This window comes from Myxocyprinus asiaticus, chromosome 48 (assembly GCF_019703515.2).
Source record: "Myxocyprinus asiaticus isolate MX2 ecotype Aquarium Trade chromosome 48, UBuf_Myxa_2, whole genome shotgun sequence".
Taxonomy (NCBI): Eukaryota; Metazoa; Chordata; class Actinopteri; order Cypriniformes; family Catostomidae; genus Myxocyprinus; species Myxocyprinus asiaticus.
Window position 1 is genome coordinate 3,993,750 of NC_059391.1, and position 144,179 is coordinate 4,137,928.

Below are 144,179 nucleotides of genomic sequence, written 5' to 3' on the forward strand. Positions count from 1 at the left end.
GCATGTTTAAGAGATGATTTAGGTGTCTGGATCACAGTGGACATGTACAGTCCAGACGGGGTCAAATTCGATGGTCTGCAGCGTGCTAATAAATAGCGCAATTACCATGCACAATTCATTCATAGTGAATGTGGTAACCCCTCAGTTAAAGTACTGTTTTGAGAGCAAGAACCAACAAAATCAGACCATGTCTGGGTTTCCTAATAACATTGCAACTTAAGCGTTTAAGATCATCTTAACTAACGTTGCTTGTTATTTTAAGGTGGAGTAACGGCTGTTTCCCAAACCAGCAAGCTGATCACTTGTTAAAGTATATTTAAGTGTTATGGGATTTGTCAGGCCCAAAAGTGCTGAAACTTTGGCAAATATGTCCAGGAGTTTGTCCGGTCAGATGCTGAAGGGGGTCCATGCTGCCACTGTGAGGGCAAGCACCCATGCCTAAACCTGCCACTAATTGGCTTGAAAAAGCCGTCGCAATGTGAGTTACCAAGGGAAGAGTTCCTCTTGGCATAGCTGTAAGTAAGGGACCAAAGAGAAAGTGCAATTTTCCTTTGTTTTTTTTGTTTTTTTGTTTTTGTTTTTTTTAATAGTTTGGTGTGAACTGCATGTCCAATATAAACCTTCTTTTTGTAATAGTTTATTTTTTTGTTGTTGTTAAAGGAGATAGAGACATGAAACCAGTGTCATTCAATAGAAGAGGACAGTTGGCAACTTTCACAATCTTTCATTTTTTCCCAAATTGTTGAATCGGGAACTGCATGTCCAAAATTAACCTTCTTTTTTAAATTGCTTTTATTGTTGAAGGAGATAGAGACACAAAACCTGTGTTATTTAATACAGGAGGACAGTGATCAAATTTCACACCCTTTCATTTTCATTCCCTAGTGGTTGAATCGGGAAATGCATGTTCAAAAAGTTCTCTCCATTTGTAATAGCTTTTAGGTTGAAGGACATAGAGGCATGAAACCAGCATCATTAAACAGAAGGGGACACTGCGCAAATTTCACAACCTTTCATTTTAACCCTAGTGGTTCAATAGGGAAATGCATGTCCAAAATTAACATTCTTTTTGTAATAGCTTTTTTGTTGAAGGACATAGAGGCACAAAACCAGCATCATTCAATAGAGGAGGACAGTGGGCAACTTTCACAACCTTTAATTCAACCCCTACTGGTTGAATAGGGAACTGCATGTCAAAAATTAACATTCTTTTGGTAATATCTTTTTGATGAAGGAGATAGAGACATGACACCAGTGATATTCAATTAAGGAGGACAGTGGGCAACTTTCACAACCTTTCATTTTACCCCAACTGGTTGAAAAGGGAGTTGCTTGTCCACAATTAACCTTCTTTTTGTAATAGCTTTTTTGTTGAAGGAGATAGAAACACGAAACCAGTGGTATTTAATACAGGAGGACAGTGAGCAACTTTAACACCCTTTCATTTTACCCCTAGTGGTCTAATAGGGAACTGCATGTTCAAAATTAACCTTTTTGTAATAGTTGTTTTGTTGAAGGAGATAGAGACATGAAACCATTGACATTCAATAAAGGAGGACAGTGAGCAACTTTCACAACCTTTTGTTTTACCCCTACTGGTTGAATAGGGAACTGCATGTCCAAAATTAACCTTCTTTTTATAATAGCTTGTTTTGTTGGAGGTAGAGACAGGAAACCAGCGTCATTCAATAGAGGACAGTGATCAAATTTCACACCATTTCATTTTACCCCTACTGGTTGAATCAGGAAATGCATGTTGTAAAATGCCAGCAGCCATATCACCCTGTAGCTCAAAACTGGTTGCCTACTGAAGCTACAGTAGGATGTAGTACCTGGATGGGAGACCTTTTGGGGAAACTAAGGTTGTTGCTGGAAGAGGTATTAGGGAGTCCAGCAGGGGGTGCTCACTCTGTGGACTGTGTAGGTTCTAATGCCCCAGTATAGTGATGGGGACACTATATTGTAAAAAGGCATTGTCCTTTGGATGAAATGATAAACCGAGGTCCTGACTCTCTGTGGTCATTAAAAATCCCACTGGTGTAACCCTGGTGTCCTGGCCAAATTCCCCCATTGGCCCTTATCAATCATGGCTTCCTAATAATCCCCAGCCATTAATTGTCTCTATCACTCCACTCTCTCCTCTCTACCAATAGCTGGTGTGTGGTGAGTGTACTGGTGCACTATGGCTGCTGCTGCATCATCCAGGTGGATGCTGCACACTGGTGGTGGTTGAGCAGAGTCCCCTGTTCACTGTGTAAAGTGCTTTGAGTGTAGTGTCAGAAAAGCGCTATATAAATGTAATGTTCATTCAAGTTCAAAAGTTTCTCTCCTTTTGTAATAGCTTTTAGATTGAAGGACATTAAGGCATGAAACCAGCAACACTCAATAGAAGGGGACAGTGCGCAACTTTCATAACCTTTCATTTAACCCCTAGTGGTTGAATTGGGAATTGCATGTCAAAAATTAACATTCTTTTGGTAATATATTTTTTGATGAAGGAGATAGATACATGACACTAGTGACATTCAATAGAGAAGGACAGTGGACAACTTTCACAACCTTTCATTTTAACCCTACTGGTAGAATAGGGAACTATATGTCCAAAATGATCCTTCTATTTGAAATAGCTTTTTTGTTGATGGACATAGAGGCATGAAACCAGTGTCATTCAATACAGGAGGACAGTGAGCAACTTTCACATCCTTTCATTTTACCCCAACAGGTTTAATAGGGAACTGCATGTCCAAAATTAAACTAATAGCTTTTTGTTGAAGGAGAGAGTGACACAAAACCTGTCATTCAATACAAGAGGACAGTGAGCAACTTTCACAACCTTTTATTTTAACCCTACTGGTTGAATAGGGAACTGCATGTCCAAAATTAACCTTTTGGTAATAGCTTTTTTTTTTTGCTGAATGAGATAGAGACACGGAACCAGCGACATTCAATATAGGAGGACAGTGGGCAACTTTCACAACCTTTCATTTTAACCCTAAAAGATTGAACTTTGTATACTTTTATGTTATAATAAACATATTTAAGTGATAAATGATGTAGTGATGAACATCACTACATTTGTTCATACTACATTAATGACATTACGATATTAACTTCTACATGTAATCACATAAATATGTGCTTTCTATTAATTTAATAAAAATTGACTATAAAACATTTATGATGTTATTTGTACCATAAGGTTAACTGCATCAAGTAGTCAGTAGGGCAACGCTTCACCTGTAGGTAATTAGTAAGGCTTTAGATATATTGCTCTATGATTTACAAAGCTTTTTCTTAATATTCATGCTATAATAGTGACATAATTTAAATTCAAATGCAAAGTTCAGTTTTAATTTAATTTTATCTTTTTCAAGTTAAATTTTCATGTTTCAACATGTAAATTCTATGTTAATGACTGGGTGGTGCTCAGGAGAGGATACTTTAATACAGCGCTTCTCACGCTAGGGGGCGCAGAGAGGTTGCAAGGGAAATGTTCATTTTATGTGTCCTTCCGTGAAGCCGAGAATCCATTATACAGCACTTTTCAGGCTGCAAGAGTTGTGATATCAAGTTCACATTTAAAAATACCAAGTAAGCATTACAGAAAAATGCAGTACTGATTTTTGTTTAATCAGCCAGCTGAACAAATGAACACAGCATTGGAATCACACTTGTAAATATGTGCATCATGCTTGCAGCAGGCTTTATTTTGCAGATGTTACGGTAAAAATAAATACGTTAATTCAGTCTAATTGGATTGTTTCCAGATACACCACCGCAAACACCACTGGGTTTACCAAGTCCAACTGAAACAGTTGTACCTCAAAGCTACAGTACAGTACAAATCAGTCAATAAAGTCCGGCAGTGAAATGTATTTTTAAAAATAGATGTTAACCCTCCACCTCATCTGGTGGTCCAAGGGGAGTTAAATAAATGCAGTCCTGGGGTACAAGTTCTGAAAAAGGGCTTAAATCCCCAACCTCTAACCAAGTCTCTGTCACGAAGAAATGTCTTATTTACCAGCAATCTTGCATTGATCAGTGGCATCCTGAACAGTAGCAAATTGCTAGCTGGCTGAGTTGCACAACAGAGTGGGCGAAGATTTTGATGGTTCACTCCACCTCAACAAAGCCGGGGAGATATACACAGAGAGGATTTGATAGGAGAACCTGGAAGAATGGGTCAAATCCACTGATGAGGCTCAAGTGCCAAAACAATAAGAAGCATTTGGTGATCATAAACCAACAAAGTAAAACTATAAAATAATACAGTGACAAACAGAGTTGGCAGTATGGCACACCAAACACATCAACACATTTTTTTTATTTTTTATTCAGGATCTAATTTGTATTGGAATTGTTTTCTACTATAGATGTCTTGAAAGTGGGATCCTTAGAAGTAAATGTTCATTGTTAAAAGAATGCATTAATTTAAAATAAATTCATGTTATGTTTTTGCAAGAAATGCATAGCGATTAAAACACTGAAGTAGAGAATGTTTTGTGGTGGGAGGGAGAATTTTCTCTAAGTCATGGTACTAATCTTAGTGCAGGAGTAGCTACACTTTTTTCACCCAGGATTAAAGTAAACATTTAGTCCAAATGTGAGGTAGAGGAAAGACAGCTACTTGTTTTAAGAGGACAGATAAAGAACATGTATTTTGTTTTTAATTATGCTCCAAATCTTGGTTAAGACCGAGTTAGGCTTTTCTAAAGTTAAAGCATGTTCTTTGTACTTATGCTCATGATGATAATAATCATGAGCATAAGTCATTGGAGGAGACTGGAATTGCACATTAGATTTTACCAGTGATAGGAATGGGAAAGAACCTCATCTGTTGTCAGCAACATGTTTAAAAGGTGTAAATTAGCTGGGACTCACCGATAATTGGAGAGAGAAAAAAAACAAGCGTTTAATGTCATATTTGGAAACAGAAGTAACGAGTGGTTGGCATTGGCAGTAACGAAGACGATGACGATGAAATGAAGAACCCAAGTGCAATTTATTAATAAACGTGAAAACCAAAAACCCTAACTATAAACATGAATGAAACAAACATGAACTTAACATGGCTTAAACTTGACATAAACTTGACTTAACATGAACACGTGACAACGTTACCAAATCACATACAATACTTGACAAAGGACAATGGAAAACATGAGGGTTTAAATACATGGACATGGGAGAACAAACCAATGAACAACCAGAACTCTAAACAAGATAATTAAACTATAAACCAATGAAAACAAGACACATGAACATGGAGGGAAAACATGAAATCACATGACAAGGGAACCACATGACATGAAACAGGAAATAGAATTTTCAAAATAAAAGACATGAAATACAAGAATCAACAAAATACACATGACATACCCCCCACTAAGGGATGGCTCCTGACGCCCCAACACATAAACAAAACACATAAAACATGACATAATATTCAAAGTTCAATAGGGGGGTGGTCTTGAGGCATGGCTTGGCAGGGTGTGGAGCATGGGATCAGGGCGGAGCCCATGGGGGGTGGAGCCATGAGAGGTTCGAGGGGCGGAGCCATGGAAGGCGGAGCCATGAGAGGCTCGAGGGGCGGAGCCATGGGGAACTGGATACCTGGAGAGTAGCCAAAGACTCGAAGGGCCAGGGTGGAGCTGGAGGCAGGGAGGACCAAGACAGCACCGGAGGCTCGGAGGAGCAAGGCAGGGCTAGGGGATCAGAAGACTGAGGTGGAGCCGGTGGGACTGAGGAACAAGGTGGAGCCGTAGGGAAGGAGGTCCCCGGTGGAGCTGACGGATCGGAGGGACGAGGCGCAGCCAGAGGATCGGAGAGACAAGGCGGAGCCAGGTGACCGACAGACCAAGGAGGAGCCAGAGGGACGAGGGACCCCGGCAAAGCCGACAGACTAAAGGACCGCAGTGGAGCCGAGGGAACGCAGAGCTGAGGCAGTCAAAGGACTGACAGGCCAAGGCGGAGTCCAGGGCTCGGAGGGTCCAGGCGGGGTCGGAGGGTTGAAAGTTCCCCTTGCCTACTCAGGAGAACTAAGGGTGGGTACAAGGGCGGGAATTATCTCCAGGTCCAACTGCTCAGATGTGGCCGTGACATGGCATGGAACAGACTAAGACATGGCTGTGATGTGGCATGGAGCAGGCTCAGGCATGGCTGTGACGTGGCATGGAGCAGGCTCAGGCGTGGCTGTGACGTGGCATGGAGCAGGCTCAGGCGTGGCTGTGACGTGGCATGGAGCAGGCTCAGGCGTGGCTGTGACGTGGCATGGAGCAGGCTCAGGCGTGGCTGTGACGTGGCATGGAGCAGGCTCAGGCGTGGCTGTGACGTGGCATGGAGCAGGCTCAGGCGTGGCTGTGAGTGTTCTCATCAGTGTAAGACATCGTGCAAATCGACCCCCGCTACCCAGTATTCTACTGGCAAATGTTCAATCTCTGGACAACAAGCTCTGTGAGCTGAGAGCACGGATCTCTTTCCAATGAGATGAGGGACTGCTGCATTATCTACCTTATGGAAACTTGGATGTCTGCTGAGATTCCAGATTCAGCCATTGAACCCGCGGGGTTCTCCGTGCACCGAGCGGATAGAGCGAAATACCTCTCAGGTAAAAGCAGAGGTGGTGGTGTATGTTTTATGATCAACAAATCCTGGTGTGATCAGAGGAATGTACATTCTATCAAGTATTTCTGCTCTCCTGATCTGAAATTTCTCATGCTTCTGTGTCGACCATTCTGGCTACCGAGGGAATTCACAGCGGTCATTATCACTGCTGTGTACATCCCGCCACAAGCCGACACAGACTGGGCACTCAAGGAACTGTATGGGATTATAAGCAAGCAGGAAACCGCGCACCCTGAGGCCACGTTCATTGTGACCGGGGACTTTAACAAAGCCAATCTCAAATCAGTTGCACCAAAATACCACCAACACATTAGTTTTAACACACGAGGGGACCGGGTTTTGGACCATTGCTACTCTCCCTTCTGGGACGGCTACAAATCCCTCCCCCGCCCACCATTTGGCAAATCAGATCACTCTTCCATTCTGCTTCTGCCCGCTTACAGGCAGAAACTGAAACAGGAAGCACCAACCCTCAGAACGATCCAGTGCTGGTTGGACCAGTCAGACTCTACGCTACAAGACTGTTTTGATCACACGGACTGGGAGATGTTCCGGTCCGCCTCTGATGACGACATCAAGCTTTATGCTGATAGCGTAACGTGTTTCATCAGAAAGTGCGTAGAGGACGTCGTTCCGACCAGAACAATACGGATCTACCCGAACCAGAATCCTTGGATTAATAGCGATGTTCATGCGGCACTTGGTGCGCAGACCTCCGCTTTTAATTCCGGGAACGCGGAGGAGCATAAACAAGCCAGTTATGCCCACCTAAAACATCAGAACAGCAAAACGTCAGTACAGGAACAAGATTGAAGGACAGTTCAACACCACCAACTCTAGAAGCATGTGGCAGGGAATTAATATCATCACGGACTTTAAACGGAATAAAAACTCTGCAGTGAACACCACTGCCTCTCTCCCGGATGAGCTAAATTCTTTTTATGCTCGTTTCGAGGGAAATAACACCGCCTTCGTGGAGAGAGCTCTCGCGGCCGAAGCTAAAGAGGTTAGTTCACTCTCCGTCTCTGTAGCGGATGTAACCCGATCCTTCTGACGGGTGAATATCCGCAAAGACGTGGGTCCAGATGGCATTCCGGGCCGCGTCATCAGAGCGTGCGCGAACCAACTGGCTGGTGTTTTTACAGACATTTTCAACCTTTCCCTCTCTTTGTCTGTAGTCCCCACATGCTTTAAAACATCCACCATTGTGCCTGCTCCAAAGCAATCCAAAATCACTTGCTTAAATGACTGGCGTCCTGTTGCTCTGACCCCCATCATCAGCAAATGCTTTGAGAGACTAATCAGAGATTACATCTGCTATGTACTGCCTCCATCACTAGACCCATTGCAGTTTGCTTACTGCAACAACCACCATTGCATCTACAATACACACTGCTCTCTCCCACCTGGAAAAAAAGAACACTTATCTGAGAATGTTGTTTGTAGACTACAGCTCAGCATTCAACACCATAGTGCCCTCCAAGCTTGATGAGAAACTCCGGGCTCTGGGCTTAAACAGCTCGCTGTGCAGCTGGATCCTGGACTTCCTGTCAAGCAGATGCAGCAACATCTCCTCATCACTGACCCTCAACACTGGAGCCCCGCAGGGCTGTGTTCTCAGCCCAATCCTGTCAACATGGTGTTAGCCAACAATGTAATTTGTCTTAGAGAAATACAAATAAGAATATTAGCTGTTTATGATGTATTTTGATGGACTGATATCAGCATTGCCACCACTGACCATGTCTTTAAACACAACAGAAAATGAACAAAACAAGTGTACTCTGTTCCTTTTGAAAGGAATTCCCAACAGGCCAAAGACCTGTGTATGTGCAAGTATGTACACTCCTTCAGCAGTATATTTGAACAGACTATGTGAAAGCCTTTTACTACAGTATTTTTTATTTGCAGTATATTTCTATTACAGTATATTTTCATTTGCATGCACATATTCTTTTGTTGAGAATGTTTGAAATTGATACACAAGACACTCCACATGAGCTCATATTGGTTGATGAGGCTGAATTTAATCTCACCAAACAGAGGAGAAGTGGGCAGAACATTATTGGCCACTGGGCCATGGTGGATGTTCCTGGTCAGCATGGCGGCAATGTCACAATAACCGCTTTTTCACCATCGGGCCGAACGGTTCTGAGCATGGTATGGAGCAGTTACACTAGCATTTCCACTGGAGCACACAAGGTTCAGCACGGCATGATTATAAACCGTTCTCAGCCTGGAATTCTCTGCATGGTTAGCTAACCTTCCTCAACCATTCTCAACCATGCTGGTAGAATGGCTTTAGCATGTGGCGACTCATTCAGTGTATCTTCAAGATCTTATTTTGATGGTTTAACTAGTATTGTAGCCTACATTTATTATTCTACATGTCTTTTTCATCAGGGAAGAAGATTACTAGCTCATTTAAACTCAAAATACATTGATATATTCTCATATACAATTTTCAATTTACAATATTATTTTGTCAATAAATATCCTTTGTAGCTAGTCTGGGAATGTTTACCTTTCTGCATGTTCGTGTCTGGTGGCAAACACAAGCCCTCAGCAAATGATGGAAAACCTCGTACCTTTTTTTATTTCCTTTCCCTTTTGCGACATGGTCCATGTCTTTGCTGTTTGTTAGCAGAGTAAAACCATGGAAAAAGCAGTCCTAAAAACTGGAATATGCGAACATCCTCCATAGTGCGCCGCACTCACTCCAATGTTTACCTCTCATGCTTTCACCAAAAGACGGATCTGTTATGTACCACAGTGGAACAAGAAACCATAACCGCACCAGCTGGCCTGGATCGGCATGGAATGATACGGTTTTGCGATGTGAACTGTTCAGCCCAGTGGTAAAAGGCGGCTATGCTATCTTGAGTCCATACAATGCAGCATGTCTGCTGAAATTTCTTGATGATCTGTGTTTTCTTCTTTTTTTTTTCAGCAAGAACAGATACAGCCTCTAGATTACATTGTAATCTGGGACAATGTCAGTTTCCACTTCCCTGCTGTGGTGCATCAGCATTTCACTGCCAATACCACATTCAAATGTTTTTCTCCCACCATATTCCCCATTCCTCAACCCCATAGAGAAGTTCTCTGTATTGCGGTGGGAAGTATATGTTATAAATCCCTTCCAGTGAGAAAACCTTCTACAAGCATTGGACCAGGCTTGTGATGACATTGCTTAGTAATTAAGTAATCAATTAATTAAGTAGCAATTAATAGTAATTAAGAAAAACTGTAATTTTGCTTTTGGGGAATGAAAACATTGAACAGTTTTACTATCAGATCTATCAGAGGAAATCTGGAAATCTGATTGGATTTGCAATATTAAAATATGTTGTCACTGAGATGTCACTGTGTCTTCACTATCTTTTGATTCTGTTGACTGTGAGTCTCTGTAGTGGCTCCTTATTTACCATCAGCTGCTCATAAGAGAATTTGTCAGTCATACCAAACCTGTCAGAACAGAAAAAAACACAAGTCACATAGCCAGTATGAGACAGTACTGCTCCATACAAATGCACATTGTGACTCATGCTGCTGGATGGGTGAAAATGCAGCAGTAAATGGATTAGGCCACAGCTTTTCATGATGAATTATATGGAAAGGCATTTAGACACCACTGATGTAGAAATCATATTAATACGTTATATACCCTGACAATCAAGAAAAAAAAATAGTCCAAACAATATGCTAGCACTATCTTCTTTTAATTAAAAATTATCTGAACATATCAGTTAATGTTTTAAAAACATGTGTTAGTGTTTCACAATCCTTTACCTTACATCCAGAGATATTCATTAAAACTCAAACACAGACCTATAGATATTAGGGCTTGTTATTCTAAAGATATTAAGGCTTGCAAATCTTTACTCCAATTAATAACATGATGTTTAATTAATTAATTAAAATTAATTTAACTAATTAAACATCATGTTATTAATTGGAGTTGGGGTGGGGGTGGGGGGAAGTGAAAGCGTTTTAGCGGGCTTGAAGTGCAAAGTTACGGTGCTTGTAGTGCATGAGTTACAGCGAACAAGAAGGGATCTGCTCAGATCTGCATTGGCCAAGATTCCAATCAGGTGACTTGCAAAATAGCTGTCTGGGGGGTCTCCGGTTCTTTCCGTGGAGTCTCCGGTTGTTTCCGGGGGTCTGAGACCCCCCGTAATTCATACCACGTGTATGGTATTGCTCTGATTTTTTAAAATGATTGGTCTATGTACAAATGCGTATGGACATCTTTGGCTGCTGTGTCGCGTCTTTCACCATGAGCACCGCCTCTGACACACGGTGTCAAGTAATTAACCTGTGAAAAAGTTTTGCTACATTTAAAACAGTTACGTTCCATCCATCTGCTTTTGAATGCAGGAATGTGTCCTATGTGAACTGCTCCTCACTTATTGTGAGACTGTATGGCCTGCTCTTGAAAAACATTGCTTGAATTGTTAGAGTAATCCACTTACTGTGGACTGTGAAAGTATTCAAGCTTGAACTGCTCTGATGGTAAGAAAATCCCTTTTTATGCAATTTATGCTGGTCAGGGGGCATGGTTAATTGGTTTTATGGCAATATTTTCTTTACATATAATAACACAAAACTAACAAGACAAAATTATAGTCCTAACAGATATATACTGGTGTACAATAAATAATAACAATTTATTTATTATATACACAGAGCATATCAAAGGAGGATTCTAAAAGTTCAAAAGTATTAAGTTCAAAAGTAAAAATAGTTGTATGATTGAATGAACTTGATGAAATGTAATAATGTAAATATGGTCAACATTTATTTGAAATTACTGCTACTCACAGTCAAGTTTATACTGTGGGTCATTCTGTAGAGCAGAGAGCAGCTTCACTCCTGAGTCTCCTTGTTTGTTCTCAGAAAGATCCAGTTGTCTCAGGTGTGAGGGGTTTGATCTCAGAGCTGAAGTCAGAGCAGCACATCCTTCATCTGTGACACCACAATCCCTCAGCCTGCAGGGAACAATGACACACTCTTCACTCTCTCAGTTCAAATTTACTCAGTTTAAAATAGATTTAATTATTAAAATAAATAAATAAATAAATAAAAAACAATCATAATCAATCACAAAGAACAATAAAAGACAGATGTATAGATGAGATGTCTGAGATGTCAGATGAATGTCTGAATTATATATGTTTATATACAACAGTTAGTTATGTTTCTCGAATTTGATTGGATGAGAGACGTTCCATGAGTACTAATGGTCTCACACCATCAGCACTTGTGATACTATTTGTGAAGTAACATTTTTGAATTACTAACGAAGGCTTGGACGCACCATTTGGTTTGAACCAGCAACGGCAGATTCTGATCCGTCGCGTAAGAAAGTAGTTCCATGCACAAATGTGTTTTTATGACCGTACTCAGTTTTTACTAATTTTTTTAAAAATTTACTTGTTCATTGAACTGTTGTATATAAGCAATATCACACTCACAATCGTGCTATATGGCCCTAAATCAGCACTGCTGTGATTGCCTGCGGCCAAATCACAGTAGCGCTGATGTAGGGCCATATGATACAATAAGTATTAAATAAACTGAAAGATTATAAAATTCTAAAAAGGATCTTTACATTAAAGGTGCTGTAAGCGATTTTTACAATACTGGAACTTCCACTAGACTAAAGGCACGGTCACACACGGGAGAAATAGTCATCTCAATGGGAATCTGCGCTACGGACTTCCATTGACAAATAATTTTTCCTCATGGATTTCATGTGGAGTTAAAGTTTGGTGTACTTTGATAGGCGAATTCACAGCGTTGACCAATATGAAGTTGCTTGGTTTGGCAGTGACCTCTGTGTGGGTGGTGCTTCGTACATAGCTACACTAAATATTCACAATGGACAAGGATATCATTTTAGCGGCAGGGACTAAAAACGGTTCAAGGAACGAAAAAGAAAACCAAAAATGAATGACATTTTTTGCAGAATGTAACCGAAAACCAGAACAAAGTGATGTTCAATTGTTCTGGAGTGAAAACTTTATTTTTTAATGCTTGTAACCGGTTATAACCGTTTAATTTTGTTCCGATAATTTTTTCATGAAACTAAAGGCCAAAAGGTTTATCACAGTACATTGTTTTAACTACACCACTTAATGTTGCCTGAAAAAATGAAACTGCATGAAAGTGCTTTGATCCTGAAGGAAACTGCTGCATCACACATTTCTTTGCCTAATCATCATTGTGGATGTTGCATTCTCTGAAGACCTTTTTAACAACTATGTATATTTATTACATGTACATTCATGGTTATTCCTCACACAAGGAAAACATTGTAATAGGTAAAAATTACATTTCTCAGTTGCTTCCAGGTCTTCATTGAATTATTGTTAGATATGATGCATTAATACAGATTTGATGCTGCCGGGTTTTGACTCAGAAGCAGATCTGTAAACAAAATTTTACTTAACTGTTAATTTACTGCTTGTTATGATTTCTATACCAATACATCCACCACACAGGAAAAAAATCTTTGGTAAGGCAAGTGACTTATTTTGGGCTTGTTTTTCCAGACCATGTTGCTTGTTTCTCTTGCGAGATCTGGCAACACTGCAATTGGTATTTCACCCACCCCTTGGCACAGAGTACTGTCATTTTTAAAAGAACGTTATCAACCGTTCTTTTATTTTGTTCAAACCAGTAAACTTTTGGAAAGGATGCTGCGGAACTTCTGAACCGGAGTGAAAAAATACAGTTTTTGCTCAGAATGAACCAAAATGAAAACATTTAGTTTTTAGTCCCTGTTTAGCGGTGAGTTTATTTTTAATTTCCCTCTCCCAGAGTATAAATTGCAGCATTAAAAAGAGGCTGCTTGGCAGTACTTTTTTTGCATAATTTACACAAGCTCAACATCCGCCCACAGCTTCTTGGCCAGCGAAATTTCGCAGTGCGAAGTTATGTGTTACCACGCCTTTAGCCATTGAATTAGGCACACCCCCTCTTTCCGAAACCCTGCACTCCAAAAACACATGCATACTCACAAACACACCTGGAGACCATTGTATTGGAGTAGATGGAGGGCAGATGGTCCCCCTGAGTATTTTGCAAGAGCAGGACACATTACTGTCATTTATACAAGTGTATATGAACTGCCCTGTGAACATGCACAATGATTGACAGGCAGAAAGTCTTCTGATTGGTTAAACAAAGGATCTAGCTGCAGCCCACAGCCACCTTTTCATACCACTGTTTACAGAGCCTAGGCCTGTTATAAAAAAATGCTTGATATTTCATGCCACCCATTTCAGTGATGTCTGACAGGTAAAAGGGGCAACACACTTCATCACTATTCCCCGGTTTTCATTCAGAGTTATGAAATAATAAAATTACACCATCTGTATGCACTTTAACATTTATTTTCATTTGTCATCACTGCAGTTTTCTATTAGTATCATCCTCATTTATCAGTCTTGTTACCATGGGTCTACTGTTCACGTCTGCTTCTGGGTGGACTGCGTATTTCACACATTTAAAGGGTCCAGACAAAACAATTTTCTAGCTATTTTATTTCAAATGTTGCTATATATTTACAATATAGTTATTCATTCTATACCATTTGCTTGTTGTCTGTTTTGAATGTTGCTCATTTCTGCTTTACATTTGTTTATTATTACATTTACATGTTCTTTTTTTATTTTGCTCAATTTTAAAATTGGGTTTATTCCCTGGTCTTACTGGTGGGAATTTAGACTATTAAAGACAGTCTCTCCCAGCCTTTGGGGTGGATGGAGGGGGTAAAGTGAGTGGAGTATAGCTGCAGGTTTTGTTGTTTCAAAGCTTTTTTTTTTAAGTGACAAAGATTATGTTGTTCATAGCATTGTAAATATTTTCATTTCTTTTGTGCAGTTTATTAATCTTTCTTGTAAATAGCAACCCTTTCCTTTCACTTATTCAAAAAAGCACTTTTGTGGTAGTATACCTGTTGATGTCCACGCCTGTCTATCACCTACCTTGGTCCCTCACAGTTACATTACGACACATGGTAGCAGCAGACACTCTAATCCAGTAGAGGGCAGTGGATGCTTACCACGATGGGCCCCAAGAGGCAAACTCCACTAAGAGGTTCTGATGAGGCTCTCAGGGATCAAGCCTGGACAAGAGAGACACCTTGTATCCACCTAAAGTGGCTGCTGAAGAGAGCATGGCCAATCTCAGTATGATACTACAGTCCTTTATGCAGACACAACAAGCCAGAGTAGATCATCTGGAAAATGAGGTCAAACGAAGGGACACAGGTGGAACGCATTACAACACCAGTTTATGCAGCTGCAGAATAAGGTCCAATGAAAAAGGCAAGAACAACAGTCACTGGGAGATGTGACAGCTCAGGCCTCTCCCCCACCATCTGCTATAGCATCTACTGTGCCCCCACCCACCCGAGGTATACATGACATCCAGGGAAGCAACCAGAAATCCCAGGACAGGAGTTTGATTTTTCTGCTTTGGCTAGGACCCCATAAATGGGCTGGCAAGGTCCAAAAATGTTGTTGCTCCTAGAGGATAAGGATATTGAACATTACTTGACAACCTTTGAGCAGATTGGATAGCCATGGAAATGGTAGGCCCATTGAAGAGGATTAAGACAGAGAACCGGTATATTTTGGTCATTTGTGATTACCCCACACCCCAGAAGCCTTTCCTCTCAATAAGGTCAAAACATGACAAATAGTTAATGCACTCATACAGTTTTACCCATGGGTGGGCATACCAAGAGAAATATTGATGGACCAAGGCACAAATTTCACATCAAAACAGATCAGGGATGTCTACACCATGCTAGGCATGCAGCCCTTTCAGACCACTCTGTACCACACCCAGACAGATGGCATGGTGGAACATTTTAATCACACCCTGACATCTAAGCTGCGCAAGTTAGTGTCAGAGGTACATTTTGACTTGGACCAATGACCCATGTGAACAGACCAACATAGTGTCTTAATTCCTGAAAATGAAGGGGAAGATAGACATCATGTCAGAGCTAGTCTGTGACAACATGGCCAAAGCCCATTAACAGCAGAAAATCTGGTACGACAAGTCCTAGAGGAAGAGGACCTTAGTGCCAGGTCAAAATGCGTTGCTTCTCCTGCTGACTTGGTGGATTGAGATTCTTTATGGACATTTCTAAGCTAAATCCGATCTCAGCTTTTGTCCCTTATCCCATGCCTATGGTTGATGAGTTGGTGGAACATTTGGGAAAGGCCAGGTAACTGAGTATGTTGGACATGTGTAAAGGTTACTGGCAGTTTCCTCTAACTAACACAGTCAAGGAGCTGACCACTTTTTAGGCCCCAGGTGGGCTATATCATTTTACCGGGATGCCATTTGGACTTCATGGAGCTACAGCAACCTTTCAGCAGATGATAGATTTTGTGCTACGTGGGACTGAGAACTTTGCTGCTTTATATATTGATGATGTAGTGATCTGCAGTGCATCATGGGAGGAACACCTGGAGCACCATGTGGAGAGGTTCTGAAAGATCCAGGATGCAGTACTGGTGATCAATGCAAAAACTGCCACCTGGTAAAGTTGGAGGTTATATTCTGTGCTGGGGAGGAGTTATAAAGCCTCAAGTGGACAAGGTGGATGTACTGGGCTCTTGTTTCCTGCAAACAATAAAGAAGATGAGGTCCTTTCTTGGGTTAGTTTTCTGGTATAGCCATTTTATTCCAAACATTTCCAGCTGTGTCACGGTGCTAACCGACCTCACATGAAAAGTGGTTTGGACTTCTCAGTATCAGAAGGACTTAAAGGATTTAAAGTACTATTAATGTCAAAAGTCAGTTTGAGGTGCTGATGTGGCTCGTCACATGGTTTGTAGGTCAGAGTGCACCAGTACAAAAACATTCATACTCTTCATATTCCAAGAATACAGTTTATTATCTATACACATGGACACTATGCCAGTTTTAAATTTAATTGTTACCTGCTGTGTTTCATGGTCATGACATTTGGATAAAGATACTGTTATGTATATTCAGGCATAGGTGCACATGTCTGTAAATATCACAACATGCTTTATCACTTCTCCCTGATTTTCATTCACTACTGTGAAATGATGACATTGCACCATCTGTCTGTATTTTGCTGTTTATTTTCATTTCTCATCTGTGCAGTTTTCCATTAGTATTTTCCTCTGTTGTATAGTTCTTCAACATTGGAGTTATTTCACAGAAAAAAGACAGGATTTCACAGAAAATGCCCTACCTCTTTTTTCATCTCTCCAAATGTCTATTTTTCAAAAGCAAAAATGGACCAATTCATCTTACCAAATGATAACCCTTAAAATATGCTACAACTTGTAATCACTCTTATTCCTAACAAGCTGATCATTAATCATTTATTTCTTATGCTTTGTAACTACATGTTCCAAAGTATATGATGTCTACTATCTATGAGATAACTGATGTCCAGAATGTTGATGTTAAATAATTTAGTCACTTGCATCGTATTCATGTTATTAGTCCATTAATAAAATATACAATTTCTAAGAGCAGAAACTGGAGAACATGTGACCAAAAGAATGTTATGTTAATCACCTTGAGGAAAGGAGAGAGCTGATCACATGCCATTGCAAATGTAACTTCTGAAAGGCTTAAAACCTCTTTGGGGTGTGGCCAAACAAAAAGAGTATAACTCCATGCGCCAAAAACACTAGCTGAGTTCCGGAATTCTCAACAGTCCCCGAGATACCAAGTTTTCTGATAGTTCCAGAGTTCACCCCTAACGGGTGTCCACATTTTCTGAGTCCTTGAAGTTTCAAAAATGTAGAAGTTCTGATCTTTCTTCTGCAGTCACTTCCAAGGCTCCACCTGGTCATTCCATAACTCTGGCGTCCACCATCGATTTCTATTCTTCATCGGAACACCAGACCATAGATGCAGCTCACAACAAAGACTCCCTATGAACCAAACCAAACCAAACCAAAGGACTTCCAAGCAACATGCAAGTACAAACCTCCAGACTTTCACTAAAAGATGGTGTGTTATCATATGGGTAACTCGATCTTAAATTGAGGTGTATTAAATAAAGTTTTGATGGTTTGTTCAAGGCATGGTCTATAGACTCCACATGAGATCAGCATATGTTCATTTTTCTCTGCTACAGTACAGATGTATTGCCTTAATATCATTCTCATTCATTTTCTGTTGAAGCTCATTTACTAACCTGTGTTTATGTGTGTCTATGTTTGTTAGTTTAGTTTTATGTAGTAGTTTTAGTTGTAGATTAGTCCAATAGTCTCATTTGTTTTCAAGGAGAAGTTGACTGTGCTATATCTGAAACTTTAGTCACTTAAAGTCTGTCAATCTTAAGCTACCTTGCTTATAAACAGTATTTCAAAATATCTGTGATATTATTTTCAATGGCCATGAGAGTAATATTGCTTTAAGAATTAGAATTCACATCAACTCATGACTGGCAGAATAGGTTGAGCAGATGTAATCTGTTTCTGCTATAAAAGCAACATCAATATCATTTTCTTATTGTCTATTTTGAGTGTTGTTCATTTCTAATTTACATTTGTTTGTTGATGCATTTACATCTTTTTTTCGCCCCACTTTATAATTTGGTTTATTCCCTGGTCTTACTGTTTGGAATTTACACTTTTTAAAACAGTTTCTCCCAGCCTTTGTGGTGAGTGGAAGGGGGTAAAGTGAGTGGAGTATAGCTGTTTGAAGATAATTTTCATTGTTTATTGAAAAGTAACACAGTTTATGTTGTTCATAGTGTTAATTTTATTTCTTTTGTACAGTTTATCACTTTACTTGTAAATAGCAACCCCTGTACTTTCACTTATTCAATAAAGCACTTATGTGGCAATATACCTGTTGATGTCCATGCATGTCTATCACCTCTATCGGTCCCTCACGGTTACATTATGACACCCAAGATGAAAATCATTTGAGAGACTGGTGTTGGCCCACCTGAAGGACATCACTTGACCCTTTCTAGATCACCTTCAATTTGCTTATCGAGCAAACAAGTCTGTGGAGGATGCAGTCAACATGGGATTGCATCATATCCTGCAACATCTGGACAGACTGGGGACATATGCAAGGATGCTTTTTGTGGACTTCAGTTCGGCACATCATCCCAGCTATTCTTCAGACTAAATTACACCAACTCTCTGTTCCCACATCTATCTGTCAGTGGATTACCAGCTTTCTGACAGACAGGCAGCAGCTTGTGAGACGGGGGAAACTCACTTCCAGCACCTGTACAATCAGCACTGGTGCCCCCCAGGGATGTGTGCTCTCCCCACTACTCTTCTCCCTGTACACAAATGACTGCATTGCCAAGAACCCCTCTGTCAAGCTCCTGAAGTTTGCAGACGACACTACTGTCATCGGCCTCATCCAAGATGACGATGAATCTGCATACAGAAGGGAGGTTGAACAGCTGGCTGTCTGGTGCTGTCAAAACAACCTGGAGATGAACACACTCAAAACAGTGTAGATCATTGTGGTCTTTAGGAGGAACACCCCAACACTGACCCCCCTCACCATTCTAAACAGCACTGTGGCAGCAGCGGAGTCATTCAGGTTCCTGGGCACTACCATCTCACAGAACCTGAAGTGGGAGACCCACATTGACTCCATTGTGAAAAAGGCCCAGCAGAGGTTGTACTTCCTTCACCAGCTGAGGAAGTTCAACCTGCCAAAGGCGCTGCTAATACAGTTCTACTCTGCAGTCATTGAGTCTGTCCTCTGCACTTCAATAACTGTCTGGTTTGGTTCAACTATGAAATTTGATATCAGAAGACTACAAAGGACAGTTCGGACTACTGAGAGGATTATTGGTTGCCCCCTGGCCACCCTTCAAGAAGTGTACACTTCCAGAGTGAGGAAAAAGGCTGGAAAAATCACTCTGGATCCCGCTCACCCTGCCCACTACATTTTTGAACTGTTGCCTTCTGGTCGACACTTCAGAGCTCTGAGCACCAGAACCGTCAGTCACAGGTACAGTTTTTTCCCTCAGGCTATCCATCTCATGAACAGTTAAAACTACCCCATTGAGCAATAATTATGTGCAATTCACAGTTAGTCTTTTTATATTTATCCAACACATCCTACCTCTTCTGCCATTACATTCCCTTGCACTGTATATAACAAATTTGTAAATGTAAATTATGTTGTGACTAAACAAAATCCAAAATAAATGAAAACTGTGTTATATTTTAGGTATTTAAAAAAAAATGAGATTGTGTTCACGGTAAACATGTTTTAGTTGTTTATTTTGATTCTAAAACATCAACATCAGCTGCACTATTGCAGAATATAACATATCTGTGTATCAGGTCATGTGTGATTCTCAGAGAGATGATCTTACCACAGTATCTCCAGTTTACAGTAAGGATTCTTCAGTCCAGCAGAGAGTAGCTTCACTCCTGAGTCTCCTAATTTATTTACAGACAGATCCAGTTTTCTCAGGTGTGAGGGGTTTGATCTCAGGGCTGAAGCCAGAGCAGCACAACCTTCATCTGTGACATTACAATTCCACAAACTGCAAAGAAGAATTCATATACTGTAGGTTCACATTATCTCCAAATATTTTATCTAGCCTTGTTGTATAGCTATTAGGCTAATTTCCCTGACATGTGCTATAATGCCCCTTAGTACTGATTAATGTACAAATGTTATGCTGTGAGCTACATCTGTTTTGCATATTTTATCTTATTTTACACCCCACATACCCAATTTCTGTCAAATTTAACACATTTATAAAGTATGTTTATGTCGTTAAAATTTATGTTTAACTCACCTAACCAGAGTCACAAGTCTTTGAGGATTATCTCAGCTATGAAAGCAGTTGGCATATCATTCAATCAGGTTTACACTAGAAATTTAAAATGGATTCAAATGGAATGGGCCCACTCAGCACTTCGAATGGGAGAGCCCATGATAGATAAACATAAGTTAGCTCAAACAGCATTTGAACGGGAGCCCACACTGCAATTCGATAGGGAGAGCCCGGGATGCATTTGAACGGGAGGGCCCACACTGCATTCAAACAGGAGAGCCCACAATGCATTCAAATGGAATGATTAAAGCTGCTTTAGAACAAGAGCCTCCTCTGCGATATGAACGGGCCGAATCCTCAAGCCAAGGCCCGAACAGCATTCAGTGGGAGAGCCCATACTGAATTTGCATGAAAATGATTAATGCAAATTTTTGGATGCTGCATGTGCAGCTCTCATGCCAGACTCAGCCAATGGAAGATCCTACAAATGGGTTAAATAAATAAAGCTATTGTGCAGATGTTGCATCAGTTCTTATGTGGAATAATAAGCTGTTGTTAATTGTAAAAAAAAACAAAACTGCTTCCTGCCAGCAGTCAACACATCAGTAACGCAAGCACTATGTCGCGTTCACGTGAGAAGTCGGAAGTGTGCGCTTTGTGTTGTGGATTCATTCATAGTTTTTTGTTATTCTGTTTTAATGTTCATTAAAACACATGAATTATGGTTTAGAGAGGGTTTTTGGACACTTTGATAAATAAAAGTCCACCCTGGGAACCATGGTTCCATATGCTATAACTTTGAATTGTTTAGTCCTATCAACAAATTTTTTTCCTGTATAGTTGACATCTTGGAGAACAATGTCAAAGTACATTTTTTGACCATCCATACTTCCTGTCTAAAACGTATAATGTTAAACTGAATAATAACTGAAAAGTTTATTTTTAGTGCTGATGTTTTGTGTGTTTTGTCTGCAGTGTTGTAGAATAAGAGTCTCTGAGCAGGACCCAAATATATATATATATTTTTTAATTTGGAAATGTTTTCTGAAAATTTGTACCATGCAATTGATGTTCTTTGCAATTTTTTTTTTTTTTTTTTTTTTTTTGAGTTATAAGCTCTTACTTTTGGGGTATGCGATTTTAGCGTAAATCCGTCAAATGTCTTTAGAGTGTAAGGGATTAAATAAATTTAATTCCTTTCAAAGATTTCACTAACCTGTCAAAACATGCTTAAATTCAGTGATTTCTTCCTGTAACGTGCATATTATATCAGTCTGGATTAAAACTGTGTCACTCTGGCTCACGAATGTTACGTGATGGTCAGTCAGAAACACTCAAAGAAGGCTATCCTGGCCGTGTCAGCATCTAAGAGTGATTTCTGTGCATTGTGAAAGCAAAGTGCTGCAGGTTCACTCCTTCATGCAATTTCAAACATCTGTACTGCTACAATTTATTATATAAATCTAAAAACTCTACACAGTAGGCCTATCACAGAAAAGGAGACGATGACAGCGTTTCACCAGATTTAATAAGGAAAACTGTAAACTGTCAAAATCACACTGCACTTTCATTTTTTCTTCAAAATAAAAGCTCTTAATGAAGATAAAGTAAATATGACAGAAAAAGATTTTATAAAACCAATGTTATCCAAAAAATATTAATAATTCTGTATTATATTATAATAATAAACTTGAATGGATACCACATTAATAATGAATTATTATGTATAACAACATTCAACTCGCTTCCAAAAAGTGAGTGAAGTTGTAGTTTTTGCACACCCTGTTCATTCAAAATAAAAATTCATTATTTTTAACTAGATTTTTACCTCATGCATTAAACATTTTGAATATATTCAATAGGCTAAAAATGTATAATTTTTTATATAAAACATAAGCAGAATTGCTTTTATTACAATATAATTAATTATAACTTTTGACTAATAGGTGGAACTGTCACCAACTGTACATGGTGCAGTCAGGGTGTGGTGACAATGACACACAAAATGTTTCATGTCAATACGGCAAAGTGTTGCCGAGATACAGCCTCAGATGCTTTTAGGCGTCTTGACATCTACTTCTTTGGTGCACTATCTTTGTTAGTTTGGTTTATCAAAAAGCTTTTAATAACTTTTTGTCTTCAGTGTCCCTAAATGGTACACGACTAATTTAGTATGAATCGGACATATGGCCTCGGAGGAGTTTGAAAAATAATGTTTTCAATGAAATTCAAAATGGTGGACAGGAAGTATGGCCAACCATGGCAAAATGGATATCACCGTCCTCGGCATGACACAAGGAATCTAAAGAGACCAGCCTAATTTTAGACCAAACTTTTCAGAAGTTATAAGCAAAAATAGCAATTTTTCATATTTCCTGACCATTATGTAGTACTGTGCTGAAATGTTGCAGGTACCCTCAGGTCATGCTTATGACATATACAGGTGCATCTCAATAAATTAGAATGTCGTGGAAAAGTTCATTTATTTCAGTAATTCAACTCAAATTGTGAAACTCGTGTATTAAATAAATTCAATGCACACAGACTGAAGTAGTTTAAGTCTTTGGTTCTTTTAATTGTGATGATTTTGCTCACATTTAACAAAAACCCACCAATTCACTATCTCAAAAAATTAGAATACATCATAAGACCAATAAAAAAAACATTTTTAGTGAATTGTTGGCCTTCTGGAAAGTATGTTCATTTACTGTATATGTACTCAATACTTGGTAGGGGCTCCTTTTGCTTTAATTACTGCCTCAATTCGGCATGGCATGGAGGTGATCAGTTTGTGGCACTGCTGAGGTGGTATGGAAGCCCAGGTTTCTTTGACAGTGGCCTTCAGCTCATCTGAATTTTTTGGTCTCTTGTTTCTCATTTTCCTCTTGACAATACCCCATAGATTCTCTATGGGGTTCAGGTCTGGTGAGTTTGCTGACCAGTCAAGCACACCAACACCATGGTCATTTAACCAACTTTTGGTGCTTTTGGCAGTGTGGGCAGGTGCCAAATCCTGCTGGAAAATGAAATCAGCATCTTTAAAAAGCTGGTCAGCAGAAGGAAGCATGAAGTGCTCCAAACTTTCTTGGTAAACGGGTGCAGGGACTTTGGTTTTCAAAAGACACAATGGACCAACACCAGCAGATGACATTGCACCCCAAATCATCACAGGCTGTGGAAACTTAACACTGGACTTCAAGCAACTTGGGCTATGAGCTTCTCCACCCTTCCTCCAGACTCTAGGACCTTGGTTTCCAAATGAAATACAAAACTTGCTCTCATCTGAAAAGAGGACTTTGGACCACTGGGCAACAGTCCAGTTCTTCTTCTCCTTAGCCCAGGTAAGATGCCTCTGATGTTGTCTGTGGTTCAGGAGTGGCTTAACAAGAGGAATACGACAACTGTAGCCAAATTCCTTGACACGTCTGTGTGTGGTTGATGCCTTAACCCCAGCCTCAGTCCATTCCTTGTGAAGTTCACCCAAATTCTTGAATCGATTTTGCTTGACAATCCTCATAAGGCTGCGGTTCTCTCGGTTGGTTGTGCATCTTTTTCTTCCACACTTTTCCCTTCCACTCAACTTTCTGTTAACATGCTTGGATACAGCACTCTGTGAACAGCCAGCTTCTTTGGCAATGAATGTTTGTGGCTTACCCTCCTTGTGAAGGGTGTCAATGATTGTCTTCTGGACAACTGTCAGATCAGCAGTCTTCCCCATGATTGTGTAGCCTAGTGAACCAAACTGAGAGACCATTTTGAAGGCTCAGGAAACCTTTGCAGGTGTTTTGAGTTGATTAGCTGATTGGCATGTCACCATATTCTAATTTTTTGAGATAGTGAATTGGTGGGTTTTTGTTAAATGTGAGCCAAAATCATCACAATTAAAAGAACCAAAGACTTAAACTACTTCAGTCTGTGTGCATTGAATTTATTTAATACACGAGTTTCACAATTTGAGTTGAATTACTGAAATAAATGAACTTTTCCACGACATTCTAATTTATTGAGATGCACCTGTAGTTATTCAGGAACAGTGTGATTTATCAAGAAGCTTTTGATTAAATTTTGTCAGCAGTGTCTTTAAATGATACATGAAAAATTTAGCAAATTGGACAAACGGCTTAAGGAGTTCGAAAAAGTAGGTTTTTCATAAAATTCAAAATGCCGGAAAATCTAGTGGGCAGAGCTTAAAATCAACACTACCCAGCCTAACTTGGCTTGGCCCAAGGAATCACAGGAAAATATAATTTTGTTTCTAGACCTTACAGTTCAAAAGTTATAGACGGAATTGTGAGTGAAACTTTGAACAGTTGGTGGAACTAGAGGGTATGAGAAGACGACGACTGATACAATAGGTGGCTACGCACTTTCAGTGCTTGGCCACTAATAAAAGTTTCTTGAATTTTTTTAAATGTTCTGTACATGTTATTTACTATCAATTTACTTTGTATGATAGCATATTTGTCATCATTACATCGACCTATCGATCTCCCTGCTCTAAAGATATCGGCATATGCCAATAAAAATCCCAAATCAGTCGATCACTATTAAAAGTCTACAAGAACATCTGTAGAGAGAGCAGTTGAACATATCAATGAATTCAGAAACACAACTAAAGATGAGAATACTTGTAATGTAGTTGGCTACTGGCAATGGCAATGATGAAGATGATGACATGAAGATGAAGAACCCTAGTGCAGTTTATTTACAAACGTGATAACCAATAACCCTAACTACAAATGTGAAACATAAAACATAAACTTGACTATGGCTAAAAACTTGATTTGACAAAAACATGGCTTGACATAAACGTGGCCTGACATAAACATCTACACTCACATTCAATACTTGACAAAGGACAATGGCAAACATGAGGGCTTAAATACAAAACATGGGAGAACAAGAACCAATGAACAGACAGAAATCTAACAAGATAATTAAACAATACACCAATGAAAATGTGACATGAACATGGAGGGAAAACATGAAATCACATGACAAGGGAACGGGAACTAAATGTTTCAAAATAAAAGACATGAATCAACAAAATACACGACATATCCCCCCCACTAAGGGGGGGGTTGGGGGGGTGGTGTCTTGAGGTGTGGGGCATGGCGAGAAAGGGCGAGGGGCATGGGACCAGGGCAAAGTCCGTGGGGGGTGGAGCCATGAGAGGCTCGAGGGGCGGAGCCATGGAACTTGGTGCCCGGAGAGTAGCCAAAGACTTGAAGGGCCAGGGTGGAGCCGATGGCAGGGAGGAGCAAGGCGGAGCTGGGGGAATCGGAAGACTGAGGTAGAGCCGGTGGGACTGAGGACCAAGGTGGAGCCGTAGGGAAGGAGGTCCCCATTGGAGCTGACAGATCTGAGGGACGAGGCGCAGTCAGAGGATCGGAGAGCCAAGGCGGAGCCAGGTGACCGACAGACCAAGGAGGAGCTGGAGGGATGAGGGACCCCGGCAAAGCCGACAGGCTGAAGGACCACAGTGGAGCCGAGGGAACGAAGAGCTGAGGCACTGTCAAGGGACCGACAGGCCAAGGCGAAGTCCAGGGCTCGGAGGGTCCAGGCGGGGTCGGAGGGCCGAAAGTTCCCCTTGCCTGCTCAGGAAAACTAAGGGTGGGTATAAGGGTGGGAACCACCTCCAGGTCCAACTGCTCAGGTGTGGCTGTGACGTGGCATGGAGCAGGCTGAGGCGTTGCTGTGACGTGGCATGGAGCAGGCTGAGGCGTTGCTGTGACGTGGCATGGAGCAGGCTGAGGCGTTGCTGTGACATGGCATGGAGCAGGCTGAGGCGTTGCTGTGACATGGCATGGAGCAGGCTGAGGCATTGCTGTGATGTGGCATGGAGCAAAAGATGGCGCTAGCTCAGCGACCATGATGAGGAACGCTGGCTTGGCGGCGGCCATGTCGTGGAACTCTGGCTCGGCGTCCGCCTCCCCCAAAGTGAACGTGGAACCAATGATCTGTAGGGTGAGGTCGATATATTGAGCCAGGCTGAGGGAATTGCGACTGCCAGGCATCAAGGAGGAGATCGGCTCACTTAACCCCACCCTAAAAATGTCCTTGAGGGTGACCAAATTAAAATCCACCTGGCTGGACAGAGCACAAAAGTCCTCTACATAATCCTCCAGGGGACGATTCCCCTGATGTAGACGTATGAGCCGAACTGCTAGGTTCATTATTCGGTCAAGTATTCTGTAATGTATTTGTCTGCTGGCAATGGCAATGATGAAGACGATGACGTGAAGATGAAGAACCCAATTGCAGTTTATTTACAAACGTGATAATCAATAACCCTAACTACAAACGTGAAACATAAAACATAAACATGAACTTGACTATGGCTATGGCTGAAAACTTGGCTTGACATAACCGTGGCTTGACATAACCGTCTACACTCACATTCAATACTTGACAAAGGACAATGGCAAACATGAGGGCTTAAATACAAGACATGGGAGAACAAGAACCAATGAACAGACAGAACTCTAACAAGATAATTACACAATAAACCAATAAAAACATGACATGAACATGAACATGGAGGGAAAACATAAAATCACATGACAAGGGAACAGTAACTAAACTTTTCAAAATAAAAGACATGAATCAACAAAATACACATGACAATACTGTTCCTTAGGCAGTTTAAGTACTTTGTATTGATAAAGAATTCAGTGTGAGACTCAGCTGCCTGTGAATGTCATGGGTAAAGAAATTAGCATTAAGAGTGATGTCTACCAGTAATATTAGGGAGAGAGCATGATAGCGATCTGCAGGTCACAACAGATAGAGGAAGGCCTTAGTTTGCAGTGATGGAGAGATAAAATCATCTGTATATACAGTACTTATTTGTGGGTAGAATATGGTATTAGCCTTACAGGCCTGAAGGCCATAGCAGGTAGAGAAACAGAACATGTAGAGCTCTTGTTCTTGCATAAAGGATCCACCATAGTGACCAGCGGGTCATGGCATGTGAAATAAAGTGGGTTCAGTTGCGCTGGAGTGATATTGTTCTCATTTGTTTACAGATAAGCATGAGCAAAAAGATGCGGGGCAAAACTTGCAGAAAGCATTGACACTCTTCACATTCTCAGTTCAGGAGACAGACCAGTTTAACAGAGACTTCTTTATCAAAGATGATCTACAGTATTAAATCATAAATAACAATGTCAAGAAACAGAAACAAAGAACGAGCCACAGGTCTGTGGTAGACAAGTGGAGTGTGTGTTTCAGATCTCAAAGTGAAGATGAATAAAATCAGCTTTATCTTCAGTTATCAATAATTTTGAGCTAGCATGTGCAAACATGTTGTATTTGTTGATTTTGATCCTTAAGCATCAGCTTCACTTGTACCATATTAAAATTACAAACTGTTTATCAGGTCATGTGTGATTCTCAGAGAGATTATCTTACCACAGTATCTCCAGTTTACATTGAGGATTCTCCAGTCCAGAAGAGAGCAGCTTCACTCCCGAGTCTCCTAGTTTATTCCCAGACAAATCCAGTTGTCTCAGGTGCGAGGGGTTTGATCTCAGAGCTGAAGCCAGAGCAGCACAACCTTCATCTGAGACACCACAATACCTCAACCTGCAGGGAATAATGACACACTCTTTACTCACACAGTTCTGGGAACAGATCAGTTCAACAAAGACTTAATTATCAAAGACAATATTAAACCATAAATCCCCAAGGCAAACTAACCCTGACACTGTTATCTATCAGACAAACAGACTGTTTTCACAGTGTAATGATTTTTCTTAGTGTTACTTACTGAACTGATCTGGATTTGTTGATCACAGGCAGCAGCTTCAGAAGAACTTCATCTGCTTTATTTCCTCCTCCAACAAATTCATTCAGTTTAAACTTATCCATCTTCTGCTCAGAGGTTAACAACACAAAAACTAAAGCTGACCACTGTGATGAGGAGAGCTTGGTTTCTTTTATTATTCCAGATTTCAGGTAATGTTGGATCTCCTGCATTAGTGAATGATCACCCAGTTCATTCAGACAGTGAAACAGATTGATGGATTTCTCTGGAGAGCTATTCTTCCTGATCTTCTGTTTTATGTACTGAACTGTTTTCTCATTGTTGTGGGAGCTGATTTCTGTCAGTGCCATTAAATCTTGTAAAAGAGTCTGATTAGACTCCAATGAGAGACCCAGAAGAAAACGAAGGAAGAGGTCCAGATGTCCATTCTTACTCTGTAAAGCTTCATCCACAGCTCTCTGATGCAACTCAAATAATGAAAGATGTTTTGATGAATGATGTTTTATCAAGTTTAAAACATTAGCAAACAGATTTGATTTGGTTTTCTTGGGAAACACGCTATTGTTTGTAAAGGAAAGACGCACATATAGAGCTGCTAGATGTTCCTGAATGCTCAGATGAACAAAGCAGTACACTTTCCCCTGGTACAGCCCAAACTCCTCTCTGAAGATCTGAGTGCACAATCCTGAGTACACTGATGCTTCTGTCACATCGATGCCACACTCTCTCAGGTCTTCCTCGTAGAAGATCAGATTGCCTTTCAGAAGCTGCTGAAAAGCCAGTTTCCCAAGTTTGAAAATCATGTCTTCATCTGTCTCTTTCTTCTCATAATCCTTCTCATGTTTGATGTTTGTCTGAATAATCAGGAAGTGTGTGTACATTTGAGTCAGTGTCTTGGGGATCTCTCCACTATCTGCTTCACCCATCATTCTCTCTAGGACAGTGGCTGAAATCCAGCAGAACACTGGTATGGTGCACATGATGTAGAGACTCCTTGATGACTTCAGGTGTGTGATGATTCTATTGGCCAGACTCTGATCACTGATTCTCTTCCTGAAGTATTCCTCCTTTTGTGGCTCACTGAATCCTCGTACCTCTGTCATTCGATCAACACACTTAGAAGGGATGAGATCAGCTGCTGCTGGTCTGGAGGTGATCCAGATGAGAGCAGAGGGAAGCAGATTACCCTTGATAAGGTTTGCCAGCAGCACATCCACTGAGGCTGATTCACTTACATCACACAATCTCACATTGCTCTGAAAATCCAGTGACATTCGACACTCATCCAGACCATCAAAAATGAAGAAAACTTTACATTCATCACTGGAAATTTTCATTTGTTTAGTTTCAGTGAAAAACACATGCAAAAGATCTGAAAGACTAAGTTTTTTGTCCTTCATCAAATTGAGTTCTCTGAAAGGAAGAGGAAATACGAGGTGGATGTCCTGATTTCCTTTCCCTTCAGCCCAGTCCAGAATGAACTTTTGCACAGAGACTGTTTTTCCAATGCCAGCAACTCCCTTTGTCAGCACAGTTCTGATAGCTTTGTCTTGTCCAGGTAAAGGTTTAAATATTTCATTGCATTTTATTGGTGTGTCCTCTGTTGCTGCACTCCTGGATGCTGCCTCAATCTGTCTCACCTCATGTTCATTACTGATCTCTCCACTTTCACCCTCTGTTATGTAGAGCTCTGTGTATATCTCATTCAGTCGTGCAGGGTTTCCCTGCTTTGCTGTTCCCTCACATAAACACTCAAACTTCTTCTGCAGATTTGACTTAAGGATGTTGTGGACATCATGAACTCGAGATTCACTGCTATAAGATTGAAAGAGTAGATTAATTTATTATGAAACCAGTACAAAATATTTAAAGAGGTGGAGATTGTCAATAATCATGTCTGATGTGTTTGTAGTGAGTTGACATTATAACTGCATTGCGATGAGTGTATTGATACAATTTCAACTCTATTAGGAATTTGCATTTTTACTTCCATCTGAGATATGACACTCAAACAACAATAGTAAGAGCCTGTCACCTACATACAGTAAAATGCCACACATTGTTGCACAGAAAGTATAAATCAGTTTAAAATCAAATCTGCAGCCGCAGCCATCCGCCGGGGGACGGAGGAGTTTCTGCCGACCGCCTGGATGCGGAGGAATGGCCGCCATCCATGAGGGGAGGAGGGGCTCGCTGGCAGCTACCTGGAGTGGTGGAGCCACTGCCAGGGGCGGAGGAGTTCCCTACCGGTCGCCAAAATGCGGAGGGGCATTCCATCCGCCAGGGGTCGGAGGACTGGCTCCGGTCTGCCCGGGGAGGAGCGGCTGTCATCTGCCAGAGGGTGGAGGCGTGATTGAGGACCAGGTGACGGCATGTCTGGGAAACCGGCGAGCAAGTTTTTTCTCTCACTGTTGCTCTGCCTTGCCCTTTCCTTCTCCTCTTTTTTGTTACTTTGTTTTTCCCTCCCCTTGTCCCCCTCCCCAGCCCTAGAGAGGTGGGGAAAAGCCTGCCAGCGGGTGCAGCCAAAAGGGCAATTACTAGCCGTTACGCTCTCTCCTATGATAGAAGTGCGGAGGTTGGAGGTTAAGTATCTATGGTACCAATACAGTATCGGTTCAAATCGTCAACAGTCAAATCCAGATAACTCCGTAATCAATGTACGAAGAATGGGGCCCTGGTGGCCTTGGCTTGGACAGGAACACAGGCAAAACAAACTTGCACAAGACAGAGCACAAAGGGAGATTAAACAGAGGGAGAAATGATGAGGGCAATGAGGGAGAAAGGTGGAAAAATGGGCGTTTCTAATTAAATGGGGAAGGTTTAAGTTCCAGAACAACTAAAATCACTTACAGCACCTTTAAAAAATTTCTATAGAGAAGACAATGCCTTTAAATTAAATAAAATAATCAATATTGTCTGCTGAATTTCAGTCTGTTTACTTTTCTCTTCAATTGTTCTATTTGCTATGTGTTTTTATGTGTATAAATTGTGGCCTCACTGTTTGTCTGTGATGGTGATTCTCTGTTCTGTTGTACAGCTCATCTGTTCAGTTTCTCTGTCTGGTTCCTCCAGCTGGACTCTGGAACAGTAATGAAACTCACATAGCAATATACAGTATATCTTCGGTTTTACGAGTCAAAACACTTCATGCATGGAAATTTACTTTGACTGTTTGACTACTAAACTTTGTTTTCCTGTGCACTCTAAAATTAAAATACAAGCCAGCCAATCAAATTGGAACTGTCAATTTCAGAGATCTTATGGTATTTCTAGATGATTTATCACTGAGGCAGTCAATGAACAACTGTGGGCATGTCTTCTGAGGCTGAGACAAGTTTGTTTTTTTTTGTTTTTTAATTAAACCCAGTTCTGGTCTTGTCATATGATGATAAATTTGCATGTCACTAATATGATAATATTAATTCCCACTTCCACTACAGTTAATACAGTCCTAGATGTTCTGAGGGAAAACTGAGAGGAGGGACCTTCAGAGAGTAAGAACGAAATTCAATATGTTCTGGACCAGAGCAAAACTCAACACACTGGGGAAACTAACAGAGGAGAATTTGCTCCAGGCCCAGGAATGGCAGTCCCGACTGTATAACAGGGGCACTCAGCTATAGAAATTCTCACAGGGAGATACAGTCCTCGTGTTATTACCAGCATCAAGCTCTAAATTGTTAGCCAAGTGGCAAGGGCCTTTTGAGGTCACACTTTGAGGTAACATTTGAGTTAGGGGAGTCGACTATGAGGTAAAATGAATGGATAGAGGCGGAGCATGGGAAATTTACCACCTGAATCTCCAAAAACCATGGAGAGAGGTGGTACCCATGGCTTTGGTGATGGTCGTCCCAGAGAGGGCGGAGTTAGGTCCAGAGGTGGATTCAAAAACCGCCCATCAAATCACCCCAGTTCCCTGTGGAGACCACCTCTCACCGTCCCAAGTCAATGAGGTTAACAGGTTGCCAAAAGAGTTTTTCAATGTGTTTTCGTCTCTACCCAGTCATACAAACCTGGTCACCAGAACACCACATTGAGATGACACCAGGAGTGGTGGTATGTTCCCACCCCTATCGGTTACCGGAACACAAGAAAAAAGTGGTCCGGGAAGAACTCACGGCCATGCTAGATATGGGTGTGATCGAGGAGTCCCACAGTGACTGGGCCAGCCCGGTGGTTTTGGAACCAAAGTCCGACAGGATGGTCTGGTTTTGTGTGGACTATAGAAAAGTTAATGCGGTGTCTAAATTCGATGCGTACCCAATGCCTCTCATTGCCGAACTGCTCAATCTGTTAGGTGTGGCTCGCTTTTATTCGACACTGGATTTAATGAAGGGATATTGGCAGATCCCCTTGACTCCCATGTCCCAAGAAAAAACTGCATTTTCCACTCTGTTTGTCTTATACCAATTTGTTACCCTTCTGTTCGGTTTGTTTGGGGCCCCGGCTATGTTTCAGGGACTCATGAACAAAATTCTCCGGCCACATGTTGCATATGTCGCTGCCAACCTGGATGATATTATTATTTATAGCAATGATTGGCAGTGGCATATCCAGCATCTGAGGGCCATCATGAGATTGCTGAGACAGGCGGAACTCACAGATGAATACACAGAAGTGTGCAATTGGACGGGTGGAAGTACGGTATCTGAGTTTCCACTTGGGTCATGGACAAGTGCATCCCCAAATTGATAAAACAGCAGCTATTGCGGCTTGTCCAAGACCCAAGACCAAAAAGGAGGTAAGAGAGTTCCTGGGGCTGGCTGGCTATTATTGTAGGTTTGTACCTAATATTCGGATGTCACCAGCCCACTGACTGATCTCACTAAAAAGGGAACACCAGACCCGGTCCAGTGGATGGAGCCGTGCCAACAGGCGTTTACACAAGTGAAAGCTGCACACTGTGGTGGACCACTCTTGCATTCCCCTGGCTTCCCTCTCCCTTTTTTGATACAGACGGACATGTCAGACAGGGGGTTGAGGGCTGCAATATCCCAGGTAATGGAGGGGGAGGAGCGCCCCGTGCTGTATATTAGTCGGAAGCTCTTGGTGTGAAAGACGAAGTACAGCACGATAGAGAAAGTGTGCCTGGCCATCAAATGGGCAGTCTTCACCCTCCTGTACTACATGCTTGGGAGGGCCTTCACCCTCTGTTTGGATCATGCCCTGCTCCAGTGGCTCCACCGCATGAAGGATATCAAGGAGTCGGTAGCAGTCCGGACGGTTCCTCGGCCTGAGTCGGGCGGTGGTGGTATGTGGAGGCGGGGGTGTGATCGAGCGCCGATCTGTGGAGAGTGACGTCTGGGAAAGCTGAGTGCTTTAGGATTTACACCTGTGCTAACACCTGTTTGTATTCCCAGTGAGCTGTGTGACAGAGATAAAAAGGGAGAAGACAGCGGCAGACAAAGAGAAAGCCGAGCTTCAAGCTGTGTGTGTGTGCGAGTGATTTGGGAAGTGTTCCACTGAAATGCGAGGATTTTTGTTAAATAAAGACTGTCTTATTGGAACGAAGTCCCTCGCTTCTTCATTCCCTGGAACTAAAGGAATTGCTACAACCACTATAACATAAACACATCGGTCAGAAAGCGTGGCAGAGGAATCCTGTCATCCGATAACATTGCTGGATTGAAAGGCAACTGCATGTGCGGCGCACGGGATCCAGCACATGAGGTAGCATGGTTCTTTGGGTAACTACTAAGCGTAATGACAGCACCGTTTCTGACTATTTTGGCGCCCTAGGTGAGATCGCTGTTGTTGACGGTGGTAGGCGGCGATGTCTCATTATTGGCGCTCCCATTTGCCAGAGCGATCTCATAATTGGTTGTGTTGTGTACGTGTGCGTGTGTGTCCTCCACCTTGTAAATGCAACGCCAACGTCCACTCTTGTTTTACTCTGTTCTCTGTCTCTGTGTACTCTCCGTTCTCTGTGTCTCTTTTAGCAAGTCTTCGAATAATGGCTTTAACATCTGTAGACGAAGCTAAATTTCTTTTCCAAGTCTGCCATGGTTGTTCATATTCCCCCGGCTGAACAGCTAGTTCAAGTAGCCACAAATCACACTATAGGTTGAGCTAGAATGGGATGGATGGAGCTGAGCGGGCTGCTCAAAATACCTTTAAATATTAATAATTTAAATAATTTGAAAAGTATATATTTTTTACCTAACATCAGAGGGGAAGCCTTCATCTTTGAGTTCTGGTGGCTTAGCCATTGACCAGTCACTCATCATGGACACACAGCTGGGTTCTGGTGAGTCTGATCTCTCTTTCTGGATTGGGCTTCTGTAAAACAGAAATACATTTGGCCATTTTAATCAATTCTGTTCTAGTGCAGCAAGAATCAAAACAGAGCCAGAAACACAAAAAAATTGGAGAAAACAATTTTGTTTAGTTTTCATGTGCATTTAATTGAGTCTTTTGTACACTTTTGCTGAAAAATCAGCATGTTGTGCAGCGTTTTTGACTGTTCATGTTCTTGAGAACCATTAAGATGATGAAAACGTGCTACTTCATTCAATTCTATGATTGATCAGCATGGAGGAGATGATAGGTATAACCAGAGGCAAGCATTTTCCTTGTTAATACTGTATTTCTGCAATCATGTTGTGTATCCAGACTCCATTTGTCATTTCTGTCAGCTCGGCAGAACTGGTGAAGCCCAATTAACAAATAAATCATTCTTTTTAATCTGTCTTTTCAATTAATTGGTCAAACGGGTTAGCAAAACAGTCGGGATTGGCTTGCAATTCAGTTTGAATCAGCTCACTGATGCACTAAATTGTTTGGAGTGGTTGGGATACTTTAGAACACAGAGAGCAAAAACAGTAAAGAAGAAGGTCTTTTTAAATGAAGTTCAACATCTGCATGAGCAGCTTTTGAACAACTCAAACAGTAAAGACATTTTCCAACCAAGAGATTATCAAAACACCAACAGTAAATGAAAGCACTTAATGTACCAAAATGTACCATTGCTTTTTATTTAGTAGGGTGGCATGAGGGCTCAATGTGAGCCCACTTTGAATATTCTTCATAGCAAATATATTCCCCCAATTAAGAAAATGTGTTTTATGGGGGGCCTTTAGCCCCTGCAAAAGGGGGGCTTTTTTCCCACAAATACCGTGTAAATGTAAATACCATGTACTGCCTCAGCAGACTACTTTTTTCAAAGGTAATTTTGGGAAACTACACATATTTGCTGCACTAAATACTAAAGAAAATGTAAACATGCTGCTCTCACAGTGACCAAAATCGAATGCTTTGACGCTGTTTTTGCAAAACAAATATGCAGTTCTTATATATTGTAGTAATTTATAGTCATTTTAAGGCTTTGTCAGATTATTAATTTTTACACAAACTTCTGGATTTATATTTATTCCTCATTTTTACAAGCTATGGGAAAGTTTGTTTATATGTTTCAGTGTTGATATAATTCCTTGCATGTTATGGCAGTATGGTGTTTCTGTCAGAGTTGCACCCCTGAAGATAATTAGTAGAGACTTTAATAAAAGTACCTGCATCCTGAAGAAAAACCTCCATCTCTGTTTGTTTGTGTTTCCTCCATGAATCATTGAGTCCTCATGAAGCTGCGCAGGTGGATCTGATGAGTCTGATCTCCTCCACTGACTCCACTGAATATAACACACATGTGGCAGATAAATGATCATGAGGCGGCTGCTCAGGGAACATTTGAGGAACTGTATTAACCCGAGCTGTGCTCTATGTGTAGTCATATAAAAGCCAAGAACCCACGTTAGGTCAAGGTGGGTCTTCATCCATTATTTATACCTACAGATTATAATTTTATTATAGCTCTAATCCCCATGAGCTATCAGCTCTTATTTAGGCGATGAGAAACTTCGCTGCAATCCCAAATCCTACATTTGTGTTGGTAGAATGGTTGGAGTGGTTTGCTTATTTCCTTCCCATTGGCTGTTCAGTGAACCCACATCACAGTACAAATAAATTATATTTAAACAAAACACTGATGCATAAAGAATGTATATTAAAATTAGCGAGGTTTTAAATTCAATATTTGTAGAAGATTTGCCGTATGGGACCGTCTGAAATGTTTACACACTGTGCTAAAACGTAGCTGCCATCCAAGCGTTCATTCAATTGACTTGCATGTTCTATCTATCAAACACTGTTATTAAAAAGCATGTCTAAATGTTTTTATGTTTTGCACTGTACAATCATGTGATCAGTACATTTTTTAGTTTATTGGGGTAGCTGACACGAAGTTGGCATGTCAATATTTTCTAATTTTTTATAACTGTTATGCATGCAGGCAGCTTTTTTAACCTCATAGTAATTGATGTAGCCTACTGCATGGAATAATAATCAAACTTTTAAACATTCATTTGTTACACTGCAGGATCATTTACACCGAACTAGTCAAGTTAAAAAAAACACAAAAAAAACATGGTGACCATTTACAAGACCTTTACACATGGTTTATACGGTTTCAATTTTAACCTAAAATATTGATGTGGCATTCATTTTTACTCAATCATTTTACTGCATTTGTCATTCAAAAGAACAATTTGACAATGTGGCTCAAACATTTGTCATGAGCCTTTTTGTTCATACATTTCCATCACTTTTTAATGAAATTTGATTGGTAAATATTTGGTCTTCAAAAAATAGCATTATTTTAGCAAATATTTTAAAAAGTAAATGTTTTATACTTAAACAGAGGATATTTAAGGTATAATGTAGTTGCCCCCGTACAAGCACACCCTGCCCCAGCCTAACTCCCAGTGAAAATTGTCTAGAACCGCCACTGATGTATTCTATAAACAAATTAATCTACATTGTGATTGGATCAGTAAATTGTGAGTCCACTTTGAACATTTTTCATAACAAATCTATTCCCCCCACTGAAGAAAAACAAAGTTTAATGGGGGCCTTGTTTTTAGCCCTTGTTTTAGCTTGTTTTAGATTTTCAATAGCTACATACATTTGCAACATTTTAAATGATAACATTTAAAAATGATAAATATTAGATCACATTACTTCAAAATCAACATTTAGACATTGCATGAGATGATTTCACGGTTCAGGAACATTTTGCAATGTATAGTGAGTGACAAACCGGTGTTATGGAAAGGGCTGTGGTAGTTTTGTCACTATTTTATGTTTTGGGAGAAAATAAAATCTCCTGCCTTTTACTCTGGGTGGCTTTAGCCCCATTGTACTCTATAAATATGCATAAAATATATCCTGTAAAACATGTGCTGGAGCATATTAAATTGAACATTGATTACTCTAGCGACTTTTGTCAAAATGACAAGGAAACAATTTATTTAAAAAAAATTTCAGTGCATATGCAAAACATTTTGGGATTTATATGGAAAGTTTCATTAAGAAGAAATTAAATACTGGTTTACAGTTGGGTGGAATTTACATACAGTAATGAAATACTTCAAAGGCCATGGGACAGACTAACATAAAACTTATCTTATAAAATTATAAATATTAATGGGGAAGTTCCGCATTCATAAAATGAAATTCTGGCTCCAAACCATTATTATAATTATTTTAATAAATTATTTCCAACAATATTCTTGAATTTTTATAGGCAAAAAGGCCTATAATATTGTGTAACCAGTAAGTGGCACCCTTTTCCTCTTGTTTTTCTTTCTTTTCTTTTTTTTTCTCTGTCATCTGTTTATTGTTTACTTTTGGTTATTTTACATTTGAATGAACATCTCTCATTGTACTGTTCTTGTATAGCCTATACAGCAATAACAAAGATTATAACTAAGTGTGTAATTGATCATATCTACTGTAAGTAATATTCACCAAAGTAAATCACAAGTTATGAATTGTCCATGTGTCTAATTGTCAGGAATACAGGACAGGATCGAGGTTGTTCGGGCTTATATCTCATAAATAATAACAAACTAAACTTGTAAAGAAGCAGCTCTGAAATCAACAGCAAAAACAGTAAATAACAATCATTTAAAAGAAAGCTGAGAGACTCAGCACTATTTCATAGTTTTACATCAAAGTCTTGTTTGCTGAAGCAGTTCCATGTCATAAAATGTAAAAAAAAAAAAAAAAAAAAAAAGATTTCAGGTGACTTTATGTTTCTAATAAGAAAATCACGCGCCTGACTCCCTGAACACTCACCTTGATCAAAGTTCTTTATAGGCCCACTGGTGCGCATAATCTTGAAAGTTTTCGATCAAGAACACTTAAATTCCTTCATAAACAATAGTACACTTTTAAATGAAATACTATGAAACGCAGTTCTTGTCTAGCTAGCTTGAAAGTCTAGCTAGATGTAGAATTGAGAAAGATAAATTCCGAAAATGTATTTTCACTGTACTTGCGCCTGCACCGCAGCAATAATGAAGAAAGAGTGACAGGACGCTGTTAATCCACTTCTCCTTTCCTTGAGATCTGTTGAGAGATTGAAGTGACGTATCGTGATCGTTTTCAAGAACAATATTATAGTGATGTTGAACTTTAGACTCAATAGTGTGTTGAAAGCACACACGCGCACGCACGCACAAACATGCGCGCGCATTTCTGATTACTGAAGAAAATGTGCAGAAAGATGTATATGATATACACATAATCAGGGTTGGGAGGGTTACTTTTGAAATGTATTCCACTACAGATTACAGAATACATGCTGTAAAATGTCATTTGTAACATATTCCGTTAGATTACTCAAGGTCAGTAACGTATTCTAAATACTTTGGATTACTTCTTCAACACTGGTAGATTTTTTCACTTGTTTTGACTATAAAAACTCTGCCAGTACAGTAAGACAAAATACACATGTTAAAAATACATTCTCTGAAAAACCGAAATATCTTATGCAGTGTTGTTTCTAAAACAAGATAAATCAAACTGATCTTGTTTTAAGGATTTTTAACAATACAAAAATTATTATCAAGAATATGATTTTTGCTCTAATATCAAAGGTCTTAGTAGAAAAAAGAAATTATGATCCAACGTGAATTTTCTTGATAAAAAAATATGATTGTGCCTGGTAACATGTGCATGTAAAATGGCTAGAAATAGCATTTTAGCTTAGCGTAAAGCTGACAATTTACACAAGGTTTATTTCTATTTCTTGTGCTCCAAACTTACTTCAAACTTACTTCAAACTTCTCTGTCTGCTCGTATGAATGTAACACATCATAAGAAAGTGTTTCACCGCAGTTCAAATACACTTTGGATCGCATCATTTATATGTATAAATGTTTTCCATCTGAAAGGACTAAATATTAAATAAAACAAATGACAATAAAATGCAAAGTAATCTCTTCAGTAATCAAAATACTTTTTGAATGTAACTGTATTCTAATTACTAATGATTTAAACTGTAACTGTAGTGGAATACAGTTACTTAGATTTTGTATTTTAAATACGTAATCCCGTTACATGTATTCCGTTACTCCCCAACCCTGAACATAATAGTGTGTGTGTATATATATATATATATATATATATATATATATATATATATATATATATATATATATATATATATATACACTATTTTTAGAACAGTAGATTGGGTCAGCCAGTTCAGATTTGATGAGTCACTAATTGTGTTTCAGAAAGGCTACTTGTCAAGGTTATCAGCAGCTACAATTCTATACCAGGTCTCATTTTTTTTAGGAGGAGGACAGCTGATAGCCTATTATTACACCAACAATTGTTTTATTAATAAAACTTAACTCATTAAAGTTTAGCAAAAACATTAATAGGCCATTTAGATTTTTTTTTTTTTTTACTCTGTATATATTATACAAAGCTATGCATATGAATATACTGTATACATTTTTATTTTGTTTCCTAAATTGAAAAGATAAAAATGACCGACATCTGTAGAAATTCACTATTCACAATCAGCCATGATTAATTTAATCAAATAGTGAAAGTGTCCAAGAACAAGACTGTTACTGAGATTAAGCTAGTTGTATTCAGCTGGTCATGTGATTTTAAAACATTCTGTTCTCTATACTATCAGAAAAAAAAAAAAAAGTATTAAACTGTATCTTAAAGGCTTTTACTTTTAAGGCTTTAAAACACCAATTAGAGAGAAAAGGGTACTGTGTATGTGCATTGTATTTTCCAGAACAAAACATGGAGATATACTTAAAGGTACATAAAACAAACAATTAACTCCAGCTAGAGGTATAAAAAGGTTCCTCCTGAGGGTACTACTGCCCCTTAAAAGTAAGGTGAGTGTGTGTGTGTGTGTGCAGAGGCTACCTTTGGCTACAGTTAAAGCTACTGAATATGTCCATGTATTGCCCATAAAAAAAAAAAAATAAAAAAAATATTTACTAATAGTTTGCATGCATAATAGCATGTATCCTTTCTGTCGTGAATACAGAGAGAGAGAGAGTTAATTTAGAAACAAAGGACTTCAATATTTCTTGTATATAAATAAAAAACAAACAAACATTCAATTGATCTTGTAATGGTTAAAGTGAAGTGTCATTCAGCAAATTGACCACTAGATGGAGATCTTGTACAGTGATCTTCCTATTTGGAACTCATGATAAAATAAACAATCAAGATGACTCAGATGTTCACTCCATAAAGGCTATCATTCATACTATCATTTGACTGGTCGTTTTTGTGAATACTGTACATATCTACACCAATAGTGCAGTGAATGTCGGCAGGAGTGAATTAATAAAAGAAACAAATCAAATAATATAAAACAAAAATAAATAAAAATAAAATAAAGTTAACCAATTTTATACGGGTTTTTGCTTGAAATAAATGTTGCATTTTCATCTTAAAATGAACATTGCAAATTCAAGCCTAGTAACCCAAATGATTGACATTTTAAACAGTACAAAATAATACGTTTATAGTACAATATAGAATATTTAAGTTTGTGCACCTGCTCTCATGTTTAAACAGAGTTAAGCAGTTTTTGCCCAATCTCAATAAGACGTTTCCCTGTGTCAATCTGGCAAACTGAAAGATGCTCCCTGATTGGTCAGCCTGTCATCGCCGGCAGCTTTGATTGGTTACTGTGGTTTCCATTGAGTCATCAGGTTTGGTTGTGTTGCGTTTTTGTCGTGGAGCATTTTTGACTTCGTTTGCTGTCAAACTTCAGTAAATGTTCAGTGTACCTCTTTACCATCTTCTTCATAATTATATGAGGTAAGATTAACCTCCTTCTGCTTTCAGCATGGTGTTATTGTAAGATCTTCGTTGTGTTTTGCTGTTTTGTTTCAGAGCTGTTAGCTGTAGCCAGTCTGCACCATCATAATATGATGAAAAAAAAAAAAAAAAAAAAAAATTTTTACACTAATATTTAGACTTATGTCTTACACTCTCTCTTATTTTATACTGGATCACCAAATCATGCATTTATATACACACAATCAAATATCGCACTCGATCAGTGCTTTAACCCGTGTAGATTTGATTTGACACTATTTATATTGAAATATGGCTAGTTTGCTTCTCTTGCAATTTTCTCTAAAAGATCAGCGATGATGAAACAAAGATCATGTTTACAAAATGCTTTATTACATATCAATTTGTAGTGTTGCAAATTATGTGTGATGTTGAGATGAGAATCACATTAAACCTTATTAAATATCATCAGAAGTGGGTAGAGTAGCCAAAAACTGTACTCAAGTAAAAGTACAATTACTTTGAAAAAGAATTACTCAAGTAGAAGTAAAATTACTAACATAAATAATTACTTGAGTAAGAAAGTATCTGATTTAAAAGAGTAATCAAGTAGTGAGTAACTCGTTACTTTCACAAGTGACATAATGGACGTTAGCCAAAGTATTTCTAGCAAGTCAGTCCACTGTCGGCCATCTTTGGAACGCTCCCGGGAGAATATTTCCAGTGATGCCAGTGCAGCTCCTATCTACTTGAATGGAGAAAACCAAGATCTCAAAAACAGTTGGTCAAGATTACGATCAAAGAACATTTTAAAATCAACAACAAAATCTGACAATACTGGTATCATAAATTGTGATTCTTTACCTCAGATTACACTAAAAAACAAAATTTTCCCGGCTTCATGAAATTACTCTGACGTCACACCGCAGGAAACCATGCTTCCGGGTTTTTCAAGCAGCAGATTTCAATGGTGGAAATAGGCAGAGCTGCAGTTTTAATAATCTTTTAAGCTTTCGATTGAACAATATTATTTACTGCATTCAAAATAAATGCAAAGACATAATTTTTGCTGTAAGACAGTATTTTTATTCACTTATCCTTTCACAAACAGTAGTCCATTCGTGGTGGTGGTGGAGACGGGTCCTGTTCCTCCCGTTATATCGTATATGGTAGCTTTGATCATATAAGATCATTGTTAGATCAAATTTGACTTCATATCTGTCAGCTGTCAGTGACAGCACTTTGGAAATTAAAAACAGCAGTTTGCGATCAGATTTTGCATGCTTTCTTCAAAAAAAGTTTTTCCTGATACAACGATCTGGTGGAAGCCCAAATCTCCAATAATGTGTGGGAAACAGGGTGCTTCAACCCCACAAACAGCACCTTTTGGGCAGTTTCAGCGCAATTTGAGCGAAGTGCCCATAGACAGCAGTTCTTTTCTGGGCTACCAAAAGAACCAACATGCACGTTCTAGAGTTGATTGACGGTATCTAAAAGATGATTGGTTATTTTAACTGTAAGGTGGGACTTCGTTTCTACATCAGTTGACCTTTGGGCGCTCGGAGCTCCTTGGTTGGGCGTTCCAGTTTCTCCCATTCATTTTAATAGAAGTGGCCCATCTCTGCTAAATAATATCTGACATTAACTCGCTGATATTCCATTACATAATACACATTTAACATGTATTACAGAATTATTATTATTAATGGAAATTCTGTCATCATTCAACATCATGTTGTTCCAAACCCGTATGATGTTCTTTAATTCATGCAACACAATAAGGAGATATTAGACAGAATGTTAGCCTTGGTCAGCATTTAATTTCAGTGAATGTGTTCTTTTTTTCTCTATTTTAAAGTGAATGGTGACCAAGACTGTCAGTCCCTAACATTCTGTCTAACATCTTTTGTGTTCCACAGAATACCGAAGGTCACATGGGTTTGGAACAACATGAAGGTAGGGAAATGATGACAGAATATTAAATTATGGCTGAGCCATCACTTTAAAGAGATAATTTTCATTTTTGGGTGAACTATCCCATCATTTACTTACCCTCATGCCATTTCAAATATGTATGACTTCCTTTCTTCTGCAGAACACAAATTATGATTTTTAGAAGAATATTTCAGTTATGTAGGTCAGTACAATGCAAGTGAATGGGTGCCAAAATTGTGATGCTCCTAAAAACACAAAGACATCATAAAAGTAATCCATATGACTCCAGTGGTTTAATCCATGTCTTCAGAACTGATATGATAGGTGTGGCTGAGAAACATCCATTTTTAAGTCCTTTTTTTGTTAGAAATTCTTCTCCCTGCCCAACAGGGGGTGAAATGCAGAGAAGAATGTGAATCACCAAAAACACAAGAAAAAGAATGTTAAAGTGAACTGTTTCTCATCCACACATATCACATTGCTTCTGAAGATATTGATTTAACCACCAGAGTCTTATAGATTACTATTATGCTGATTAATGTGATTTTTGTTTAGCTTAAAATGTTGCCACCCATTCACTTGTATTGTATGGACCAAAAGAGCTGAGAAATTCTTCTAAAAATCTTCATTTGTGTTCAGCAGAAGAAAGAAGTCATACACATCTGGGGTGGCATAAGGGTGAGTGAATGATGAGAGAATTTTCATTTTTTGGGTGAACTATCCCTTTAAGGCTCTTGTCAGATCTAGATGAATTTGTCAATAAGAATAAAGTTTTGGAAAACTTTCTAGTAATTCTTACAGTGAAAACGAGAACAATGTCCCACAGGAATATTATATATAATGCTGAAATATAAACCAAAGCAAGATCATGATTTATTAATGCCTACTTTCCCTATTTCATAGCTTTTAGTTCTTATTTCAGTGTAGTTGCAGTATTCATTGTCGAATTTAGATCATATAAATGCAGAGTACGCAGCCAGTAGGGCATCAACCCTGGTCGCAGAACACTCTCTTCGACATACGATCGGCTCTCACATTTCTAATGCGTGCATCTCGCTGTCCAGCACGTGCAGAAATGCTGTCTGTTCGCGCTCCAGTTGTCAATAACGTGATCGGCAGTGCAAAAAGCATTTACACTTAACTTGGATATTTACATGGATTTATATAGTAGGCAGTTTAATATAATACCCCCTTTAAACCTACTCTAAAGTAAAAAATTTTTCCAAAAATTAAATGTAACGGAATAAATGTAGCGCACTAAACTGTATCTTAAAGGCTTTTACCTTTAAGGCTTTAAAACACCAGTTACATTATACATTTTATACAAATTCTTGTTTGATTGTTTTGTCTTTAACAGTCATGGTTTTATATTTACTTGAACTGTGTTAGCAGATTTTAATATATTTTATTGCCATAAATTGTTTCTAGGGCCTTAATGTGATGGTTTTCCTTTCGTCTGCTTATATAATTGATATTGAAAGGTTTTGACTTGAAAAAGACAACTATGGGTAAACTTTTAGTTTCAAGTTTTTAGGTTAAAATGTATATATTTCTGTCAGATAAAGTAAGTTTCTAGATGCTTTAACTGCTCACAGTTTCAAGTTTTTCACCACTTTTAGGCTAAATAAAGTTTTTTAAAATGAGTTATAGGCTCTCTAACTTCAGAAAACCAACACAAAAAGTTTGTATATAAATATTTTTGTATTTTTGGACCATTGGCTTATAATGCAATGAAAATTATCATTTTGACCCCATCTAGAAAATAATAGATTACTCAGTAAATGTGGCATTTGATATTTTGGCATTTATCATTTGTTTTTCTTTCATCAAAAAAAAAAAAAAAAAAAAAAAAAAATATAGAGGCAGGACCTATGGTTGAGCTAACACGGAATGACGCAAACAGTATTTCTTTTCACATTGTTTATTTTGATATGTTTTATTGTTTTACAGTTCATGATGGAGACATGCAATTTATATACACTGGTGGCCAAAAGTTTGGAATAATGTACAGATTTTGCTCTTATGGAAAGAAATGAGTACTTTTATTCACCAAAGTGGCATTCAGCTGATCACAATGTATAGTCAGGACATTAATAACGTGAAAAATTACAATTACAATTTGAAAAACATTTTCAGAACTTCTTAAACTACTTCAAAGAGTTCTCATCAAAAAATCCACCATGTGCAGCAATGACAGCTTTGTCAGTTTGTCCAGATACTCAGGTGACATTTCACCCCACGCTTCCTGTAGCACTTGCCATAGATGTGAATTAAAGTACCAATTTCCTTCTGAAACTGCAAAATCTGTACATTTTTCCAAACTTTTGGCCACTTGTGTGTGTGTGTGTGTGTGTGTGTGTATGTATGTATGTGTGATATATATATATATATATATATAAGATAATAAATGAAAAAAAAAAAGAAAAAAGATTGGCCCTTTTCTTTGAAGACAGTCAAATTACATTTCTTAACCTGTTTTGCAAGTTTAAGAAAATTAACCTTTGTGCTTGGAGTAGGCCCGATGTGACTTTGATAATGTTTCATTTTGAAAATACTCAAAATACAACTGCAGCCCATGTGAATCCTCCAAAAAGTGTGCACATTGTGGCTCTGTGTGCTAACAAAACTCAACCAGTGGCATAAATTTGGGGCAGGACTATCTGTTTGTGTACAGGAAACCTGTTTGAAAACATTTTTTATGCTATTCCATTTGTTTACGCTATAGTGGTGCAGAAAAGACACAAATTAAAAGTATACTTAAAGTTAGCTCATGTCCCATTATAGTGAGTATAGTTGGGGATTTCTATGAGCGTGTCTTGGTTTAATGTCATCTGGAAAACGCTGTCTGCTCAGATCTTGTCCGGATTACGGGAGCCTGGTTCCCCCTAAACCCAATCCGTTATGGCCCAGAGGAACAGATCACATGGCACATCTCACATTCTTCAGAGTCTTAGCAGACAGTCATCCAGATAATATCCCCATGATACTCAGATTGAGAGGTGGAGGGACCTACTGTAAGTTTGGAATATCAGGTTTTTGTCCCCTGGAGCACCATGTGATTTTATTTTTTCATTCTTCTTCTGGACACCCTGAAATTGATCCTCATGGCTTTCCTCTTCCTCATCCATCATTTGAAGGATTTAAAGAGGAAACTATTCATGGTATCGCAAGCTCTCTTTAGCCATCATATATATGTGAGTAAGATTTTGGCATTGTCAGATATTCTAGCATTCCCATCTCTGTACCTGTTACCTGTTTTGATATTTTTTGAACTTAAATTTATTGTCTCAAAGAATAATCTTGGTTAATCAGGGTGGTTTTAGGCCTGAAGAGTTTGCTTCAATTTCCAGATGTTAATTGAGAACTAGTCAACTAGTGTGGTTGGATGGAAAAGAAAGTCTTTAGTCTTTAAAGGTCAAAACATTACAGGCACATTTAAAGGAAGTGAGCAGAATTTTCTGTTTGTGTTGTCACCCACTTAAATCTGGACATAAGTGGGGAATTCCTGCAGTAAAATACTTGACCGAGACTGGGTCAAAGATATGACTGTTGTGATCAGAAATAGAGCTATCATAATGATTTATTTTCTTTTCTGAGACGGTGAATATTTGTGGTCTATTTCTTGATTCATTACTGTTGTTGAAGGGTCATATTATAAGAAATCAAATTGTCCTTGAAAGATATAAGAGCTTGATGCACTATGAAATCACACTGTAACTTTCAGAACTAAAACAAATGTCATCCCCGGTCCAAAAAGATCATTTATTGAAACTAATACTCAATTACACAAAGTGAAATTTTGCCAATTTCATCATCCTCTGCGGACGTTTCCCTCTCCTGATGGTCATTCATCTTTAAGTTTCTAATAACGTTCTTCTTTCTGGTTTTGGCTAGACATGTGTCAGTTACGTAACCTGCATAAGATGTAATTTCTGTAGTTGCATCCACTGAAAGACTTTCTTGCCTGTTTCAAAAAGTTTGTGAAAGTGACAGCACTTTGGATCATGAAAAAACATTTAACCAAATAGTACATAGGTAAACAGCAATGGTGTTGATTTCGAAGTTGCTGTTGTGTTCAGATAATATCATATTAGCTGGATAGCTAGCTAGCTAGTGGCTACCAAGCCTCATTAATGGTTTACATGACAGCAGGACTATCTAGCCGCTAGCCTGCTAATACTTTCCAACCAGCTGATTTCAGAACTGTGATTCATTTAGCTTGTTGTGTGTGTGTAACTTTGCCAAACTGCTTGCGTTTTTAGAGAGACATACCTGATCCGATTGTCTAGATGATTGTCTCAAACCAGCCCATCTGGCACCAACAATCATGCCATGGTCCAAATCACTGAGATCACATTTTGCCCCATTCTGATGGTTGATGTGAACATTAACTGAAGCTCCTGACCCGTATCTGCACTGCTGTCACACGATTGGCTTATTAGATAATCGCATGGATGATTGTTGGTGCCAGATGGGCTGGTTTGAGAATTTCTGTAACTGCTGATCTTCTGGGATTTTCATACACAACATTCTCTAGAATTTACTCAGAATGGTGCCAAATACAAAAAACATCCAGTGTGCGTCAGTTCTGTGGATGGAAACGCCTTGTTGATGTGAGAGGTCAACAGAGAATGGCCAGACTGGTTTGAACTGACAAAGTCTACCATAACTCAGATAACCGCTCTGTACAATTGTGGTGAGAAAAATATATTCTCTGAATGCTATTCTGAGATGCGGGTTTGTGCTGTTTTGGCAGCATGAGGGGTACCTACGCAATATTAGGTGGTTTTAATGTTGTGGTTGATCGGTGTGTATATATATGTAGACAATAATAGCCTATAATATGACTTTAATCATTAGCCTTGTTAAAGGGGTATCTGTTCGAGAGTGTGTTTTCTGTTTTTATTTGCACGGATACTGTCATGTTTACTGTACACTGGAGCATCTTGAAGTTAATTTAATTTCCAAAGTAATTTCTTAATATCCCAGTGTAATGGCTTGCAGGGTGAGCAGCAGGACATTTTCGATGAGAACTACATTTCTGCATTTTCTAAGACTTGTCCTGATTTGTGACACACAGTTTTGTTATGAGGTTACTAGGTGGTTTCTTATTGCCCCAGATTATAAGATCCTATGATATTCTGGTCTCTAGATATGGCTCAGGTTTCTCCTTCGGTGGAAGCCTGTTTTTTTTGTTTGTTTTGTTTTTTCACTCGTTTTATTGTCCACCAGACAAACATCTGATTTCTCAGAAAAGTAATAGCACACCTGCGTGATTTGAGGTATTATTCATGTCCGTAGCTTAACATTCTCGAAACATTCTCTTAGCAAGTACGTGAATGCAGGCATTTCTAGCTACACAAGCTCCATTCCGTGCTTAGTTGCTCTCCATAATGTGTTAGACCGCAGTTCATAACACAATGCAAGTACATGTTGCATTCTCAATGTTGCCACAAGGGGCGTTATAGTGGACATTGTGAACTGTCTTCTGATTCTAGGGTGAGTTTCCTCTTTAAAGTCAACTTCTGAAGAGTATATTGCAGAGCAAGTAGCTTCAAGTCAACATATTTATAGCAACTTACCTAAATGAAATCAAATTTAGTTTAATGGCACGGACTTTTGAAGGTAACTCTATTGCCCCCTTGAGTACTAAGGTTTGTTACCATCATAGACACTCAAGAATGCACGTTATGTATGTTCAACTAGACCGTGCTTTGACAATGCATTCAGGCCTAATGCTTGGGGTGAGGACGGGGTTTATTCAGATCTCTTGCCCTATATCAATAATAGTGACGCTTACAAGCGCTACTAAATATTTACTTGAGTAATAATAAAAAGAGCAAAATTTTGAGTAATAGTCAGAAGAGAAAATGTAATAAGCAGAAACAGTTAGTAATGCTAATCCAGTTAAGACCAACCCCCACCTCCTTTTGACATTACTAAAATTACTTTTGTCCATCTATTTCCTCCTTTCTTGCCTTTCTTTTCTTTTACCTACTCCTGTTCTACCCCCGTCCTGCCTCTCTCTCTATCTCTCTGTTTCTCTCTTTCTTTCTAAGGAACCAGAGTCTGGGACACATATGGCTTTGTATGATGAGAATATCTTGAAGAACCCTTTTTACCTGCATCTGGAAAAACTCAGACCGGACCTGCTCAACAGGGTGGCAGAACTTCATGGCATTGTGAGTGACTGCTGCACTTCAGACGTGATTAAATCTAGTGTTGATTAAAGTTTGAGGGGCAGTGGGGTTCAAAAGTCCACTTAGAAAATCTGACATTCAAAATCTAATCACAATTTTTGCACCAGTTTTAGGTCACTAGTCAAATACATTTGTGAGTTTGATGACATTAAATGAGAAAGATATAAATAAGATAAAGAAAGGTAAATACAAGCAGTTTCACAAGTGGACTATTGAACCCCATTGTATGTCTCACTCAGACATTATCATAATGGCATGCATGATTATGCATAGTTTATTAGATTAATGTTTATTAAAGCTTTAAAACAGCTCTCAAAAAGAGCTTAGACACATGTGAATGCTGTTTGTGTGTTAAGGCAGATATTTATGACTTGTGAGAGAAGAGAGGAATTTTACAGTTAATAAATGGAATAGAATTAGTCATGTATTTGCTCAGGTGACTGTGGTCAGTTCACATGCTCTCTGTGCAGATTCAGCACATGAATTGATTCATTTATGAGGGTTGTTTCAGTCTCAGCTTCATGTCCATTCATGCAGAGGGCTCTTTACTGTTGTGAACTAAAATGCTATGTGGTCATTAAAGTGTTTTCTTTAAAATGTCATCATTTACTCACTCACGATGTTCCAAAACCAGATGACTTTGGCCATGTCCACACTAATCTGTTTCTGCATGAAAACTCTGTTTTCAGTTTTCTAACATCATTGTTTTCCAAAGTATGTGGTAATAGAGAATGCCATTCTAGTGTGGATGAGAGGTGTAAATGCAAATCGAAATTGTAAATGTAGCTAAATTAATGGGTTTTCAAACTAAATATTTTAGGGTGGATTTGGCATTTATTTCTTCTGTGAACACAAAAGTAGATATTTTGCAAAGCATATGATGCATTGTGATCTTGTGACACATGAGAACCAAGGAGAAGATTATTAGTAAATAAAGATTTACTATTTGGTCAGTTTCTCATAGGGCTGGGTGATATGGATACAAAAATTATATCTCAATATTTTTCAGCCTATTGATGTTATTCGATATGTACTGTATGTCGATAATTACAGTTGAAGTCCGAAGTTTACATACATCTTACCCAAATACATTTAAACTCAGTTTTTCACAATTCCTGACATTTAATCGTAGAAAACATTCCCTGTCTTAGGTCAGTTAGGATCACTACTTTATTTTAAGAATGTGAAATGTCAGAATAATAGTAGAGAGAATTATATATTGCAGCTTTTATTTCTTTCATCACATTCCCAGTGGGTCAGAAGTTTACATACACTTTGTTAGTATTTGGTAGCATTGCCTTTAAATTGTTTAACTTGGGTCAAACGTTTTGGGTAGCCTTCCACAAGCTTCTCACAATAAGTTGCTGGAATTTTGGCCCATTCCTCCAGACAGAACTGGTGTAACTGAGTCAGGTTTGTAGGCCTCCTTGCTCGCACATGCTTTTTCAGTTCTGCCCACAAATTTTCTATCAGATTGAGGTCAGGGCTTTGTGATGGCCACTCCAATACCTTGACTTTGTTGTCCTTAAGCAATTTTGCCACAACTTTGGAGGTATGCTTGGGGTCATTGTCCATTTGGAAGACCCATTTGCGACCAAGCTTTAACTTCCTGGCTGATGTCTTGAGATGTTGCTTCAGTATCCACATAATTTTCCTTCCTCATGATGCCATCTATTTTGTGAAGTGCACCAGTCCCTCCTGCAGCAAAGCACCCCCACAACATGATGTTGCCACCCCCATGCTTCATGATTGGGATGGTGTTCTTCAGCTTGCAAGCCTCACCCTTTTTCCTCCAAACATAACGATGGTCATTATGGCCAAACAGTTAAAAAAAAATTCATTAGACCAGAGGACATTTCTCCAAAAAGTAAGATCTTTGTCCCCATGTGCACTTGCAAACTGTAGGCTTTTTTATGATGGTTTTGGAGCAGTGGCTTCTTCCTTGCTGAGCAGCCTTTCAGATTATGTCTATGTAGGACTTGTTTTACTGTGGATATAGATACTTGTCTACCTGTTTCCTCCAGCATCTTCACAAGGTCATTTTCTGTTGTTCTGGGATTGATTTACACTTTTTGCACCAAACCACGTTCATCTCTAGGAGACAGAATGCGTCGTCTTCCTGAGCATTAGGATGGCTGCGTGGTCCCATGGTGTTTATACTTGCATACTGTGGTTTGTACAGATGAGTCTGGTACCTACCTGGTACCTACAGGCATTTGTAAATTGCTCCCAAGGATGAACCAGACTTGTGGAGGTCCACAGTTGTTTTTCTGAGGTCTTGGCTGATTTCTTTTGATTTTCTCATGATGTCAAGCAAAGAGGTACTGAATTTGAAGGTAGGCCTTAAAATACATCCACATGTACGCCTCCAGTTCAGTACGCCTCCTATCAGAAGCTAATTGGCTAATTATGTAAAGGTTTGACATCATTTTCTGGAATTTTCCAAGCTGCTTAAAGGCACAGTTAACTTAGTGTATGTTAACTTCTGACCGACTGGAATTGTGATATAGTCAATTAAAAGTGAAACAATTTGTCTGTAAACAGTTGTTGGAAAAATTACTCGTGTCATGCACAAAGATCATTGAGATTATGTTGTGAAGATTCAATATGTCGCCCAGCCCTAGTTCCTCACGCAAAGCTATCATATAACTTCAGAAGTCTTGGAATATAACCGGTGAGTCATTTGCAAAATTGGCTTAACCAATGGTGTGAGTTTGTGGTGGGACTAACTGTTTGTCCACCAATGAAAGACAGGGGGAGTTAGTGCCAATAATGGCGCTGAAATGACATGCATTAGCTTAAAACTAGGTAGATTTTCAACACCTCAGGCTGGTAGGTTTTTGAATTAATTCATTAGAATGGGCAGTTTTGAAATGGGAATACAGAGAATGTATGAAATTGCTTCATAGATTCTGGTACCGTGTCGTGGAAGTTTACGGGTTGGCTCCATAACAGCAGCCCAGTTTGACGGATACGTGATTCAACCTGCTGAGCAGGGTTACCAGACGCTAGATGGAAAGGTATGTGTCTTCCACATAAAATCTCACAGAAGTTCCTCATGTGTCTTCTTAACTGAACTGCTGTTTTGTGTGGTATATATTCCAGGAAGTGTCCATAGAGAATAACCAGGTCCGACTCGCTTCGGGGTCTCTGAATCCCATTTTGGTCTCTATCCTGTTTGAAGAGACTTTCTACAATGAAAAGGAGCAGGCCTACAGTGTACTATGTATTGCGCGGCCACTGGACTCTGACCACAGCCCTGGTATTGCATTTATTTGTTCGGACTTCATCCTAACTTGGTAGGACATGACAAACTTGGGGTGTCAAGTAATTTTTTCTGTCCTAACTGAAATGTAAATGCTTTGTTAATTGACACAATCACAGCCAATCAGAACAAACTTGATATTTAATATACAGCACACCAATCTTTTTCAACCTTTTGATGATATTTGAGATATATATACTGTGTATATATATATATATATATATATATATATATCGATATTTATGTATTTGCTCTGAAATAGCTTATTTATTTTTTTAAATCCGAGGAACCATCATTTAGACTAAACAGCCATTGTAATGAAATAGATTTATTTATTTAATACATATTTATAGCTAAATACTGTAAAAAAAAAAAAAAAAATCACTTTTCTATAAGGTTCCATTCGGTTCCATTAGTTAATGCATTTGGTATAATGAACAAACAATGAACAATAAATATTTTTAAAGAATTAATTACTTTTTGTTAATGTTAGTTAATAAAAATACAATTGTTCATGTTAGTTCATAGTGCATTAACTTGTGTATACAAATACAACTTTTGATTTTAAAAATGTATTAGTACTGTACACAGTATGTTTAACATTAACCAAGATTAATAAATGCTGTAAAAGGATTGTTCATTGTTCATTCATGTTAACTAATGTTAACTAATAGAACCTTATTGTAAAGTGTGACCAAAAAAAACAAAAAACAAAAAAAAAAAACATCGTTAAATCATCTTGTTAAATAAAAACATTTTTTTTCACTTAATGATCACCAAGATTGATAAAAAAAATACATTAAAAAAATGTTTTCAACAAAAAATGTTTTGAACAATCTTTTTATTTATTTTTTAGTAAACATTTTAATAAATGATACAAAAATGCCACATTGGGACTTCTATGAGCATTTTGAGTGATGGTGAAAAACAAATCTTTGAAACTTTTGAATTGATTTAATGGAATGGACAGTTTTGAAATGGAAAGTTTAAATCTCTATCTCAGTGCCTTCGCACTCTTGAGCCATGACAAAGAAGAATCGGCAAACTGGTCTGCTGGCATGGCCTTTGGAAACTCGGCCTAATAAAAGGGCATTAAAATCATTATGATATTCACAACGTTGCGTAGTTTTTAATTGCCGGCAAAATCATCTCAAATGTATCATGAATATTCAGTATGTCAACTAGCCCTAATATATTACAGCTTGTTTGTTTGAATGGTAATTTGATTGAATTGTTTTCATATGATTTTGTTTATGGTTGTTTCATAGAAGAGTTAAGCTCTGTTTCTGCTCCATACTATCTGAAGAATATCGATGATGTGAGGGAATTCTTGGGCCATCATGCTGAAAAACTGGTCAAATATGTGGCCACCTTCTGTCGTTCTTTTAAAGAACAAGAGAGGAAAGGCCTCCGATATCAAATAGTAAGAGAAACTTCTTTTTATATTTGCTTTTATTCACTTCTCACCTGTTTCTTTTTTCTTTTTGTGTTATCCCCTTTTATCCCTCCCGATTTTACACTACAATATTTCTTACATCTCATTTTGCTCCATTTCCACTTGCTTTGATCTTTTACTACATTTTATTAATTTATTTACTGTGCTTTTATTCTCTTAAGTGCTAGTCAGAGCCTAATTACATATATATATTATTTCCCAAGAGAAGTGGGAGTTAAGGAAATGCCCCAGTAAAAAAAACAAACAAAAAAAAAAAAAATCCTAAAGGAATGCAATAAGAAACTTGTACAGGATTCCTATTGGAATCATCATTTAAAAACAATCCTATGGGATCCTAATGCAAATTTTCTAATAGGATTCCAACATAACACAAAACAAAAACATAATAGGACTATTATGATTACTAATGGGTTAAACAAAATGCCCCTTTAGCACATCAAAATGTAAATAATAACTGTCCAGCAGCAAAATATTATTTCAATACACACAAGTAGAGTTCTGATAAAGATTGCACAATACAAATCAAATAAGTACCTACTGACATTTTTAGACATTTTCCTTTATACGAATCCTGTCAGAAAACCTTACAGACTAATATAATTCTACTTGCTATCTTTTGGTATAAGGAATACTTAATAATGTGCCAGAAGTAACTTTACCAATAAAATGTATAACAATAAACCACGACAGGGTGATCAGGACCCCGGTGCGAAGCAGAGGACTCTTGTATCACTCTGAAGGGGTTTCTTTATTTGCGATAACAACCAGCTGACTGTACAGTATCCCGCTTATTACACAGCTACTAACCAAATAAATAAATAAATGGACATAAAATATTGATTTGCGATGAAATTATGTAATCTGAGAAGAAGGAAATCATTGAACAGCTGGAATCAACCTCTGGTTTGTTTCGAAATTCTGTTGGTTTTTATTCTGAGAAAATGACCATCTGACTGCTCATTATTCAGCCATTTACGAGACTACTTGCCAAATAAACAAATAAATGGACATTTAAACATTGATTTCAGTTTAAATTATTTTATTAACTTACTTGTAGAGATTGCACAGTGATCTGAGAAGCAGGAACATTGGTTCACAAATACCGGGATGAGTGGTCTGATACGTGGATGTGTGGTTGTTACTGAGAAATATCAGACCGCTAGATGCCGCCATTCAATCAGAATCGAGCATTCCAGAGAGCCATGTAATAAAGTTGTTAAAATTGTAACATAAATAGTTTTCTTGTGTTTAAATCTTAGTGTGCCTACATTATTAACATTTACATTTATTCATTTGGCAGACACTTTTATCCAAAGTGACTTACAAAAGAGGAATAATACATCATAAGCGATTTATCTTAAGGAGACAGTGGTACGAAAAGTGCTGCATTGCAAAGTTTCACAAGCATCAGAATAGTAGTATCCAAGACAGATTAGAGTGCAACAAGAATATATATAATAATATTTATCTTTTATTGTCTATGAGTGAATGGTTAAGTGCTCATGGAAAATATGTGTTTTTAGCCATTTGTTGAAGGCAGAGAGTGAGTCTGCTTCACGGATGGAGTTGGGAAGGTCATTCCACCAACGTGGTACAGTGAAACCGAAAGTCCGGGAAAGTGTTTTGGTGCCACTTTGTGTTGATACAACAAGACAGTGCTCATTAGCCGACCGCAGGCTTCTGGTGGGAACGTAGCTCTGCAGAAATGATTTTAGGTATGCTGGAGCAGACCCAGTGACTGTTCTGTATGCCAGCATCAGAGTCTTGAAATTGATATGTACATCAATTGACAGCCAGTGAAGAGAGACAAGGACTGGTGTAACATGCACTCCCTTTGGTTCATTAAAGACCAGACGTGCTGCTGCATTTTGGATCATTTACAGGGGCCTAATTGCGCATGCAGGGAGGCCTGTAATGAGAGAGTTCAGTCTAGTTATGACAAGTGACTGAACAAGAAGTTGTGTGGCATGTTCAGAGAGGAAGGGTCTTATTTTCCTGATATTGTAGTGTAAATCTACATGATCGTGCTGTCTTTGAGATGTGGTCTGTGAAATTGAGTTGGTTATCGATGGTTACCCCTAGATTTCTGATCCAGCTGAACAGTGGTGATGTGTTGTGGGTTAAGTTGCAAGTGGTGTTCCTTCATCCATGCCGAGATGTCTGCCAAACAGGCTGAGATTCGAGCAGTCACTTTGGTGTTGTTGGGCTGGAAAGACAAGTAAAGCTATGTGTCATCAAGAGAACCCATGTCCTTGAATGATGGGTCCCAGTGATGTTGTGTATATAGAGAAGAGAAGTGGCCCAAGCACTGAGCCCTGAGGTACCCCAGTAAGTACTGTAGCTGATGTGACTTGGACGCCTCACCACTCCAGGCTTCCTTGAAGGACCTACCTGAGAGATAGGACTTAAACCAGTCAAGCACAGTTCCTGTGATGCCCAGAGTAGAGAGGGTGGACATTAGGATCTGATGGTTGACTGTGTCAAAGGCTGCAGAAAGGTCCAGTAGAATCAGGACGGATGATCTGGATCCAGCTCCCGCCTGTCTCAGCGACTCAGTGACAGACAGCAGGGCAGTCTCGGTGGAGTGTCCACTTTTGAAACCTGACTGATTGTCATCCAGTAGCTTGTCCTGTGAGAGACAGGCAGAGATCTGATTGAAAACTGCCCTTTCAACCATTTTTGCCATGAATGGAATGAGAGAGACTAGTCTGAAGTGTTCTACTTGTGTGGGGTTAAGTGCAGGATTTTTAAGCAGCAGGGTTACTCGAGCCTGCTTAAATGTAGTGGGAAAAATGCCTGTAAGTAGAGATGTGTTAATTATTTGTGTGAGTGCAGGTAGAATGGACGGAGAGATGGCTTGGAGAAGGTGGGAAGGAATGGGGTCAAGGGGACAGGTGGTGGGGTGGTTGGAGAGGAGGAGTTTAGAGACCTCAGTTTCAGTCAGAAGAGAGAACATGGATATAGAAGAGCTGCATATAGGAGGTGGGTGTTTGAGAAGGTGTGGTGCTGAGAATGTATTGCTGATGGCTGTAACCTTATTGGTAAAAATTGTGGCAAAGACATCTGCTGTCAGTGAGGTGTCGGGCGGTGGAGGGGGAGGACAGAGGAGTGTGTTGAATGTTCTGAATAAGCTGCGAGTGTCTGTTGATCTTGTCCTGGTAATAGGATGTTTTTGCAGATGTAACATTATCTGAAAAAGATGCAAGCAGAGACTGATACTTACCCAGATCTGCTGGATCTTTAAATTTCCACCATCTCCTCTCAGCCGCCCTGAGGTCAGTCCAGTGTTCACGAAGAACGTCAGAGAGCCACTGGCTAGGCAGTGTCATACATGCTGGCCTAGAGGAGAAAGGACAGATGCTGTCTAGACAGGTTGTTAAAGTATATCCTAGTGTGTCTGTGGCAGTGTTTACATCCAGGGTGGAAAATAAGTTTTGTGTGGTAAGAGAGGTAGAGACAGCAGTGGAAAGGTGTGTGGGTGAAAGAGAACGGAGGTTACAGCGAAAGGAAACCAAAGGCGGAGTCTGTTTTAATATAGATGGGAGGGTCATGTTGAATTAAAGTAGTGATCAGAGACATGTAAAGAGGTAACAAAAATATTTGTGTTTGTACAGTTACATGTAAAAATGAGGTCCAGCTGGTTGCCCGATCTGTGAGTTGCTGTAGTGCTTAGTCTTTCCAAGTCAAATGAGGCCAGAAGAGCATGAAGTTCAGTGGACTGGGGCTTGTCTTGGTGTAGGTTGAAATCTCCAAGAACCACAAGTGGCCTGCCATCTTCAAGGAAGGAGGACAGCAGGATATCCAGCTCCTCAAAAAAGTTTGCCATTTGACCTGGAGTGCGATAGATTGCAACAATATGGGTTTTTGTGGGTTGTATTGTAGTTTTAGCATGGAATTCAAAAGAAATACTGTTACATAGAAAAGAGTGTGGTGAAAATGTCCAGTTGTTTGAAATGAGCAAACCTGTTCCCCCACCCCCACCGGTTTGTTGAGGGGTGTGAGAGAAGAAGTTGTTGGAGAGAGCAGAGGGTGTTGCTGTATCCTCTGGACGTATCCATGTTTCTGTCAGTGCGAGGATGCTGAGGGTGGACTGTGTGGTGAAGGCGGGAATGAAGTCAGCTTTGTTCACAGCTGACTGGCAGTTCCAGAGTCCAACCGAAAATGAGAGCAGAGCAGGTGCTGATGTGCAAAGTTTCCGTAGGTTGTGAGGGTTGCTTTGTGTCCTGCATCTACACTACCGGTAAAAATTTTGAAACACTCATTCTTTATTATAATTTTTTTTTTTTTTTTTTTTTTTACATTTTAGAATAATAGTAAAGTCATCAAAACTATGGAATAACAGAAATGGAACTATGGGAATTATTTTGTGACTAAACAAAATCCTAAATAAATCAAAACTGTGTTATATTTTAGCATCTTCAAAGTAGTCACCCTTTGCCTAGAATTTGCAGACATGTACTCTTGACATTTTCTCAACCAACTTCTTGAGGTATCACCCTGGGATGCTTTTTAAACAGTATTGAAGGAGTTCCCATCTATGCTGGGCACTTATTGGCTGCTTTTGTTTATTATTTGGTCCAAGTCATCAATTTCAAAAACGTAAAAATAAAAATGTTAGTTTTATAATTAAATAAATTAATATGTTGGCACAATTATATTTTTGTCTACAAAACTAATTTCAAACATTTAAGCATACGCCTTCAGATCAAAAGATTTTTAAGATCATGAGAAACATTTCAGTCAAGTGTTTCAAAACTTTTGACCGGTAGTGTGTATCATGTAAACTGTCTGTAACAGATAACAGGGATGTGCTTGAGGGTACATGTAATGCATGGAGTAGACATATGGGAATGTATAAGGCAAATAGTAAAAAAAAATTAAAAAATATACTTAAGTGCTATGGTGAGTGGTGCCTTGTCGGTGTCCTTGCTCGGTGGACTCGCTGGTCTTTACACAAGTAGGGCTTTTCATGAGGGCTGCCACTTCTGCTTCTGTGTCAGCATTTACATCAAATAAACTATAAAAATAAATGTCCTCTCACTTTCAACTGCTTTTATTTTCAGCAAATTTAACGTGTAAATATTTGTATGAACATAAAAAGATTTCACAGACATGTGACTAACAGAAATGGAATAATGTGTCCCTGAACAAAGGGGAGGTCAAAATTAAAAGTAACAGTCAGTATCTAGTGTGGCCACCAGCTGCATTAAGTACTGCAGTGCATCTCCTCCTCATGGACTGCACCAAATTTTCCAGTTCTTGCTGTGAGATGTTACCCCACTCTTCCACCAAGGGACTTGCAAGTTCCCGGACATTTCTGGGGGGAATGGCCCTAGCCCTCACCCTCCAATCCAACAGGTCCCAGATGTGCTCAATGGGCTTGAGATCCGGCTCTTCGCTGGCCATGGCAGAACACTGACATTCCTGTCTTGCAGGAAATCACGCTCCGAACAAGCAGTATGGCTGGTGGCATTGTCATGCTGGAGGGTCATGTCAGGATGAGCCTGCAGGAAGGGTACCACATGAGGGAGGAGGATGTCTTCCCTGTAACGCACAGCGTTGAGATTGCCTGCAATGACAACAAGCTCAGTCCGATGATGCTGTGACACAGACCATGATGGACACTCCACCTCCAAAATGATCCCGCTCCAGAGTACAGGCCTTGGTGTAATGCTCATTCTTTCGATGAGAAACGTGAGTCCGACCATCACCCCTGGTGAGACAAAACCGTGACTCGTCAGTGAAGAGCACTTTTTGCCAGTCCTGTCTGGTCCAGCGAAGGTGGGTTTGTGCCCATAGGCGACGTTGTTGCTGGTGATGTCTGGTAAGGACCTGCCTTACAACAGGCCTACAAGCCCTCAGTCCAGCCTCTCTCAGCCTATTGTGGACAGTCTGAGCACTGATGGAGGGATTGTGCATTCCTCGTGTAACGTGGGTAGTTGTTGTTGCCATCCTGTACCTGTCCCGCAGGTGTGATATTCGGATGTACCGATCCTGTGCAGGTGTTGTTACACGTGGTCTGCCACTGCGATGAGGACGATCAGCTGTCCTTCCTGTCTCCCTATAGTGTGTCTTGGGCGTCTCACAGTACAGACATTGCAATTTATTGCACTGGCCACATCTGCAGTCCTCATGCCTCCATGCAGCATGCCTAAGGCATGTTCACGCAGAGGAGCAGGGACCCTGGGCATCTTTCTTTTGGTGTTTTTCAGAGTCAGTAAAAAGGTCTCTTTAGTGTCCTAAGTTTTTATAACTGTGACCTTAATTGCCTACCGTCTGTAAGCTGTTAGTGTCTTAATGACCGTTCTACAGGTGCACGTTCATTAATTGTTTATGGTTCATTGAACAAGCATGGAAAACATTGTTTAAACCCTTTACAATAAAGAGCTGTAAAGTTATTTGGATTTGGATCTTAAAAATACAGTGTCCTGAAAAAGGGACATTTCTTTTTTTGCTAGTTTATATACACGCCTTAATGCTGCTTAGCACAACAAAGCTAGTCAAGAGGGTAACCGAAACTAAGGGTGAGATGAAAAACGAGGGAATAAACGTGACTTCAGTACACCGTAAACAAACAATGCTAAACTTTAGCAATAAACAATGCTCTAAAACAAGTGAAGAACTGTTTAGAGACACTAAAAACAATGCTAGTTTCACACACAGTAAACAAACAACTCTAAACCTATCAGTGAATACACTAGGACACTTCAAAACAATGTAGCACACACACGCTTAAGCAACGTAAGTTCAACACAATACAACACAGTAAACAAACAGCACAAGTCTTGCGATGAATACTACTCCAAAAAAAGTGAAACAATGTAATAAACACACACTTACACGCAACTGCAGACTCCTGTAGATAGATTGCTTTTCCAGCGATACATTATAATTATTAAATGGGTTAAATCCTTTTTGCTAACATTTATTGGTCAGCTGATGAGACAAAAACATTGCTCATGTAGACACTTTGATGAAACGATGTTCATTACACATTTCAAGGATTCCATTTTATTTTATTTTTTTCAAATCTGTCATACCATTTTATTTGATAACTGTTGTTAAAATTGCCCCCAAACTCACAGCCATTAAAGAGATCATTGCACTGTTGCTGGTAGCTACCAAGATATTGTAATTCTTTAACCAGAAACCTGGAGTTGAAATAGACACTGTATTTGCTTGGATTCAAAGACATCGAAACTTTAGATAGCAGAAGAAATATGTTGGGCATCAAAAAATATTTGTTATACTTCATAATCAGTTTGTCTCTGGCAGAGACCGAATTCTAGTGAGCATGTTCTAATAAAGTGTAATCAATTTACTTGGCATGACTTAATTGTCCTAACTGCACCCGGTATCCCCCACTGTAGTAACAGGATTATGTATTAAACTATACTTTTTAAAATTTCACTTTCAATAAATGTCATGTTCTCAATCCTTCAGGACTCTGTAAATACCCTCTACACAAAATGTCTTCAATGCCTGTTAAAAGACTCTCATCTGGTAAGTTGTTTTAACCACAAATCACTCTAATACTGATATTCTCTGAAAGGCTAATGGTGTAAAACTCGTCTCAGAAGCTGTTTTCGAGAGAGGAGATACAGATGACTCTAGTCAAACAAGCAGTGGAGGTCAGTTGTCAGCTTACTAGTTTTATTGTCTGTTTCTTTCTCTCCCATTTAAAAGTTTAGCTTTAAAAAAGAAAGTCCTATAACTGTGACATTTCATATTTGTCTATTCTTTGCATCTGCAGATGTACATCCATCATGGCATCTATGATCTACTCTTTAGTTTTGTTGGAACTCTTGAAGCAAGTCGGGTACTGTTTTTCCAAATATAACCTTAGTTTTCACCTGAATGTGTGTTTTTGTCTTCTTTACGAACATGAGGACGCACATACTACTCATCATGAGTTTTCTGAAACTGGTATAGAGCGCAACAGTCAAGTTCTGGAAGCAAAAATCCCATTCATTTTCTCCATAGAGAAAGCTGTGGTGATTTGGCTTAATTTTTTAAGGGAAGAAGTCACAATGTATCATATCACTTTTAATGTCACTTCGGTATATACGCAAGTGTAATAATGATTGAAAGCACACTGCACATACAGATAGGAGAATGAATTATACTAAATGTAAAAAATAAACAATATACAAAAGCACACAGTATACACATAATACACGATAGATGGTACACAAACATAATACTGATTTACAAAATGTTAGCATAGTTAAGTGATTAAATGATGCTGAAAAACAGTTTAGAGCTTGCAAATGTGCACCTCCAGAATCGAAGCCACTGAGAAAGTAGGAGGACACTGTTGCACTGTTGTTTTATGATATTTATTGAAGATTTTCTTATGACAGGATGCATCATTCAACAAAAGAACACGATCTTTAGAGGATCTGCGGCAGAAAGACCTTGGTGTGAAGTCAGAATTCAGGTGAACTTTCTCTCTTTTCTGTCACTCTGTCGTTATTTCGCTATTTCATTAGTAGTGTTCGATACGGCAGGTTGCTCGTACTTGGAGTTAGTGATTTTACAAAACCCTAATTCTAAGTATTAAACTTGTTAAGAAGAGGTGTGTTGTAACTTTAAAGCAAACTTTGAGTTTGCCAGATGATAAAATGGCTGAATTTATTTTTTTTATTTATACTTCTGCGTCGACCTACGCTGTAGCCTGACCAGCACCTCTTCAAAAATGTAACTGTGTGTCACGTCGACGCAGACCACAACAGCTGTGATTGGTCCACTTTAACCAGAGACCGCCCCCAGGATGATAACAAGGATGCAAGGATGTCTGAGGGATCGTCACATTTTATCCAAGTTTATTTTAATATCTCTGCATTATGATACATTGTATTTGGAATAGTGACCACTAAAGCAATCGTCTCAATCAGGAGCATCTGCTGTTACAAGCGAAATGCACAAAAGATATCTGTTTACAACTTATAAACTTTAAAAGCTTTTTTCTCCAGGCCTTTACTTGATAAGCTATTCATTTGATATGCGAGTGAAAAAATATTTTTTTGTATTCTACTCGCGAACTTTCCAATCAGCCCGATGAGTTGACAGTATGTATACACTAATTTTATTTCATAAGTTATGGAACCGGAACACTTCTAATTTTTCAGCAAATTAAAAAGCACCCGGTAAGAGTTAGTTATATTGCCTATATGCATTGTAAATTATTTAAAACAACACCCATTTTGTGTTATTCAGGCGAGTAGTTGTTAATTAATTGAACGATTTCTTTTTCATTATGGAACGTCAAAAGAATGGCAAAATATTTTTGTATGATTATTTAAGTGACTCAAGAGCAAGCATAAACTACTTTCCTCATTTATTTTCAGGCAACATGTATAACAAATAATATGTATTTAACATGTTCACATACTTTGAACACATTATTGATGCTACAACAATTTCATAAATACTTTTGAATCCAGAAATTACATTGCTTGCATTGCTTGTTTATTTATGAAACAAAGTTAGAATTTTGGCTGTGTACTCACAGAACGACGCAGACACACCAATGCAGAACTATAAATGCAAACCAATGCATTGGCCACTACACGGAGCCTACGCCGTAGGTTCGACACAGAAGCATAAATCATCCTTTACATTGAAATAGGGCACCAAGCCATACCTAGAAACCAGAATGTCATAGAGACTTGGGAAATCATGGAAAACATTGTCACGCCAACTGTTTTGCATGGGCAAGCACCACTTACATTTTCTTCAGAAAATGAAAATGTTGTTTTTACAGCTTTTACACTGTGCAAAATATCTTTTGTGTATTAACAAACCGACTAAGTTGATCAGTTTGTCTAGATAATTTTTTATATATATTGTTGTCTGTGTTTTGCACAAACCTAGTATATTGTAAAGAATACAGAGATACTACCGCTGATTAAATGTAGTAATTAGGGATTGGTTACAGTGGTCAGCTAGTTGAATAATCATCCAACAGCTGACTAGTAGATTAATGTGGTTGACTAGTTTAGTAAATGTATTTATTAATTTTTTATTTTTTTTAGGATTGATATTTTTTAAGTTGTGCTTTAATGAGCATGCAGACAGCGTGCTGTGATTTAGCTTTATAGTTTGCATGATAAAACCCTCATAGAAAAGTTGCATCTTTAAATTCATCCTTCTTGTAGCACCACCACTACAGCCTTAAACGTTCAGACTAGGGTTGCTCTGATACCAAAATTTTGGCTTCGGTATGTGACAAGCCCTGATACCTCAATATCGATACTAAATTGTTACCTATGCAACAAATAAACAGCCTCATATGACTGATGAAGGGGCAAGACCATAAAGAAACCTCAGAAAATGTATTTATTGCTATTTTCAAGCACATTAGGGCCAAAATAACACAATTTCATGTTTTTCTTTAAAAAATTGCTTTTATTTTCGATTTTACTCTTTGCATCCCCTAGAACACGCTGCCCCTTTGGGGTATACATACAGCTCTGGAAAAAATTAGGAGACCACTGCAAAATTATCAGTTTCTCTGGATTTACTATTTATAGGTATGTGTTTGAGTAAAATGAACATTTTTGTTTTATTCTGTAAAGTACTGACAACATTTCTCCCAAATTCCAAATAAAAATATTGTCATTTAGAGCATTTATTTGCAGAAAATGACAACTGGTAAAATAACATAAAATCCCATTCCTCAAATAATGCAAAGAAAAACAAAGACACATCTGCCCGATTCCAGCCTTGCTGAATCACCCCCAGATCATCACCGATCCTCCGCCTGGACGTTTAATGGTTAGACGGAGACCTAGAGAGGCCTACAAGCCACAGTGTCTCGCACCCACTGTGAAATTTGGTGGAGGATTGGTGATGATCTGGAGGTGCTTCAGCAATGCTGGAATCGGACGGATTCATCTTTGTGAAGGACGCATGAATCAAGCCATATACAAGGTTATCCTGGAAGAAAACTTGCTTCCTTCTGCTCTGACAATGTTCCCCAACTCTGAGGTTTGGTTTTTCCAGCAGGACAATGCTCCATGCCACACAGCCAGGTCAATCAAGGTGTGGATGGAGGAGCACCTGATCAAGACCCTGTCATGGCCAGCCCAATCTCCAGACCTGAACCCCACTGAAAACCTCTGAAATATGATCAAGAGGAAGATGGATGGCCACAAGCCATCAAACAAAGCTGCTTGAAATTTTGCTCCAGGAGTGGCATAAAGTCACCCAACAGCAATGTGAAAGACTGGTAGAGAGCATGCCAAGACACATGAAAGCTGTGATTGAAAATCAGGGTTATTCCACCAAATATTGATTTCTGAACTCTTCCTAAGTGAAAACATTAGTATTGTGTTGTTTAAAAATGAAAATGAACTTGTTATCTTTGCATTATTTGAGGTCTGAAAACACTGTATCATTTTTATTATTTTGACCAGTTATCATTTTCTGCAAATAAATGCTCTAAATGACAATATTTTTATTTGGAATTTGGGAGAAATGTTGTCAGTACTTTATAGAATAAAACCAAAATGTTCATTTTACTTAAACACATACCTATAAATAGTAAATCCAGAGAAACTGACCATTTTGCAGTGGTCTCTTAATTTTTCTAGAGCTGTAAGAGTTCATATTTGGCTGTGCTTCTTACCAGATATAAAACCACTCAGAAATATTTTTAAAACGTTACTTTGGTGTCAGAGCCTTTTATTATGCTTACAAAAAAGACAAAGTGTGCCATATGAGTCAAAGACGTGTAACCAGGGTCTGGTAGGTCCATGATTCAGCCCTTGTACTAATTACTTAAAACTTAACATTTGAAGGTAATTTTAAATTGTACTGATTTTCTGTAAAGGTTTGAGCAATACATTCTTATGAATATTAAAAGAATTACGAGTATATTGTAATTTATTTTAAACAACACAGTGTTTATTTTTTTTACCACATTGATAGTGAATTCTTTGTTCTATTTCTGACAGAGTTCATAGTCTCAGTCTGACAATGTCCAGCAAACTCTAAATTTATTGTTTTCATGGCAGCCCGGAATCTGTTTCCTGCTATCAGGGTAAATTCTACGATGGTCCTCACAACTTGCAGCAGGAAGTGTTTCATCACGGGTTAAAAATCCACTGTATTCCTGAATGAGTGCCACTCCACGTTTTAGAGACTTTTAGAGACTCGACTGTTTCTGTAGCATGCTTGTAGTTGTTTCTGTCCTCCCACAAGTTCTGATCAACCATGAGAAATCCATCTTGAAGTTCCATCATTCGGAACAGTGTCATTGACTTTGCTGTGATGAAATCTTCCAAGTTCTTGTCCTTGAATAAACCAAGAGCAATAGTGATTCGCTTGGAATGATCCTGATCTTGGTCTCCTTCATTCTGCATGGCACTCACCATCAGTCTCTTGGTTGACGAACTGACCCGACTATCAAAGTAAGCCAAGCTAACAAGTTCCTGTGACAAGTACCACAAGTGATTGGAAACTTGCATGCTGTTGACTTTGAGATGGCTGAATGGATTGATGAGTATTCAAGTAGTCCGACCTGTGTTTGAGCTGGTTGTGTCAAAACACATAGCTTGGATGCTGCCGGCTATGCCCCAGTTTTCAATGGCTCCAAAAACAGCAGCAGCCTGGGCCTCACCTGTTCCGGATGGAAGCTTGGCAACTGTGAGTAGCTGAGAAACTCCTTTCCCTGAAACCAGTACAGGCAGGTGATCGACTTTCTCTTTTCCAGTTAGTTCAGGGATCAGTTTGCCATCCCAGTGAACAACAAGGAGAATGTTACCCTGAAACTCAGCCTTTATTTTTGCAGATCTTTGGACTCGGTGTTCTACTCTGTGTCAGCGAATTGAGTCTCTGTTTAGAGCAAGTTCATCAATGTTCTGTCCCAAACTTTTGGCAGTTTCTGCTATAACAAAAACAGCTTTGTGGTCTGACCTGAATCATGGATTTTAATACATGTTATTTTGAAGAATTTTATTACAAAATTCTAATTTATTTATTTATCTAATTATAGATTTATGTAACTATTTACACTTAAAAACATTTTAAATAGCAGTCATTTAACTCACCAATAGATAAGAATCAAGAAAGTTTACATCAATTGCCAATCACAAAAATTTTATAAATCTTCTTTGAATTTGGAATTCAAGACAATTAATTCAAACAGTTTTAGTCAACAGTTAAGTAATTAAACACACATACGACTGCAACAGTGTTGATTAGTCAGCATAGTCAGTCCAAACAAGTCTAAACATGTCTGGAATATGAATTCATGGGAATTTTGTTTCGTCAGCAAAACCATGGAATCTGGATATGAACCACAATGGATATGGATGGTCAGATATGAACCACAGTGATTGAATGTTGTGTGTGTGATGATTGGAGAAAGTGTCAATTTATTTATTAAGATAATCTATTATCAGTAGTATGTTAAATAACAGGGCGGCCGCAGCTTTGGAGTATCAGAAATTTCACCATCATTGAGCTACCCCTAAATATTGTTCACTTGTGCTGATATTTTGCCTGAATTTTTATTTCATACATAGTAACAAAATGAGAAGGTAAGAAGATCATATTTCAAAAGTTAAAAAATAAGCTCCACCCTAATGTCACATTTAAATAAAGATAGTGAGTTGATGCCAGAGTTTTTATACAAAGTCACATGACCCCAGTATATGCAGGGACCCCCTTTTCAATAATTTTCACCAAAATGTAGCCCACTCGCTCGGTGCTCCTTTCCCAGACCTCAAATGTTTGTATCTCCCAGGATACAAAAATCTTTTCTAGGGTAAAATGCTTATTTTTCTGATGTAACACTACTGCAACAAGGCACATATTCAAAGCATAATGAATAATGGATAATGCACTTCAAAAGTAGACTGGTTAAAACTATGGTAATTCTCAAATTGTGCATTTGATGGCATCAGTAAGTGAAAACTTTTTAGCGAGATGGCACATCCACAGCGCTAGGTGTGAGTATAAGTAGACACACTGCCACAGTAATACATGTAGTGCTCATGTGTTCTTCTCTCTCCCCTGTAGTGTAAATATTCCTCGAGCTAAGCGCGAGTTGAGTCAACTGAACATCTGTACGTCTCCACAGCAGAAGCTGCTCTGCCTCAGGAAGGTTATCTACACTGTCATGCAGTCACCTAGAAACAGAGACACTGGTATATACCAACTAAAGTTCCTTTCTATCAATATGTACCATTTTTAAACATGATGATAATACCATGTAATTCTTTGAGACCACTAGTGAAAATATCACAAATTTGCTTATTTGATTAGTGACCTAGTGCAGAATTTGAAATATTTCATTTATTTTTTATTATTTCACAGTCCCAAAAAGTTTTATTTCCAGATTTAAATTAGATGATTTGGAGATTTTCAAACGTAGACTCAGACATTTGAACCTAACTCTGTATATATTGGATTGTTATGTTAATCATTCATTGTCATTGTATACATGGTATTACCCATCTGATACCATTATTGTGCCATGTTTTTTCATCATGGATTATCTTAGTTTTGCTAAAACTTCATCATCATGGCATGTGTTTACGTCTTCTTGACCTTTATTTAAAGGAATATTCCGGGTTCAATACAAGTTAAGCTCAATCGGCAGCATTTATGGCGAAATTTTGATGACCAAAAAAAATCGATAATAATTTTGGCTCGTCCATGCTTTTCATTAAAAAAAGCATGTTACAGTGAGTCACTTACAATGGAAGTGAATGGGGCCAATTTTTGGAGGGTTTAAAGGCAGAAATGTGGAGCTTATAATTTTATAAAAGCACTTGCATTAATTCTTCTGTTAAAACTTTTGTATCATATGAGCTTTAAAGTTTAAATTGTAATTTTTACAGTCATTTTAGGGTTTGTTGACATTACATCGTTATGGCAACAAAGTTATAAATATTGGCTATAACTTTACCCAGAAAAGGTTAGTAAGTGATTTTATCTCACTATAGTCTTGTGACTATACTTTTGAAACATTTACAGATTGGCCCCCATTCACTTCCATTGCAAGTGCCTAACTGTAACCCCGAGTTTAACTTCTTTTTTTTTTTTTAAGAAAAGGAGGAGCAAGTCAAAATAAATGTTTGCGGTACTCAATATTATGCCACAAATGCTGTCGATTGAGCTTGTATTCAACCTGGAATATTCATTTTAGTAGATTTGATGAACATTGTCCTGTTCGACCTTTGGACATCAGTTCACAGTGTTTGTAAATGTTCATATAAACTTTCTCTTTGAGACAGAGCTCTGCTTGTATGGCTTTTGTAACCGGATTAGCCGGCATACACTCATTCAGAACAGTTAGTCCACTGTTTGACTTTAAACTTGAGTTTTCACGAAGCCGAGCACTGGCAGAGCAACAAATCCTCCAGTCTGTGTAAAATACATAGAGGAATTCTCTCCTAATGTGTGTTTGTATAACAGCTTGTTTAGCAATTCTCCCATTTTTACCCTAACAGGGCAGACAAAAAAAAAAAGAGTGTGTAGGTCTTGTCCAGGAGGGTGAATTTAGTTTTCTTCTGGAAATGTTTTATTTGTCATGGTGTATTATATCTTGTATAGTCTCATGTGTAGTACAATTGACTATCATGTCCAAGAACAACTCCCGAAAGTTGTGTAGCTGCCAGCCAATTAAATTTGAACGGGCGATTTTAGCCAGCCTTTGTCAGTTTTGCATGCAGTATGAGTAAGGTGGTAAGTGGGAGTTGCTGTTGGAGGCTTTATAAAACACTGTAATGGCCTGTGGATCTTCTGTCTCTCTCTCGGCAGTGAATATTGAGGCTGTTTGTGCTGATGATCTATTGCCAGTCATTCTTTATCTGTTAATTAAAACCGAGATTCCTAACTGGTGAGTCGGGCAACATTTATACCTCCTAATTAATTTACAGGAATTGATTGAATTGTTAAATATGCTTTGAAATTTGATCAGTGCTTATATGTTTACATTTAAAGACCCCATGAAATCTAAATTGGAGTTTTGTGGCTGTCAGACAATGTCTGTTGTTTTGTGGTAGTGTACTCCTAAAAGTTGACAAAGCATCTTTTAGGGAAAACAGACCAACCATGTTGATTACATCATCTTGCACTCAGGGGCATATGCAGATTTGTGACCAATAAAATGCTTTCTAGAATGTGAATTTCCTTTCCTCTAATATCACCTGACGCAGACTAGATATAGTGTGATTCCGGAAATAAAATCCCATTCATTTTCTCCATATGGGAATTGATTATTAATTATAAAATATAAACTTTTAAAGATAGATCTTCTGTGAGCTCTGAGGTTGTTAGCAGAATTCCTGGTAAAGTTAAACTACTCCATGATCCTAAAGGTAGACGATCCACCAATCAGAGAATGGTGGTAAGCAAACCGCGGTCAGAAAAAGTCCAACAGCGACTTCCCAATTCCACAATGCAGTAAAGGTGACACAACCGAATCGGTCTCTCTACACTCTCAAACTACTTATTTATTTGTATATATCTGAATATTGTACAATGCAATTTAAATATATTGATTCTTTACTTATAATCAACAACTTTAAATCAATATTTCTGATTATGTCGTTCATGAGGGAATGAGCTACAATCTTATGAAGCATTATGAAAGATGTTCAGTACACAATCTTGTACTTTGTCTTTTTCTTTGATTTTCAAATACTTTACTTTGCTTCAAATCAAGTTTATTATGTTGTGATTCATCATGGCTTACAACTCTTTTATGAAGGATTTTATGAAATCCCTATGGGAAAAATAAATGGGAAAACAGTTCTGGAACCAAGACAGCTGAAAACGTGGACGGGCACTGTTGCACTGTTTAGCCAGTAGCAAATCATGGTTCATGGTAGGGATGTCAATTTTCAGACATTTTCCTAATCGATCGTCATGAAAATTAATGATCAATTAATCGATTAATCTTTAATGTTAATACCACAAAACACATGTGGAGGACTCCAAATAATATGTGCATGTAGCCTACTCTTTAAATATAAGGAAAATGATTACATGTAAGAAATTAAAGTATTGGAATTTTCCTCTTAAAATATTCTTGGTTCAGTGTATTTTAATACATTTAGACTATGTTTAGTACAAATTTGTGAATTATTTAATTACTGTTAATGAATTACTGTTAGTAATAACTTTTATACAAGATATAGACTACTGTATTACTATATTATAATGAGTTCATTAAAACACATTGTGGATTGTGGGATATTTCGGTTCTTTGATCTAATATTTTTTATTTGAAATTAGTCAAATGATAACACGCTGCATAAACACAGTAGCCTACATAACATACCATTTCTCATGTGATGATGAGATGTCAGCTGAATGTGCTTTCCCGGCAATCACATAGTTTGGGATGAAACAAGGACAGCAGCAGATCAACTGTGCTTGTTTTCATGTTGTACTTTAACATACTATCATGGTGTTTGCAGAAAACATAATGTTCATTAATCCACATTTTTCCTGAACGCGGAAGTGTTCCATGATTCGACTGTTTTCAATTTCCGGTCTCCAGTGTTTTCACTTCCATCGCCGTATATTCTTAGCATGTAATGTGATGTTTAGAGTATTACATTTGCAAAAATGGTCAAAAAAACGTGTCTGTATAGTGCCGATACTTCACAGAATCGAGATGACCGTTTTTTATTGACAGTGCTAGGGCTGCAACTAAATTATTTTGATAATCGATTAATCTAACGATTATTAGAATGATTATTCGACTATTCAGCGATTATGGCAACGATTAATCATTAGCTCTTAACCGATTATTCAGCTTGTGCCCCGACTTAAATGGTTGTATTAAACGTGCTTACTAACAATAAAGAGGACAAAATCATCTTTTAAAAATACCTCTAAATGGCATTCACTGAATTAAAGGGAAAAAATACTTCTTATGTTTAATTCTGTAAAGATATTCACTGCAAAACAAATCCTATTGTTATCAAGTGTTTTTGTCTTGTTTTCCATTTAAAATAGTCTAAACATCCTTAAAACAAGATACATTTACTTGCTTTAAGAGAATGTATCTTAAATATAAGTGTATTTTGTATATAAGTGTATTTTTTCTCTTGGTTATACTTCTGCAAGTGCAGTAAATACTAAATATACTTCTATTCATGATCTATTCTCTAAAAGCAAGTCTAAATATCTTATATGCTGCTTCTCATGTGAACTCATCATGCATTTTTAGATATTTTTAAATATCTGTATTTTCTATATTATATTCAACATTCTCAGATAACAAGTTATTCTTCTGCAGTATATCTGCTAAAGTAAATGAATGTTGTTTTAAAGGAGTTTTAGATATTTATATTGGAAAACAAGCCAAAACAAAAACAAATTAAAAAGTATTTTGTTTCAGTGTATAATGGGTGAAGACTACCCTCTCACACATTTCTGTTCACTTCAATCCATCTTTAACTCACAAAAAAAAAAAAAAAAATATCTCTTATTAATAAAGCTGCGTATTGCCAATTTTCTTCATGATAAGAAATGCACAGTGATACATATTTTATGCTTCAATAAGTCACGAGCCATCATGTTATAAGTTAGCTGCAGCAAGCGTGCGCTCGAGGCATGAGCATCCCCGCAGCAGAGTGTTCCTCAGCCGGGTGCAGTTTCAATCTCTTCCCCCTTAGATCAGGACACTTCGCGCAACTCATAGAAGAGGCGCTGACTGCACAGAGAAATGTCAATTTCAGAGTTTGTAGTTACTTACATGATCTGCTTCCATATTATTTGAACTTTAATAAAGCTATAACGCATTAAATATAACTGCATTTAAGATGTAACGGCAGGGTGTTTCCTTTAAAGAACTCCGGCTCCGCTTATTCCACAGCGAGAGTGCTTCTGTATTTACTTATTTTGTATTTTTGCATTATAATTCCCTCATACTTTGCGATCTTCATCACCTGAAGCTGTTTGGAAAGTTTAGAGTGCATCTGGACTGTGAGCTGTGAAATTCTTCCTCTCCTCAGTCAGGCGCGAACTGCAGTGCTGCTCTCACGCATCATCATTAGAGTTTAATGTGATCTCATGTTACGTTAAATGAGATCAAACGACTATTTGACAACGGAAATTTTTGTCGACAATTTTTTTTATTTTTATTGTCGACGTTGTCAGTATCATCGACTAATCGTTTCAGCCCTAGAGAGTGCCTCACCTGAGTGTGTAGATGGTCCGAGCTTAGTTACGGTGATATCATTAACTATTTTGAGTTGTTATGACAGCCAACAACAGCACAAGTTGAGCCTGGAATACATTTTTACTCCAAAAAAACTTAAATGGTGGTTGTTCTCTATCTAAGTTGCGTCTCGATACCAGAAACAAAAAAAAAAAAGGCAATTAGAATCATCTTGGCGCCGCCCAGTGGTTGCTCAGGAAAACACTGATTATTGAGCCCGTTTCATCTTCATCTATGCGTCTTCTACGCAAGTCGTAACATCATGCAGCACACAAGCGCCCTCTAGCAACGGGTGACTGTATAGACAGCCTCATCAACGTCTGTTGGCATGATTACTGAATGCATGTGTCCTGAAATTAATTAATCGACGATCGATAAGCTTAATCGATCAAATTATTAAAGAAGATTAATCGATTATCGATTAGTCATTTAACATCCCTAGTTCATGGCTGTGATGTGATCTAAAGCTACAGGTTATTTAAAAAGAGGATGAGCCCTTCAGTATGTCCTATCTTAACTAACATCCTATTTAAAAGGAAATAAGTCAACATAGGACAGAAAATTGCACTTATCAAGCCATTTCATGGGGTCTTTCATTTTGAATCTATAGTGTAGGCCAGGGGTGTCAAACTCGGTTCCTGGAGGGCCACAGTCCAGCAGAGTTTAGCTCCGACCCTAATTAAACACACCTGAAGCAGCTAAACAAGGTCTTCAGGAGTGCTTGAAGATTACAAGGAGGCATTTTGGAGCAGGGCTGGAACTAAACTCTGCAGGACTGTGGCCCTCCAGGAACTGAGTTTGACACCCCTGGTGTAGGCTATACTTAATATTTTGAATTTCTCACCAGGATGGCGAATCTGAGTTATATAAAGAATTTTCACTTCTTTAACTCCATTGAGGATGACCTGAGTTACTGTCTTGCCTCGTTTGAGGCCGCAGTGGAGCACTTCAGACAGGCCGACTTCACCCAGAGTGCACTGGTAAGAGCTTCACCAGTAGAGTGTAATAGTTAGAGGTAGACTGATATATCGGTGTTACCGATTAATCTGTGCCGATCAGTGTTGGGTATCTTTACTTTTAAAAGTAACTCGTTAGAATATTGCATTACTCCTTAAAGTAATTTAATTAATTAAAAATTAATTAGAAAGTAAAGCATTACATCACTTTTGGGTTATTTTTGCATTACTTTTTCTCTTCTGCTGCTATGTATTCCATACAAATAAACCATGCATTGCATACAAGAGACATTACAGGTCATGCTAGCTACTGTACAACACTCATGACAAAAAAAATGACATGTCACACTCATGACATTGTAAACAAACAGATATTTAGAAAGTCTGTCTTCACTTCATATTTATAATAAAGAATCAATAGCATGAATATGCATGATTTGTTTTTCCATCAACATGGCAACCAATATGAATAATGAAGAATAACCACTGTCTTACCTAAAGCAACAAAGTCCAACACTTGAACCTGCATCATATATGTCATTATGTGCTGTGCCCATTGACAATGTAAGTCAAATGTAGATGTTTTTCAAAAGTCAGGATACAATTCAGTGGGAAATGCCAGCCTAACATGTTCAAGGAATGTGTCTGATAATAAAATAATATTTTTTCACAGAAGTCATCTCAGTGCACGCTTGTTTTGAGTTGATCCACAGATTGTACAGATGCCACTGGTTGATCGCATACAACTTCAAAGGCGCATTTTGATGCAATTTGAATGGAATCGTTTTTAATTCTACCAAAATGTCATAAAAACGGTTTGTTTCATGAATCAAACTACTTGTTTATTATAAAACAAAAATGTAAAATCCTTTTAGAAACTAAGATATTTTCTCTGCGTACACAATGGATGTAGAACGTTGCTCGGAGCCACTGATCCAGAGTCAGCTTTTTTCATCCCATTCTCCCAGTTATGGGGAGCTGTTCGGCTGCATAAGTCAGTGAATTGAGCGAGTATTTTGTAACATTTGCAAGCCTGTTTAATGTGCAGTTTTCTTCCTCACCTATAGGGGGCACTGGAGTGCTCTGTGTAGGATGTAAGTTGTGAAAAAGTGTAGAGCAAGATATAACTTGTTTATCTGTCCGGAATTTGTGGAGGAATTAACAGGACTTTATTTGTGGAGGAAGTTATGACCCTTGAGAGATGCATCACAGATTGTACCCAGAAGGTGAGTCAGTGTTGCTCACAGATGGAGCTGAATAACCAATGTAAGGTAATAGAGGAAAAGTTGACCTATCAAATTGAGAGGGAATGTGAATGAGTTCATAAAATCCTAAAGCTGAATATTCAAGATTTGGGGAAGTCAGTAGTTGATTGTTTAAAAGGAAGAGATGTCTAAATTGACATTAAGTTAAGGTCATGGGCTCCGTTGATGTCAACCCCAATACCCTCACCTACTCTCCTTACCTCAACTGTAACCAAAGTCTTGAGTAAAACCCACAATGTTCAGCCAAGTCAGCCTCCTTTATCCAGTGCTGAAAATATACCTGCAAATCCCTATCAGCCACCGGTAAAAGTTGAGTTCCTGCATTTTGGCAGTGGCGAAGAGAACGATCCAATTTCTTTCACTGAACATTGTAAGGAATATTTAGCCATTGGACCTCTAAGTGACTCTGAAATATTAGGTTCTCTCACTTCAGTATTGAAAGGCGCTGCAAAAGACTGGTGGCTAGCAGAAAGGAGAACAGTACTGATGTGGAGCCAATTTAAGGAGATATTCCTTTGCTCTTTTCTAAGTGACTACTATGAAGCAGAAGCTGCAAGAACGTTGTTGGAGAGAAAACAAGGTGCCAAAGAGAGTATTCGGGACTTTGCTTTCCACTATAGTGCTCTATGCCTAAGATGGAAGAAAGATATGCCAGAGAGGGAAGTTGTGCAGGCTATACTCAGAAACTGCAATCCTCGACTAGCTAGCCTACTACGAGGAACGGTGAGGGAGGTAGGCGAATTGATGAGGATTGGTACTCAAATTGAAAGGGATTTTGAGGAAGCTAAGTGATATTGGAGCCATGCCAATTCTGAGAAACAAAATAAAAAATCCCATAATGACAGAGACACTCTCTCTAAATCAACTCACGCTAACACCTGGTTAATGCAGTCTGTTCAGTGTTCTAACAGGCTAGATTTGAAGGTGGTGACCTTGCCCATATTACTTCAAAGCCAATATTTTCAAGCCATGGTAGACACAGGCAGCACCCTGTCTCTAATTCAAGAGTCTTGCTGGAGCCAACTGAAATGCTGAGAGCAGTGGAATCCAAGCCATGGACAAACATTTATGTTAGCCAATGGTCAAGTGCAATATGCCATCGGAATGTCTAACTGGGAATGTGAGCTACAAGGACGGAAATTCAACTTTACATTGTATGTTATGAGAGATTTGGATCTTACAGTGCCAATAATTTTGGGAATGGACTTTTTGACATCTTCTGGTGTATTATTAGATTTTAAAAAGGCTCAATATAGCTTACCTTCCAAGGATGACTGCTTGCATGAGGCATTTCCATTTTTGGCTGTCAAGTCTTTCTTTGCTGTCTTTTTATCTAGCTTTACCTACTCCAGAAGAGTTGTCAGAAACTTTATTAACCTTATTAGCACTCAAAGCCGACACTACCACACAGTTCCAAAACCTTCTAGAGAATCTGATGAGAGATTGGCCTACTGTCTGTACAAATGAAATAGGGCACACCGAAGTAGTCAAGCACTGCATCATTACTACCAATGATGTTCCTATCTGGAAGAGAGCATACAAGGTGTCTGTAGAAAAACAGCAGTTCATTGACAAGGAGATTAAGGAGATGCTGGACAAGAAAATAATTCAACCTTCAGTCTCACCATGGGCTTCACCTGTTGTCATTGTCCCAAAAAAGGGAGGAGGATCCAGATTTTGTGTAGATTTCCGTGGGTTGAATACAAAAAATGATTTGGAAGGCTATCCGATGCCCCAGACACAAGATATCCTGGAATCTTTACATGGAGCTGGAATTTTCAGTACTTTGGATCTCAAAAGTGGGTACTAGCAAGTAGAAATGGAGCACGAGAGCATACCCAAGATTGCTTTTGTTACTACTGGTTTATATGAATTCCTACAGCTTCCTTTAGGCCTTAAGAATGCTGCTGCATCTTTTCAGCATCTGATGGAATGTGTGCTGAAAGATTTCAAAGAAAGTGCTGTTTTGTGTACATCAACGATATTGTGGTGTACTCAAAGGATGAGAGAGAACACCTGATGCACCTCAGCCAAGACTTTAGCTGCCTACACAAAGCTGGTCTGACTTTGAACCTCGAGAAGTGTAATCTGATACAATGATCTTTCACTTTCCTAGGGCATGTGGTATCAGGGGAAGGAATCAAGAAAGAGCCTGCAAAGGTAGCAGCAGTAAGCCAATTTCAAGTTCCACAATCCCTTTAAGATGTGCAACACTTTTTAGGCCTTTCAGGATGGTATCATTAGTTCATTTCCTGGTTTTCAGAGAAAACACACTCAAAAAAAAAAAAGAAAAAAAAGAAAGGAGCTATTTGTACCTGGACCGAGGATTGTCAAGAAGTATTTGAGGTAATCAAGCATGACTTGACTAAGGCCCCTGTTTTGATCCCACCAGATTTCTCCAAGCCACAGATGGATGCTAGCGAGAGTGGCCTGGGAGCGGTTTTAACGCAGGAAATAGAAGGAGAGGAACGTGTTATAGCCTATGCTTCCCGCCTACTTCATGGAGCAGAGAAGCATATTCAGTATCCGAGAAAGAATGTGGTGATTTTTTTGTGGGCCGTTGAAAAGTAGAGCCCGTATCTTGAAGGCAGACCTTTTGAAGTGATAACAGATCATGCAGCACCTGCCTGGGTCTTTAATCACCCTAAACCGTCATCAAGATTGACACGTTGGACTGTTCGCCTTCAAGAATTTGATTTCATTGTCAAGTACAGAATAGGTCAGTGTAACATGGTTCCAGATACATTGTCTCACAGCCTGGAAAATACTATGATGCCGAATATGATAGCCCATGTTAAAACAGCTGATTTATAAGTAGCGCCCACTAGTTTGCCAGTTGACTGGGCTGATATCACCAAAGCACAACAAGAGGACCTTGAGGTTCAGGAGTTGATTGCCAAAGCTACCTCTCAAACCGACACAGATCCCTCAAAAATCCAATATGTTGTAAAGAATTGTTTCCTGTTCCGCAGTGACCCAGATGGCCAGAAACGACAGAAACTTCAGTTAGTCATACCTGCATGCTTGCGAGGAGAGTTCCTGAAGTATGCACATGAGAACCCTTTGAGTGGTCACCTTGGTCGACTCAATACCCTGCTGAGGTTGGTGGAAGTTGTTTATAGGCCCAGCTTACGATCTGATGTTTGGAAACACTGTAGAGCGTCAAGTGTGCCAGAAATATAAGCCCTCTGTCTCCAAGTTGGCAGGATACTTACAGTCAACACCTGTGGTAGAGCCAGGTTACATGTTAGGAATAGACCTGATGGGCCCGTTTCCTAAAAGTCCCAGACAAAATGAGCATCTCTTGGTGATTCTAGATTACTGCTCTAAGTGGGTTGAATTGTTCCCCTTACGAGTTGCCAAAGCCCCACAAATAGCTCGTATTCTAGTGGAGGAGATTTTTACACAGTGAGGGACATCTGTCTATATTGTATCTGACAGAGGAGCTCAGTTTACTTCTCACCTCATTAGTTTAATATGTAAACAATGAGGTGTCATCCAGGAACTAACCACCGCCAGTCATCCTCAAACTAACCTTACGGAACGCATCAACCGTATGCTCAAAACCATGTTACTACGCTTTGTTTAATGTGCAGTTTTCTTCATTACCGATAGGGGGCACTGGAGTGCTCTGTGTAGGATGTAAGTTGTGAGAAAGTGTAGAGCAAGATGGAACAGCATGGTTTGCCTTGTGTTCTTAGGCTGCTGTCAATCAAATACTTGTTGAGAAACTTCAGTTTGCTGCTCAATTAAGGATTTTTGTGTGCAGCCCTTGTTACCTTACTCATCTGCTCTTGGTGCATGGGATACCCACTCTCTCCTAATGCTGTTCCTGAGAGCCTGATGTTCAATGGGGTTACTTGGACTAATTTATGATAGAGAAAATGTGATGCATTTGGATCTTAAGTCACCTTCAGGACATTTCATCAGATAAGACTCTCTTCTTCCATTCACAAAACTCATTACTTGCATCAGTTGTTTTATTTCATGCCATGGACTTAAAGGACTGCTTGATCTCTCAGAGCTATTGCTCCTATTTTTTTATGGGATTTGTTTGAATTTATGCTTTGTTGAACAAACAATTGATTTATGTGAAGTGCAATTTTGTGTTTATTTTACATTTACTTTTCTTTATCATTTATACTCCGTTAATACTACTGGTTTGATACTTTATTGTACAAGTTCAAAATACAATTTAATGTAATACATGTGAGCCCTCCTTCATTCATACTTATAACTACCTTTGAGTTAAAGAGACATAGAGACAGTTATAATTTCATACATCATTTTTTTTAGTGCAGTGTGTATTAACACATGAATCAATCATGTTTCACTCAACCGAATGCTGACCTCATATTACGCTAAAACGCGCAACACGGCTTGTATAGCTAATGCACATGCGCGTTAGAGAGTGTTGATTGACAGGCGATGTCTGTATCTAAAAAGTGATTGGATCTTTTACCTGCAGGGCAGGACTTCCTTTCTACATCCATTGACTGTTGGATGCTAGAGCTTCTTTGTTGGGTGTTCCCATTTTTCCCATTCATTTTAAAAAAGTGACTCATCTCTGCTAAATAGTCTCTGGCCTCACATTCTATAGAACTACTATGCCCATCATGCACTACGTCTCCTCACCTAAGTTTGCACACTTATACTCATGATTTCTCACAATACAGGGAAAGAAGAGGTGTACAAAATTTATTTAAAAAGCAACTCCGATATTATGGTCTAAAATAAAAAAATATTGCATTACTTTACTCGTTACTCCAAAGTAATCTGATTACGTAATACACATTACTTTTAATGCGTTACCCCCAACACTGGTGCATATAGTTACTTTTTGGAACTAACGCGATAGCTGGCAATAGTTCCAATCAATTGGACCCTTGTAGCCTCAATATGTATGACCATCATAGTAAGGAAAGACTTCGATTTTTTTTATTTTTTTTACATTCTATAAATTCTATAAACAAATTTTAAAAACTATTGGCCGATTAATCGATTATCTGCCTTTTCCACCACCTTAGTTATCGGCATCGGCAAAATCCACTATCGTCGACCTCTAGTTATAGTTAATAAACCTGCAGAAAAATTTCTAGTTCAGTTCCGTGCAGTGATGATGACCCAAGAACTGGTGAAATCAAAATCCAGCAACCTGGAATTAACCCCTCTGTGGAACCCAGGTTGACCAATTTTAGATTTTAACACGATTGACATCCACTCAAACTTTTTGGCATGAAACTTCACGACATCCTCAACAAAGGTAATTTGAACCTGACAATGTAACAATTAGTAATTTCATGTATTTTAAAACAAAGTTATATATAAAAAATTAAGAAGAACTATTTTGCCCATTTCACCCAATTTATATAAAGACTTAAGAGAAGGCTGTAATATGCCCGAAAATGTTAAAATGTAATGCAGTGCCAAAACATTATCAAATTGACACCAGAACTGTGCAGAACTGAAAACATTACAAACCAAATATCAGTAGCAGTAGTGAAAATTTTGCATTTACTGTATACTGTATATAACTAGTACATTTTTAAATTAGTGAAAGGTTTGTTATTGATGATAAAACAATTGTTCGGTGAAAATGTGCTAATTGTGACTGTTGAACTATGATTTAACGGGCTGGGTCAATTTGACCTGGTACGTGCTGCAGTGGAACTTCAGTGTCAAGAGGAGGGTTAAAGGGATAGTTCACCTAAAAATGACAATTCCGTTATCTTTTACTCACATTTATGACTTTCTATTTCCCGTGGAAAAAAAAATTGATGTTTTGAAGAATGTTTATATTGCTATTTTCCCTACAATAAAAGTGAATGGGGAGGAACGCTGTTGAGCTCCAAAAATGGCGAAAACTTAGTTTCATAAAAGCAGACCAATGCGATTTTTGCTCAGTATGTCAAGTCTGAAGCCATACGATAGGGTAGTGTAATGAACAGACCCAAATTTAAGTTGGAATTCACAATCAACCTTTGCATGGTTTGAATCTACAACCTATTGGTTACCAGCCCAGATATTCAGGCTACACCACCTCATGAATCAAGGCACTTAACCCCAGGATTGCTTAAAGGAGACTAAGCCATTACACACACACACACACACACACACACACAAGCATATTATTTAATAATATATTTTTATATTTTTAGACAATAACATCTTTCTGACAACTGGAAATTCGGTTAGTTTATTAGAAAATGTTCATAGCAGTTGTTATATGTCTCAGTGTTTGTTTATCTCTGTGTGCAGCCTGTATAAAAAATTTTGAATTTAACTCTACTGTGTCATTTGGCCTCAGGCAAGCAATGTGATCATGAGAAAACTCTTTAATCTTACCATTCTCCAGTGTTTTAGAAAGAGTCACATGCTTTTATGATCATGAGAGCTGACCACATTCCACACACATCATGTAGCAAATAGTTAGGGGAAAGTTGACATGTACTGCGGTGTAACATGTTATACTTGTGTGACTTCTGATTTCATTCTTTATTTTTATTATAATGCAGTTTTTCTGACAACATATTAATTGAGCAACTACATGGAATATTTGTACTTTTAGAAAATAATTTGACACACCGCAGGACCATTTAAAATGAACCAGTGAAGGCAAAAAATGTGTTTAAAGATGTTGGACAAACTTAAAGTGACCAGTTAAAGCCCCCAAAATATATGCTTTCCATTTATATATATATATATATATACACAGTTGTGCTCAAAATGTTGCATACCCTTGGAGAATTGGTAATATATGTACCATTTTTCAAGAAAACATGATTGAGCAGGCAAAACACATTTCTTTTATTTCTTATGGGATTCATATTCAACTGTAGGTTATAACAGAATGGCACAATCATAAAAAAAAACATGGCAACAAAGAAAAAAATGAAATGACCCCTGTTCAAAAGTCTGCATACCCTTAGTTCTTAATACTGTGTATTGCCCCCTTTAGCATCAATGACAGCATGCAGTCTTTTGTAATAGTTGTCTATGAGGCCCCAAATTCTTGCATGTGGTATAGCTGCCCATTCGTCTTGGCAAAATGCCTCCAGGTCATGCAAAGTCTTTGGTTGTCTTGCATGAACCGCACATTTCAGATCCCCCCAGAGTGGCTCGATGATATTAAGGTCAGGAGACCGTGATGGCCACTCCAGAACCTTCACCTTTTTCTGCTGTAACCACTGGAGGGTCAACTTGGCCTTGTGCTTAGGGTCATTGTCGTGCTGGAAAGTCCAAGAGCGTCCCATGCGCAGCTTTCGTGCAGAAGAATGCAAATTGTCTGCCAGTATTTTCTGATAACATGCTGCATTCATCTTGCCATCAGTTTTCACAAGATTCCCCGTGCCTTTAGAGCTCACACACCCCCAAAACATCAGTGAGCCACCACCATGCTTCACAGTGGGGATGGTATTCTTTTCACTATAGGCCTTGTTGACCCCTCTCCAAACATAGCGCTTATGGTTGTGACCATAAAGCTCTATTTTGGTCTCGTCACTCCAAATTACAGTGTGCCAGAAGCTGTGAGGCATTTTAAGGTGCTCACGGACATATTGTAACCAGGCTTTTTTGTGGCACTGGTCAGTAAAGGCTTCTTTCTGGCAACTCGACCATGCAGCTCATTTTTGTTCAAGTATCGTCGTATTGTGCTCCTTGAAACAACCACACCGTCTTTATCCAGAACAGCCTGTATTTCTCCTGAGGTTACCTGTGGGTTTTTCTTTGTATTCCGAAAAATTCTTCTGGCAGTTGTGGCTGAAATCTTTCATGGTCTACCTGACCTTGGCTTGGTATCAAGAGATCCCCGAATTTTCCACTTCTTAATAAGTGATTGAACAGTACTGACTGGCATTTTCAAGGCTTTGGATATCTTTTTATATCCTTTTCCATCTTTTTTTTTAAAAACTTTGATTTAACATTTTTATTTATTAAAACACAGGAAAACAAAACATAATTATAAATACACAAAATCAACTTTTAACACCCACTACCACCCCTCCTCCTCCCCAACCCCACCCCAAACCTCAACAAACATCCCTGTGGTCTTAGATAAACACATATAAAAGAATACAAAAACAAAAACCAAACAACTAAAAGAGGAAAAAAGAGAAAGGTAATAATAATAATAATTTTTATATATATATATATATATATATATATATATATAATATATACACAAATATAAAAATCACACACACTGACAGTTACCCCTCTCTCTCCACTATTCCACCCGAGAACCCTCCAAGAATGCTAAATATCCACCCCATTTTCCCACAAACAGATCCAGATTCCCCATTCTTCTATAAGACCCCTCCTCTAAGGCCGCCACTCTCACCATCTCCGAGCACCACTCCTGAAACAGGGGTGCTCCAACCGACTTCCAACCCCTTGAAATCACCCGCCTGGCGACCATAACACAGGTCAGGACCCAATCCTCCACATGTTTATTCTCCATATTAATTTCTGCCCCATCTCCCAAAATACAGAGTCTGGGGCAAAATGAAACCCGAGTGCCCAAGACCTCACATACAAAACTCTGAACTCTCAACCACAACCCCTGGATCTCAGCGCACCCCCAAAAAACATGGGTTATATCTCCGTCCTCCGATTGGCATCGCCAGCAGGTAGGTGTGTCTTTAAGACCAAGCCTATACAGTCTAGAGGGGGTCCAATAGAATCCATGTAAAATCTTGAACTGATTAAGGCGAACCCTTGCATCTCTAGATACAGACTTGACATTTTTCAGAATCTTAGTCCACACTTCATCCTCCAATACCAAATTCAAATCTTTCTCCCATAATCTCTTAATAGAAGTTAAGGCTCCGTCCCCCATACTCTGAATTAACAGGGAGTAGTACACTGATGCCTCATGACCTTTTCCAAAAGTCGCAATCACCTCACCCAAAGCATCTGCCTCCTTAGGGGGGTGTGTGCTACTCCCAAAAATAGTACAAAGCAGGTGGCGCAATTGTAAATATCTATAAAACTGAGGTCTGGGGATCCCAAAATGTTGGACCAAGTTTTCAAACGATCTCAACACTCCACTTTCATATAGGTCACAGAGTGTAGCAACCCCCCTCACAATCCACTCTGGCCAGCAGAAAGGGGACTTGCCAATACGTAATCTTGGGTTCTGCCATATACTCGAGGCAACATTTAAATAAGTGTCCAATTTAAACAATCTGGACACTTTAGTCCATACCAAGTGTAAATGCAAAATAACGGGGTGTAACTTAACTTTTCCAATTAGTTTGATAGAGATGCTTTGAAATGGTGAAATAGGGGCAAGAACTGCCTGTTCAATAACAAACCAGGGAGGGGCTCTCTCAGGTGGAAGTGACCAGTGAGCCAAATGTCTGAGACTGAACACATAGTAATTAAATAAAATCTTGGGTAGGCCTAGCCCACCTTTGTCAATCGGCCTATGTAACTTATTAAAATGCAATCTGGGACGTTTACCATTCCAAATGAAGGACTTTGCTATGCTATCAAATTGCTTGAAATAAGAGAGGGGGACATCTACAGGGAGATATTGTAGCAGGTAGTTAATTTTGGAATACAATTCGTTTTAATAACATTAACCTTTCCAATCATAGATAAATGAAATGAAGCCCACCTGCCCACATCGCTCGAAAATCTTTTTATTAAAGGGTCAAAATTAACACTAACTAAATCAGACAAATTTGCTGGGAATAAAATCCCCAAATACTTAATGCCCTGTTTGGGCCATTGGAAGGTTGAAAAGCCGTTACTGGACAGTACGCTGTCAAAGCCAAAGCTTCGGATTTAGACCAATTGACTTTGTATCCTGAGAACTTGGAATTGGAATTAATAATTCTGTGGAGGCAAGGCATAGATCTAGTAGGTTCAGAGACAAATAATAAAATATCATCTGCATAAAGCAGAAGCTTATGCGCCACACCTCCCGCCACCACCCCTGGAAAATCATCCTCCCCCCTTATCACGGCTGCTAATGGTTCCAGTGCAAGATAGAACAATAATGGGGAAAGAGGGCAGCCCTGCCGAGTGCCCCTATCCAGAGTAAAATAATCTGAAATTAATCCATTTGTTTGTACCGCTGCTACAGGGTGTCTATAAAGTAACTTAATCCAACCAATAGATGTACTCCCGAACCCATATATTTCCAAAATCTTAAAAAGTTAAATGCCTTTTCGGTGTCAAGTGAGATGGCAGCGACCGGAGATTGATCATTCGCTACTGACCACATGATATTGATGAAAGGCCTAATGTTATCAGAAGAGCTACGGCCCCGAATAAATCCCACCTGATCTGTATGTATAAGAGATGTCATAACCTTACATCCTTTTCCATCTTTATAAAGTTCCATTACCTTGTTACACAGGTCTTTTGACAGTTCTTTTCTGCTCCCCATGGCTCAGTACCTAGCCTGCTCAGTGCATCCACGTGAGAGCTAACAACTCATTGACTATTTATACACAGGCACTAATTGCAATTTAAAAAGCCACAGGTGTTGGAAATTAACCTTTAATTGCCATTTAAACCTGTGTGTGTCATCTTGTTTGTCTGTAACAAGGCCAAACATTCAAGGGTATGTAAACTTTTGATCAGGGCCATTTGGGTGATTTCTGTTATCAATATGATTTAAAAAGGAGCCAAAGAACTACGTGATGATAAATGGCTTCATATGATCACTATCCTTAAATAAAAGACATTTTTTTTTTTTTGCATGATCAGTCATATTTTCAAAATCAATGCCAAAATTCAGTGCTCATAAGTTTGCATACCCTGGCAGAAATTGTGAAATTTTGGCACTGATTTTGAAAATATGACTGATCATGCAAAAAAAACTGTCTTTTATTTAAGGATAGTGATCATATGAAGCCATTTATCATCACATAGTTGTTTGGCTTCTTTTTAAATCATAATGATAACAGAAATCACCCAAATGGCCCTGATCAAAAGTTTACATACCCTTGAATGTTTGGCCTTGTTACAGACACACAAGGTGACACAATTCATTTGGATGGAGTGTGGACCAAGGTGGATGCACTGAGCAGGCTAGATACTGAGCCATGGGGAGCAGAAAAGAACTGTCAAAAGACCTGCATAACAAGGTAATAGATCTTTATAAAGATGGAAAAGGATATAAAAAGATTTCCAAAGCCTTGAAAATGCCAGTCAGTACTGTTCAATCACTTATTAAGAAGTGGAAAATTCGGGGATCTCTTGATACCAAGCCAAGGTCAGGTAGACCAAGAAAGATTTCAGCCACAACTGCCAGAAGAATTGTTCAGGATACAAAGAAAAACCCACAGGTAACCTCAGGAGAAATACAGGCTGCTCTGGAAAAAGATGATGTGGTTGTTTCAAGGAGCACAATATGACAATTCTTGAACAAAAATGAGCTACATGGTCGAGTTGCCAGAAAGAAGCCTTTAGTGCGCCAATGCCACAAAAAAGCCCGGTATATCCAAGAACACCTTGACACGCCTCACAGCTTCTGGCACACTGTAATTTGGAGTGACGAGACCAAAATAGAGCTTTATGGTCACAACCATAAGCGCTATGTTTGGAGAGGGGTCAACAAGGCCTATAGTGAAAAGAATACCATCCCCACTGTGAAGCATGGTGGTGGCTCACTGATGTTTTGAGGGTGTGTGAGCTCTAAAGGCACGGGGAATCTTGTGAATTACTGGCAGACAATTTGCATTCTTCTGCACGAAAGCTGCACATGGGACGCTCTTGGACTTTCCAGCACGACAATGACCCTAAGCACAAGGCCAAGTTGACCCTCCAGTGGTTACAGCAGAAAAAGGTGAAGGTTCAGGAGTGGCCATCACGGTCTCCTGACCTTAATATCATCGAGCCACTCTGGAGGCATTTTGCCAAGCATTCTGTTATAACCTACAGTTGAATATGAATCCCATAAGAAATAAAAGAAATATGTTTTGCCTGCTCACTCATGTTTTCTTGGAAAATGGTCATATATTACCAATTCTCCAAGAGTATGCAAAATTTTGAGCACAACTGTATGTGTGTGTATATATATATATATATACACACACACACTATATTGCCAAAAGTATTCGCTCACCTGCCTTTAGACGCATATGAACTTAAGTGACATCCCATTCTTAATCCATAGGGTTTAATATGACATCGGCCCACCCTTTGCAGCTATAACAGCTTCAACTCTTCTGGGAAGGCTTTCCACAAGGTTTAGGAGTGTGTTTATGGGAATTTTTGACCATTCTTCCAGAAGCACATTTGTGAGGTCAGACACTGATGTTGGACGAGAAGGCCTGGCTCGCAGTCTTCACTCTAATTCATCCCAAAGGTGCTCAATCGGGTTGAGGTCAGGACTCAGTGCAGGCCAGTCAAGTTCTTCCACACAAAACTCGCTCATCAATGTCTTTATGGACCTTGCTTTGTGCACTGGTGCGCAGTCATATTGGAACAGGAAGGGGCCATCCCCAAACTGTTCGCACAAAGTTGGGAGCATGGAATTGTCCAAAATCTCTTGGTATGCTGAAGCATTCAGAGTTCCTTTCACTGGAACTAAGGGGCCAAGCCCAGCTCCTGAAAAACAACCCCACACCATAATCCCCCCTCCATCAAACTTCACAGTTGGCACAATGCAGTCAGACAAGTACCGTTCTCCTGGCAACCGCCAAACCCAGACTCGTCCATCAGATTGCCACATGGAGAAGCGTGATTAGTCACTCCAGAGAACGCGTCTCCACTGCTCTAGAGTCCAGTGGTGGCGTGCTTTACACCACTGCATCCGACGCTTTGCATTGCACTTGGTGATGTATGGCTTGGATGCAGCTCCTCGGCCATGGAAACCCATTCCATGAAGCTCTCTACGCACTGTTCTTGAGCTAATCTGAAGGCCACATGAACTTTGGAGGTCTGTAGCGATTGACTTTGCAGAAAGTTGGCGACCTCTGCGCACTATGCACCTCAGCATCCGCTGACCCCGCTCTGTCATTTTACGTGGCCTACCACTTCGTGGCTGAGTTGCTGTCATTCCCAATCGCATCCACTTTGTTATAATACCACTGACAGTTGACTGGAATATTTAGTAGTGAGGAAATTTCACGACTGGACTTGTTGCACAGGTGGCATCCTATCACAGTACCACGCTGGAATTCACTGAGCTCCTGAGAGCGGCCCATTCTTTCACAAATGTTTGTAGAAGCAGCCTGCATGCCTAGGTGCTTCATTTTATACACCTGTGGCCATGGAAGTGATTGGAACACCTGAATTCAATTATTTGGATGGGTGAGCGAATACTTTTGGCAATATAGTTTATGTATATGTGTGTGTGTGTGTGTGTACATTATATATATATATATATATGTACACACACACACACACACACACACACACACACACACACACAGAGAGAGAGAGAGAGAGAGAGAGAGAGAGAGAGAGACATTCCATATAAATTTCGATCTCAAATCTTTAAAATACTGATTAAAAAAGAAGAATAATAATGTGTCGACTGACCAACATCTGTAAACTGCAGATGTTTGTGTGAATGTGTGCTGTGGTCCACAGGGATCACCAGGCATACTGTCCTTCAGACAGAAGATGGACCTGCTGTCCCAGAATGCTGCTACAACTATAGACTGTTTGTTTGAGGTTAGCACAACTATTTATGCTCTGCATTTATGTTTTTGAAATGCAAACTCTGTTGTACTGGCCACTTCCTGTTGTCATCGTTGGTGTTCATATAGAGAGTCTCTCCTATTTAAATCAAATATGAATGCTGTTTCTCAAGTATATCCATAGTTGATCTGCACATTATGCATTTGATCACTGAGAAATTAACAAATAAAATTAACTTAATATCTGATTTATAAGGCCATATTAGTGGTGTTATACGTGTTATTAAGCAGATGAATCGACTGTGTGTATGTGTGTGTGTGTGTGTGGGCAGCACATTGCGAGTGGGAACGAGGCAGAGGTGAAGCGTTTGCTGAGTGAAAGTGAGAGTGAGGAGGACGGGAGGAAGATGTGTCACCCACTCTGCTCCTGTGACACCTGTGACCTCCACATCTCAGGGTCAGTACTGATACACACTAGCAATTCATCCAGAGATCACCTACAGTTGGAAAAATGTATGAGAACTTTGAAATTGTCCGGATTTCTGCATGAATGACTTCTAGAATCTGCTTAACTGACCTTCATCTAAGTCAGATCTACTTATGTCATCCCTGCTTAAAAAAAAAAAAAAACTAAATAAATTCTAATGGTTTTCACTACAAATACCATTATGAATCATCAACTGATATATATATATATATATATATATATATATATATATATATTAAAATCATTACCAAATGTTTTTTTGTTTTTGTTTTGTTTTATGGAGTGTGTTTTGGGCCATATTCTATAAGGTTTTTTTTTTATTTATTTGTTTATTTTTTTGTTTCCATTCCAGAATATATTGGTCCATATTGGTTTCCACTAGACACAACGTTCCCGTGGTCATCTAAAACCTTTAAATTTACAATTGTGATTTCTAGGCCTGGAAAAGTCACAGAAACTGATAAAATCTTAAAAATCATGGGAAATACATGAAAATTGCTGTAGTGAATATAGAGTACAGTTTTCTAGGGGTTTTTTTTCATAAAAAAAAAAAAACATATCAGCAGCGATATTTTGCTCTTTGCTCAAAAGCCATAGTGATTTTCTGATTTTCCATGATCTGGAAAGATCATGGAAAAGTAATGGACTTTAAGTGGTCAAAAAGGTTGGAAACCCTGTAGACATAACTAATATCACCAGTAGAGACCCACAGAGACCATTATACACCGATCAGCCATAACATTAAAACCACCTGCCTAATATTGTGTAGGTCCCCCTCTTGCCGCAAAAACAGCGCCAACCCGCTTCTCAGAATAGTATTCTGAGATGATATTCTTATCACAATCATGCCATGGTCCAAATCACTGAGATCACTTTTTCTGAACGTTGTAGTTTCCATTTAAAAACAAATACAATTTCCATTAGCCACAAAAAACATTAGAATTTATGTCTGGGTTTCTATTTATTTATTTTTTCAGCATTGACATAGTCTTATTTAAAATGTTTAAGTTTTACACTTATTCATTTAACAGATGCTTTTATCCAAAAATATGGATGTGCAGCTTACAAATTTGGAATGCTTCAACATAAGTGATTCATCTTCAGCAGACAGTAACATCTGCAATATATAACAAAGTTAGCCAGTTCCAAAATTTTCCAATTCAGAGTTTATTAGTAAGTGCATTAATGATTGTGAATCAAATGATTGTGAAAGATTAGTGTCTTCAGACATATTGAAGTTTCGAAGACTATGAAGGATTCAGCTGCTCTGGTGGAGTTTGTTAGTTCATTCCATTATGAGGGCCAGTGAATGCAAAAGGTCTGGAAAGTGATTTTGTGCCTTGTTGTGATGATATCACAAGGGGCAGTTAACTCGCAAAACTGCAGATCCAGCAACTCTTCTGTATTCCTTGCCTGACCCTGAAGCGGGCAGTCACTGCTAGCTTGCACAGCAAGACAAAGCGAGTGGTGATATGAGACTTCTTAGGTTCATTGAAAGCCAGACTGGCTGTTAAAATTTGGACCATTTGCAGGAGTTTAATTGCACGTTCCAGCCAATGTCACTGCAGTAGTCCAGTCTTGAGGTGACAAGTGTCTGGACAAGGATCTATGCACCATGCTCAGATAGGAAGGGTCTTATCTTGATGCTATAGAGTGCAAATCTACTTGACTGGCAGTCATAGCCATTGGGTCGTTGAAGTTAGTGGTCATCAAACACTACTTGCAGGCTGACCTGTAAGCTGTTACTGTTGTCAAGCCTAGCTGAACTGTGATGTTAAGTTCAATTTCAAGGCTGGCTGGGATGGAAAATGCTCTTCCTTTGACAGGTTGAATTGGAGGTGGTGTTCTTTCATCCAGGTCGAGATGTCAACAAGAAAAGCTGAGATTTGCTAGAAGGTATAGCTGCAGGCCAGAGATATCCAAATGGGGATGGAATCTCCAAAAGAGGGCAGGGTTAATCCAGAAGGGGGCGGGCCAACTCCAAAAGGCGATGACACCTCCACACACGGTTAGGGAACAGGTTAGGTTAGGGACTCTATTTACTTTTTCTGGCGGATTGGAGCTCCTGCCCCTTTTTTGAGCTCTGCCTGCAGCTATATCCTTCTTGAGATTTGAGAAGACACTTTTAGGTTGCCAGGCTGGAGCGATAGAGCTGTAGTGTATTGTGTAGTGTAGGACTAGGACAAGACGTTTGCCTGTTAAGTGTGTTGGTACACAAAAATAATGAGAAAATATCCTGATTATAAATTATAAAGTATAATTTAGAAATTGGTTAATTTTCTCAGTATGTTTTAAGGTATTGTTTTTTTGTATTTTGTGTTATGCAGAAGGTTAAACGACCCTTCTATTGTCACTCCATTCTCTCGGGATGACAGAGGCTACACTCCTCTACATGTTGCTGCTATTTGTGGTGAGCCTAATTTACAACTAGATAGTTCTGTTGAGACTTTTTTAACGTACTTATTTTGTCATTTTTGCTATTCATGGGTTTTTAACTTTCACAAGTGGTCAGTAAATTAACAACTGGATTCTGTTCTCCATTGTACGCTCGTTGTGGTATTCAGGTCAGTCTCAGCTGATTGATCTGCTGGTGTCAAAGGGAGCTGTGGTGAACGCCACTGATTATTATGCACTCACACCGCTACACCTCTCCTGCCAGAAGGGTTACCAGGGGGTCACGGTCAGAACTTTGTCCAGCTCTATTTACCCACTTACAGCTGTACCAGCATAAAAAATAATACTGATTCAATTATTTTAACATATCAGTTATGACATACTTATGTTTAGTGTGATGCTTGTTGTTGCTGTTAACCCAATAAGCTCTGATAATTGTTCTAATTATATTGTCACTTAATCGAGCCAAACAGATTTGCCAGAACCATGTTTCCTTTTTTGTTTCATCCTACTGTTTGCTGGTGTAGCTGCTGCTGTTGCATTATAAGGCGAACACAGATGCTCAGGATAACAATGGGAACACCCCACTACACCTGGCCTGCATGTACGGACATGAAGATGTAAGGCAATCAGTAAATGTCATTTTAGCGGTATTCTCGATACAATAGAGATCGACCAATATTGATTTTTTTTTTTTTTTTTTTTTTAACATCAATACTGTTTTTTGTGTGTGTATGTAACTGATAATCGATATGCAGAACACTATGCGATATTTAATAATTGTTTTATTTATGCCTTTTCACACAATGGTAACTAAATCATTAGCAACAATAAAAACTTGACATTCATTAGTCTCTGAATATTTTAATAATAACAGTAATATGAATGATAGCATATAAGCTAAATAATAAAACTATCATACATAGTATTAGTAGTATAGAATAGCTTAAAATGGGCCATTATATTTATGAAAAGTTGTTTTGCAACCTAAAATAATAAAACTTTTAATAGATATAATGGTTCATTTTAAACTACTCTCATGTCTTTAAAGGTTTATGTATTGTTTATAAGGTTGTATGATATCCCACTTGTTCACAAGTATAATCATACATTTTAAAGAAAGTGAAAAAAATGTAGATGCGCTAATGTAGGTTAGCAGATAACTAAGTTAACCTGTTATAATGACATCATGCACTGGTTCAGTGCTTTTCACTTAGTTAAAATAACTTTAAACTTAAAGTCTTTTGGATTTGAATTTAAAGACTTTTCACAATTTGCCTTTTACCGCATTTGCCAACTACCCATCTCATGTTACAAGAAAGCGAGGTCATTTTCCATTCACGTGAGGCTTACTGTTAAAATTACATGTCAAGAATTTCTGGAACAGATCTCACTTGAGCCTGAATGGCTGTTATTTAAATTATGTAATATTATTAACATGACCATTAAAGTTAGTTACTTGTGAACACCACTCTTTCCTGTAGAAAACAGTAGTGTAATGCTACTCTTCTTTGCAGACGCACCAGATGGCAGCATTTATTGGTCAATCCAATATTTAAAAAATGTTGTCTGATTAAGTAGAAAAGTTTAAATAGTGGTCGATCTCTGTTTTAAAGAGCACCTATTATGGTTTTTAAACGTGCCTCATTTTGTTTTAAAGGTCTCATACAATAGATTTTACATGCATCAAAGGTCAAAAAACACTTTAATTTGCTCATAATTTAAATTGCAGCTTTACCTTTTTTCCCAGTGTCTCAAAGGACTCCTTCAATGATCCATTCTAAAGGATTCATTCTAAACTCCTCCTTTCAGAGAGCCTACTCTGCTCTGATTGGTCAGATGTCCCAGTCTGTTGTGATTGGTCTACCGCTTAGTGTAGTGTTTTAGGGTGGGTCAAAGCTGTTTGCGAGCAGTCAGTGAGGACCAGAGGTGGGTTTTTTGTTACCAAATTACGTAGGTAGTACAGGAAGTAAGTCTGGAATTACTAATGACTCATTTCAGGTGTTCAGAATCGGTTCTTGCTTTTGGGAGTAAATAACTCCATTTATTTTGCACTTTGATTTTTGAAATTTGCAGAATTTTTTACATTCACAAACAGTTATATAACACACTACATGAAAGGTAATATTTGAAAAACCATAATAGGTGATCTTTTAATATATAGTTAGAAACTTAAAAAAATAATAATAATTGAAAATTGTGTAATTTCATTCTTGATATAAATGTTTATGTGTGTCAGTGTGTGAAGGGGTTGGTGTACTTTGACCTGCATTCGTGCCGGCTGAACGTTCAGAATGATAAGGGTGACACACCGCTCCACATCGCCGCCCGCTGGGGTTATGAGGGCATCATGGAGGTGCTGCTGGAGAACGGAGCATCAACCCTCATCCATAACAAAGCCAAGGAGACCCCACTGCACTGTGCCCTCAACTCTAAGGTCAATACTGTTCACCCTTGGTCTTTACACAAGTGGATTTACTTGAAATTTCCTCTACAATGAAAGCATGTTGCCCCTTAACATCCGGTTTCCCTTCTGAGCACAAGCCCGAAAATGACATACTCCAATTTTAAAAATATTTCTATTTTCTTTTAACAATTCAAGTGCAAAACACATTTCAGACATCTGGTCTTGAGTATTAAAGCTTCAAAATGATGTAGTCGTTATCAATGTTAATACTAATTAGGAAACAAGTGGTGCTGTAAATCGATTAAAATTGTAATAGCGATTAAGCGCATAATTGTTTCGTTGGTAAAGTGTCATATCAACACATTCAGTTCCAGGAAATAAACAAAATGGTCTTTGTGTTTTTTTATAAGGTTCAGCAATTTGTGTGGATGACTGATAATGTAGATTTACAGTATGCAACAGAGCTCTTAACTCCCACAAAATAAGAAACAACAGATTTCTCAAAATGCCTCAAAACACGGGAAATGCAGATGCAGAAGTTAAATCAGCAATGATTTAATACTAAAACAACTGTTCATACTCTTCATGGTCGTATCTTTTATAAATAATGCCACTAGTCTGTGCAAGTTCACTCATTGGTGATATTACACTTGTTGAGCTTCAGTGGCAATTCCATTTTGTGTTTATCATATTTAATTAATTGCATGCATGTGTTAATTTAGACAGTAAAAATGCTACTGCCACACACTGACTTGTGTCAGTGTAGCAAAAGGAATAAAGGAGCCTGAGATTGGTTTGAATTTTAACCATGAACCAATCACAGAGCTTGGAACTAGAATTGTTTGTGCAGGTTTAATACAGTTGTGTTGAGAAATCTGACCTCTCCAAATGTTTTTATCAGCAAGAACTGTCTAATGCAGTGAGATATATGTGTATTCATCATGGTTTAGTATCTCTCAACTTAAGGAACCTAGTACAGTCTCAGATTCACTGTAACGCTCATTAGATTAAGGCTCGTCAGTAGTAAATATAATTGTGTTCATGTTGTAGATCTTGTCATTACTGGAACACAGATACATTGACTCCAGTAAAAGGGAAAGTGGATTTGAGGTGAGTTTGAAATTGACAATTATTTTTGAATGTCAAGTAGAGTTTATTCTAGTTCAGTCATGACAACTCTCTGAATAAATTTAAGGTGTTATAATGTATATGACAAATTAATAGGTTTGGTCTTGGCAGTCTTGATCTGCTTACACTGCTGGAGAGCTAGTGCAAAGATTTACTACTGTTAAACATACACAGACATGTTACAATTAGACAGGTGTTGCTGGGGAGGAGGAGGGTTTCAGAGAGAAATAAATTTGTAACACGCTGCAGTGAAACCAGCTTAACTGCAAACAACTGTGGAAATGTAAATGTTTGACAAAGAGAGAGTATGCAAGTTGATTGGCTAAGAGATCACATGTCAAAGGACCTATCAGCTTGCTCCACGTAGCTTCAACTTTCTCTGTTGCTCAAGATGCTTTGCGACTCGTCCAAGTGGGTTCATCAGTTGTGACATGATGAGTGGCGAAACTTCTTGAGCAACAGAGAAACACATCCAGTTGACTTGAATAACTCTGTCATGGATAACTGGGAATCTTCACAGACAACGTATCATGAGCTTTTCCTGATTAAACTAACCATAACATTCCCAAACTCTTCAAAATATGTCTTTGTCAGTCTCCGAGCCGTTCTCCTCAGGCATCTGACTTTAGCAGCAGACGTTCATCTGTGTCCAGCATGTCATCAGTGAGTGTGGAGACCTCAGTGCCAGAGACTGAACGCACACGACACAAAGAGGTACTGACAGCGCCCTCTAGTGGACCAATCATAGTACTACCCATCTCATAAGAAAACATGAAAGGAAAACAGAGGTGTTTCAGAATTTAATTATAACTCAAGTTAGAATAACAACTTATGTAAAATACTTGACAAATAAAATCAAGCGCTTTTCACAACAGATGTCATTTTAAAGCAGCTGTACAGGAAATTATGCTATAACAGAAAATAAAGCCATTAATGTCTATGTCATCATTGTGCTATTTGATATGCCTTAATTAAATAATAATTGTATTTAGACCCCCAGTGAGGCAGCCAACGGCACTTTGGCAAGGAATAACAAAAAACATAAACAGGGCCTGGGTAGCTCACATGGTAACTGCCCAGTGAATGCATCAATGAATTGATAAAACATTGGGACAAATGAATGGTTTCTCACTCTTGTTTTTAATGAACAGGTAGAAAAGCTGTTGAGAGCAGTGGCTGATGGAGATGTAGAGATGGTGCGCTCTATTCACACTACAGTTACACTTCAGCACAGAATTGCAGTCGTACCTGTTTGTAGACACAACATAATTGTGTGTTTGCATGTATTTTAGGTGCGTTATCTTTTGGAATGGGTGGGTGAGGAGCCAGAGGAGGAGGAAGTTGGCATGCCAATTAAGACGGAGTTGTGCCATCCACTGTGCCAGTGTTCCAACTGTGAACCAACACAAAAGGTGTGAATACACGCACACATTGTAAAATAATGCCTCGTTACCTGTATATTGAGACATTATAAATGCTCTAAAGAGACTATTGATTTGATGTTGCTATGAAGGCCTCATGTCATTCCAAACGTTTATGACATAATTTCTTCCATGAAACACAAACAGCTCTTTTCCATTCTGTTTGTGTATTCAGAAGATAGCCCGTCTGCAGCCAGATGGATTGGGTGTGAACAGCAGCAGTGTTGACGGTTTCACTCCGCTCCATGTGGCAGCGCTGCATGGGCACACCACTCTTGTGTCTCTGCTCACCCGCCACGGTGCCAACATCAATGCCCGCAACAATCAGAGTGCCACTCCACTGCACCTGGCCTGCCAGAACAGCCACATACAGGTGGACAAATCCTGACCAATCACAGCTTGCCTTTTTTCCTATTCAATCTTCCCACAATTCTATACAACTTACATGACTGATTTCAAAAGTTTCACACTAGCTTTATATTAAACTTATATTTTTGTGTTACCATGTGGGCAGTTTAAATTAAACTTGATTATGTTAAATATATTCATTGGCTTGACTAAATACTAGAGTTGCTCAAGCTACCTTGTACCAATTTAAATTTATCTTACTGTCTATGACACCAAAATTTGCCCCTTTTACTTTAATAAATGTCTCTTATTGTGATTAATCAGTGCATGATGCATTATTAAAAAAACACACACACAAAAAAAAAAAAAAAAACACACCTGTGAAGCAACGGACAAAATCAGTCCAACCCTACATTGTCTACATAATTATAAATATTCAGTTTCTGTCGGAAATATGTCATATTATAAAAATGATATACCGGTACTGTAAATGCCATATCAAGTTACATTTAATGGTCTATAGCGCCCTCTCCTGGCTGTTTATGTATCTGTAGGTGGTGTCTGCTCTGTTGGAGTGTAACGCCAAACCGAATAAGAAAGATCATTATGGAAACACACCATTGATTCATGCATGTTTAAAGGGACATCTGGAGATTGCCACCGTTCTGCTGGAGGTACTCTAAAACTTATTGCATGATATTGGTCACCACTATTACATAGGTCATTTATATTAACGTCATTATAATGTGGATCTAACTCACACAAATATAATTTGTTTTTAATTTTTATATATATTTCTTTCCATAAGTCACATCAAGCTTATGCTAAACATCTTTTAAAGGGATAGTTCACCCATAAATTAAAATTCTCTCATTTACTTATCCTCATGCCATCCCAGATGTGCATGACTTTCTTTCTTCTTTTGAACACAATTGAAGATTTTTAGAAGAATATTTCAGCTCTGTAAGTCCTCAAAATGCAGGTGAATGGTGACCAAAACTGAGAAGGTCCAAAAAGGACATAAAGGCAGCGTAAAAGTAATCCATTTGGGTTAGAAACTGATCAATATTTCTTCAAAAGTCCTTTTTTTTAATTTTTTTTTTTTACTATAAATCTCCACCTTTGACCAGCCCCAACCAGTAGGTGGCTGAATGAAAAAAAAAAAGTCACTTCCACACTAGAATGTGGACGTGAAAATGAAAGTGTAGATTTACAGAAAAAAAAAAAAAAAGGACTTAAATATTGATCTTTTTCTCACCCACACCTATCATATTGCTTCAGAAGACATGGATTTAACTACTGGATCTTTTGGATTATTTCTATGCTGCCTTTTTGGACTTTTAAAGTTTTGGTCACCATTCACTTGCATCGTGAGGACCTACAGAGCTGAAATATTCTTCTAAAAATCTTCTTTTGATTTCAGCAGAAGAAAGTAAGTCATACACATCTGGGATAGCATGAGGGTGCATAAGTGATGAGAGAATTTCTATTTTTGGGTGAACTATCCCTTTAATACAAGCTAATTCATTTTTGAACCCCTCACTGTAATTTGAAAGAGTACATGTTTGCCAATAATAGAACTGCACCTTAAGGATTCATTTGGATGTTTTTTTATCATTGACTAATGGTTAATAATTGGTGTAGTACTGGATGAACCATGAATGAATAAATGTTGTGTTCTCATCAGAGTGGTGTGTTAGTGAATCTGGCTAATAATCATGGAAACACGGGTCTGCATGAGGCCGTGAGGGGAGGACATGTTCAGCTGGTGGAGCTGCTTCTCCACAGGAGGGCGCTGGTGCACATACGCAACAAGAGACAGAGGACCGCCCTCGACTGTGCTTACGAGACCGGCGGCAAGGTGTGTGTGTGTGTGTGTGTGTGAGAGTGTCATTATATTATAAAAACAGATATCTGTGTCAGACAGGACATTAAAATGTTAGTATTTGTTCTATTCTTTCAAAGGACACTGACATTCAGAGACTCTTACAGAAAGCCTGTGCTTTGGGGTCAGATCTGATTAAAGCAGAGGGGATTCTCGGTGAGAATCACAGTTCTAAGTCCTCTCCACATTATTAGGCCAGGATGCATTATATATTCTGTGTGAATACATATAAAGTGTTATGAATGACATTTTTGTAATTAACCTGAAACTGTTGTTTCTCCTGTAGCACACTCAGTAGTGCACAGAGTCAAACAGCATGATAGTCCTGACTGTGGGAGACAAGAGACAGACCACACCAAGCAAAGGTACGTTTTCGTAGTTAATGTCATTAGCTGACTTTCCATTCACATATTTTAATGCACATTTAGGATTGTGCATGAAAAATGGTGGATGGAAAAATCAAGATACAAATAAAAGAAAATGCACATAAAGAACTTATACGCTTGCTTGAGGTGGAGACATTTTTTATTCAAAGACATTCACATGAACTAAGATGGAAACACATTTACCAAATATATTCCTATGGAATTATTCGCTCTGAGATTATCATCAGTGTCAGCACATAGCATCTGAAATGTTGCTCTGGTTATTCTGAAATGCTGGACACACAAAAATGACTAAAATTAATGACTGGCGACTATTACCTCCCAGAACTGTGTGACATGCTTTTGCTCCCACACATAAGGCATCTGCCACTGAATCTGTGACATCACTAGATGGGATTTCCACAGTATCATTTAAACCCTATTAAAAGTTCAGCTATTGTTTTCAGTATGGTTTAGAAGATATGTTTGCTCTTTGTAGGACTCAAAAGAGATTGAACAGGGCTGTGACCATAACGAGCCTATCAGAGCAGGTATTATTCTGCATAATCACACAGTTACTATTTAAAGGACTATTCACACCTAAAGGACTAAATGAAGCCATCTGTCCGTCCACCCGCCCACCTACTATGGTTTTATCATATATTGTACCTTGTATCACACCACCATTATCAATGTCTTTTCTATTTTGTAGGCCAGTTCTGGACACACGATTCCAAGCCTAATATTTTTTTTGGTTGGTGAGGTTTTTTTTTTTTATGCATCGAAAAAGTTAATAAATTGTCCCACCTGGTAGTTCAGCGAGTATTGACGCTGACTACCACCCCTGGAGTCACGAGTTTGAATCCAGGGCATGCTGAGTGACTCCAGCCAGGTCTCCTAAGCAACCAAATTGGCCCGGTTGCTAGGGAGGGTAGAGTCACATGGGGTAACCTCCTCGTGGTTGCGATTAGTGGTTCTCGGTCTCAGTGGGGTGCGTGGTAAGTTGTGCGTGGATCGCGGAGAGTAGCATGAGCCTCCACATGCTGTGAGTCTCCGCGGTGTCATGCATAAAGAGCCACGTGATAAGATGCGCAGATTGACTGTCTCAGAAGCAGAGGCAACTGGGACTTGTCCTCCGCCACCCGGATTGAGGTGAGTAACCGCACCACCACAAGGACCTACTAAGTAGTGGGAATTGGGCATTCCAAATTGGGAGAAAAGAGGATAAAAATAAATAAATTGTCCTACCTTGTGGAACAAAGACAAAAGTCATGGCAGTACAAACTTTTTGGCTCTATGTAAGTGAAATTTACATGATTGAACTCTAAAATCTTGTTGTGCAGAACATTTTTGGCATGTATTCAGGTTTAGCTGAAGCCGTTCAAAGGGATCGTTTCATTTCAAACTTTTGTCATGTCGGAAATTCATACAAGTTTGGTGTGAATAGGCCTTTACTATTAGAATGAACCAGTGAATCGGTTAACTCCTAATTCATCTGTTCATCTCAGACTGCAGACAGTCAGAGTAACAGACTGAGAATGAAGAGAGGAGAAACGGTGGACAGCAGCGGTCCGTTCTGCCATCCACAGACACAACAGTCACCAAACACCAAAACCAAAGGTCTGACCCGCTGTCACACTATCAGCCAAGACCTGACACAACACTCTCTCCAGACCCCACAACACATCTTCTCTGAGCACGAGACACAGGAGGAGATTATCAATGGACCTCAGGACACCACAGACTCATGTGACCACTCTCCCGAAACCTCACCTGACCCAAAGCAGCTCAACGGGGACTCAGTAGTGGGGAGAGATGAGGAGGAGGAGGAGGAGAGGGAGGGCCAGTCCAGAGGGAGCGATGTGGATTCAGCCACCACAGAGATGGACAATGTTGTGTTGTGATGCTCCTCTGAAAGGTTCTGTTAATCTGATGTAAAATCTGTGTTAACAGTGGCGCTCCGGTCATCTTTAAATGACTCATGCAGCCGGTTCAATAGACTAAATCTAAATCGATCATTACTAAATCAGTTCCACCATTGCCTCCTGGTCTTAATTGTGTTGTAGTGTTCAAACCTGATGTATACTTCATTGACCTAAATATGCACAAACCCATAAGTGGCATTGTGTTATCCAATGTTAAAACATGTATGTTCTCATGCCTGTGGTTTATGAGAGATTTTTAGAGAACATTCCTTTAAGGGTCAATATGTACATTTCGAAAATTGCTCTACAGCAAAAAGAGGAAGTGCCAAACGTCATTTTTTTTTTCTTTTTTTTTGGAAATGTAAAGATTTGATCTTTAATATTGAAGCATGTGGAAAAGATTTTTGCATGTGGCTACAGTGGTAACATGATCTAAAAAAATAGCAATGATAAGTAGTCTCTTAAAGACGACATAATGAGCTCTGAGAACAATATTTGGGATGTGTTTAGTGAATTTAGAAACGTTCTGAATGTATAGCATATAAAGGGAGACATATGGTGTAAACTGGGCAGAAACCATGTGGACTGTTTCTTAAAAAGGTAGTTCTCCCTAAACTGACAATTCTGTCATCATGAACAACATGATGGTTAGTAAATTATGACAATTTTAATTGTTAGGTGAACTATTCCTTTTAGAAGCACATAAACAAATTCATAACTAGCACTTTTAATTTTCTTTCAGTATATCACATTAGAAAAAGGAACATTTTAAGATATTATTTTTCCTAGCATTTTCCCCTAGACTGTGAAACCTTTGTTTTCTCTCATTTTCATAAATTAGTTTCACATTTATTTATTTCACTCTTAATGTCTGTCAACTAAATGTAAGTACATGATGTCATGAAATTGTGTTATCACAACAAAGAGATGTGCTAGCATCTTTTTACTACTCACAGTGGATATTTTTTTTTCTTTTTCACATGTTTAGGAGATATTGTTTTTCTTCTTTAAATGTTAATGTCTTTATTTTTTTCCATTGAAATACATCCTGTTTGGCTTTGTTTTAGTGTGGATCTCACCACTGAATCTGACTCTTAATTATATACTCTTAATTATACGTGTTAATTAGTGCTTTTAATAATTAGAGCAATTGGATTTTGAGAATTACATTTGATTTATCTGTTAGGTGATGTTTTTAAAGGTTGCCTCTGTCTTGGGACTGGGGAAAAACATATAAAGGACATAAGGACAACAATTTATATATTGCAAAACATTGCATAACCAAAAAATAATCTATTTTGGGGTCAGCATGGGGTAGTATTATGGACCACGGCTCTACTGATGTCATGCACTTTACTCTTGCAAGGTTGCTGTGTTTCTTTAAGAGCTGAGCTCATGAAACATGATTGATTGCAGTTTGCAGGACATTTTGCCACTAGTCTGGTCTAATCTAGAGTTAAAGACCTTGCATTTTGAGTGACAAATGTAAGTGGATTTTCTTCTCCAAGTGTGTCTGATAGCAGGGCTTGAATAAATGTGGGACAGAAATTACACAAACTTAAAGTGTGAAGAAGAAGAAAAAAGGTTTGTGTGTGAAATGACTTGCATTTTTGAATGTATAGATTCACTGTGGCAATCTGAAGAACTCAAGAGCAATTATTTTTGTATAACTCCACTTCAGTTTTATTTTGTGTAAAAATGCGGTAAATGTGCCTTATTTAATTTTAGCCCAATAAACCCATGTAACAAGAAAAGTGTGTCCCTTAAAATGTCTTAAGCTGTCTTTACATTGCAAGTAACAACCATTTAAAAGCAATTAGGAAATATAACAGCAGACACATCAACAAAGGACCGCAGTTATTATAGTGTAAAAATAATAACAGTAATTTCAAAATGAAATGGAAAAACTGTGAGGGAATACAAAACTGTTGCGATGACACACAAAAGTATTTCAGAAAATAAATGTCCTCCCTGTACTAAGGGGCTCTGTAGAAAAACCCCAAAAGGATCAACCTGTTTTGTGTTTGAGATATTTTAAAGGCCAGACTGAGCTCACTGGGAAATCGGTGACAGGAGCTCAAAATTTTCATCTGCAAAAATTGCCCTATGCGTTCCAAATTTCACATTAATAATGAGTAAAAATGTAATAATGACATTAATGTACGCCTAACTCAAACACTAAACCTAACCCCTGAGAATAACAGTGTTATTACATATATGTTAACTATAAAGCCATGAACCATCTTTTAAATTCTAAACAGTTGGGATCACAGCATTTCTGTTACAGCATTAATGGATTGCTTCTTTATATAAAACGTTCCTCTTGAGCCAAAATGGCACCTAGTGTGTCTCGGCTTGTGCTGGTAGCCGGAAGGATTGATGACAGTGAGCTGGACGGACATAAAACTTACAGCCTGCTTGATTTAATGAAAGAGATGTAGGGAAATGTAGTCATTACCATTATAAAGCACAAGCCTGGTTTCACAGGCACTCATGCATCAATACCACAGAGAGAGAGAAAGAGAGAGATTAAACCACTTACACTAAACACAAAGAAACAGAGAGAGCACCTCTAAAAAAAAAAAAAAGTGCATTAAATGATTGAAACAGCCTTTCTGAAATGTTTCACCCAAAGGCTCACTGTAGTTCAGGTGTGCCAGTATTTATTGAGAACGAACTACAGTGTACATGTTGTGTATTTTCATTTGACTGTAGATTAGTGGCGGTTCTAGAGGGGGGGCCCGGGGGCAGTGTCCCCCCCACCCCCTGACAGAAACCTGCTCCGCCCATGTTTTAACAGAAGAATTAATGCAAGTGCTTTTATAAAATGATAAGCTTCAAATTTCTGCCTTTAAACCCTCCAAAAATTGGCCCCATTCACTTCCATTTACAGTGTCTCACTGATTTTTGCTGTTTTTAAAGGAGGGAAGAGCTAAAATAAATTTTTGTGGAAATCAACATTATGCCAGAAATGCTATATAAATATACGTAGTTCTTTTCTGAACCATTTATGAAGAGACTTTTTTTTAATTTATTTTTTTATTTTTGTGTAATGAGATTGTGTGTGTTGTGTAGTGTGTGAGAGCAGACACTGGAGGGCAGTATTACATTAGAACAGCACAATTATAAACAACACACACACACACACACACACACACACGAGCATTGTACTATTAACTGTTGACTAGTGGAGCAATCTAAAAAATACATCAACTCTAATACAGCTTAGAAAACTTTGAGAGCACAGCAGTTTAAAATAATATTTACATAAATATTAATACAAAAAAAGTCACATAACATCCAAAAAGATGTACTTTTAAAATAAATATTTTTTAATTTATTTTTAAATTAGTACATACATAATTTTATTTTAAATCAACAAATACATTTTAACAACATAGATCATTTTAATATCACTTTATATATATATATATATATATATATATATATATATATATATATATATTAAAAAAACACTTTATTGTAAGTATCTCTGCTTACGCACATTTGGCATCCGCAGTGCAGCAGTGATGCATTTCAAAGACACACCGACAGAGAAACACCAAACAATTACATGACAATTGCCGTCCTCATGCAGGGAAATGAGCAGAGCGTGTCGACATACACATGTATTGACAACATTTCAGCCCAAAGACACGAGTCCCTGTCACATGACCACAGTATTGACAGCTTGTCCAGTCTCAAGGTATATGTCCTGTCCATGTTCACCTCAGCAAACATGACAGAGACACGGCAGACACACGGATCCATACTGAGAGATACAGCGTCACTTTATCGGGATGTGAAAACTATTAAACTCTTGTGACTTTATTAGAGCAGAGCCAAATAATGATGCCAAATATATGTAGTATATAGAAAAAAATAAAAACATGCTTTTTGCTTTGATTTATGCATTGAACTTAATGTCCATGTTGTTTTACAGGTATTTGATGAGGTACTACTGGAAGACAGATACGGGAATTTCAATTAGACATTCAGGAAATTTCCTGTTTAAGCCACAGTGTGTCATGCTTGATGTTGTGGTCAAATGTCATATCTGTCTCAGGCTTTTGAAAATCCTTCTTAGACTTTTGCTAAATTTCATGTCAGTTCAGTCAGTTCCCTGAGAATTACAATTATTTCAGTTCAGTATATTGGCTGTGAGCATAAGAGTCTAAACAACTGCAGTACAACTACCTGAATAACCCTTTAATATTCAATTGTCACTCCTTTAAAGCTTTCATCATCTTGTTTCAACCCCTGATGTTTTCTTGAGTCTGTGGTACACAAAAAATATTTTTCCTATTAAAGTTAAGGTTTAGGGTTTGGGTAGGGGGTTAGATTTTATGGTTAGTGTTAGACTTGGGTTAGGGGTAAAACAATATTCGTTGGTTTGGGTTTTTCTTTTCTCTTTGGGATAAAAAGTTGTATGTTTTTGTACGAGCCTCATAGTACTATACTATTATTACGACTTGTCATAAGATTGGGCTGGTATGTGAACTTGGCCTGTACTATCATTTAAATTTAGTTGACTTTTTTATTATTAAATATTTTATTTTAAAATGTATTTATTATTTTTAAAGCACACCTTCATCTTTTCTTTTCTAATTAATGGAGATAAGGAGATAAAAAAAAAATTAAAAAAAATATTTGGAGAAGAAAGTGACTGGGTAATGACTCGAGCAGAAATTGAACAAGTGTCGAAACACATACAACCCACAAAGCGGAAACGTCATTTTGGTTATTTATCAAGCCAGATGAGAAACTTTAAAGGAGAGATGTGCAGATTTTGGATGAATTTGTAACTTTATAACACTACCTTGCTGAAAACAGCTTAAACTAGCTCAAAAAAATGGTCTCCTATTCTAGCAACGCTGGTCTTCATTTGGTCCAGCTGGTCACCTAACTTGCTAACAAGTGCCGAAAACCCCTCTAAAACCATCCAACTAGACCAGCCAGTTGAAACCAGTCTAGTGGTCAGCTTAGACCAGCATACCACCTTAGGCTGGTTGGTAACACTTAACATTACTGTTCCTTTTGTTAAGGGTTTATAAAGGGATTTATTAACTACTAAGTCATTTACAAATGCATTATAGATCATTGATATTCTAAACAAAATGAATAAAAAGGGTGACTTTCTTTAATACCTGCCAACTAGTGAGCATTTGAACAAACTTTAACTTAATTTCATATAAATGCTTAATAGACTTATTCATACTTTTAAGTAATTACCTAATTAATGTTTGATTAACGACACAGTGCAGCAAGAATAGACTATTATAGTGAGATTAAAATAAGGGATTATGCTATTTCGTTATACAGTCTGCTTTGTGTTTATATTCATTGCTGTAATGTCTGGACTCACTTGTGTTGTCTTGTCATATTGATGTCAGAACAAAGATTTTACCTGGTCCTATTTACCTAAAGTCCTCTGCAAAAATACTTTTCATCTCTTCATGCTTATTTACAGCATATATCATATAATAAAGCTAACAGAATATTAAACCATATTGAACTTTACGTAAAGGTTTATAATGTTGTCAACTCCTTAATAAATGCTTCATATGTGTCCACTTTACATTTAGGTACATTTTCAGTGGTTAATAACGTTGATTAAGTGTTATTAAGCATTTATAGGTATGAGATAAAATGCCTCACTATTTGGCAGGTATTGCATGAAAGTCACAATTGTTATGCATGTTGTTATAACTGCATATCAATGATTTATAATGCATTTGTAAATAAATTATTAGTCATTAATAAACCCCTTTATAAACCCTTTATAATGATTGTAAAGTGTTGCTGGCATCATCTGTCATCATCTATGCACCCATGTTGTTCCAAACTCATATGACTTTCTTCCATGGAACACAAAAGGAGGAATAATGATATCCTCAGTCACCATTCACTTTCATTGTATGGAAAAATAAAGATGCTATGAAAGTGAATAGGGATGTCTGCCTAACATCTCCTTTTGTGATAAAAAGAAGAGAAATATCATGTTTGGAACAAAATGAGGGTGGGGAAATTATTTTCATTTTAGTGTGAACTATTCCTTTAAGTGTTATTGTATGTATTTGACACACAGATCTTTTATCACTATAAATATTTGACCACAGAAACCTTCAACAAAATCAACCACACAGCTCCATAACCGTGTGAGATTGTGTGTCCGTGTCTCGGTGATAGGCTACCTCTCCGTGCGCAGTGAGCATGTTGCTTGACAGTCATTGCCGGGGGGCGAGGCTTGCACTGACAGCAGCAGAGACGCTCATTTGAGGGGGAGCCGTCACAAATGTCACATACTCCAGCACTGCTCCCCCTCCCTCCCCGATCCCGTCATGACTGCACTTTCACTGGAAGCACGCAGCCCCTCACGACCGCCTGACGAAAGTTTTGGCGGACGGAGAGAAAACTTTCTCTGACAAGGTGACAGTTCTTGATGCATCCAGCTGTCCAGTCTGCTGGCCATCTCTGGAGAGACGCACAGGAGCGGGAGAGGGAGGAGAGGGTCCCTAATCACTAATTTAGTGCCAGCTATGGCATTCTGCCGGGGGGCACATACACACAAATACAAGGCTGTGTACGCGCTTATGAGGGTAGACAGGACAGGGTGAACCTGCGCTCGGCTCTGCAGCCTGCCTTGTGTCTTTTACTATCAGACTTGTGTTAAAAAAAATAAATAAAGATAAACTTCTGGACTCGTTTCACATATATAAACATGGGCTACCTGAGCTTTGCATGGACAAAAGACAAGGAACATGCTTTCAAAAGTATTTCAGGTCCACAATAGGCAAACCTAGGAAAATTCTATTGCTCAGAAGTTGCTATTTCATGGCTCAGGAAACTTAATGGAGATTTTAACCTCCTGAGACTTCCCATGTGACTGCTGTGTGCATTTTCCAATTCCCTTTTTGATTTCTAACTAGTAGCACCTAATAAACAAGCACATTAATTTTTTTCTAGAGCAAATAGTTTTCTTAAAAACTGATGTCCAAAAATGTGGACAGCGGGACTAAGTTGTGAAATTTTAAGTTTTTTTTAACTTTTTTTTTCATTAAATAGTTTATTATGTGAGTGTTGGTCATTCATGTTTTTGAGACATTATAAACATTGCAGCAGATTTTCTATAAAGCTGAATAAATCACTGCCAACCATGTTCAAATACAATTTAACATTATTAAATACTGAATCTATGTACTGATTATCATTGTCCCATGTCTTCCAAACATGTTGAGTGATCCAAACATCATCTGCAGCCTGAATCTGAACTTTTGATGGATGTAAGTGAATACACTTGGTTGCATAGAAAGCTAATTGAGTGAATGACTTAACCTCCAGTGTGCTGTATGTCTGCACTGGTCTCAGAACAGTTTAAAATGCACCTTATTTTCATCCTAACTCCAAATAAAGCCTCTGAAAGCAAAAATTGTTCAGCTTTTGCATGAATATATTTATTCTCAATGTGAAAATGCACAGTAAATATACAGGAATGCATTTACTAATGTTAATGAATAGAACCATATTGTACAGTGATTACAAAATAAAATATAACAAAATGTATATGAAGCGAATTGACCACAGATGTGTTAATGTTAAAAAATATTCAAAATAACTAACACGTTTTTTCAACTTTTGAAGGAACGCGTTCCTAATTTCCACATATGTGGACTTTATGTTTATCAGCGCACTGACGCACAAAAAAATTAATGGATTTTTTCTAAAGCTGCATGTCAAATGAAACTAGAGACGCTACTCTTTACAACCAAACAGGTTTCAATCAAAAAACTTAAATGGGTTTCTTACCAGAGAAACAGTTGGTTGTACTTCTTGTTGCCACTGCACCAGAAGTAGTGCTTCCTGGAAATCAACGTCATGCTGTTGTGTCACGTGATGCGGTGCGCCAGAAGTTTAACCCTTAAATGACAGTGTAGAGTCTTGTGAACAGTATTCAGCCGGTTTTAATTCATTTAAATTATGCGTTGTGTATACCGAAGCCAAAATACAATGTCCACATATGTGGATGCTGGTTCACACAAGGTTATTTACGTCTCAGAAAAACATTGTCTCAGAAGTTTCTCCTAAAATTCTGTTGGAGAAATAAAACTGTTCTACGATCTACTTAGGCTTTCAATGCTTTTGGGAAACGAGGCCCAGACTGGTTCAAGCTGACAGAAAGGCTACGGTAACTCAGATAACCGCTCTGTACAATTGTGGTGAGAAGAATATTATCTCAGAATGCACAACACGTCGAACCTTGAGGCGGATGGGTTACAACAGCAGAAGACCACGTCGGGTTCCACTTCTGTCAGTCAAGAACAGAAAACTGAGGCTGCAGGAGACATTTAATCGAATTTCTGTCCAAGAGAAACAATTAAAGAGTGATTTTTCTTTCCAATGTGTAAACAGGACAATTTGTGTGTATATACTCTAGGTGAATATGAGATGTAAATACAAACTAATTAAGATTCCCTCGGCATGAAAATTTGCAGTTAAACTGGCATGCAGAGGTCCAGGAAATAAAAAAATAAATTCAATAAATAAATTAAATGCACAAGACAGACACAAATTGTGCTTCATGTGATATATGAATTAACTGGTTTGAAGTAAAAAATATTAGTCAAAATGTCTGAACCAACCTGAGTACATTAGGTTAAACCAATAAAAGTAATTTTTAAGGGTTAGATCAGTAACAGTTGCAGGTTACCACTTTTACAGTGCACACAGACCTCTCTAAACTCTCCATTAACTGCTGCTACATCACTATGGTCTGTAAATCTCCATGCACTGGAATTTTCCAATTCACCACTTGTAGAAAGCGACGGAGGCCCTGCATTGTTTTCTTAGTTAATTGGTCCTGACCTTTTTTCCAGGCTCTCTGTCTCTTTAGCAGGATGGCTGTGTAGATCACTGCTCGGCTTATCTAATTTCATTAATGTGATCTCCTGTACATTGGCGGACAGCTTAATGGTCATTATTTGTGGTTCCCTTCAAATAAAACTTGGACTGTAAATTGCAGTCTGTGGCAATTGGGATCTAAGTGCCACCCTGCATTACTATATAATATCTATTCCTTTAATTAACTGAAAGCCACACTGACATTTATTGGATTGCAAGTTACTTGTTAATGGCAATAAATTGCGGAGACGGAAAAAAATATCATTGCTTATTTTACATCAATAATTTGTGGACCTTTAGGTAATGATTATTCATTATTCTCTCTACATGGCTGTCATGTTTGTTCAAGTGTTCAGAGGTTTACTTCACAATGGTGGAGAGAGACTGCAAACATGTTCCAATATATGCTGGGAGATTCAAATGAGGTGTTTGTGTCACTGTAAAGTCATTAGTGTGTAATATTAAACACAATTCATAGCACCTATAGCAATGATAAAAATATGATTGCAAATAAATGTATTAATTATTTGGGGAAAGTATCTGCAGTACATAACATTAAATAAGGCAGTTTGGCAGATGAGACAGGTTGGCTACACCTAAATAAAATGTGCTGTTGCTGGCCGAATTTAATTAATGTAACAACGAGGGATTATGTTATAAACAGTATGGAATAAAAATAATTATAAAAGCAACTTAAGATTTGCCTAGTTAACAATAAAATGAGTAGCAAAATCCCAAAGTCTTATATTGAAGGATGGACCTGAGCCAGTTAGTTCTCATTAGTATTCATATGTATTCTTACACATAGTGTAATACTAGCACACGTGCATTTGCCTGTTTGCATAGACACTGAAATGTACAATATTGACGTATTGACAGCATCTAAAATGTAATAAGTTTGCATATGAACACATTTAGAGATGTACAAATGTTAAGGAATCCATACTGAATCCATAAATATTGATTTCATGAAATTAACTGGTTCATTTTATTGTATTTATAATCAATGAGATTTATTAAATGCTCAATGCCATCACATTTATTTAACACAGTTGTGTTGCATTTAATTAGTTTCAAAGGATTATATCACATTACCCAATACTAAACTTTAGAAAGTAAAAATAAATAAAAGCATGGGTAACACTTTACAATGAGGTTCCATTCGCTAAAATTGATGAATGCATGAAGTACTGTGAACTAACAATGAACAATATATTTTTTTCAGCATTAATTAATCTTTGTTAATGTTAGTTAAAATATCAAATGTTAAAATACAAATTTTCATTGTTAGTTCATGTTAGTTCATAGTGCATTAACTAATGTTAACATATACAAATTTTAATTAAAACATTTATTAGTATATGTTGAAATTAGGGTTGTCAATCTATTAAAATCATCTCACTGGTATTCTGCATCATAAATGTCAAATTTTTAGGACACTGTCAAGTTAAAAGGTGTGGGAAATATTGAAAATTGTGTCTCAAGATTCCTATATTCTGTTGTGTTTCCTGAATGAGCAGTTCTCATTCTATGGCTGTGCTGCTTGTGACGTTTGTTGAGGCACGCTGCCACCTACTGAAGTGGATCTTAAAAACAGATGTACTTCAAGCTTGAATTACATTATACACAGAATTTACGGGGGCATGAATAATTACTTTCATTTTTTAATGCGTTTTTTTTTTTACATAGTTAATCGCACTTAATGCATTAAATCGACAGCCCTAGTTGAAATTAGCATTAACTATTGTTAACAGATGAAACCTTATTGTAAAGTGTTACTAATGTATGTAATCATTTTAATCATTATATTAATCATTACATTTTTATTTTGTTTAACACAGGAAAATAGGTTTTCAGAATTTGCTGTGGTAAAACAAAGACCATAAAATACACCACAAATGCACCATAAAATGATCTTAAAAGAAATCAATTTTATTCGTTTAGTATAATCCAAGTCTTCAGAAGTCATATGATAGCGCTGGGTGAGGAACAGACCCAAATTGAAGTCTTTATTCAATGATCTTTGTCTCCATCAGTCGCAGCGGCTGTAACAGTGAAATCCCGCACTCAATTTAAACTTTCAAAAATGGTCACCGATAATTTCACAATAATTTCTGAATAAATTATTGTGATTGAAATGTTCTGTCCAAGTTTTTTAATATTGTTAAGGAATTAGGGTTAGATTAAGGGGAAGGTGTGGGGTTAGTGGCTCTAAAATCTACATAAAATAATATGTTGAAACTAAAATTATTGTCACTGTATGTTTATCTGCCTGTTACCTTTTCCAGGACTGTTGAAAAGTGGCTATGTTTAGGAGATGGGTTAAGGGATCTGAAATATTTATAAAATAGTAAACATGGGACTATACAAATACAATATATTTATAATATAAAGGTTTCTAAAATATTATAAAGCAATAAAAAATAAAAAAATAAATAAAACAAAATACGTTTTAGATGCTGTCAGTATGTCCATATTGTATGTTTCAGCGTCAATACAAATGCACAAAAATGCAAGTTTAAATGTTATGTACAAACAGCTACTAATATTAATGTGATTAATTATATTATATTAGCTATATCTAGACACCAGATTATAATAGAGTCTTGTGGGTGGACTCTTTAGGCAAGTAAGACACCATATAGCAACTACCCACAACATTGTATCTGCAAGTTTTGCACAGGCTAGGGGATTCATTTTTTTATTTTATTTTTTTATTTATCCCCATTTCTCCCTAATTTGAAATGCCCAATTCCCACTACTTAGTAGGTCATCGTGGTGGCGCGGTTACTCACCTCAATCCGGGTGGCAGAGGACAAGTCCCAGTTGCCTCCGCTTCTGAGACTGTCAATCCGCGCATCTTATCACGTGGCTCGTTGTGCGTGACACCGCGGAGACTCACAGCATGTGGAGGCTCATGCTACTCTCCGCGATCCACGCACAACTTACCACACACCCCATTGAGAGCGAGAACCACTAATCGTGACCACAAAGAGGTTTACTGTTTATGTCTGGCAATAATATGTGGCAAATCGCAAGCTCATTTGCATGTGAAAATTATAAGTGACAATTGCTGAATTTGTGGCAAGTTGGTCAGAACTCTGGATATTTGTAAGAGTAATCATGCCACAATTCATTTAGAGTCATTGTCACTATTAAAAATCACAATAATTTCAATAGTCTGACATTTGTTTTGTGGTCTTCAATTTCAATAATTCAATTATTTCAGTGATTCGTTATTTATCAGGGCTAATGATTAATGCACTATTTCTGTGTGATTAATTATATAAAAATAACGTGTTAAAAACTTTACTCAATTAATTATTCCACCGCAATTAGTAATTTTCCAACAAACGGAGCAATTCAAGCTTGAATACTAATGTCCACCTCAGACACAATTGGCAAACTCAATTATTAAATGGATCACTGTGGACTGTAGGCCAATAATAGAATCATGTTCAATGATAAGGAAATAAACCAAACAATATATTAACTTCTAAAGCAATTTATTGTATTGTCTTATCATCTGCCACAATAATATAATGTTTTTGAATTATCAGAATTATTATATTTATCATAAATTATATTTATAAATATTTTGATCATCATTATAAATTAAATTACCTTTATTTACAAGCTTTTTTCAGCAAATTTTGATATGTGAATAACTGCGATTAATTTGATTAATTCATCAGCATATAATGTAATTAATTTGATTAAACATTTTATCGACTGACAGCCCTACTGTTTATTCAAATGAACCGTTTTTCACTAACACGTTAAAATTTTTAATTACATGATTGATTTGACTTAATGTACTGTACAAAATTACTTATATCCACTCTCCCAAAACAGGAGGTGTTTTCCAAGCAGCTCGTACACTTCCCTGTCTCTCAAACCTTCTACACCATAGACTGTAGTTGTGCTTTCTTCATGTGATGCCTCTTAAAGTCTCAGTCACTCAGTTGCCACCAGCTTGCCAATTGTATGAACATATTCCCTGTCAGTGCGCTGCAGTCCGTGGTCGCTGTCTCTTTGCCTGCCATCACGGTGATCAGACCTGCGGCCTTCAGTGATCTGACAGCGCTGCCACTCTGATGACTGCCTCAGTCCTGAGCCCAGCGATGGTTATGAAAGCTTCACTCTAACTGCTCCAAAGTCAAAAAGAACAGTCAGGAGCACTCGGACACATCCCCCTTCCTCGTCCACCCCCCTGCTGTTCTGTCCAATCATGGCACAGAAGCAGCAGCTTACAAACTTTGAGGAAGAGAACATCAGGCAGGCAGTGGAGCACATTCAGTACACAGCATGACGGGTAACGAGCGACAGCACCAGCCAGGGTCTCGACCTCGTGAACCATACAGCCACCCTGGAGGGAAAGGCGTGTTGTGATGCGTCAAACTCGAGTCAGTCACGCTTGATCAAGTGCAGCAGACGGACATTTTTCGCTCCATCTTCTACTACTGTGAAGGAGATTATGAGAACAGGAGACAAGAGACGGGCTTGAAAGTGAGCAGTCACTGTCCGCTCGACCTATCATCAATGACTGTGTCACATTGCAAAAAATGTCCCTCACTAACTGTAGAAGTGAGCAGCAATGACAAAACACTGGCTGCTTTGAAAGGCAAGTGAGAGGAAAACTCAAACACACCAAAGAGAACAGAATGTAGAATGCAGCTTCGCTACGAACTCATCCTGCACTGTTTTGCTGTGGACATGATACCTCAATTTTTATAAGCTGTTAAGCATTATATAATCTAATAATGTGTGTTTATGCAAATACAAGTTGTTATAAAGGGATATCTATAGTTAATAGTGAAGAAATAAATCAAGGTTATTTTTGAACTATTAACAAATCCATGTAACAGGTTGATGTATACACATTCTCACACATTTAACACACTTCTAACAGCTGAGAAATGTGGCAATTTAAAATAAAAACTACCACCCGACATGCAATGTGCATTTTTACTGCTTAATGTACTGGTCCACATACAGTACAGTACATAAAACATTTGACATTTTCAATATTCACTATGCAAACAGCCGATTTAGATTAAAGAAGTTCCTTACTGCATTCAAACTAAATGCAGAGACAACTTCTAGAAGTAGTAAATCACTTTTATTTGCATATCTCATCATAAACAGCCAGTACATGCTGTTTTTGGAATGTGACAGCACGTACTGTGAGGTCAAAGGTCAATCCCATGCTTTCAAGAATGCTTATTAACTGTGCTGTTTCCTGCTGGGTGATGTGGCAATATTTGGGCTTCTGTAGACATTGACAGGTTGTCATTAAACATTGATGTGAGGAATGGTAAAACTCATACATTGATAGCTATATCAGTATAGATATAGAAAATAAAATATACATTTGTAAGAGTTATTAAAAGGAGGGTTTCCACATACACTTGAGCATGTAGCATAGTAAATGTTAATACATGTTAAAAAGAAGTAGAATTAGAATGCAAGCAGCACCTCAAATAATACCATGTTAAGTACGTATTTATAAATACTGCTCATGTAATTACTTATGTAATTACATTGTAATTTCGACACTGATATAAAACAAACAAAAAAAGTGTGACCAAAATTTATCTCTAGTGTGTAATGTCAACAAAGGCTTTGTGATAGCTTTGCTAAATCTGTTGAAATTAAATTTCTCATAAAGCCATCATGAAATTTGCATTGTGGTCTATAAATGAAATAATAATAACAATATTTTATAAAGGTCAGTGTCACTTTAGAAAATAAAATTATGACACAACTAAATAAATTAAAATATGAAATATCAATAAGTCAGTCCATTAGCATTTAACATTAGAGATAAATTACCATAATATTCAGCACCATCAGGGCCATAATTTTCAGAGCCATTTTTACAATTCCAGACTGTTATAGCGCCACCTATTGTCCAATCTCAACCAAATTCCGGACATTTCTTCAGAATCACGTCACGTATGTGTAGAATATTTGATGAAAATCTGAGATTTGAGGCTTTTAGGTAAACTAGACCACGCCCATATTTATAAATTACACTGTTATAGTCATGCAAAATAAAAAGTTCAACATTTCCTGATATTAATTGATCAAGACTGTCCAGAGATCGTTCCTGTACAGGTTTTGTTGATGCTGAATGAAAAACCTAGGACTAGTTTGCATAAGTAGGTTTTTTAAATAATCTAAAATATTTAACAAATGATTTGATAGACACCAGTGGTTCTTGATAAAAATTTGTTCAGCATGAGGAGCTTTATCATATGATATGAATAACTGCATAATTTACAATGATTTACACTCATGTAAAATGTGATAGCTCCTCTCGGTGGACACAGAACACATTATTAGAAGAGTCAAACAAGCCCATCATGTTTTGTTTTGATCTGCCTTTGTAAACCTTGTGAAACAGCTGCTGAAAATTTATTGGCTGACGGCAGCCATGTTTTTTAAGATATGCAGCTGTCCTCATAGACCTTGATGGCACCTTGAACAAAGTCATGCAAAATTTCAAGTCAGTCGGACCAATGGTTCCATAGTTAGAGCTATTTTTATGTTTTGTTTTTTTATAGCGGCACCAAGGCACACTGTGTGTCCTCAGATTAATCCCATACATTAGTACAGGAAATTTAGTGAAAATATCTCATTCAGTTCAAGAGTTAAAAATATTTACGTAAAAGTGGCCACGCACACTTCATAGGTTCTGGCGTACCATTGCAACAATGAATCGAAAGTTAAAACTTTTTTTTTTAATAATTATCGATATTGGGACTCCAGAGAATATTTCTGCATTGATTCGGTTGTGACAGGGTGAATGGCCTAGGACTAGTTCAAAAAAGTAGGTTTTGCAAAAAATGTAATATTTTGGAAAATTTTTCAAGTTGGAAACGGTTCAGGAGTTATGGACCAAAACGGGTTTGCCTTTGTTATAGCGCCCCCCATCGGCCAATCAGGGCGAGTCCATACACATGAGTAGCGATTACAAGTACCAAATTTCATCTCTCTAGGCCTTTTGGTTTGGTCTTCACTATCAGTTTTAGTGAAAAATAATAATAAAGGTGAAAACCTACAATTACAATTAGGTTTCAGCACTTCATGCTTGAACCACTAAAGATACAAAACAGGGTAAGGGAGAACATAGCAAGCTTTACAGCAAAACAGTATTTTAGTATTCTACAGGCAAGAGGAAATCACTGGAAAAGGAGATTTAATTTAGATGTAATAATTATTATTGAAATAAATAAAAAGAAAAGTTGATAATTGTAAATCCACAGTCATTGGATTCATAAACATTGATTATAGTGCTGAATTTAGGATTGAGTGCCACAAATAATAGCCGCCACCAGCTTGCAAATGAGTAAACATGTTCCCTGGAATCCCATAAAAGATAGCAGAAGCTAACACTTTACGTCTGTTTAAGCTAAACCTGCTAAATCTGTATAGTGCTGTTTTAGGGTCTGCGCGGTCATTGTGTGATGTGGAATGTGAGGTCAAAGGTCAGGCTCATTTGTGAGTGAATGCTTATTAACTGTGCTGTTTCCTGCTGGGTGCTTTGGCAATATTTGGCTTCCTGTAGAGATTGACAGGCTGTCGTCAGGCAGAGAGAACCATGTCATACCAGCACTAACAGCGTCACATTTTGGCTTAGCTGTCATTTGAATGTGTGGTTTATTTAATTAGATCTAGAAGAATTCTAGTGAGGCTGTCAGAAGTGTTGTTTCTTGTAGAGGTCGACAGATAGTGGATTTTACCGATACCGATAACTAAGTTGGGCAGTACCTGCCGATAACCGATTAATCAACCGATAGTTTTTAAAATTGATACTGAATGAAATTGTTTTTTAAATGCAGTTACAGAAATACTCGAACCAGCCCGTCTCGCACCAACAATCATCCATGTGATTATCTAATCAGCCAATTGTGTGTCAGCAGTGCAATGCATAATATCATGCAGATACGGGTCAGGAGCTTCAATAAATGTTCACATCCACCATCAGAAAGGGGAAAAAAATGTGATCTCAGTGATTTGGACTGTGGCATGATTGTTGGTGCCAGACGGGCAGGTTTGAGTATTTCTATAACTGCTGATCTCCTGGGATTTTCACACACAACAGTCTCTAGAGTTTACTCAGAATGGTGCCAAAAACAAAAAACATCCAGTGAGCTGCAGTTCTGTGGATGGAAATGCCTTGTTGATGAGAGATGTCAACAGAGAATGGCCAGACTGGTTCGAACTGACAAAGTCTATGGTAACTCAGATAACCGCTCTGTACAATTGTGGTGAGAAGAATATCATTTCTGAATGCTATTCTGAGATGCGGGTTGGTGCTGTTTTGGCGACATGAGGGGGACCTACACAATATTAGGCAGGTGGTTTTAATGTTGAGGCTGATCGGTATATATATATATATATACACATACACTCACCGACTACTTTATTAGGAACACCTGTACACTTACTTATTCATGCGATTATCTAATCAGCCAATCGTGTGGCAGCAGTGCAGTGCAGTGCATACAATTTTGCAGATACGGGTCAGGAGCTTCAATTAATGTTCACATCAACCATCAGAATGGGGAAAAAATGTGATCTCTGTTACGTTTGCTGGTAAGAGGCGAGAGAAGGATCTATGTGCAGGCTTTTTAATTAAAACTCAAGAGAAATAAACATAAAAGAACTCAAAACAGGACACAAGGGCATTATATACATGAACTAACGAGGTTAACAACACACTTGACTGGGATCAGTCAAGGGGAACACAGAGAACAGAGACACGACAAATACCAAAACCAATCTTCAAATTAAAAGTCTTTATCCTTCTATCGACCTCTAGTGGCTGCTAGGGAGAATGTCCCAAGTGTTACAATCTCAGTGATTTCGACCGTGGCATGATATTCTAAATAATAAATTGTTTAATTGCACTAAATATTGCTTAAATGCATTTGCATATACACAATAGCATATATTAGCATATACTGTATAATAATCTTAAAAAATATATTTTCATTTGTGTAAACTAATCTTTTGACTGGTACCTAATGAGGCACATTTTAGGTTAGGTTTTAGGCTAGGTTAGGTTAGGTTAGATGAGGAAATTCAGCCTATTCTTTTGCACTAAAAATGATCTAGTTAGCTTTATTCAGTATAGTTTGCCTGATAAAATTAGCAATTTAAGGTACAATTGGTGTCAGGGTGTTTCACAGTAGAGATAATCTTTTCAGGTTTCTTTGATAAAACACCTTTGACAGATCTTGTCAGCTAAAGGCGATTCTTGCATGAAATCGGCTTTGAGGATTCACAGAGTTTTTCTAAATAATCGCGCATCATCCTTTTTCTTTAGATAATATTTGCTTTCCCTTTTCCCCAACTAAATCTTATTAGCCATCTGGGATACACACACAATCAATTTCAATGAGCGGAAATTAAATGAGAGCTTTATGTATTTGACAAATGGATAATTGGCCTTACTTAACCCTGACCTTAAAATGCCACTTTGTCAGAGCATAATCTCCTCAGAATTATTGAAGCATTCAATTAACCAGATTAAACGACACAGGCCTGCAAACAGACAACATGTCTCTCTCTCTCTCTCTCTCTCTCTCTCTCTCTCACTCGCTCGCTTTAATTATCTGATGGTGTTTGTTGTGGAGATGTTTAATGGGACTTTGCTGTATTGTATGGATCAACTTCTCCACCCACTGTGTGGCTGTTTCAAAACCTTTGAGCTGCCTTGCTATCTACTGCATACATATCCCAATTAGTGAGTTATTTGAAGATGTCTATGAAGGCAGCAAATCTATGCAGCATGCAAATAGCGCACCTCACATTAAAGGTGGAGTAAGTCACTTTAATCCAATGCACTTTTTGTCAAATTCCATGAATATCTCTTCATGGTTTGCTAGCTGTCCATTCTGTGTGTGTGCTGAAAAAAAATCTGGTGTTTGTACACAGCCCTGGCTCTGTAAATTGGAAAAGAAACAAAGTGGATCGGACCGATCCACACAACACTATTGCGCGTGCATGAATTTATGTGTGTGTGTGTGTGTGTGTGTGTGTGTGTTTGTTGGGGGGGGGGGGGGGGTTGGGCTTCTGAATGAGCACTGAAGGGAGGGGTGTGATTGTTTGGCTTTCTCAGGAATCGCTTACTTCACCTTTAAGTGCACACCATACTTGACGTGCTTCAAACAATTGATTTCAGTTTAGTTGTTAGCATGTTGCTAAGCTAATGTTACAATACTCTCATATGCAATGAAATAGGACACAAATATTGGGTAACCCTTACAAAAAATCTAAAGTAGCTGCAAACTTGCCTCAAATTTGCCAATCTTTATTTTCAAATGCAAATGAGCTTGTGATTCGCCGCAAACGTTTGCCAGAAGTTTGCAGCTCTTCACCGGTAGTGGTGAACCTCCAGCAAACCTTTGGCAACGATGTGAAAAATATCTGTGGCGAATTTGCGGCAAGTTTGCTGCAAATTTGCATTGAACTCTCAATTTTTGTAAGGGAAAATATTCTTTTTTTTATTAGACTGAATTATTTTTTAACCGTCATTTTAGCAGTGGCGATTTCTCAGGCAAAAGCCTTCTCTGCCATAACATGCCTAATAAATACATATCACCTTTTCAAAAACTCATTCACCTTTTTGCATATGTATTTTCAATCGCTTTCCACTCCTAATTAATCAACAAACAAATAGCAAAAAACAAACAAATTTATCCAATCAGAATTAATTCCTAGATGCTTACAAGCAAAGTGTGACAACTGTTTCACAAATCGCATGCCCGAAGCCATGCTCCATAGCCGAAGAAGCGCGTGAGTCTGAGCTCCACCTCGTCAGGCCTTCAGAATTTCCACAGAATTCCTCAACACTGCAGTGAATAGGCATCTAAAGTCAGATTGTCAGATTCATCAGCCAATCAGATTTATTTATTTGTTCTTGTGGGTGTGATCTTTAGGATATGTCCCAGTCCAGGCCTTCTAGCTGGCCTTGAGTGACGCAATCATGCTGTGATTTATGTAATTTGAAAGCAAAGAGTGCGAGATCTTGCTGACGAATCGGCTGTCATCACTGCTGGTATTGTCGTTGAGAAAGAGATCCTTATGGATTTACAAACCTGAGATGTTATGCATGATCGTGCGATTGATTAATTAAACAGGAAAGGAGGGCTGATTTTCACTTCAAGCAAATTGGTAAGTGCTTTTTGCATTGTTATAGCAACATTAGGAGTTTTCTAAGTGTAAATTAGTCTGCTTGAGCATTCAGTGTCAGATCAAGTTTTGAAAAGTAACCGTGTACCCTGACGAAACAAAATGTATTGTAAGCAAAATTTAAATCGCAAATATTATTAGAGAATTTTTCTTGGTATTAGACCTCTTTGGTTCTGGCTTTCGTGCGTGGACATGTTTTTAAAATGTCAATTGGTATTATTAGTTGACTGCCACGTAATGTATAAAGGCTTATGTCGTCTTATTCATTGTGAAACTGTTTTCTTAATGGCATGAATCGCACTGAAGGCCTAGACTTAAAATGCATGGGCCGCGGCTGTTTTTGAGTATTGAATGGATATTTACAATCAACATTTCTGTGCTTCGCCAGCCTTCTTGGAATTTATTATTTTTAATATTATTACACTGAATTTATCGTGGTTCCTGCAAAGCTGCCTTAGGCCTAAACAGACTGATCTCAGTGTGAATTCGGTGACAGTAGATTGACAGTTTTGCTGCTGAAATCGGTCTGTACTTACTGAAAGTCGAACCACTGCCCCCAGTTGCCGAAGCTGGAAGTGCTCTTGAAAATATGGGCACATTTGTGCTCCAGTTTCTGGTTGATATGTGCACAGAAGGGCACCAAAATCGAGCTGTACAGCAAGGTGTTTTTAGTTGAAAATTATGTATTTTATTCACCCCCAAACAGCATTCCTAAACCTAACCATCAGTGGAGTAAAAAATGTAAAAAAAAAAATAAATTAAAAATAACCATAGAGAGAAAATGCAACTTATGAATCACGGTCCTCACTGATTATGTGAAAGTGTTTACTTTCTTGTTTCAATGAAGGACAAGAACTCGTATCTCTGAGGCTGCACAGGATCACAGTATATGTTGCTCCACTGGAAAATGTAAACACACAAATGCAAAAATATATGATGGCAGATGCCGCTTTTCAGTATCTCAGCAGACTAGGGTCAATGTCAGAGTACTGCAACATGTTGACCTCCCGTGTAATCATGATGGCCTGAAACACTCAACACTACTATTTCAACACAAACAGAGATAGGCAAGCTTTATTTGATGATTTATTTATTTATTTATTTATTTTATTTATATTTTTTATGCAACACAAGTATATGTAGCATTCTAAGCATTGTTGCAAGGAGTGCTGTAGTGGGCATTAGCAAACTGTCTGCTTCTTTGGTCAGTTTTCATGGTGGAGTAACAATTTAAAGTTATCATCACATTTATAGTTAGCTAACTGAATATTAATGCATCGTGTTTAATGGCACAGACATTTGAAGGTAACTCTTTCAGTGTTAAGCTCATCAATGAAATTATGAATAAAAATGTTTCTTCACAAAGGGCTTTTTGATTTCGTCAATGATAGCGAAGACCAGTCGAAAAAGACACATCATGACAATAATCAAATGATTTTAATAAAAATATGTAGACGAGAATATGACAATAAAAAAAAATATATAAAAAAAAAACATTAAACAGCAAGATGTTAACAATGCACTAATTATGTTTTTTTCTAGTATTTAAAGCAAAATATAGAAAGAATTGTTTCAGATAATACAGTCATAGTATGTTCAGGATTTTAATGCTTGAGCTACGTGAGTTGAATGACCTGAACACTGGTAAACTGAACGGAGATAATTACCTCACTTAAACACATCCTTTATACTGTATGAGATTAAAGCAATATCACACTCGCAATCATGCTGTATGGCCCTACATCAGCATTTGTGCCACAGGCACAAAGCCGTAGGTAACCACAACTGTGCTGATTGTGAGTGTGATATTGCTTTTATACAACATTTCAGTGAACAAATAAATTAGAAAATGAGGGACTGTCACAAAAAACACACTTGTGCATGGAACTAGTTTCTTATGCCAGGATCAGGGTCTGCCATTGCTAGTTAAAAAGATGCGCTCAAGCCCTCTTAACTAATTTGAAAACGTAACTTTAGGACTAGAAACAATGGCCTAGGCTGTTTCTAACAAGACACTGGACAAGCAAAGGTGTGTGTGTGTGTGTGTGTGTGTGTGTGTGTGTGTGAGAGAGAGAGAGAGAGAGAGAGAGAGTATGTTCGATTACTTTCATCTGTCTGCGACTCCCAAGCAGTGATGAACAGTAAAACTATATCTGTTTAACGTGACTCCACAGCTGTAGTGTAGTGTCAGCTTGCTGAAGATTGGTGAATTTTGGTAAAATACATTCAATTTTCTCTGTGTAAAAATAGTTGTCCAATCAGTGGGTCCCCCCTGAGTATTTTGCGGTGGCCGGTGCGTACTCTCCTCCGCCATCTTGAATGTTTACATTTCCCAACGTGGACACTCAGGTATCCAATAATATCAGGTAAGTGTATGTGCAATTACTCTGTCAGTTGTGTCTCTCAGCTGTGATAAGTCTTAATGCTGAAGCTGTTAGTTTAACTGTATTTCCCAGCTGTAGTAGTGTAGTAGTAATCCGAGATCATGGAGTGAAAGACAATGCGAATGACTTCAAAGAAACCGCTCGCTGACTGACATGCGCAGTGCATGTCAAACTCAACTGGCTCAACACATACAGTAAAAACTGTCTTTTGTCTACATCTTCTGAAGCTCTTTTACACATCTGCACTCCTCTTTCACTTTAGTTTAGAACGCCACGAACACAAGCGGAGTGATACAAACAGTGAAGTGTCCGAGTGCTGATGGTGTGAGACATCTGTCAAAACTTAATTGACTTTTTTGTCAAAAAGCAAAAATTATGACTAAAATAAAAATCTGTGCAAAAATTAATTCTGTGTCACCCCCTTGAGTTTGCATGTTAAGTATTTTCAACCGGACTACACGGCAACAATGCATTTGCATTTTTGTAGAATATGTTTCTTGCTTAGAACAAGGTATTATAGAAGGCAAAATAATGTTAATGCCAACCTTTTGGACAGCCTTTCCATCTGAAGCATGTCTAATGATGCCATTAAATGCTGCCTATGTAGGCAGCTTGCTAGTTTATGGAAAAGAGCTTGTGTGTGTGTCAACCTGAAAATGTGCCTCTCTGAGAGTGGAGCCTTAACCAGGCTGTCAGATCCTAATGAAGTGTCCTGGTGAGCCATATCAAAAAGGCTTCCCGTCAGACACACACTCGCAGGGTATCATGCTGATAAGTGGTGACGCTGATGGGATCAACGTGAGGGCTGATGTGATTTGACAGATGGGATCTGTGATGCCCATGTATTGAGGTCTCTCTAATCAATTAGTTTTAGTTAAGTGCACTCTCAGATGATTGTATCGCATCTTTATCGTTCCCTTCCGAAACTCCGTGAATCTCTCGTGCCTTCCTCCCACACCGTGTGGGCCGCCACGTGTTTGTGCAGGGAAAATCTATTATCTGAAATGATCAAATCTCAGCACCACTTATTCTGCCTCACCACAGTGTATGACATTCACTTCAATTACGAAACAAAAGATCCAGTAGACTGTGTGTTTTGGGCACAGCTGTTTTTTGGGGAATGCTGTTTGTAAGAGAACAAGAAAAGAGGCTTGGTTATTACTAGTGTGCTGTATCTCTCGCACCGTTCCCAGGGGCAGTTATTATGGTCAGTACCTGTGGGCATGGTTTGTAGCATTCGACTGTTGCTCTCAAGGGCTCATTATTACAGCATCGCCAGCAGCCCCAGGAGGGGGGCAGGCCTCTCTGTCTCTCCCCCACTGTCTTTTCTCTGGACTCTGGATAGACACAGCTCCCAATGATAGCATGGTACTCTTAAATTTCTGGAGGATTGTTCGGGCACTTGCAAAAATGTGCTCATTCCCCATTGTCCTCTGCTTTCCAGCTTGGAAAAAATATATAATACTTTATTTAATGCAATAGTTTGTCCAAAAATTAACATTTTGTCATCATTAACTCAACCCTATGTTGTTACAAACCTGTATGACTTTCGTTCTTCCATTACACACAAAAGAAAAATTTTGAAGTACCACTAGTGGGTTTTATATATACTGTATATATACATATATATATATACACACCGATCAGCCACAACATTAAAACCACCTGCCTAATATTGTGTATGTCCCACTCGTGCCTCCAAAACAGCGTCAACCCAGATATTCTTCTCACCACAATTGTACAGAGTGGTTATCTGAGTTACCATAGACTTTGTCAGTTCAAACCAGTCTGGCCATTCTCTGTTGACCTCTCTCATCAACAAGTCGTTTCTGTCCACAGAACTGCCGCTCACTGGATGTTTTTTGTTTTTGGCACCATTCTGAGTGAATTCTAGAGACTGTTGTGTGTGAAAAACTCATGGCATTGGACCATGGCATGATTGTTGGTGCCAGATGGGCTGGTCTGAGTATTTCTGTAACAGCTGATCTCCTGGGATTTTCACACACAACAGTCTCTAGAATTTACTCAGAATGGTGCCAAAACCAAAAAAACATCCAGTGAGCGGCAGTTCTGCGGATGGAAACGCCTTGTTGATGAGAGAGGTCAACAGAGAATGGCCAGACTGGTTCGAACTGACAAAGTCTACGGTAACTCAGATAACCGCTCTGTACAATTGTGGTGAGAAGAATATAATCTCAGATGCTATTCTGTGGGGAACCTACAGAATATTAGTCAGGTGGTTTTAATGTTGTGGCTGGTCGGTGTGTGTGTGTGTGTGTGTGTGTGTGTATATATATATATATATATATACACACACTGGCAGCCAAAAGTTTGGAATAATGTACAGATTTTGCTCTTATGGAAAGTAATTGGTAGTTTTATTCACCAAAGTGGCATTCAGCTGATCACAATGTATAGTAAGGACATTAATAATGTGGAAAAATTACTATAACAATTTGAACTTCTTAAACTACTTCAAAGAGTTCTCATCAAAAAATCCTCCATGTGCAGCAATGACAGCTTTGCAGATCCTTGGCATTCTAGCTGTCAGTTTGTCCAGATACTCAGGTGACATTTCACCCCATGCTTCCTGTAGCACTTGCCATAGATGTGGTTGTCTTGTCGGGCACTTCTCATGCACCTTACTGTCTAGCTGATCCCACAAAAGCTCAATGGGTTTAAGATCCATAACACTCTTTTCCAATTATCTGTTGTCCAATGTCTTTGTTTCTTTCCTGGTCTAACCTTTTCTTTTTGTTTTTCTGTTTCAAAAGTGGCTTTTTCTTTACAATTCTTCCCATAAGGTCTGCACCCCTGAGTCTTCTCTTTACTGTTGTACATGAAACTGGTGTTGAGCGGGTAGAATTCAATGAAGCTGTCAGCTGAGGACATGTGAGGCATCTATTTCTCAAACTAGAGACTCTGATGTACTTATCCTCTTGTTTAGTTGTACATCTGGCCTTCCACATCTCTTTCTGTCCTTGTTAGAGCCAGTTGTCCTTTTGTTGTAGTGTACACCTTTGTATGAAATCTTCAGTTTGTTTGGCAATTTCAAGCATTGTATAGCCTTCATACCTCAAAACAATGATTTACTGACGAGTTTCTAGAGAAAGCTGTTTCTTTTTTGCCACTTTTGACCTAATATTGACCTTAAGACATGCCAGTCTATTGCATACTGTGGCACCTCAAAAACAAACACAAAGACAATGTTAAGCTTCATTTAACGAACCAAATAGCTTTCAGCTGTGTTTGATATAATGGAAAGTGATTTTCTAGCACCAAATTAGCAATTTAGCATGATTAGGATAATCATAGGATAAGGTGTTGGAGTGATGGCTGCTGGAAATGGGGCCTGTCTAGATTTGATCAAAATGACTTTTTTCAAATAGTGATGGTGCTGTTTTTTTTACATCAGTAATGTCCTGACTATACTTTGTGATCAGTTGAACGCCACTTTGGTGAATTAAAGTACAGTTCCCTCAATCTGGTCCAGTATATCGACCTTGCCCTGCAGATTACTGGTTCTACGTTCACTGTGGGGGAGGCGGATGCCAAGCCAGCGTCCCACGTCATGGTCGACGAGCCAGCGACCATGTCTGCCACGATTAACGAGCCAACGCCAATGCCTGTAGCCTCGGCCGTTCCAGAGCCTGTGTTGCCAGCCTCATCCGAACCTGTGGTGTCAAATTCAGAAAGGCTTCCGTTTCCAAGTCTCAGCCCATGTTCACGACCACAGAGGTCATCTCCAAGTCTCAGCCCATGTTCACGACCACGGAGGTCATCTCTGAGTCTCTGCCCATGTACACGACCCCAGAGGTCTTTTCCCAGTCATCCAGGACTCTTAGTCTCGAGCCTCCCATGACTCTGCCTTCTATGGCTTCGCTCCTCGAGCCTACCACGACTCTGCCTGCCACGCCTTCGTCCCTTGAGCCTCCCATGGCTCCACCTTCCATGACATTTCCCCACGTAATGGCCGCCAAGCCCAAGTTCCACATCATGGTCACTGAGCTTGCACCACCTTCTGCCCCGGATCCTCAGTGTGCTCCAGACCATGTCACAGCCACACCAGAGTCAGCTCCAGGCCATGTCACAGCCACGCCTCAGCCTGCTTCATGCCATGTCACAAGCAAGCCTCTGCTCCACAGTCCAGGCCTGCCTCTGTTCCACCGGGGACCTCCATCCTTAGGGATCCGCCTTGGTCTCAGCCCCATCGGCTCTGCCTCTCGAGCCTCTTAGGGCCCCACTTTCCATTGGCTTTGCCCTGTTCTCATGCTCCACACCCTGTCTCGCCAAGCCACGCCCTATGCCATGTCTTACCAGGCTACATTTCAAGGATGTAATGTAGCCTGGTAAGCTCCCTAATTAACTTTGCTATTATGTTTTGGGGCATCGGGAGCCACCCCTAGAGGAGGGGGGGATATGTCATGTTTATGTGTTTTGTTCTTGTTTTCATGTCATTTATTTCCTGTTCCTTCATGTGATCTTGTCATGTGTTTCACCTGTTCATGTGTCTTGTTTTCATTGGTTCATTGTTTGATTACTTTGTTATTAGTCTTGTCTTTTCATTGGTTTTAAGTTAATATAATCTTGTTATCTTGTTTAGTTTAGTCTTGTGATTGGTTGTCTTGTTTACTTGTTAACCATGTCATTGTATTAAAGACCTCATGTTTGCCATTGTCTGGTGTCAAGTATTGTGAATTTAACTTTGTTTTGTTCAAGCCAAGTCTAGTTTTGTCAAGTCTTTTGTATACGATTGGATTTATGGTTTTTGGATTTCACTCATGTAAATAAACTGCACCTGGGTTTTACACTTCGTCATCATCTCTTTGTCTGCCAGTTGCCAGCATTGTTACAGTGGAAAACATATTTCTGATGATTTGTTTACAGTAGTTTTGTCCTTATTTTTTATTATTATTGTATATATTTTTTTCATAATATGCATTATTTTTTATTTATATGATGTATTTTTATGTGGACCCAGGATGATTAGCAACCACTTTGTGGAAGCTAATGGAGATCCATATAAAGAACTCCCTATGGGTAGGTTTAAGTCATCACATGAGCATGAGTGCTTTTGTTTCTAATGCCACAGCAGTGATTCAGCTGAAGGCTCGAGTGCCACAGGTAAATCACAGCTGTTCTACAACAACATGATTGTTGCTTCGATGCAACTGTTCTTTATGCAAGAAATTAATATTGTGTCGGAACATCCTGCCCCTCCCTCCTTTTGTTGTCCCGCCTCTGAGGGCCGTCCTTCAGCCAGGCTCACAACTGGAGTGGGCAGGAGAAAGGAGAGTTGTAATGCGAGTTAGATGCATCACCGGGGATGACAGCATGTGTCACAGGCGATGGTCTAGGATGACAGGCCACCTTCCCCTCAAATGCTGCGGCCCTTGGAGGACCATCTCATGGACACTCCCCCTTCCTACACAGCACCCCGATTCACAGTGAGGGTGCCAGATCCCCCTTTATTTTGGACACTTTCCCCTTTAACACTTCAATTCCCCTTTTTGGACATTTTCTGTTGATTCTCGGGGCCTGACGCCACACTCATTGTGTCTTGTCTCTTGCTCATCAGCCACAATATCAAGTAACTGATATCTCAGGTACAATATGGTAATCTCTTTTGTTTACTCTTGCTCCAGCTTTGAACATAGTTCTAAAAGAGGCCAAAGCTGGACCAATTGCTGCATCTTGCCAAGAACTGTAATTCTACTGGGCAAATATGGACTAGCGGAGTAATACAAACAGTGAAACATTCCAGTGCTATTACACATTATATCTGCAGCCTTGTAATACCAATTATCCAATCAGATTAGAGGACCAGAACTAACCGTATAACATAAAAATGTTTTACAATGATGCAGACCCGGTAGCTGTACACTCTGACCTATCAGTTGTAAGTTACTCCATGATGGTGGATGTTTACCGGGTGGAATGGATGACCGGAATACATGGAAGAAAACAAACCATCAATAAATAGCTTCCTGCTCTGTTAATAGGCTGTGATTGGATTGGACCACCATTTGAATGGACCCACGAACATACACCCTATTAATTTGGCAAAAACACTTTATACTAGATATTTACCACATCAGAGATTTTCAAAGTCTTAGGGCTGTATTTTCATGTCTGCGTTAATTCTAAGCACAATTTTCATACCAACTTCCCTGTATGACAACTAGCCCCAGTTTTTCCTAATCTCATAATGAATTATCCTGAATGGACCCTGCTGGCTGCTGGTATTCTTGTAGCAGTGTATAAAAACTGTAGCTGCTGTTTGTTTGAGAACAGCCTATTAACTAAACCATGGAGGGCTTTCCCTGAGTGCGTAATGTATTAGCAATGAGCAAAACCATGTGGTAAACTTCCCTAGCTTTAATTAAAACCCCTTAATTCCAGCGTTTGAACCCCAGGCTGTATTTCACAGGACTGCGGAAGCCTCTCTTGCTGGCTCTGATGCATGGCCCCCTGTTGACATGCACTAATTTTGATATATACGAGCGGATGAATCTCTAATTACGTTTTGGCAGAGACTCTGAAGTTACTTAGCATTGCACTTAATTATTTTTTATACTGATGCTTTAACAGTAAAGCACTATTAAATTAGGGAAGCCCCAGTGTTTTCTTTTTTTTTTCTTTGTTATAATTGTTGGTTTGGATTCCTACTCTGTGATGAGGCCAGTTTATTTTTCCTACGTGAAACCCATTGATAAAACTTGCTGTTCAAATATATATATATTTTTTTTTTTTTGCCAGAGTTTTAAGTATAACATACATTTATATTAATACGATTTGCAAAAACAAAAAAAACAAAAAACAAACAAACAAAAAAAACAACAAAAAAAAACTTATATGTTAAAGTCTGTATTGATTTTTTTAACAAATTTTTAATTTAGTCATTTTTGGTTGAACTTACCCTATAAATGAAAGGGTCCATATCTTTCAACATTTAAACCCTCGCAGTGACACTGAACATTTTCATTTCAGTTTCCAGGAGCTGCGAAAATAATTTACTTTCTTTGTTATTCATTTATATTTTTAATGGTCGTTCAAAATCCAATCAGAATGCTTTAATTGCAGAGCTCATTGGTTGCTCATATAGTGATGGCCCCCTGATAGGTGAGGAGTCCAGGTGCCTTATTTTATGAGTGAGCTCACAGTGCACAAAGCCTCTTGTCACTTGTCAACACAAAAGCATACATGCCTCCACAGCTCTGACTATAGCTCACCTGTGATACACTTTAATTGTTCATAATTAAAGTTGTACATTAATTGCCTGTAATAAAACATGCACACAGTTCATTAGTGTTCCCCAAAACAAAGGGGCTTCATTTTTGTGTATATAATTGTCATGCAAATGAATCTGTGTAGCTTTATAAGGTATCTGTCTTTCCCCAAGGCTGCAGTTAGACAGCTCTACCTGGTCTGCTATTGTAATATCTCTTTTCTTATAGCGAATGGCAGTTTTCCTTTTTATTTCAGAAATTCAAATGCATTTAAATCAATTAAAATGTTCTGTCTAGAATCTGAGAGACCCAAGGCCTTTTTAAAAGCTCAAATAAATAAATAAATAAATAAAATCATGGCTATTAGTAATCTTTTGAGAACTGGTTATGAACTAAACTTGACAGCATATTTCAAATGGACCCCCTGGAAAATTTTATATAACGTATGTTTGGGGGTCTCAGAAATATGTATAAATTAAATAAAACTTGCTTAGATTCTTTGATTAGTTTATACAATTTACGAATTCTGTCCTTTCAGTTGTCCATTTGGATTAAAGCTTAAATAAAATCATCCTACTGGGATTTGATTTGGTTAGTGCATATTACTCATATAAAAAATATAAAAATAAAAAATAAAGGGAAAATGAGAGATTCATTTAAAAATTGCTGTTATTATATATATATATATATTTCAAAGGGGTCTCTGGGACCCCAGACATTTTAGTCAATTTCAGTCAATTTATCTAAAACATGGGGGTTAAATATTTTCAGTGGAGAGTTTTCCATTCATTTACATTAATTTTAATGTATTGCATTCTTTGGATAATTATGGTTAAAATGATCGTTGCAGTTGCGAAATGGTTGAGCTTTTATAGTAGGGCCGTATATTCTACCAATAATGAATTATCATATGAGTAAATACATTGTATTACCATATTACTGAACATGAAAACCATGTACTCTATAGAATAGTTACATTCAATTCCAATAAGGACGGCTCTAACATTTTTTTAATTGGATCAACGTGCAAAACAAAACAGTAAAATGTTGTCAAGGATCAAACCAATGAAAAAATGACTCCTATTTTTCAAACTAATATAATCTCTAAAGATAACTAATTAAGCATAATAGGTGCCCATGAAAAATATTGTCATATTGTTCAATATCTCTGTTCTCCTAAAGAACAGCTCAGAAAGCATGAAAACCTGGGAAAACTGCTTACTGCCATCTTGCAGAAAATTACACAGGAAGAAAGGGTAGACTCTCTGAAGGATTAACACTTAATTACAGCTTAATTAGCATAATTATGCATGCTAATAGCATCTCAAATGGATAGCGGTTGTCGAGAGGATTGAACCATCTGTAATAGTGGGGGATTAATACATCCTTTTTTTACATTTATTTCCAGCATCATTGTAAATCTCTTCCACCTGCAAGTGGCTAACATTAATCTGTTTCACTTATATTACATTTAAATGTTGGTGCTTTTTTCAGAACACATCATTAAGGTCACCCCTGCACAGCTATGATACAACACTAATGAGATCTCTGGTTGATCCTTACAACTGAACAAAAGCAAACAACAGGTGAATTCTCTTCAGTGTAAATTAAGATGTGACTTGAACTGAACATGTAAGGGGTAAACTGGGAGTGTAGAGATTAACTGGAAGTGTGGACAATGAACTTGAAGTGCAAAGATTAACCGTGAATATAGAGCAGTGGTTCTCAACCTTTTTTTGATGAACGACCCCTACTTCAGGCAGAATGAGGGCTATACCTGGGGCCTATCAAATAAAAATGCTAAGACAGAAACTAATAAAAAAAGTGATATTTTTAATATATTTTACATTTGCCTTTAAAAAATTTATTTATTTATTTTAAGAGTAGTATTTGTAACAAGACCATAGTAAACACATGGAAGCATGGATCTTCTTCACTACCATGGTTAGATGTAACATGATTTCTATAAAACAAACTATGACATTTTTATGGCAATTATAAACAGTAGACCTACTCTAAACATATGTAAAAACAATAAATACAAAATATAAATATTTATAAATTGTAACAAAAATGTATTATATTCCCTCACTCCCCTAATGTAGCCTATGACAAATTTAATAGAGCTGAAGTAATGTTATAGATTGATAATAATATTTATTATCAATCTATTGATGCCTAAAGTACAGTTAGTGTTACTATAGTAAATTCAAGGGTGGTGATGGTGAATTCAAATGGTTTCTGCTTCTCGCGCCTTGCTTCTCACTGATTCTCGCAGAGCTGCGAGTTGAAGAGCTCGAGCTTTAAGAGCTTTGCGCTCGTGCTGCTCTGTCCATTGAGCCGTATCCATCTACAGAGCCATACAGGTGCATTAGCCGAGGTTGTACCTCCGCCTGTGTATTTGACGCTTCTAAACCTGATACTTCTGATGCGTCGCTTGACTTCAAAATCAGATGAACTGCGGTACAAATGCGTACCAACCCATATAATTAAGAACCAACTGATATACTCCAAGTCTGGATAAACGTTTTAATGCAAAGTGGAACTTGACGATAGATTTGATTATTATGACTGATAAACGCCCCTCATTTGTAACCTAAAGCCTCCCTCTCTACTAATTAAATCTCAGCGCCCCCTGGCATCCTTTGAATGCCCCCACTGAGAACCCCTGCTATAGAGTGTGAACTGGGAGTGTAGAGATAAATTGAACATGTACATTTTAACTGGGGGTATAGGAATTAAATATATGAACGTGGAGGGTGACCTACGAATGTAGAGATTAACTTGGAGTTTGGAAGATGAACTGGGAGTATAGTGATTAATTGGGCATGTAGAGATTATCTGAGACTGTTGAGGGTGAAATGGGAGTGTAGTCTATTTGGGAATGTAGAGGGTAAAGTGTGAATTTACAGATTAACTGGTGGTATGGAATTTGAAGTGGGAATGTAGATGGTGAACTGGGAGTGTATATATTTATTTTGAAATTTGGAGGGTAAACTGGTAGTGTGGCAGTTAATTGGGCATTTAAATATTTTCTGGGAGTGTAGAGATTAGCTGAGACTGTGGAAGGTGAAGTGTTAGTGTAGAGATTAACTGTGAATGTAGATGGTGAACTGGGAGTGTAAAGATTAATGGGAGTTTGGAGAGTAAACTAGGAATGTTGATTATGAATTGTGAGTGTGTAGAGCGAACAAAGAATGTAGATATTAATCTGGTGTTTAAATATGAAATGGGAATGTGGAGGATGAACTAGGAGTGTGGATGGTGAATTGGGACTGTAGAGATGACAGGGAAACGGATATTTTAAAGGTAAACTATATTAAATGAGATTAACTGGAGGTGTTGACGGTGAACTGGGAGCGCAGAGATTAATTGGAACAGTACAGATTAAATAAAGGAGTGAATGGTGAACTAGGAGTGTAGAGACTGAGTGAAAGCATAGAGATTAACTGGAGGTGTTGACTGTGAACTGGGAGTGTAGAGTGTAGGGATTTCCTGGTAGTGTGGAGGGTAAACCAGGAGTTTAGAGATTAATTGGAAAAGTGGAGGATGACAGTGTATGGAGCAGATGAACAGGTTAGATGTCCACAGTTTGGGGCAGACATGTTGATCTCAGGCTGTCTGTGCAAAGTCGTAGTGTTTGTAATTAGTTAAATCATAAGGAAATATGTAGTTCCCAGAGTCAAGCACATACAAATCCCAAGTCATATTCTCTTGGTTTGGAAACAGTAAGATTTATTGCAATGTTGCTGTAAAAATTAGTTCCTCACTCACAGCCAAATTAACTTTCTAACTCAAAGCAAAATAATTACCATTTTATTGAACAATCACTTTTGTCAACAGGGCCTGGATAAAAACAGATGATAAAAATGTGCTCTTGGTAATGTGTGTTATAGTTATCTACTCCATGACATTAAACCATCATTGATATTTCCCAAAAGCCATAGAGGATCTGCTGCTTGTCTGTGTTCAGACATGGTAATCGATAGTGTTTTGAGAGTGGATTGGCCAGCAGAACTGAAGATGATATGAGCAGGAGGGAGGGAGAGAGAGGAAGGGCTAATCAATGAGGAGTCTTGAACTTGGGAAACCCTTTTCATGTTTGGTATTAAGCTGCAAGCTTGCCTGTCGCTCAGACTCAAGCACAGACTGAGATGACAGGCAGTGCAGTAACACACTAATACCTGTGTGAGGCTCTAGGAAACTTCTAATATCATGTTACTGCATATAATGTATATATTTTTGGAGATAATTTTTTACAACCAATACCAGTACAAATTATTTTTAAGTTTAAGTGTTTGATAACTGAAAAGCAGAGCCAATTATTAATTATTGTTATAATTATTTCTGCTTTTCAACACAATAACTAAATCTAAACAATATACAATATATCATTATAATAAAAAAACATGATATGCATTAGGAATATTTAAATATAATTATGATTATTATTTATTGCAATCTAAATAATATTATATTAACAACAACACCAGTAAGAATTATATTATTATTATTATGGTCATACATTTAATCTTTGTTTTCACCGATGTCTGACTGTTAAGCTTAAAATGTTGCACATTTCTCACTTGAGAATTAATGAACAGTGTCTAATAACACTGTTGGGATTTATCCATAAATGTGATATTAAACAACAGATAACTGATTAAGTAGAAAAATGTGAAAATCAAAATGTGAAGATTATTGCTCAAACCAATAATGGGTCTGTCGCTAATAGTTATCCAACAGGGGCCGCACCCCCTACAGTACCAAATGTTGCTGTGAATGCTTTGGCAATATTGAAAACGCTAACAGTCATGCCAATAAAGATTTTTTGAATAGACTTGAGTTTCCAAGAATATATATCTAAAAATGAGTAACATATACAGTTGTGCTCAAAAGTTTGCATACCCTGGCAGAAATTGTGAAATTTTGGCATTGATTTTGAAAATATGACTGATCATGCAAAAAAAACAAACTGTCTTTTATTTAAGGATAGTGATCATATAAAGCCATTTATTATCACATAGTTGTTTGGCTCCTTTTTAAATCATAATGATAACAGAAATCACCCAAAAGGCCCTGATCAAAAGTTTACATACCCTTGAATGTTTGGCCTAGTTACAGACACACAAGGTGATACGCACAGGTTTTAATGGCAATTAAAGGTTAATTTCCCACACCTATGGCTTTTTGAATTGCAATTAGTGCCTGTGTATAAATAGTCAATGAGTTTGTTAGCTCTCACATGGATGCACTGAACAGGCTAGATACTGAGCCATGGGTAGCAGAAAAGAACTGTCAAAAGACATGCGTAACAAGGTAATGGAACTCTTTTCTGCTCCCCATGGCTCAGTATCTAGCCTGCTCAGTGCATCCACGTGAGAGCTAACAAACTCATTGACTATTTATACACAGACACTAATTGCAATTTAAAAAGCCACAGGTGTGGGAAATTAATCTTTAATTGCCATTTAAACCTGTGTGTGTCACCTTGTGTGTCTGTAACATGGCCAAACATTCAAGGGTATGTAAACTTTTGATCAGGGCCATTTGGGTGATTTCTGTTATCATTATGATTTAAAAAGGAGCTAAATAACTATGTGATAATAAATGGCTTCATATGATCACTATCCTTAAATAAAAGACAGTTGTTTTTTTTGCATGATCAGTCATATTTTCAAAATCAATGCCAAAATTTCACAATTTCTGCCAGGGTATGCAAAAATTTGAGCACACAGCTATATGGCCAAAAGTTTGTAGACACCATATGTGCTTGATGATTTCAAAACCTTAGGCATCAATTCCCCCTTTGCTGTAATAACAGCTTCCACTCTTTTGGGAAGGCTTTCCACTATACTGTATGTAGTAACATGGCTGCAGGGATTTGCTCTCATTCAGACACAAGGCTATCAGTGAGGTCAGGAACTGATGTCGGTCGATGGGGCCTGACTTACAGTTGCTGTTCCAGTTCACCCCAAAAGTGATCAGTGGGGTTCAGGTCTGGGCTTTGTGCAGGCCAGTCAATTTCTTCCACGCCAGACACAGTAAACCACAGTAGACCTCACTTTGTTCACAGGGGCATTGTCATGCTGGAACAGAAAAGGGCTATCCCAAACAGTTGGCACAAATTTGGAAGCACACAAAGCCCAAGCTATTACATAAAGAAACATTAAAATTTTTCTTTACTGGAGTTAATGGAGTAACCAAATTCATTAATTAGAAGGGGGTGTCCACAAACTTTTGGCCATATAGTGTGTGTGTGTGTATATATATATATATATATATATATATATATATATATATATATATATATATATATATTTATATAAAATTTTATTACAAAAAAAAAAAAAAAAAGAATGACATTGTGGTGTAATAAGTTACTGACGTCTCTGGGCTCAAATTACATGCTTGAAAGCAGTCTTTGTGAGCTGTCTGGACTCTCTGTCTGCCTAATGGATCATTTGCATTATCGATGAGATAACCCTGTCACCTCCAACATGGACTTTTAGAAGAGAATAATTTTATGTTAATTAGATATTGATGCCATAATGATTAATTGGCTCCTGAGTGTTGTTAATATGCAGTAGTTGTCGTGTATTGTGCATTTCTAATGACTTTGTATCAGTTTGTTCAAACAAGAGGGAGGATTCGACCCTTGAGCAAAAGCTTTTTAACAGGGAAACTGATGTTCCACTGGTGACATCATCTTCTGAGAACTACTACTACTACTTCTTAAAACATTTCTGAATCGTTCACCAAATGTAGGGTTTACCAAAGTATTATGGTCATTTGATATTTGAAGATGTACGTGAAATATGTTTGTAAAGTATGTTGTGCGTTATCATTGACCAGACCACACACACAGTGTTGCTCCTATCTGTAGTGGAGTGGACCAGCAGACTGCTCATCCATCTTTCTCTCTGACAGCTTAAAGTGGCCGGTTTTGCCCTTTTGATTCACAGATGGGGTGACTGTGGCAGTCGTTTTAATTTTAAATGAAGTGAAGCGAGTGCCAGGAAGCTATGCTACTCCATCAAACTAGCACCCGCCCATTAACACATGGCCATCAGCACCAGTCCATCTGCACCCATCAGCACACGCCCATCAGAACCAACCCAGCAGAACACACCCATCAGAAACAGTCAATCACACCTATTAGCGCCAATCAGCCCACCCACACACACCTATCACCATGCACATCAGATCAGCACCAATCCATCATCACATGCTTATCAGCACACACCCATGAGCATACGCTCATCAGCACCAGCCTATCAGCACATGCTCAAAAGCACACACTCATTATCCATCAGCACACGCCCATCAGCACCATCACATGCTAATCAGTACCAGCCCATCAGCACATGCTTATCGGCACACACCCATAAGCACCAGCCCATCAGTACATGCTCGCCAGCACATGCCCATCAGCACCAGCCCACCAGCACATGGCCATTGGCCCCACACCATCAACACACACACATCATCACACGCCCATAAGCAGGGTTAATTTAAAAATGTAATCCGTTACAAATACTGATTACATAGTACAAATTTAATCAGTAATGTAATCCAGTTACCTTGATAAGAAAGTAATGTAATCAGATTACTTTTTTGATTACCTCAAGATTGCATTTGTGGATAAAGTCAAGAGAAAACCAATATGTTCTCGATGACTTTTAATCATACCTTCTGAATGCAAACAAACCGTGTTTGAATAATGTTATGAGTGATGTAACTCTTATTATATATAAGGAAAAAAAAAACATGAAAAACAGGGACACTGCCTCCAGAATATGTTCAAATGTAGAAAAACTCTGCATTTTTAACCAAATCAGGTGAGTCCTCTATCTGTTAGAGAAAATCGTTTATTTTCTCATCAAGCAAATACAGTTAGAACAGATGCACTGAATTATGTCTTGGTTAACATTAAACAAAATATGACAGGATATACTGTACCTCAGATTCAAAAACACTACAAAGTTGAATTCTGCCATGTATTGCAGTTAGCATGTAAACTAATTGGCACTGACCATTCATTAACTTCCGACTGCAATAGGTAGATCACATGCTATCTTCATCATCATCATCATCATCATTATTATTATTATTAATGCCCCCAGTGCCTGTCATCTTGTTTTAAAGAATAGATCAAAATAGATTTAAACCTTTTTAGTGTGTCTTGATTTACTTATTCCTGCTTTCTATGAGTTTTCAAATGTTACATTTGCCATCTCCCTCACCCGTCCTTTTGAACTGTTCTTAACAATGTATTTATAAGTATCAAAATCAGAGAAATTATCCATTGCACTTTACCCCTAAGAACTTAATAATATTTTCAGTTAATTTGGTATTCATTTGTAAAATCTGGATTTTTTTAACAAACAAAAAAAGAAATGCTGTCCCAATTACTGTTGTCATTACAACATGAAATCATTTCAGAGAACAATTGAAGAGTTTCAACTGAAGTTAAGATGGAAATGAGAAGTCACACTAAAGTTTCGACAGTAGGCGTCCTGTGTAGTGGAATACTGGCCGTTCACCAGAGGAGTGGTTGTTTCTCCGCTTTTATTCCTGCCCCTGCAAAAACAATCGACAGATGGTGACACATCCATCACCACTATTCCATTAGCACACACCCATCAGAACCAGCCCTTCAGTACACACCCATTAGAAACAGTCAATCACTAACATGATTCCCACGAATCACACAAAAATATAATTCTTCCACTTCCATTCTTTCCCTCTGGTTCTTAATTCAGAGAATAAAGTGTAACATTTAAATGTACAGTCACACTGGTTAATCATGTGAAGCATTCCCATTTTCAGTGAATGGTTAGAAAATCCTATATTAAAACTGCAGTATTTATGTGTCAGTTGTCCCGTACTTCATACTTATGGTTAGTGATTTAAGCAAACCGATAACCATAAAGATTAAACTTCAGAGCATAACTTGTCCATCACGTTTGTGCAAAAGATGTGAATTATACCTCAAATAATCCTGCACCTTGTTGAGGTGAGTTGCATTATTGTATTTCAAACTTACCTAGTGGACAATAAAATGGTTTAAAAAAAATGACAATTGTATTACAATGAAGGAGAGCCATATAGCATATTTTCAGAAAATCTACAAATCCAATGGAAATTATTTGCACAGAGAGTGTAGTGATAAATGTGAGGTGTTGACTGTGAACTGGGAGTGTAGACTTTAACTGGGAGTGTAAAGATTACCTGGGAGTGTGGAGGGTAAACCAGGAGTTTAGAGATTAATTGGTATTACAATGAAGGAGAGCCATATAGCATATTTTCTGAAAATCTACAAATTCAATGGAAATTATTTATATTATGATATTAACACTTAAAACAAACATAAATCTCACAATACAGTATTGGGGAGTTACTGAAAGCAGTGACACTACTGACTTTGCATTACTTCTGCATTTCTAGTAACAAGTGAATTTTTCCAACAGGAAGGTGTTACTTGCCAAACACAAAGCTGTAGGCCTATTTATGTCACATCTTATTGAGTTCAAGCAAGCTGGGGCAATAACCAAACATGCTCTCCTAGAATATTCTTCTCTCTCTTGTCATTGGAAAGCCCAATTTATTTAAATAGCTTCAGCGAAGTTTCCACGTCAATGCATACATACGGTATATAAACTGAAATGAACTCACATAATTTCTTGTAATGCTGTTCTTTCAATGACTACAAAATGAGCACATTGAAAATTCAAAGGTCAGCAGAGATGAGTATAAGTAGGGCCTGCATCTTTGTGGGCCCTGCAATGGTGACCCAGGACCTTCTTTGTCACAGGTCTCTGGATAAACTAAGTGCTGGACCAAAACATGTGAGAGTGAGACCAGAAGTGACACAATGACTGTTCTGCTCACTAATTGGACTGACACTTTCGCTCATTGTGAGATACAGCGTCCTGTTTGTCTGTCTGTCAACAATGTCAGAGAGACACAGTGAGTGACTGACAGTCCACCGCAGCACCTGACACCTGTGACAGCAACATTGTCATGACACTGCTGTGCAGTGTGTGTGTGTGTGTGTGTGTCCGTGTGGGACTGACCATTTATCAGTGGTATTTTTCCACCATTTAGACCTGTCATGTCACCAAGACACATACATAAACTAAAATGCTTCAAATTGGAGGTTAGTGAGGTCTCAGTAAACATACCAATCCAACCTCTCTATAACTTACACCAACACACACACAAGTGCATGAAAACATCGTACAAATGCATAACAAAGGGGAACACATTTGCACATTGAACACATTCTGAATGGAATACTGGCTTACTACTTACTGAATATGGCACAGTATATACTGTTTACTGCCATATTTGTAAGTTTTTGGGCATACTTTTATGGTAACACTACATTCATGTTTAAGAAAACGAGACAAGTCAAAACTATGTTTTGTGGTAATCAACATTATGTCTCAAATGCTGTCGACTGAGCTTAACTTGTATTGAACCTTAATATTGCTAAAGGTTTATATAGGGGTTCAATAAGCCATGACTAATAAGTCTTTTACAAATGCATTACAAATCACTGAAATGCAGTTATAACAACATGCATTAAAAGGGTGACTTTCATGCAATATCTGCCAAATAGTGAGCCATTTAACCTTGCATGTTATAAATGTTTATTGACATTTCTACATAGACACTTATAAATCCCTCCTTTTAATCTCAATCAATTTTTTACTGCTTTCTTGTATAAAGCATGAATTAGGACATTTTTTGTTTTTCATTAATATGAGTATGATTAAATGTATATATTAGGCATTTATAAAATGTAAATTAATATGCTCACTGTTTGGCAAGTATTGCATGACAGTTGCCCTTTTTATTCATGTTGTTATAACTGCATATCAATGATTTACAATGCATCTGTAAATGACTTATTACATTATTGAACCCTTTATAAACCCTTAACAAAGTGTTACCACTATTCCTTTAAAATTAGTATGTGAAACAGTATATATTATGCAATGACTAATTTCAAACATTTAGCTTTTTTTGTGTAAAATGTCCTCAGTTTCGGCAGTGTCATATGATGAATCAGGGAGGTCATGTTCAAAGTTACAGTTAATTATTAACTATTTATTTTGGGATATCGTATTTCACACAGTGTGCTTTGGTTGTATACTGCACATTTTGGCAAATGTAACATTTACATTTATGCATTTGGCAGATGCGTAAACGACTTACAGTGCCCTTATTACAGGGACAATCCCCCTGGAGCAACCTGGAGTTAAGCTCAAGGACACAATGGTGGTGGCTGTGGGGATTGAACCAACAACCTTCTGCTTACCAGTTCAGTGCTTTAGTCCACTACGCCACCACCACTCCTAAAAGGTCACACAGGTATTTCATGTGTGTCAAAGATCTGAATACTGTGCATACAACATAAAGCAAAAACAACAACAAAAAAGTAGTGTTTGATCGTAGCATTTTATTTGCATATTTTGTGTGTAAGTACGAGTGTGTATGTGCATAAGTTGTGTGTTTAACACAAAAGATAGACAGTCATTATGTTCTTGCCTCATTAATTGGCAAAGATAGTGCCAATAAAAAGCTAAACATTTAAAAATCACACACACACATAAAGACAATGCCTATTATGTTTCGTGTCAGTGTGCGTCTGTCACAGAGATCTCAAACAGATAAACTCCCTTTTCCTGTGGGATTGTGGGATGACACAGGCAGCCAATTTGCCGCCCTTGATTTGATTGATAAATCCTCAGTGACAAGGTGGAATAAAAGAGCCCTATTTGCTTTAATACATATAAATAGGAAATTAAGCAGCAGTATTGTCAGGTTTAATTAGTCGACAGTGAGGAGCAATGTCTGGTCTGTCTAACATACCGAAATTCCAGTAAGTGCGCTACCACACACACTAGGGAGTAGTTACCCTAATGGCTTATCACTCTCTTCCACTGGTCAAACTACTGTTGTTCTAGATTCTGAAATACAGTTATTCTTCTCACATGTATAAAATAATTTTGTGTGGCCTTTTTTACAGAAATAATAATCACAAAAAATAATCACAATTCTGATGTGTATTGATTGTGAAGTGTAAGACCTTCAGTAAATACAGGTGAAGTGAGTTTTTTTTTATGTTAAAATACTTTGCAATGTATTCATGTCTGTTAACATTTAGTCTCCAAGACCGTATGTTAACAGGACTTACAAAACCTGATTATTTCAAAAGAACTCTTACATTGTCTGTTTTTTATTTTGAGCTGAGTGTGAATGAGACACATTGTCTGTTATATATCTGCAATGTATGTAATAGTTGTAAAATATACATGAACATTTTTGCAAAATTATATTACACGTATTTCGGCAGTTCTGAGGTGAAATGTCCACTATGTGGCATTAAAAGTGAGTTAAATGTTCTCCCAAACAGATGAGGTTTTTAAGGTTGTTCAACTGAGTTTTAAATAAACAAAACTGACCTAAAACATAAACCTAACCTATAGTGTCAGAAAAAGCAAATGTGTGCACTGATTATTGAGATAAGGGACAAAACATACGTATCTTACATACAAAAGTCATCTTCATGTTAAAAATCAAGAAATTCATACTAATTAAAATACTGGAAAAGTTCAGTCTAAAGGATAAGTGTATATTCAGGGCATTAATTACTTATATTTTTAACTAATGTAATTATATATATATATATATATATATATACACACTAATGTTTTGAAACACTTACACATTCTATATTATAATTTTTTTCACATTTTAGAATAATAGTAAAGTCATCAAAACTATGGAATAACAGAAATGGAACTATGGGAATTATGTTTTGACTAAACAAAATACAAAATAAATCAAAACTGTGTTATATTTTAGCATCTTCAAAGTAGTCACCCTTTGCCTAGAATTTGCAGACATGTACTCTTGACATTTTCT

At 38.2% G+C, this 144,179-nt stretch overlaps 2 protein-coding genes across 6 annotated transcripts; one reads left to right on the top strand and one right to left on the bottom strand.

Annotated features, from left to right (window-relative positions):
• Positions 1-8,399: 8,399 nt before the first annotated feature.
• Positions 8,400-35,733, bottom strand: LOC127437307 (NLR family CARD domain-containing protein 3-like). Its single transcript, XM_051692156.1, has 8 exons — positions 35,684-35,733; positions 34,335-34,454; positions 31,174-31,254; positions 28,179-29,990; positions 27,821-27,994; positions 19,997-20,170; positions 11,449-11,615; positions 8,400-10,092 (listed from the first exon to the last, which is right to left on the bottom strand). The coding sequence occupies exons 1-8, from the start codon at positions 35,731-35,733 to the stop codon at positions 10,082-10,084; spliced, it is 2,589 nt and encodes an 862-aa protein (XP_051548116.1). The 3' UTR covers positions 8,400-10,081.
• Positions 35,734-41,196: 5,463 nt separating this feature from the next.
• LOC127437448 (ankyrin repeat domain-containing protein 27-like) lies at positions 41,197-102,602 on the top strand. 5 transcript variants are annotated; one of them, XM_051692370.1, is made up of 30 exons: positions 41,231-41,318; positions 43,217-43,253; positions 49,292-49,414; positions 52,342-52,452; positions 52,538-52,694; positions 53,966-54,120; positions 61,597-61,656; positions 61,731-61,784; positions 61,907-61,972; positions 62,517-62,593; positions 68,182-68,309; positions 69,928-70,006; positions 74,190-74,322; positions 89,115-89,198; positions 89,497-89,621; positions 91,979-92,061; positions 92,216-92,331; positions 92,573-92,665; positions 94,285-94,482; positions 95,503-95,562; positions 96,175-96,294; positions 96,732-96,776; positions 96,873-96,992; positions 97,177-97,374; positions 97,904-98,023; positions 99,037-99,210; positions 99,315-99,390; positions 99,521-99,599; positions 100,099-100,150; positions 101,108-102,602. In XM_051692370.1, the coding sequence occupies exons 1-30, from the start codon at positions 41,275-41,277 to the stop codon at positions 101,501-101,503; spliced, it is 3,363 nt and encodes a 1,120-aa protein (XP_051548330.1). In that variant the 5' UTR covers positions 41,231-41,274; the 3' UTR covers positions 101,504-102,602. The 5 variants fall into 5 exon arrangements, with proteins under 5 accessions (XP_051548335.1, XP_051548330.1, XP_051548333.1 ...); XM_051692373.1 differs by having other exon boundaries at positions 61,907-61,963; XM_051692371.1 differs by having other exon boundaries at positions 61,734-61,784.
• Positions 102,603-144,179: the final 41,577 nt, after the last annotated feature.

Excerpts from the sequence above, each read along its gene's own strand:
- LOC127437307 (XM_051692156.1), bottom strand. The coding sequence starts at position 35,733 with ATGGAGGAAACACAAACAAACAGAGATGGAGGTTTTTCTTCAGGATGC. Across the intron at positions 34,455-35,683 it reads GGTTTTTCTTCAGGATGCAG|AAGCCCAATCCAGAAAGAGA; the intron begins GTACTTTTATTA and ends TCTGTTTTACAG. Across the intron at positions 31,255-34,334 it reads GGCTTCCCCTCTGATGTTAG|AGTCCAGCTGGAGGAACCAG; the intron begins GTAAAAAATATA and ends TTACTGTTCCAG.
- LOC127437448 (XM_051692370.1), top strand. The coding sequence starts at position 41,275 with ATGTTCAGTGTACCTCTTTACCATCTTCTTCATAATTATATGAG. Across the intron at positions 97,375-97,903 it reads GCCAGAACAGCCACATACAG|GTGGTGTCTGCTCTGTTGGA; the intron begins GTGGACAAATCC and ends ATGTATCTGTAG. Across the intron at positions 99,211-99,314 it reads CTTACGAGACCGGCGGCAAG|GACACTGACATTCAGAGACT; the intron begins GTGTGTGTGTGT and ends ATTCTTTCAAAG.